This window comes from Vanellus vanellus (genome assembly GCF_965231255.1).
Source record: "Vanellus vanellus genome assembly, chromosome: 14".
Classification (NCBI taxonomy): domain Eukaryota; kingdom Metazoa; phylum Chordata; class Aves; order Charadriiformes; family Charadriidae; genus Vanellus; species Vanellus vanellus.
The window spans coordinates 16,526,241-16,644,278 of NC_138919.1; the positions used below are offsets into that span (position 1 = coordinate 16,526,241).

Here is a 118,038-nt window from a genome sequence, read left to right on the forward strand (position 1 = left end):
CCTCCGTCCCCGCCCACACGCTGTCCCTCCCGGCGCTGCCCGCCCTGCCTTGCCTAGAGCCCTGTCGCCCGCTTACCCCCGCCCCACTTGTCGGCTCCTCCAATCGAAAGAGGGAGGCGTTGATCGACACTCCTGCCGCCCAATGAGGCGCAGCGCTAGCGGGGCGGGAGCGCTGGGCGGGCACCTCCCTCCGCAGGCGGCGGCGCTCCCTGACTGAGGGGGCCGGGGGCTCCGCCGTCCCCTCCGCGCCTCAACGGCACCGTAGGCGGCCGCCGGCTGAACCCGGGCCGAGAGGCTCGGGGGCGTCTTCCCCCCGCCCTCGCGGCGCCCCCCTGGCTGCTCGGAGAGGAGAGGAGCGGAGCGGGACGGCGGTGCCCCCTCCCCGGGCAGGGCCTGCGGGCCGCGCCCCGCCGCCGCTGCCGCTACCCCTCCCCCCGGCCGGCCAGCCTCCCTCCCCGGGCCGCACCCGCCTCCCCTCCCTCCGCAGCGTCGCCCGGCCGAGCCGGGAGAAGGGGAATGGGCGGTCCCGGCCCTTAGCCCCCGGCTGCGGCTGCTGCTCCTCCTCCTCCCGGGTCCCAGCGTCTCGGTGGCCTCCGCCCGATGCTGGCGGAGCTGGCTGGGGTCTCCGCGGCGTTGTGAGCGCTCCCGCCGTCCCGCAGCCGCCATGTCCGGCGTGGTGCGCACCCTGAGCCGCTGCCTGCTGCCGGCCGAGGCCACGGGCCGCGCCGGGGAGCAGCCGCGGCGGGAGGGCAAGGAGCGGAGCCGCGATGCGGAGCGGGAGGCGCGGCGGCGGAGCCGGGAGATCGACGCTATGTTGGCCCGGGAGAGACGGGCCGTGCGCCGCCTGGTCAAGATCCTGCTGCTGGGCGCCGGCGAGAGCGGCAAGTCCACCTTCCTCAAGCAGATGCGGATCATCCACGGCCGCGAGTTCGACCAGAAGGCGCTGCTGGAGTTCCGGGCCACCATCTACGAGAACATCCTCAAGGTGAGGGGCGGGAGGGGGGCCCGGGAGCGGCGGGGGGGGTGGGGTAGGGTGGGGGGCGGTCGGGGTTGGAGGCCGCCGCCGACAACATCCCGTAGTTTTGGGGAGTTTGGGCCGTGCCCAGAATCGCCGTCGGAAAAGGATGAGCGCTCGGCTGGGGCGGCGACGGCGGTTCTCCCCCCCCCCCCCCCTCCGCGGGGCCGCTCCGCCGCAGGTCTCGGATGCGCCGTCTCTTCGGGGAGAGGGGGTTTCCGTGGTGCAGGTGCTTCGGAAGGCGTGAACCTTTGTGCGACCGCCCGGAGGGCTGCGGGAGGCCAGGCTCTGTCCGTCTCCAGCGTTACCCGTCAGAAGGAAGGCCTGGATGAAAAAAAGGCTCAAAGGAAACTTCCCTGCAAAAGGGGATCGGCAAAAGCTTTGTGGAAACGCAGAGGAAAGAGGATATAGGTGTGGCTTGTGCTCTGGAAAAAACATTATGAGAGCATCCTCTAAGGCAGAACTGGATAAACTTCTACACTTGAAGAAATGAGGAGGAATTTCTGCGCCTCTGCTGAGTTCCCCGAGTGTCTGTACCTCGAGATGGGACAAGAAATGGGTCCCCATGTCGACGGTGTGGCTGCAAGCGGTTATTTGGTACATCTTTAGGAGCAGGGCCCTGAGAGCTGAGTAGTGTGGGATGCTAGCAAGCATAGCTCTGAAATGGAAATAACTTTGTTTTGGTACCTTTGCAAAAAAGTTTTTGTTCAACGTGTGTCTAGGCTCTATAGTGCTGGTAGTGTATTTCTCTGTTGACTGGACAATATAAAGGGTACTGATAGACCCTACAGGTAGAGCCTTTGGTCTACAGACAACTAAGGAAAATCAGCTTTGACAAATACTGTTTCTTTATGGGAAACAAGCTTTGATGCCCTTTGCAGGTAGAAATGATTCTATTTCAGAAAAATCCCTGAAGACACATAAGAATCTCACTTAAGAATGTATCTCTCTTCATCCTCATAATCTCTCTCTAAAAGAACTGCTGCTTTCCTGCCTGAGTTTTTCTGTAGGATTATCTCCGTTCTTATGTGGGCATGGATTTTTGAGGCTCTGTGAGACTTCACAGAAAATTAAAGGAAAGGGAATTGTGCAAGTCAAAGATAACAAGAGTTACTCCAAAAAAAATCTGAAAATTCAGAAGTAGAAGCTTAATATGCACTTAAGTGCACACACAATGACTCGTTTTTAAGAATTATGCTATTCCATGAAGGGCTTTTGCTTCTGTTAGTGAACAGGAAAATTGTTGACTAATTTTCTTTTCCTCTTCTTTAGTCCATTTTCAGGAGCGTGTGTGTGTATGGCAGGAGCCTGTTAACTGCAGGAAAGTTGAAGCTCAGAAGCTTTTCTTTCATTGAAGTTATGTAAGCAAAGAGAGTGTTATGAGTTTTTACGTATACACCTAGAAATAAGGACCCTTATTTTAGAGGTCTTAATGCTTATTTTGGTAATGCCAGTAATCTATTTGTTACTGTGCTGATTTAAAGTAGTAGCAGAGGCTTTTAAGGAAGTGATTTGTGAAAACTGAAAAAAATCTGAGATTCCTTCCTCTTTGTCTAGCAATACTAGTTATGCTAAAATATTGTAATGTTTTATATATGCAGAAGGTATAGAGCTTTCAGCAGTAGAATCTAGTGTGCTTTGGAAAGGAAAGTAAGTGTCTCCATCTTGTAGCGGGGGAGGTCAAGTTATGCACTTGAAACACTTGTCTGCTGGATGGCTTTGGGCAAATTTGCAGAACCTGGAGCAGAATCCCAAATCTCAAGGTAGCAGTCAGGTGTTCTGATTTCAAGACCAGTAGTTAACAACACCTGTTGGACTGTTGTCAGCAGAACACCTTTTTAAGCCTCCTAATCATCAAATTAAAACTTGGAAGTATTTTTAAAGTGAGTTAGTACGGTTCAACAGAACACCTTTTTGGCCTTGCAGTTTGTGATTTGGGAGTGTGAAGTTAGGCTACCTTTCTACATACGTGGACAGCATCTGTCAGACTCTTTTCATATTTCTCTGGATGACAGAGCTGGCTCTTGCATATATGAATACAGTTTACTCTTCACCCATAGGTTTTGGGGGATGGCTTGGGAATGGTCACTATGGAAAGAGTATGCAGGAGGAGGGAGAGCAAATGAAGAGAACTAAATGATTTTGCTGGTGGGAAGGAGGTCTGAGACTGGAGTGTGGGGAGAAGGCAGTAGATGTTCTGTTTGCTTTTGCTCATCTGAAAGAAACCTGATAACACCTTGATATTCTGCCATAATCATCAGGAAGACGTCAAATACCAAGACAGAATTACAGTGCTTTCAAAACAGACTGATGTTGTCAGTGCATTTATTTTAGGGTAGTTGTGTAATACTTTCTTGTATTAAAGTGTTCTGTAGAAACCTGTAAAATGTTTCAAGTAAACTTATTTTGCTTCTTTGACAATGTAAATTGTCAAGGGAACCTGATTGTCATTCTTTCTATAAAAAAGTGTTTAGACTACAGGTTCTTTTCACTTTTTTCAGGAAGTTCAGACTAGAGTGGTCATCCATTAAGACTAAGTGGAGCGGAGATCACTATGTATTTAACCTACAAGAAAGGATATAAGATGAATTTTTTATAATACAATACGTGGACAATGTGAAATGAAAATGATCCTCTCGAATAGCATATAAATCTGTTTGACGTCGTGAAGTACAGCTGCAGCAACCTTAGCCCCCTTTTCCACACAGTTCTCAGCATGGTCAAACAATGGTTCCGTTAAGCTTCTACAACACTGAGATCTGAGTTAGAAATGCAGTGCAAATCTCTGGGATTAAATGGTCAATTTTCATTTTCCAACCATGACTAAACTTCTCTCTGAAGGAGGAGGATTACTACTCTCTCAATAGCGCTTGATAATTCCAAAGTGCTTATTGCAGTAGTATTTAGGCGGTCTGTGCAGCTTACAGAGAATGAACTGATTCAGAGAACAGAACCTGAAACGTCTTTGAAAATAACGGTGCTAAGTATGAATTGATGTTAGTGTCAGCTTCCGCTTTATTTTGAGTTTTCAGCTTCTTGCTTTTCTGATATCTTCTTAATGCTGAGTTCTTTCCTTACCCTGTTCTGTTTCTCATCCCCCACTTCGGGAAACCCTAGTTACAAACAAAATGCTGAAACGAAATAAATCTATGATACAGAATTTACTTTTCCATTTAGTACGGGTGATGGTTCAGGGCCTTGCTAGCTTTTTCTGGCATTTGTGGGACGGTCTTCAAATACATTAGTTTTGCTTTGGTTTAAGGTAAATAGTCATCGGTTAACTAGGGTTTTGCTTGTTAATCGAGGCTAAGTTTCAAAGTAACTTTTTGGAACTTTTTGATGACTGAAGTGAAAAGCAGTAGTGTTAATGTTCTGGTCTGAGTACACAGGCTTCATGACTTCAGCACACCCACCTGGAAAAGGAAAGTGGACAGGACAGGGCTAGCTCCTGCAGCATGACTTTTAAGGCGACGTTTGGATATATGGAGGAACTTGGAAAACTTTTGTGTACCTGAAGTTTCAAATCTAAGAAATGGCTGGTGGTGTTACATGAATGTTTTGATGCCTTCCAATTGTAGCTGAAGGATACCTTCCAAAACAGATGGGTTGGCCTTGCTACTCTACTTGATTCCTTTGATAACATAAGAGCCATGATTCATTAACCGTTCCTTGTCTAAATGTTTTGGGTTTTTTTTTGTTGTTGTTTCAAGTATGAAAATATGCTGCTTGGAAAAAAAAAAAATTAGCTCCATAGGAAAATAAAGTAATCTACAAGCACCAGAGCGGGACTCGCACCAGCTTGTTTGGGAGATTTCAATCAGAAGAGAGAAAAATATTTAGCTTTTAAAAGCCTGAAGTGTAATCTGTTGAGTTTTTTGGTAATGTTAGTTTCCATTTTGGAAGTGTGAAGACCAGCTCAAAGATTTATACATCCATGAGTGTTTTCTTGTTGTCTGTGGCCTCAATTGTGGTGATTGACAAAGCCATTGAAAAGCCTGGAATTATGAAGGAAGGGAAGCAATGTGTAACTTCATTTGTGGGCTCTGAGTAGGGGAGGGGGAAAACAACCAAAGATTTTGAACATGAAAATTCCCTAAGGATAAGTCTTTGGGACTTTTGAGTGCAGTTGCAATACATGTGGGCATACCCGAGAGCATTTCTCCTCAATGGCTTGAATATGAGTGACAGTGAAGTGGGCAAAATGAAATGGACTTCAGCACAGGCTACTGAAGAACAACTTTGGACTTCTGCAACCAATACTAAGCCCGGAGTGCTGCCACTTTGTTGTTGCGGGAGCGCTGTATACCTTGACTGGGCTGATGTTGTGTTTAGGGTCTCTCACTAGAAAGCAGTTGTGCTTTGCCTCATTGAAAAACAAAACGAGAACACTTGCTTGCAACTTGCGGCTTTCAGTCAGGTACAGGTATAAACTCTGGGAAATAGGAAAAGAATATTCCTCAGTTTGGTTGGGAGCTACACTTTAGGTGACCAAATTACCTAGTCGTTTATTACACAAACATATTTCTTCTAATATGCTACAAATGCAGGGGGAATACAGCTTTCCATTATGTCAACTGTTGACTTGACTCCATGTTTCCTTGGGTTTACGTGCAAATGAATTCGGTAACTTGTTAGGAGGTGATGATTGTGACACACAATCTGTTACTTCAGAGTTGGGATCTAGCTGTACTTGAGTGGTTTGTCGTGGGACAGTGTCAATCTCATTCCTGCTGGCACAGCCTCTTTTGAACGGAATGACAAGGAGAATACTCTGTAGGAACTGTGGCTAATTAGGAACTTTTCTGTTACGTTTAATACACAGGTGCTAAAGTTCTGTGATAGAACTAGTATTTGAATCTGATTATCTTTGCTTTGTGCTTTTACTGTTTAGTGGTTATTTTAATATGAAAACTAATATTCACAAAATTATGTAGAAAAGAAAAAAAAAAAAAAACAAAAAAAACAAACAAAAAACAACATTGAGTCTTGTTGGTCTTCCTGTTTCAGATTCATTTAATCAATAAAACTCTTACCAGCTTCCAGTTGATGTATTTTCTGTCTTAAATATAAATTTCATCAACTCTGGTGGTCTCTCTGCATGTGCAGTGTCTCGTGGTTGGGTGAGGAGAGAGCAATCTGTCGTCATCATGGTGGATAGCGCAAGACAAGTAATGGTCAATAGTAAGTGATAAATATTCGTTGTTGTTCCAAAATACAGCTCTCAATGCTCTTGTGATGTAGTCATTAGTATTGCAGAACATGAGTTAGTCCCTGGAGACTGTAGACACATACTTTGATGTTTTCCAGACAAAAGTTTAGTCACTTGAGTGACCAAATTTGGGAGCTTACATTATATTCTATTGGTCGAGTGTACATATAATTTTATAATTAACTTGGAAACAGCATTGGCAAAGATATTAGCAAACTGTGCTACTAACAGTGTTTACAAGAAGACTTTGGAGCAAAGGCAAGCTAGTACACATTGTTTGAAAAAAGTGAGTTCAATACAAATTACGACAAGAGAAAAAGCTAGAAAGAATCAGAAGCTGTAGAGTTCCCCAATTAGTTTCCTTCATTGCATGGGTGGTGTTTTCCCTCGTGGGGGTGAGGAACTGGCCTTGTCCTGGTGTTGGAGACCCTTTCCTTCTGTCGGCGCACATCTGTTGGGTACTGTGGCAGTGTATTTGAGGGCAGCATGACAGGTTTTTGCCAAACCTGATGGGTATACTCTTGTAACTGCAGATGCTACTTCCGCTCCAATGAAAGCACAAACTCATTATGAACCAGATATTAGTGTGATGGTCTCAGGAAAAGGAGAAACATGTTAATGTAATTTTGAAAGCATTAACTCATTTTTAAGGTCCTGAACCAGTTGCCACCTCTGAGGCTGTCATCTCTCTACTTTGTGCCTAGTTGCAAGTAAAGTTTGCAGTGAGTATTTTTCTTCTGCATTTTGCTGGATTCAGTCAAAGACAAGGACTCTTTTCAGAGTTTCCAGACAAGCAGACATCACTGCTGCTCCCAATTCAGAGATTCAGTGGCTAATCCAAATGTTTCTTAATGTTTGTGTTCTTGTGGACTAAGTAAATGACACTTCCCCTTTGTTCCCATTTTTTATTTGTATATTTGGCTGGAAGGTAGGTCATCTTTACTGTTTACCTTCCTCTCACCTGGGTGGCACTGGAATATGTGAATGGTGAAAATACGTGCATAGCTGTTGAGCCTTTTTGTTGCCTAACTGGGCTAACTGGTGCTCCTCCCACCCCTGCCCTTGTGTCTGTCTCGCCTTACATCAAACTAATAAAGGCAGTGGAAACCACTTTTTGTATAAAATGACTGTGGTTTTGGTGGTGTTTGCTCACTGGATTGGCTCGTGGGCTCAGGCGAGTGACAAATCTATCGGGCAGGAGAGGGTGGAACTGCACTCCAAGGGAAGATGCCCCCTTTGGTGGAACCTGGTGGTTAGACTGGCTGCTCTGTAATAGCAAACCTTACCCTTAGTGATACTGGGTTCTTGGCTGCTGCTTGGCTATAGCAGTCCAAGGACATAGATCAAATAAAACCACCATTAATGCTTTTACGATAGCGTGCTGTAAAAATCCGATTGTCTTGCTATTACTTTGTTAGTAGTAGATCACCTTCTTCCCAGTGTTCCAGATGGCAATTTAAAAACAGCGCACACTACTATATTTGCAAACTCTGACAGCTTTATTTTTACAAATTGTATTCAAAACTGTCTTTTTTAGAAGGCTAAGAGATGTTTTCTAAAAATACACGTAGGTTACATTTTATCATCTTTCTTTACTTGCCAGTAAGTGTTGCTGCTGAAAGGTCCAGTCCCATCTAAGGCTGTGTGATTCAGCTTTCTCGGTCTTGTATTGGCACCAGCGATCATAGAGCTGTTTCAGTTTTTTGGTACAGTTAAACTTGCCAGTCCAGCTGGACCTGTGTTCATGTAGCTGCATCGCTTTGTGCTGTTCCAGTGGCATAAAGGGTGTATCAGAAATATCTTGCCGGGGTGGGAGCACTCCTTTTGGCATTAGCTCAGATTTATATTGGTCTCTGTGAATTGTGATCCCCAGACTTTGCCAGTTCCTTGTCAACAACAATGAGGAAAAACGCACAGTAGGAAACACATTTGAATCTCCCTGTTGCCTGCAATGTTTGTGTTGGTTTACAGCCGTAGAAGACAGTATTGCCTATTGGCTGTCACTTGGAGTCCCCTGATCAAGTCTTCAGTGGTGATCAGCACTCACAACAATTTCAGTAAGTGATATAGGTACTGGATATCTAGGGCTTTGGTATGAGGTTGAGCAATTTATTAATAGTAAAAGCTTAAAAAGTAGTTGCTGCAGTATTTCATGTGTAACAGTGACTCTGTTGTCTGTGTTCTCATACCCGGTAGCAGTTCCTTAAAATTATTTTGAGAAAATGCACTGTAGGAGACTTTTCAATTTGTATACAAACTCTAAGTAGCTTTGCAAGTTCTCTCTAGACACTTCACTAGAATAATCAAATCTTTTGATCACTTGACTGTTGGTTTACGCATGGAAGAATCTGCCCTTGCTTATGAGCAAGTGCCCCCCAACCCTATTATTTCCATTGTGTGTTTGGTGCTTAACTGTGGTGTGTTCTCTCAGCTTATGAGTCGGTTTTAGGGTAATGAATCCTTCAAATACTGGAGTATGTGAATAATTTAAAATGGGAATGGTGTATTATATGTAGTAGAGTAACTACTGATGTAAGATGTTCTTAAGTCAAGCTGCTCCTCAAATACTGCAACACCTCTTTTCATGTATTGGCAAGCTTCACTGGCTTCAAATGGCATTGGCTGGTGATAACCTTTCTAGTAATTCCCACAAAATCATTTAAGTAATTATTACTTAAAAATGCAAGACAACCTGGATATTTTTCAAAGCTAGAGCGCTTTCAAAAGTAAAGGAGGCAAAATATATTTGAGCCAGTCCTAGTAACGAGCATTTGTGCAAATGCTCATAAAACCTTCATCCTGCTGCTGAGTAGCAAACATTCTACTTAGTGCTGAACAGCTGTGCTCTGTCAGGCCCAGGGTCGAGCGCTTTGTCTCCGACATGAAAAAAAAAAACCAACCAGAAACGGGTACAAGAACAAGGCAACGGCATACTTTGGGACACTCTTCCAGTTGTTGGCAGCCTTTCGTTTCGGAAACTTCTTGAACCAGGAGTTGCATCTGGAATGTAGTCAAATAGTCCTTTTTGGACCTTTCTTCCATCGATTTGTCTCGATTGCTTTTTGAGTCCATTTATACTTTGGGCCAACATCCTATGTCAATGAGTTTCTCTCATGGGGTGGGGGGGTGTGTGTATAGGAAAAACCCTTCTTTTAGTTCAACCTTCTGTTTGATAACTGTTGCTGTGCCACTCGTGTAGCAAAGGGCGGGGAAATAACAGTCTTTTTCTACTCCCCTTCTCCAAGTGGTTTGTAATTTCTGTGAATTTTTGATAAACCATGCCTTAGTTATCTTTTTTTCTAATCTGTGGATTTCTAGATCTCTTTAGTGTTTTCTTCTGTGTAAGATACAATACTTTGTGAGTTAGATCACGTCACACTCTTGTTACACCTTTTCTGGTTCTACCCTATCTCCATTCACATTTTGTGTGTGCCAGGGATTTATATAGTGGCTTGAGTATGTTAAAATTATTAGGAAAGGAATGGAACAGAGAAACTCCTGTTTTTCCTCCCTAACTGGTGCTTCCAGTATGCCTCTGTTTTGCCATTTTCTAATGTCTGACACTATCCTTATGTGTGAATTTTCATTCTTTCCTGTGCTTATCCTGGGTCCTACTTTGATTGCAGCACAAAAGCTTTAGATCAGAAGTTTTTTCATATCAAAAGCTGTTGCCATTTTTTTTCCGTATTCCAAATTTGAAGACAGAATGGTAATTGACAGTATTCAATCTTGTGAATGAGTGAGTTGACATTTTCTATAGTAGTAGAAAATCAGAAAAACTGTCATAGCAGTGGTGGTGAAGGTTTACTGTGAACTGAGCACTGCAATGCGAATAGCCTGGTCTTACCTGCCTCGTTAGAGCTCGGGAGGGAGTGTTGTACATGGAATAAGACTTGTATAGTGGGGTGTTTTTCTTATTTATGTCAATGGTGCCTGACTCCAAATTCAGTTTTGATAAATATACTTCATTATTAAATATATTAAACTATTCTGTTCATTCTGTAATAAATGGCAATTCTAGGAATTTTAATTAAATTTAATCTTCTAGATGAAAACTTTACCTCTGGGCATCAACAGTAGGTATAAACTTTTAAGCAGTTTTAGCTACAGATAAAAGTGACTCTCTGGCTATCGCCCATGGTGGTCTTTTTGGAGGAAAGAGGTATGGAAAATGTTTTGAATATGTTTCCAGAAAGAAGAAACCTTTCTTATGGAACTTGTACTGCAGACTAGTGGGGCAAGGATTATCAAATGCTCATTTTGGCTGCAAAAAATAGCATTACCAGTAACTCTGAAATGTGAGAATAGCAATACATGGGATCTAAATTTGGCAATTTCTCTGTTTCTCCTCATCTTTCTGACATCTGCTTGTAGCATTTATAGAACTGTGTTGCGGAGATGGAGAAATGTTAAGTTTAGATTCACTTTACTGGGGATCTTGCTGAGTCACAAATACTTTTAGCTGCTAAGAGTTGGGGGGGAGAAACGTTGGCTATTTGGCTCGTTAAGTAAAGCTTTTACTCCTGATGCATTTTAGGTGTATGTCTCAAAGCTGATGTGTTCCACAAATTCTGCTTTTGAGAGGTGCTGTTCCTGTGGATATGCGTAGGACAGCATTCCTACTAACCCATTTCCTTTGATGTTCTTCATTCGGTGTTTAAAATTGACCTTCTGTGTGTCTCTGTATTTCTATCTGCCAGTGCTGATGTCTCTACACCTGAATCTGCCGCTTTGTCCCGTATGAGGCTCTATATGTGGTTTGGTAGTAACCAGTTCTCTCTCTCTCACAGTCAGAGGAAGGTGCTGACGCTACACACTCCCCGTGGGCACTTATGGGACTTAATGCATAGGGTCTGTGAGGTCTGAGTTTGGTGCCCTCTCTTGCCCCAGGGAGGTTCAGACCTGCCTTTCCAAGGAGCAGCAGCCAGCAGATAAGTGGCTATTCTGGGACTGGGGCAGTCTCTGTGCCCTTGATTGGCACTCTGTTCTGCGGTTTTCTCCAAACAAATGATGAAACTTTGCTTAACAACGGTCTCTCGAGATCCCCCGTGTCTCCAGTGGGAGCAGGAGAAGGCAGAGCGACAGTGCGGGGAAATGCCCCGAGACTGAGGTCCCGGTGCCGCTTTATCCCAACAGGAATTGTGTGATCTTCCCGTCTTTCCTTTGAGAGAGGCTGTGAAGGGACTGCGGCAGCTGTGAGATGGGTAAGGGTTAAATCAGTCCGCCAGCTGTAAGATAGAAAAGCCGGAGCTGAGCTGAGCGCTGGGGGAGATGGTTGCGGAGAGCTGGAGCCGAAGCAGGTGAAAGGTCAGAGCTGGCGTGTGTGGGCCGGGAGCTCCGCAGGATGGAGATGGCCACGACACAGAGCGGGGATTAACTGTTTCTCTTCGTAAACACTCCTCGCTCAACAGAAACAAACCTGGCATTAAATACCTAGATATAATAGCGGTGTCCCACCAGTCTCGGTTACCGCTGTGCTTTGGAAAAAATTAATCCTGAATTTCTCAACTGTGGGCAGGGGGAGCCGACGCTGACTTTGAATCGCGGCCGGGATGATGTTCCGTGCGAGCGATGGGTTTGCAAGGGTGTAAGGGCGTGAGGCGTAGCGCAGGCATCTGCGATTCAGAGAGAGAACCTTCTAAGTGGTGGGTGTTTTGTTTTCCCTCGTGCTTACGTTTGTTAACACCGTTCAAATAAAGCAGATCTAAAGGCTTCTGTCAATAAAGGGATAAACTCTGTAACTAGGAATGAGAGTTGGCTTTTGGTCTGTATGACACTTACTACATAGTTATGTCTGGAATTTAAAGCAGCAGTTTATAAATACATTCAATTTTAGTCTTTTCATGGTATTGTGGGGATATATTCTCTACTTTATAAAAGGAAAGTAACAATCACTGGAGAATAATAAATATTTACATTTTGGGGAAACTGCACTTCAGGAACACTGTTGCATAGTGACAACTGTGATGCTTCGCTTTGAGGTCCTATTCTGTGACACTCATACGAAGTTGCTTCTCACTTCCCTCTTCAATCTTAATTTCCATTGGGAAAGTTACTGTTCTTGTTGTGTGGTGCTGGTGAAGGACTGGAGAGGTGAAAGGTTCAAGTGTTAAGAAAACATATGTGCAGTCTCGATAGCTTTAAAGTATGCCAGAAAAACCCAGTACAATAACGTGGAGGTTCATGTGAATAGCTGTGGAATTAGAACTTCAATTTTGTTTTTTCACTTATTTATTGTCATGAACTGTAAACCCAGAAGATCAACACAATGAGAAAAGTAGTTTAATGTAACCCATGGATTTTACTTGTGAATTAGATGGCACTTGAGATGTTAAGCCACCATTAACAGATCTATCTGTGATTAAAATGGTGCTTCCTACTGAGAAATAACTGTTGGCCATCTGAAGCTATTTAGTATAGCTGCGGTTCGACTCAAGACTGAAAGTTTTGAAATTATTTAACCTTGTGTGTTTGGCTTGTTGCCATGAATATGAAATTATGTTTCCGTAAAAACTGAAAAATGTGAAATTAAGCAGTCTCAGTAATCCTGAGTTAAATTTAAGAACTAGATTTGCCTCCAGGTTTTTATTCCGGAATTGGAGTGCCCACACTTACCTGTCATGTCTCCTTAGCGAATGTGTGGCAAATTCAAAAAGTGAGCTGATGCTGATGGAAAACTGCACCCGCTGTATTGAGCCTTGTAGCTTGAAATGAATGTGATGTCTTCGGTCCTCTTGCCAATGGGCTTTTCTGTTGGAGGTAACCTTTTGGATGTAAGTGTCTTAACGGAAGATGCTCATTTACAGCAAGTTTTCAAGGAGTCTGTAAAGTTGGATAGCTGTATTGTGTAGCAGCCAAGTAGATCGTGCCAAAATCATACTATACAGCAACAAGCTTTTTGGATCTTGCTAGTTTGGTATTGCTATCTTTTTACCTAAGTGTTTAGCTAGTTGGTGGATGCATACAGCACTGGAAGTTACTAAGTTTCCTCAATTTTTGATGCTCAATATACTTTGCTTCACCAGAACATACACTGTGTTTGTTCAACAATAATGCTCTTCTGATCTCTTAATGCTTGAGAAAGCTAGTATATCCTTTTTGGTATCTAAAACCCAAATGCAAAGAAAAAGGTGGAAGAATACGGTTTCAGGCATGGTGTTACTTTTAAAACTACAGCTATGAGGATAATACATACGTTCCCATATTATTTTCTTATGCATTTGATGTTTACTTTTATTATCTGTTGGCCGTATTGCTTGTTGCAACTAGCTGTTGCTGCTAGTATTTTTATTTTTTTTTTGCAGCTGGAGAAATATATTTGGGCTAAGTTGCTTACACGAGCAAGCTCTTTCTGTCTTATTTCTATTGGAGATGTTGCAATAAACGATGTTGATGATTCTCTCCTGAGTTCAGTCTCACCAGAATAGTGTCAAAAAAAAAAAAAAGTCTTCAAGTACCTCCAAATCCTGATTCCTTTACACTTTAATCTTTTTATCACTGACTTTCTTATCTGAATCGTTCTTTAGGGCTGCAGGGTTCTGGTTGATGCACGGGACAAACTGGGGATCCCTTGGCAGTACACGGAGAATGAGAAGCATGGAATGTTTTTGATGGCTTTTGAAAACAAAGCTGGAATGCCCATAGAGCCTGCCACCTTCCAGCTGTACGTACCTGCGCTGGGCGCGCTGTGGAGGGATTCCGGCATCAAGGAAGCCTTCAGCCGTCGGAGCGAGTATCAGCTGGTGAGTACATCCATCTGCATGGGGGGAGGAGAAAAGTTCCCTGCTGTATAAATATCTCTTCAGTTGAAAGATTGCTTGCTACGTGTGAGATTTAGCCACTACATGAGCCATTTGTAGTAATGCTGTAAATCTGAGCTCTTCAGCAGCAGAAACAAGTGGTAATTGGAGCCAAACTTGAAAAACTACATGGCAGTAAGAGGGAGTGGAAAAGTGCACATGACTGGATAAACTGGAAGAGCAAGAGGAACCAAAAAAGGCAGGAATTGGCTGAACTAAAAATATTTTAGCAGCTCAGTAGGTCTGTTCATAGTAGGTCACTGATGAAGGCACACTTAATTTGTAACTTTCCAGTCCTGCCAGCTTGCACTATATTGATACTGGCAAACTATTCCTGCATGCAGATCTTTTGAAGTGAATGCAACACCCATTCCGGCTGCTGCTATTTGACTGTTTCTTTTCATCCTGGCGTCTGCAAGGGAAACTTGGATAAGCAACTGAAAGATGACAGTGAGCTTAAAAATGTGCTATCTTCCTTGCTTTCTTGTTATAAGGTTTTCATGCTATTGTGCCGAAATAGCTGCACTTCTGGTATGGAGTATGTTTCTGACAGCTGTTCATAATCCACTACTTTTATTTCCTGTGTACAAGACAGATACTTTTTTTCCTCTCTCTGTTCAGTGAAACAAGGTACTGATCCATGCAGCCTAGTACCGCGGTTGCTAGTTCTTGGAATATGATATGGGGTGATATCCTAATTCTTCTAATAAATTTATCTTTATGGTTTTAACATATTAATTATGCTTTAATCTGCAAGTAAAATTCTGTTTTGGGTGTTCTGTCCCTAAACTTCATTCAGCTTTTCTTAAAAAAAAAAAAAAAAAAGGGGGGGGGGAGGAGCGCAGGCAGTTAAAGGTGAAGTTCTTCATGCCTGAATATATTATCAAAGTTTAACTAGAGGTCTTAAGTAGAGGTTAGAAACATGGCTTTGTATAGTCTCCCTTAGACTCTGACAAAGGAACAGCGAAAACCAGAGAAATTCGGCAGTGAAATTCTTGTAGTTTGTTTCCTCATGCTGCTCCTCTGCGCGGGTTCTTGAGTGTCTAATACTGTAATTAAACTAATGTTGCAGCCCTTAGGTGCTCATCTGTCTCTGCTAGTAAGATGCCTATTTGAGTCTTGTTGCATCTTTGAAATCTGTCTCTGAAGTATCTTGAGACTGGTAAATGGCTAAAGAGTAAATAAAATGACTAGGTAGAATTGCCTCGGGATGATTGTATAAACCTCACTTCCTTAGGCTAAAAACGTAATGATTTCCATGTTGCAGTGTTGGGGATGGGGGGAGGATGTGCAGGGGGGAGAGGCGCTGGATTAGTTGATGCATAATTCCTGGTGTCTGCAGACAGACTAAGACTCAGCTGTTCTAAGCACTGTTCAAACATGGAATAAAACGATGGTTCATGCCATAGGGAACTTGAATTTAACATGAGACAACTACTAAGAGAATCCAGTATAATAAGCAATAATTGCATCGGCAGCCTGTTAAGAATTTTTTTTTTTTTTTCTGGGAAATGCTATGATCAAGCATGGGGTTTGCTTTTAAGGGGAAATTCGGACTGGGATCATGTGGGAGGTTCATTCCTGTACTGGTTAGCAATAAAATCGCATCAAACAGGGGAAAAAAGAAGTCCGGTTTGTTGAATAAATAGCATTCCGAGACTAGTAGGCCTACCTCTGCATTCTCTGGCTTTGAGGATTAAACAGGAAATACCAAAAAATAAAAAAGCCCCACAAAAGCCAAGCATACAGGCATGCAAGTGATCAGTTAATATGCTGTCATCTTCGACATCATGCTATAGTTCTACCGTGCGTCTTTTTGTATGGCGTTCATATAACCTGTTTAATCCTACTGGGGCAACTGAAACCGCTGGAGGCACCAGACGGGATAACTTGTCAGTAGTGCAACAATACGGTGTACTGCAGAAATACTGCGTAACTCAGCCCTGCTGCGGGCATCTGTGGCACTAAGAACTTGAATGTCGTGGCTGCTATTATTTTACTGTGCATGCTGCATCACCAGGAGTTTATAAAGTACCTCAGTCGTAAATAAAAAGCACTTACTGCAGAAGAGTTTTTAAAATGTGATAGATTGTTCGCAAGGATACCAGTGCTACTTTTGAATTGGTTGCTAAACAAATTAAGACCTTAGTAACTTGAACAAATTTCTATGCCTCGCTTCTAGGTGCAGCAGAAGTCTGATTCCTCGAGTACATGGGGATTAGCAGCAGTAAAATTTCTTAAAAATAAATAAATTAAAAACTGCATAACTTTTTAAAGAAAGCAGGTGGTTTAAGGAGATGCCTTATTTATACTTGCATATGATGTTTATAAACCCATACCTTCATTTAGTTTAAACCCTTGCTGGATATAGACTCATGTAAATAAATAGAAGCCAGATATAGTGCACTCTGAGAAAATAAATCTTTTCTGAACTGCTTTTAACTAAGGCTAAAGAAAACCTCTGCATCAGCACTCCCTTTCTTATTTAGTATAAGCGGGGTATTAAATGGAATATACTTGGTTAGAACTGAATTTATTGTCTTCGTAATAGTTTCAAAATCGTGACAAAAATTTTGAAGCTTTACATTACTGTGATTTTTGTGAATGTTTCTGGACAGTGCTTGAAATAATGACCTTGCTCAGCACTTGCATTTTCTTCACCCTGGTTTTACAGTGAATTGAACATCAGCTCTTTTTTATTATTATTGTTACTATTCTGGCTTTGAAGCCATAGGATTATATTGGTCTCCTTTTGAACTCTCTATTTTTAAACAAAGTCACACAACTTCCTGGAGAAATATAAAGAGTACAAACGTTGGTTGGTTAACTAGAGCTGAAAGTTGCGGCTTACAGGTGTCTTCCTATGGGCTGTAATGCTGCGCTTCATGACTGACTCAGCAGTAGCAAACATGTTGAAAGAAAATGGCTCTGACCATAACCTCATACAGCGTGAAAGCTGCTTCTCTGGGACCACAGAAGCTGCCTCTGGGCATTTGAGTGTTTTCTGCTTCACATTCAGTGCCTAGAAGTGCTGGCTGGAAATCCCTGTCTGGGTCTTTGAGCCTTTCAGAAGTGAGTGGGTGGATTCTACAATAGCAGGGTGCTTTTTTGCTTTTTTCTTTTTTTTTTTTTTTTTTTTCCTTCACCGTCTTTCTTAAAGCAGACTAACCAATTTCGCTTTCTTTTCACAAACATCAGCCTCTCTCTCTTCCCCCACCCCAGCCTGTCCCCACCGACCCAAGTCCCTCTGTTCCTTGTATGCAAGCCAAGTAGTTTGGGGACAAAAGCTCCATTGTATGTTTGGTTACATTGTCACGTCTCTGTCCTCGTTTTTTAACTACTAGAATAGGAATTCCTTTGTAATCAGTATGTGATTCTTCTCTCTTCTCCCTTGCCCTCATTATCCTACCCCGTTTTCTGTCTGTATGTTGGAAAGGAATACATTTATCATGTGTCTCAATGTCTTGTAGCATTTGTTCTTTTGAGGTTGCCCGTGATAGTTTGGGCAACTGGGTGTTAATTCTTCATTGCCGGCAGGTGGAGACAAATTCTATTTTGAATGGCTTCCTCAGAGAAGAAACCTTGGGATTTCAGTTATAATTTAGCCGAAAGGGTGGAAGCTTCTTCAGATTGAGCCTAATAACAAATATTTGGGCATACTTGGGAGTTCAAGTGTGTGTATAGTAATCTGCAAGCTTTTTTGCACCCATAAATGAGGTTTCCTTTTATGTCAGAAATCATAGAGATTAAGGCCAGCATAGGAATTGCTTTGGTCAGGTGGTTTTTGTTTTGTTGGTTTGGTTTTTGGTTTTTTTTTTCTTCCTCCCAGGGTTGCTAGTGGGAGAATGTGAGAAGCCGTTCACTTTTGTTTTAACGTGTCCAGAACAAACATAACATCTGAAGGGAGCTACTTTTTTATTTTTTTTTTTTTAATTCTTGCAGCTTGGCCTGCTTCATGTCATTGTGGGTAAAGATGGGACAAATGGGGCTTGTCAGGCAAGAAAATTAAAAATTATACTTTTGTCATGGTCAGAATGATATATATTGTGTGCTAGCACTGTTACAGGGCTGAAGCTAACAATGAGCAGATCCGCAAAGGCCATCATCTGGCTTCATCAATTCTTAAAGCAAAATTGACATTGTTTTATCAGATTGTTGGGTTTTGTTTTTTTTTAAACATGCATACTGTTTTGGTTTTGGGCTTTTTTTTTTAATCTCTATCCTAACTGCTCTTAGTGAAAGCAGTATCTTTATTTGAATGATTCTTACTGCCTCCCTTCAAAATACCAAGTCTTTCTAGCCTGTAACTATCTATTTCAAGAGCTCCTGAACTTCTCCTGTGGTATGAATCATATCCTCATCTCTTCAGGGCTGACAGGGCTATTTACTCGGAACTCCACAGCCTATTTCCAGTAAAAGCATCTGTGCTGATTTACTCACATGCAGCCAGTCTAGCTTCTGACTCGGGTTTACAGATAGCCGCCCTTCATACAGAAGAGCGTGGCCATCCGAGGAGGCTGCAAAAAGCGTCTGTTTTAATGCAGTTATTCTTAATATACAGAATATATTAATAATCCAACACTAAAGTATCAATTTATATTTAATTATTATTGATGTATTATTGTTATTGGTGCTCACTGCACTGTTGAAAGAATTTCTAATGTTTTATAGTTTATTTAAAAAAAAAAAGAAATAAAAATGTCAGCATTAATGGGAAGTAGTGGTTCCTGAGAGGGAAGTAAGGGGCCTGCAAATACAGACAAAAACTTACTACTGTGTCCATAGCTATTTTTAGATCTCTGCACAGGGAATTGTATGGAACACTTCCAGTAATACTTCAAGTACTAAGAGCCTCTGAAGCCTTGGATGTGGGAAGACTCTGGAAAATGTTTTAAAGGCTGTTTCTTTTATATCGATTCACCATTCTCTGGGTGTTTTGAGGTGTGGGGCTTTGGGGGGGTATTTGTAATAGGACACGAGTCATTCTCCTATAAATTAACTATTTTTTTCCTCTAAAGCACAACACTTTAAATAAATCAAAGTGGTTAAATTACGCCTGCCGGAACAGACAGTGCGCTGGAAATGACGCATCGTGAACAGCCCGCTCCTTGCCTTGGCATAGCTCTGTTGCTCCGTTCTCCTCACGCGAGGAGCTGAGGGCTTCAAAGGCTCGTAGGCAGCCAGCTGTGTGCTTTGGGCAACATGGAGGCGAGGCACTGGTCATTCCCACTAATTCTTGAAGCAGAGTGGACGAACGGTTGCTTAAATGGTTTTATTTTGGTACAGAAATACTAGGTATGGCAGTAATGTAAGATGATCAGGAGTTAGGCCGTGTACCAGCTGCTGTGGCATATGGAGGTTATGTGGCAGCATTTGCCTGCCTGCGTAAGCCAAGCGAATCGAGAGGGGCAGCAAAGCAGAGTACGGACTTGACACGAGGAGTAAGTGACTCGTGAAGCGGCATGTTAAAGGAAATCTACAGGAGTGGGCTCTGGTTTGTCAGAATTCTTCTGTGTGCTTCAATAGAGATTTTGTAAGGATTCAAGTAAAAAGTTTCAAACTGATCATTTGCCCTTAAGATGCAAGGGCGGAGTAGAGTAGCCCTAAAAGCGTGTTTCTAAGCATTTTACTCTTTCATCGTATACACCATAGCACTGAAATGCAGCAGTCCTTGTGTCTGGTATCAACATAATGCGCTTCCTCTTGAGGAAATACCAAGCATCAAATCAACTCCAGCTTATACAATTGGCCATAACACAAAAATGAGCCCTTCTTTTTGCAGACTACTGTTTGAATATGAGCTTACACAAGAGGCTATGAATGTTGCTTGTTCTGTAAGGATGACTTTTTCTTTTTAAGGAGCTGTGAAACTCCCTTATTTCATCAGTGAAATCCATTGGGGCTTGGCCAATGCTGGTGAGATGTACGGAGGAAATAGCCACACTGTTCGAAGTGCCAGCGTGGGACATCTTGTTGCCATTGAATGCACGTAATTGGGACTAGGTGGCAACTCTTTGCCAAATTACTTTTGAGCTTTTCTTGGGTATTTCTAGTTTGCGGAACTGCTGTGAAACTAGATTATTGCTGGGGAAGTTGCGTGGATTATTTTCTTTCCTAGCTCTGGATGGGGCGTACCACTCTGACCCAGAAAATTTTTTTAAAAACAATGGATTAACAATAGTGCTACAAACCAGAAACTCATGTTTGCTGTTGCTGAGCCTTGGTATTTTGTAATTACACAGTGTTAATGCTGAAAGTAAAGTACATCTGTATCTAACAATATTACATGAAAATTTTTTTTTTAAAAAGCTAATTGTGAAGCGGTAGATGATAAATAGGCCTGTTTGAATTTAGCTATTACACTTAAGGAATGATGATGCTATATAAACTAAGCCTTCCCTTAAATTTGCCACTTGTTTGTTGTTGTAAAAATAACGGTGATAGTCTATTATAATCTGATTTTGTGGTAGAATTCTGAAACAGTGGCTTAATCTGATATAAGATGTCATATTAACTTAAAAGATTGTTAACTTGCAGACTTTATCTGTGGAGCTTGAATAATAATCTGCTCTGGACTCATAGAGCAGGGTGAGTTACGGAGATGTTTTTCTTCGGTTAAATATCTAAGTAGTGCTTTATGCCAGTGTTGTGGCAATCGAGTGCCAGATGTCCAGATTTAAATTCTTAGGTCTAGTCCTGTCCTCTGATCCCAAGACCTCAAAAGTTGATGGTCAAGTTATGGAGTTTGACTCATCGTTGTACAGCAAAAGAAGTTTAATTGCTTGTTTAAGTGTAATACTGCAAAGCATTGTGGCTGGTGTGTATTAGGAAGGATTAACAGTTGGAGTCCCTGGCTTCTAATCCTGTCTCTAAGACCAAATAGGAAAAAATTTTTCGCATCAAAGTCTCAAGAAAGAACTCTGAAACAAAAATGGCATTTTGTTAAAGGAGGTGAGAGTTATAGTTTGGGTTTTATTAAAAATTGAGAGGTAACATAAAGCAAAACGCAGCTGGAAACCTTTGCACAAAATTCTGTGGATATTGGCTAATGCTATATGGTTTGTCAGTTTGCATCTACAGAAGTTAAATGCTCAGTCTCCTATTATATGTGCAGTATTCTAAAAATAGATGCTTAAATGAGATATGTTAATGGGCCTGCTGCTGCCAGAAGAGCTCCTTGAGCAGCGTGGTATTTGGCTGTACCAGCACTAGTGTGTCTTGACAGTCGCTGAGATTCGCATTCAGGACTCAGCTGGAGCAGGAGGCAGAGCTGAGGGTACCTTCACAACACGGTGTCTGTCACCTACACCAAGGGATGCTTCACGGGATAATCTCAGTTTTGCTTCAAGTGCCACTGAGCAAGAGATGAGAAGAACTTGCATTTAAAGTAGTCTGGATTCAAAACCGTTTAGAGAATCAAAGGTCGTAAGTCATTCTACACTGCAAATCGTTCTGAATTCCAGCAAAATCCACTTGTGCGCTATCTTTTCTCAGGAAGAGAAGCCATTCTCTCAGGCAGAACCATCCACAGAAAGCTGTGTGATGGGTGAAATGGTTATTAGCTGTTCTTAAATACTTTCTGCTATTGGAGAGAAATAACGAGAACCAGATTGGACCTTTTCAAAACAGGGCAAATGGGAAAGTGCTAGGGAATAGCAATCTGTTACAGTACCTACCTGAAGTCTCAACCAAGGATTAAAGCCCTCTGTACTAAATGCTCTGTGGAAAAATAAAAGGATTCCTGCCATGAATTGCTCCTGGCTTTAGATTATGACAAAATGGAACAGCTGTATGAAATGTAGCCTGCATGGAATTGGGAGGATAAGTTGGAAAGTAACAAGCAGGTCATACATAATAAATAAATGGATAACAAGAAATTGATATGCCAACCATATGGGAACCGAGACGGTTGCTGAATAGAAAGAGCTGTGCCACTGACTGTTCTAGTACTCTGTAGAGTGAATTCCTGGCACTCTACAATTTTTCCTTTTTTTTTTTTTTTTTTAATTTAAAGATCAAAAACTTAAGTCAAAATCACCTCTATAGTCTGTAAGACGTACAGTGCATTAATGCACTTCATTAATGCCCAGCTGTCTATGGATACCAAAAGGCTGAAATTCAGACTTTGTGTGGTCCTACTTTTTAACTTTTAGGTTCTTGGAGGTAGATTAAAAAGCCTTGTATTTTTATGGTGCTGTGTAAGGCTGCCTGAAAGGAGTTTTTGCTTTTGGCCCTTGGATGCCAATAAATCTTGACTGTATTTTTGGTGTGGTTAAGGTGAATGAGAGAAACAACTTCATAGATACAGCTCCCGTGTTGAAAATTCATTACGTGAATTTGCATCTTGCCTAATGATTGCCATTCTTCTGGTTAAAAGATTTATTTTTACTTTTGTATTTTATTGAGAACAAACTTCTTTGTCTTTATCTCTTAGTGCTTGAGCCCATTAGGGAACTGTCTGGGTGTCCCAAAAGATTTACAGAATAAACACTGTACTCATCCTTGCCTCTCTCTATATGAGTGTGGTAGCAGTTATGATTTGATGTCTTACCTTCAGCAATAGCACTGAAACGCAAAATCTAATGTTCTTAGACCGGAAAAAGTCCTTTTGGCTCCCAACTCTTGAGAATAAATGCCACCCTGCTTCTGGAAAGAAGCTTTAATTTTATTATCCATAAAATAATTAGAAAAAATACTCAGTATGTCTGTCTTTGCAGAATTGTTGTTCTAAGCCCTAATTAGTGCTACTCTAAATCTTGCAGGACTGTATTGAATATAAGGATTTGTTCAGAGCAAGTACAGCTGTAATTAATCTTTGCATTCCCATCAAGAAATGCTGGCACATGCTGTGAGAAACAAGGAAGGAAACTTTCAGTTCAGGCTGTCTGAGCCAGTACCCAACTGCAGCTAAAAACCACTGGAGTAATCTCTTTATCCCTTTCTAGTGTGCAGGAAAGTTCTGGGCAGAGGCAAATCTAACCCAGTCAGCAGCCTTTAGCTTTTGATTATGCTGTTTAATTTTCGTGTTCAGAAAGTTTCTGATGGATCTCAATAATTCAAGAGACTTCAAAATTAGCAACTGGTGTCTCAGTAGAGATTCCCAGTAATGAGAATGCGTTCCAGAAATCTGAGGAAGTTAAGTACATTTAAACGTGCCCTCTTTGTATGACTAAGGCAGTCTAGTAAACGGTTCCTGCTGCAATTTGGTGGAAGCAGGAGAGAGCTCATATGTTAAGTAATGAGCATATGCAGAGGTTAAAACAGTGGTAGCATAGGAGGACAGCTTTTGTTCTAGTTGCAACAAAGTATTGGCATTATGCAGACACATTTATGTTAATATTTATCTGTTTACACTGAAGTCTAAAAAGAATCCAAGAATATTGTTTCTAGTGGAAGGGCTCCACTTCTCAGAATGGTTTCAACCCTTCAGTCTCAAAGATACAGCTGAAATGGACACTGTTATATATGTGTTCCCATGATACGTATTTTCAAAATTTTTGATGTGTTAAAGCTACGTGTGCTACTTGAAGATCCAGCAAGGACTGGCTTAGCTGCGTAAAAGAAAATAGAGGGCTCCTGCAACTTGCTGTGTGCTGTATCAGCAGTTTTCTGACCCTGTGTCTGGGTTTAGGAAATTAGGTGGGGGAAAAAAAAAAGGGGGTGGGGTGGGGACACTGCAAAAGAAGGGGTGACTGGTTTTGTTCTGCCTGTGTCCCTGAGGTGGCCCACTCTGTGCTCGGAAGAGCGGTGCTGACGATGCACTTCACAAACTTCCAATTTTACAAGTCAGCCTTTTGCACCTCATTTGTATGTTCCCTGTAGTAATTCAGCTTTTTCCTATTGGTACTGGACCTTGTCCTCTCCACCTAGAACTGGAACAGCGAGCAAGGGCAAGTTCGGCATCTTTCAAAATTCTCTAAAATGTTCCCTTGAGGAAAAACAGTAAGAGGTTAAAGCTTGGATTTTTCAAAGAGGCCACTGAATTTAATAGGATAATGGGAATGAATGCTTCAAGCTTTCCTGAATATCCTAGTTCATAGTAAGCTATGTAGGATCAAGAACAAGCAACGAGCACAGATGAACAAATAAGCAAAATGTTAAAAACTAGGCTTGTTTTTATGAGGAAGTCTTACTGGCATATTTTCTGGATTTTTATACTTAATGGATGTTTGAAGTTGTTCTTAACTTGTCGCACTGACAGTGAATTATGTTTAATGAGCCTGTGTTCTTTAAAGGACAGGACCTGGCGGAAAGCTGTAAAGGAGAATGCAGGTAGGATAGTTAGGTAGCGATAACTTGCTCAGTTGGCTATATTGTGTTCTTGTTCGCTATTCAAATCGGGATCCTTTTGCAATGACCTCTTAGAAAGGTTGTAATTTTCTCTAACTGGCTTTTCTTCTGTTATCTTTCCCTGCTCCTGCTGTCTCCCTAACAAGCCTGCTCTGCCTTAAAATGTGAAGTGTTTTACTCAACGTGTCGTGCAAGGATAGAGCTTGACTTGGGTTGTAGTTCTGTGATAGTGTAATCACGGTAAGCAGTAGGAAACGGTGGTTTAGGGAGTTCTGATTTGCACTGTACTCTTGCTTATGTTGGCACAACTGTTTTTTGGAAGCTCTGCTGTAAATTCGGAAGCTCCTCTGAGGCAGAGTGCAACCCTACGACTGCCTCAGCGCAGCCGAGGTGGTGACGTGCTGTGGCGTTGGTGAAGGAACAAGCGGCTGGCATCGCAGGTGACCACAAGTCACCTTCATCTGGTGCTTGCCAAGGAGTGATGGCAGTGTCTTTATTTCACTGATCCTTCATCCAGGCAATGGTTCCTTTCCTCCATAAATCTATCTTGATGCTAAAATAAGATGCCTGTACCTCGAGGATAATGTTTAGTTGTGTTCCAAGTTATTGGAGCATCTGAAGTGTTTGCATACTGTTCAAAGTCAAGGCTCAGTTTCACAGGTACTGAGCGTAGAGGATGTGGTGAGCGGAGCGAGGGAAGAAACACAGTATTTGACTTCTGGCTTTTGAGTTCACGTGAGATGATAGCTGTGCGATACTGGAGGTTTTCATTCACAGATGATTCAAGGATGCACCTGAACATGATGCTGTTCCAGAAAAATCTCTCGAGGCTCCATACTGCCGCGAACTGACCAGCTGATAATTGAACAGCAACAGAAGGAGCAGAGCTGTTAAGTTGTCTTCTCCAAGGAGAAGAGTAAGGTTAGCTCAATACTTTGCTGCTTTTTCTGAACCTGCGCTAGCTGGGGAGGCTTCCTGTTACGCAGGCAGAAGGCAGCACGGTCTCTACCTTCTCATTAGTTTGCAGCTATACTTAAAGCGGATCTGTAGAGTAAACCTGTTTCGCTGTTTTATTGATTTAGTATTTGGGGGAGGGGAGGGAAACTTCTTGGAAACATCACGCAAGATTTTCTGTTTGAGAAAGTGGAAAACACGTTGCTCTGAGAAGTAATTTATTGACACCTTTCAAATGTCTCCTCTGTATACAAGGCAGATTCCTGCAGTTCAGACTGTGGCAGACTTGTGCTTCACTTGGCTTTACTCCTGAACAAACTGTTGGTGTTTGTCCTTAGAAGGTCCGCTCCCCACCCCCAAAGCCTCTTAATTTGACTTGCTTTCCTTGATATTCACTTAAACTACTATTTTTTTCAGTTTCAGATTTTACTGAGTTTTCCAAAGTAGAATTATTGGTGGAACTCTTTCCCATTTAATTCCGTCTCTGAATTCTGCGTATTTAAGAGTCTGATCAGACTGAAACGAGATACATCAGAGTACAGTACTGAGTCGGTAATGATGTGAGATGTGGGCAGGAGGCAGAAGAGCCTCCTACTATATCCTCTTTTTCTGTCTTCTTTCTCCTGGTCCAGCACATCATTGCAGGTTGCAAGGAGTTCGGATGGCTGTCCACACGGCTGGGCTGTTTCCCCCTCTGCAGTTCAGGAGGATGTGACTGAGGCTTTAATTAGGATTATTTATTTTTTTGGGGGGGGGCTAGTCTGCTCAACAGCTTGTAGAAGTTTGTTAAGCCCACTTCAGTTTCCACTGTAATTTGATTAATTTACATGTGTAGATGAGGCCTTAAGGGTGGAAGCTAAGTCACTTATTTCAAATCACTTATTTCGTCTTTAGATTTGGTTTCAAATGTTTATAGTGCTTAATTTGTACAAAGCAGATGTATGTGAGGGTGAATAAAAATAAAATTTTCCATTTGATACGGGACTTCGACATTACTTGTGGGGTTTTTTCCTCCATAGTAAGTCATTTCTAATAAGCCTGATCTTCAAGATAGTAGCTTTGTAGTGATTGAGGACTGTGTCAAAGCACTTGGCCGCAGATGCACATGAAAATAGGATGGCGTTGCACAATAGTACAGCTGTTGTTCGTGCAGTTACCAGACCCCTCTCACCTTTTGAGTTGTTACTAAGGGATGTTTCATCCTTTAGTGAATCAGTACCTGAACAGCTTTCATTTTCAGCTCAGGTAAATCTGTTCCAATTTTGGTTTCATAAGTGAAAGCAATGATGCGAGTTGCGTGCTAGGATGGATTGAAGTGAAAAATGCAGGAAAAGCAATGCAGAATGTTTTGAAAGCGAACAAATTCTGAAATGAAATAAAAAGTTTAGGTTACTTGAAATCTGTGTATTTAAGTATCAATAGTGCTAAGGTTTAAGTGCAAATTTGGAAGAACTTCCCCTTCTCATGCCAAAACAATCTGGGGATTGAATATTTGGAATAATTGATCATGTTGTGACTGGATGTGACAAAAAGTGTTTTGAGATAATGACTATAAACTAGATCACAGAGAAAATTACTTGATTGTGAATGGAAACTGAAGTTTATTTCAGATCACCAAAGGTTGTCTGAGGTTCAGTGTCACTTACCTGCTGGACTCGACGTGCGCTGTTGTCACTGACAGCGGAGCAGGAGAGATGAGGTTACAGGGAGGGCAGTCGCTTCTTGGGTGAAACCCTCTCTCGTGGACCCTCAATACAGCTGTGAACTAATGAAATAAATGTTTTTGGCGTATGACGTGAGGCAACTTGATCACTAGTGATCTAGGGGATTTACAGGTGCATGTGAAGGTCAGACTTTGTGGAAGGCAATACCAGTCTTGGTGTAAGTGGGTGAACATGAGATGTTGAGTAGCTTCTCAGTGCTGGGAGCAAGCTGGTATATGTGCTGGAATTCCACCGGTTTGAGCAGTCACCAGGAAAGCGAGCATAGAACAGCTGACGGAAACGGTACGCTTCATAGTTCAAAGGTGGTCAGTCTCTTAGAATTAACAAATACCAAGCTATTATTGAAAACGGAGAAGTTGGTTTTGTTTCTAGGGCAAATGATTTTTTGGAAAATCGGACACAAATTTCCCCCAGACTTGCGAGCCTTGTGTTCTCTGTAGCTGAGTTTGCTGAGTGCTGAGGAAATGGGCACGGTGAAAAACTTCAGAGTAACGTAAGCAAGGTAGAATATTTTTTTTTCCTGCAGTCTACTACCTACACACTTGGTTTTATAGGAATCAAATTTAAATAGCACACCTGAGTGCAACTAAAAATTGACTTGAATTTTACCTTAGTCCGATTTCCACCTAAAACCTAACTTTCAGATACCGAGCAGCTTTCTGAATCTTGCAAGACCATCATTTTAGTCTAAATCACATCTAAAAACGCCCTGGTTGTATACATACAGACAAAATGAGAAAATCTTTTTTTAAATTTTGAAATACATGTGAGGGATAAATGACTCTTTCCAATCCTTATAGTCACCTTTTAACAACAGGCATAGCCAAATTGCAGTAAAACATGTCTGAGCTGACGTTTCCACAGAAAGCGGAGCATTAGGGCACTCTGCAACAAATGCTTTGGTTTAGAAGCGGAGTAGGAAGCATCGTTCTGCAAGATACTCAAGGTTATGCCTGTTGTAAATGCATTGGAGTCGCTAAGCTTTCCAGCTGGCCACCTGCCATGGAAAAGTCCAAGCTCAACATTCTCTCATGCCTGGTGTTCGCTGTTTTTTCAGCCCACGAGATCTAAGATATTTCTTTCCCATCCCTTGATCTGATAAGGTTTGAAAGGGAAACTCACTGGTAAACTTGTGATTTAGTCTTGATCAGATAGTCAGCACTGCTGACTAGATTAATTCATAAGGTAATATTTTTTTTTTTTTTGTCTATGTCTATTCTAGTTCTGCAGCTGCCTTCCGTAAACAAAGCAAGTTTCAGGTTTGCGTGCTGAGCTGCTGAAAACAAAGCGTGGGACTAAGGTCCCATAATAATGTGATTGTGCATCATTCCTGATGATTTGTAAAAACATCCAGTGTCTTCTAAATACTGATGTGTTAGTTGGAAGTGCCCGTTTCTGCACGGCAGCTGCCCGCTGAGAATAAATGGGATAATTTGCTAGTGATTGGCCAGGGTCTTGGATCCATCCTTCCATTTACAGCTCGGGACTTTCTTTCAACTGTGGCAAAATGCTGCATTCAGTTGCCTTTTCTTCTGTGTTTTAGCCGACTGTGCTTGGAATGAGAAGTTGAGCTGGCGTGCGTTAGTTCAACTTCACGGAGAACCTCCGGTGTTTGAGATTAAAGGGTTCTGGCAGCAATTTTAAACAATGCGTTCGCTTAGGCAGTTGGCAGGGAAACAGGAAGGAATCCTTTCATGGGATGCTTATGACTAGGTCTGTCGTCCGCTCGTGCCAGGATGAGTGTGTGAGCTGGGCACACTGCTGATGTTGGATACAGTAATCAGACTTTTTTTTGTTGTTTAAACATAACCGTGATTCTTCCACGTGCATCGAGTGTATATCCTTTTGCATCTACTCCTTGAATCTTGCTACCTGGTAGTCAGCAAAGGCTGGGAGTTGCTAAAGCGCTGTAGCTAATGTGCAAGTCTATCTGGTTAAGGATTTTTCTAGAATTTAAAAAAAAAAAAAAAAAAAAAGGCGAAATTTAACCCTTCTGGGCATCTTTGTTTTGTTTGTGACCACTACTGTTTCCTCTGCTGTTGGCATCTGCTTTTCTTCCAGTCGTTGCAAATCTGTGAAACAGGAATAGCGCTGAGACAGTAAGTAGGAGTAAAATCAAAACTAGAGGGATTTTTGTTCATGTTTCTTGAAGCTTATAGTGTAGGATGAGCCTGCCTTCGTCTATTAAAAGAAAATTCCTTTCCTTCTTGAGGCACTGTTGCTAGTCTGCATATTTGAGACAAATGGACCTAATTGTTAACATAGTATCAAGAGTAATTTCTCATCTACATCCTGTTGATGTAGAAACACCTAGGATTTCGGGGAAAAAATGTAACTTTTCTTTTCCTTGCAGCGCTTTCAGAAAGAATCGCTGTATGTAATTGCTGGGAAAAGCTAAGACGTGTAGGAGTTGCCCTTCACCACAAAAACTGTCTTAACAGGAGCAGAGTTCTGTAGCTGAAAGGCTAAAATTTCACTCAGTCACAGGGATCTACAGTTCTTATCACTGATGCGGGAGCTCAGATAAGCCTAGACTTTGGGGGAAAATTAAATGTATATTTATTGCCTTGGTTTTTTATCCATGTGCTGTAAAGCATACAGTTTGGCCAGTGTGTCACATAGGATGAGTTTATAGAAAGCCACCCTGACTTGGACAAACAGGTTTTTGCTTTGCCTGAGCTAAGAAATAATGAATTTTTAAAATATTTTCAAACTTTAACATCTGATACCTATGCAGTATGACTAAGCAGTAGAAAGAAGAGGTAGTTTTTTAGAAGCAGCTTGGAACCAAACGGTGCTTTTTTGTAGCCGGTATGTGTGTAGGGTACAGATAGCAGCGACTTGGATAAGCACTGGAGTGGCTGGATGGGAGCCAGTAGCTCAGTCTCCTGTTAAGGAGGAAGTTAAATAACATTAGAGAGATTTGATAGTTAGAATTCTGTATGGCTTAAATAAGGAGAAGTGGTTAGTCTCTGCCTTGGAACGGGTGATTGAATGAAAAATTAATGTTTGCCTTGTGTCAATAAATTTCGCTGCCCAGACAGGATGTAGTATATCGGCAGAACAGAATTACCCTGTAGAATGGGCATCAGCATTTCAGGGCAATTTAGGTTACTTCAGCATCCTTCTGAGTGAATTCTTAACAAGCACAGACTTGCTTATCTCCTTGGAAAATAATACTTAATTCATCAGCTGTCACAGAGAAGAGAACACGCTTTTGGCTGGAATAAATCCATGCCCTGTTGCCAGTGAGGCTGAATAGAAGTGCAGATTTAGAAGTAATTTGTTGGAAGAGCCTGCAGGTTTGGGGAGAGGGACTGTTTGTTTACAGTTGCCTCTCATAAGAGTTTTAACCCTGGGTTTTTGGGGTTTGTAAAGGACTACTATTTCCCTTGGACAAAAACAAGGTGCAGAAATGGGAGCTGTGTCCCTGTGCTCTCTTCCAAAGGATGCGTGGATCATGGTGGCAGGACGTTAACCTGCTCGTTGTGTCCAATAGATCTCGCCAAGAAAAGTATTCCCTGTGTCTCTCTTTGCTGGTAAGGTTTTGGGTTCTAATCTCAGTACCCAAAAACGTGGCTGACCTACCATGGCCTCCAGCATTTTCAGATGCTAGTCTCCTGGTTGTTTTGTCCTACTTCTGTGCTCGTAACCTTGCTCTTCCCTTGGGCCTCTGCTTTGGATATCTTGTTTCTATAAAACATTTTGGTAACTGTCAAACCTCTTACAATCAACAGGTGATCGACATCCCAGGAAACGCAGGGAAAAATGAGGTCTTGGTATTTGTCTGAAAAACAGAGATTCCACTTTCAAGTTAGCGTTGACAGTTAGGGCGGTCATTGCGTTCTGGCAGCCCTGATGGAATAGTTCCTTACATAAAGGCCAACTTTGGATGAAATTATGTCAGTGCTTTAAGTCCATCCCATTCATATGTCTGAGATCTCAGAGGTTAAAGGCTGGGAGACTCCCAAACTTCTTTTTGGGGTCACCTGGATTTCCTCTGTATTTCTCAGCGCTGCTGCTGAATGATTTACAACTCCTGAAGGGAAGGTGGGATACAAACACCGCTGTTCTTTTATTCGGATCACGCTGTTGCTTTCCCCTAGCAGATTCAGCTGCAGTTTGTGGTGGTTTCTTACAGTATCCATTTTTCCCTGTGTTTTGCTGTATTTGTGGGAATCTTGTTAGATCTGTATTACATGCTTCCTTGAAGTATAACGTTTCCTTCCTGTGTGGTTTAATTCATCATCTGAAACAAGCCAAGACTGACAGGTCTACCTTAAATTGTGCACTCTAAATTTAGCAGCTAGAGACAGAATGATCAGGAAGGGCTAAATTAATACTATGGCAAAAAGGCCTTGGGACAAGGAAAGGAAAAAAGCCAATTTGGAACAGAGGATCCCCTTTCAAGTCTTTTAGTTCAGAGGAGAATTTGGAGGAACTGCTTTTCAGAAGTTTAAAATGGGCCTGTATTTTAGGGAACTGGACAATAGAATGTGTCACTGTCATTTATGATCTGACCAACTGTCGCTTTGAATAACTGGCTGAGGGTTAAAGTGATAAGTTGATAAATTCTGGCCTGGCAGAACATTTCTTGTTACTCAGTTTCCATGGGGGTGTTAAAGCCATCTACATACGATCTGTTGTGCATTTATTTTCATGAAACGAATACTGCTTGGGAACTCTGCCCAAGTGTGTTCTGCTTGCGTTTCGCAACGAGGCTGTCGGTGGCAAAGGAAGTGGTGCCAGATTAGTTATAATATTTCTGTGGGGAGATTTCTTATGTGCTATGAACCTAGCCTGGAGGGGCAGAGGTGTTACATTCAATTAGTTATCTTCCTGCAGATATTTGGAGCTAATGTTAAGATGACGTTCATATAGTACAAGATATATAGAATGAAAACTTCTTAATTTTGTGGGTTTTGCCCCTTGAGAATGATGGGATCAAAATAATCTGGCATATAAAAGAAGCGCTTTAGAGCACTATTTCGGGAAGCAAGAGTATATGTTTACATTTCACCTTTCCTCCCTTTCTCTTCCACCAGTCAGTTTTTAAGCAAGTTGCACTGTTTTCTCTGGCTTTGCCAAACTTCATACTGCAGATAGGGCAGTTTAAAAAAAAAAAATAATAATAATTTAAAAAAAAAAATAATCCAATAGCAATGCTGCATTGTGGAACTTGTGGGCTCATTTTAGGCCTTCTGTTTGTGTTTCTTGATTCCCCAAGTTCCCAGATGTGCAGTGACTCATCCTGCTGAACAATGGGAACAGCATCTCTTATTCCTTCACTTGGTCCCAGTTGGCAAAACTGTTACTCAGAGGATATGTATTGCAGAGGGAGAAGAGATTAGCAGCGAGAGAATGAATCATCCAAGCATTTGTGGTAACTCCTGTGTGGTGAGCAAGAAGTTAAGGAAGACTAATGGCCTATACTATGCTCTGGTGTACTAAAAAGGAGTTTATGAATTTTACGTAATTCAGATCTCAGGGGTCACTCTTCCCCCAATCCCCCCTGTCCCAGCAAACACTTCCATGGATGGAAGGCAGCATTTCGACAACTTGATTTATTATCAAGGAGGATGAAAAGGAAAAAAAAAAAGCTTGCTGGTTTGTATCAGCAACAAAATAGATGATGGTCATCTCAGGCTTTGTTGATAGAACTTTCAAATGGGAAATATACTAACAGACTATTAAAAATAAAGAGTGTCAGTACAGACATGCTTCACTGACATACTTGGCTGTGACTGTGGCAGAATGGTGCTTTGTATCGAAGTACTGTGCTGGTTGAAATGAAATAACGTCTTTCAGATTTTAAGAATATAATTTATGCATATTGTTAGAATATTTTTTAAAAGGAAATATGTCCTAACAGGGAAATACAAGAAGATTTGAGTCTCTTTAAATCTGAAAAGACAGAAGCTCAACAATCTTCTCTGAATGTAGTTGATCTGAGGAAGTTTCTTGAGCTGCCACAGTTTTTCTTGACACACCAGCCTGTTGACACATCTGACCTGGACCTTTTGGTTTGTTTTTTTTTTAAGTGAACACACCATGATGTGATTATCTTTAGGTATTTAAATATAGTATAAATAACTTTGGCTTTCTATTTTTCTGCTTGCAAGCACAGTTCAAAATAATTGCCATGTTGAAAAAAATTACTTTTTTTTTTTTTTTCACTAGAACCACTAAAATAGTGCGATTGAAGTCGTCAATCTGTGTAAAGATATTCCTAGTATCTGCTGAATCAATTGCAAATATTTGCTGCCACTTCTATAGGAAGTCATGCTAGTGAACCAGAAATAAGTGGCTAAGAGAGCATTTGAAGTGGTAAGCCAGCTTTTGAATGTAGTTGAACAGCTAGATGACTTTGGAGAAACACTAAGAATTTGCCCTGAAAAAGCAAACCCAGCTTGTTTATGGTCAGTGTCTTCAAGAGAAGAAAACAGTTCAACATGAGAGGGGTGGCTGATACTTTTTTTTTTTTCTTTATTTTGATAATTTGCCTTGAATGGAAAACCTACCTTGATCAACAATTCAAACTCTTTGTATGTATTTTTATATACATACATATATATACACACACACGTATGTTTGTATGTGTGTATAATTCCCAAAGCATGAGATAGCTTTGCATAAATAATAATTTATCCATGGAATTGAAAATTGCATTCAAGGTCAGCTTCCTATAAAGCTAAATAAACTTAACTTCTAGATCTAATTAGTATTGCTATCTGTTTTCCCTGGATGACAAGGAAAAAATTAAAAGCTAAATGCATTTTCAGTTAATACAATTGTTCTGATTAAAAAATACTAATACAAAACAGTGCTAACACCTGGAGTTTCCATCTTTTCCCCATTTAAATACATTACAAGCTATTCATCAAGTCGGTTGGTTGCCTGCTCGCTGAACTGAAACACCCCACGTGCTTCCCGGAAGCCAGACTTTCCCGGGACTCAGGCTAAGATGCCGGGCAGGGTCTTTGGGGCAGGAACTTGAACCCACACTTCTTCCATAGGACTTAACACAGGACTTAAGCGTGGAATCATCTTTAAAGTACAGGGGTTTGAGCATTTTGGTTTTGGGTTTTTTGTGGGGTATGTTGGGTTTGGGTTGTTTTTTTTCCCCTCCCTTCAGGTTTGTGTGCTTTCATGTTTTGAGCTCTTCTTAACTTCAGACCCCCTGGAGCTTGAGGGATTTGTTGTTTTGACTGGAAGCAGCTATTTTGACTTAAGTACTGGATGTCTTTGAATTCTGTGCTCGAAGGGCATATTCAGACATCTTCAGATCTGTCAGACCATGCATATGGTGTTCACACCTGTTCCAGCGACCTGACTTGGCTACCCAGCTATCCAAGTGTTTTGCAATTACTGCTTAAAATTTCCCAGAATGAATTATTTGGCTTAATTGCAATGTTATGAAGAGCTGTATAAGAAACTAGAGAAGCCTAGCTTCCTTAAGTCACTGCAGAAATGAACATTTATTTTTTTTTCACTAATCAGATTGGTTTTTTACCTTCTTATAAATGTGCAAAACGTTAAACTGATTGATGCGTGGGGCAGGAAAGAGGGGAGGCAGAAGCTGTAAATCAGGTAAACTTGCTTGTGTGTCCCAGCGGTTTATATGCATACAGCTGTTTCCTGCTCTCGGCGTGGGAGGGTGTATGGACGAGGCAAGGACTCTTAAAAGCAACTGGGTAGAAAAATAGGAGCAAATGGTGTCGGAGACGGCCTGTTTGCAGTCTTGTTGCACATCTAAAGGCATTGTGCAGGACAAAGCACAATGGATAGAGAAGGGTTGGGTTTTTTTGTAGCTTCGGTGACCTTTTCTTTTTGGGTTCTACCATCTCCTAAATATGACTAATGCTGTACAGGAAGACCTTTTCTCTTATTCATGCGGTCTGTAATATCTCTTCTGATACAACAGAGTGCCAAAAAATACAGGAAATTACTTTCACCTTATGAAAATTCATGATTGTAAGGAAGCTCTTGGAGCAATTGTTCTTTGGAAACATCCTCCCCTCCCCCCCCCCCAAAAAGCTCTTTTTTTTTTTTTTTTTTTTTCTGCTAGTGATCCACTGTAAACCTTTTGTGGTCCACGGTAGTTTTGTGCAAATATGTGTTCTCTCTTCTTTATGAAAAGACACCTTTTTGTCTGTGGCTTATGCTGAAAGATGTACTTGTACAATGCACTGAATCCTCTGATCTCCAGTCTGATTCCTCCAAATGAACTGTTGTGTTGGTATTGTTTTACAGTTGTACTGGAGGGGAATAATTCTGTTCTGCCATCTCAAGCCTATGATATGGAGGAGAGTGTATAGTTTCAGAACTTATATTGCTGTTGGAATCTGTGATGATACTTTGAGAATGTTCTCATTCTGAATTACTGACTTGGTGAGGGCATCTGCTGTTAGTTTGGTCATTACTGACACAGCCTTGATCTGTGATATATGTAATGTGTTTTGCTGCCTAAAATTATTAAAAGGCAGCAGGATTTTCCATTTTATCCTTCTTATGACGTAGCTACAACTGCAAGACACGTGTTCTGAACAATGAAGAATGCTTTCCTACTGAACGGATCATGTTCATCTGAAGAAATGAAAGGGAAGTGGGCTTCTGCCAAAGATTGTTTCCCTCAAGAAGTGAAGTCTGTATTTATATGGAAGCAATTTTATTACTTCTAAAAAATGTGTGAAGGGCTGCTTGTATCTACTAATGTGAAGTGGCATTTGATTTGTGTGATACACAGATGAGGTTTGTTTTTTTTTTTAAAAAAAAATACCCTCCACAAAAAACCCAAACACACACACACCAACCCTCTCCCCCAAAAAACCTCTTGCGCATTTTCCCAAAAGAATAAATTTTCTTTGTAAACATTGACTATATTCTTCTCAATATAACTGCTAAAAGATTTTGTAAGAGATCAGCAAATCCATTATTAAAACTCTCAAGCCTAAAAGGGAAACTATCTGTAGAAGAGAAAGTCCTTCAGAATGTTCCTTTGTTGTTTGGAGTAATTTTTGAGAAACGAGTCTAGTTTGTTATCACCAATTATAGGTGACTTGAATCTTTCACTTTTCTAAAGATCTGCCAACCAGTCTGGGATATGTTTTTGTTCACTGTTAAGAATTTTAAATAAAATCCATTGGTTTCCAATAAATGTATTTCATTTTTACTCCCACCCAGTGTCAATTAACATACAGGGGGGGAATTGTCATACGGGGGGAGGGGAGGGAGGGAAACTAATTCTTTAAGCTGAAGGACTGACTTTATTAACACTTCCTTTTCATCGTAAAGATTTACTGGATAGATTTGAGCATTTATTTAGGTTTTTATTCAAGTTTGATTTTTCTAGAACTAATGGTTAGAGAATTGCTTTTAGAAGAAACACTACCTTACCTACGCATCAGTGCCACTTCGTTATCAGCAGTTTATGTGAATTAAGCTACATAGTGCTTCTGTTGTTCCAGCTCCTTAAGCATATCAGGATGTTGCCCAAGCTTCCACGTGTGATACTGCTATATTAGACCTCGGTGCGTGCTGGAAAGTGAAAACACGTAGTTGACTTTGCGTTCCTAGCAACAACCTTAGTTCCCATCTCTTTGCTTTTCCACAGGGTGAATCAGTGAAATATTTCCTGGATAATCTGGATCGGATCGGTCAGCTGGTAAGACATACCTTCTCTTTCTGAACCAAAATTGCTCAAAGAAATAACGGAAGCCTGGGTGTGCTATGATTAATGCTTTTTGGGTTGCTTTTACTTGTTTTTAATAATAGTGCATTGAATAACTGCAAAGTTCTTTACTCTGGAAATGGTAAGCTCCAACCTTACGAAGCTGAAGCTTAGTGATTGCTTAATCTTTTTTGACAGACAACAAATATTGTTTATGGAAGTTGTATTTATGCATGTATTTTCTTTTATCAGTTCTTCTATGCAGTCTCTGGATGTCACTCACTTTTTGTGGTGATCTGATGGCTCGTGCTACTTAAGGCAGCAGAATGAAACCCTAACAAAAAAAGTACTTGTAGAATCCAAAATCAGTAATGAAAACATCTCTCAGGAGACTTGGAGGAGGAATAAGGGAAATGATTTTCCTAAACAGTAACAGTGATAAGCTTCTGAAGAACAGATCTCTCTACAGTGGTGGGCTGGGCCACAGCCTGCAGTGGAACACGTTGCTGTACTTGCTGGTCACAGACTGTGAACCTGAAAGAAGTATTTCCACTAAAGCTTGCAAGATGTCCTTTGTAAGAGTAATGAACTGTGAAAAACTAGATTAAAAAAAAATAAATCCTTGCAGTGATGACTTGGTGATCTGCTTTACTGAGCACTACCTAAAAGGCAGTAACACTGGGGCTCAGAATTTCATAATGATAAAATAGACTTCAGCCTGAAAATGAGAGGCTTTAATGATAAAAATGTGAACGAGTACATTAGTCCTACTTTTTTATTCTCATGTGTCACTGGATCTTCTGTAGCTGTTTACCAATGTATTGAGATAAATGGTCAACAGTCCATTATTTTAAAGTTGAGTATTCTTCACTTGATAATTAAAAAAACATGGCTCTTGTTGATTTTTTCCCATCACTTCAATATTCTGACATTAGCCAGCATTTTTGAAGGACACTTTTTGACGCTTTTCTCCTTTCTTTTACAGAATTATTTCCCCAGCAAGCAAGATATTTTGCTGGCTAGAAAAGCCACCAAGGGGATAGTAGAGCATGATTTCATCATTAAAAAAATACCTTTCAAGATGGTGGATGTAGGTGGACAGAGATCTCAGCGTCAAAAGTGGTTCCAGTGCTTTGATGGAATAACTTCAATTTTGTTTATGGTCTCCTCCAGTGAATACGATCAGGTTCTCATGGAAGACAGGCGCACAAATAGACTTGTGGAGTCCATGAATATCTTTGAGACAATAGTCAATAACAAGCTTTTCTTTAACGTTTCTATTATCCTATTCCTCAACAAGATGGATCTTCTTGTAGAGAAGGTAAAGACTGTCAGCATTAAGAAATATTTCTCGGACTTCAAAGGCGACCCTCACAGGCTAGAAGATGTTCAACGTTATCTGGTGCAGTGCTTTGACAGAAAGAGGAGAAACCGTAGTAAGCCACTCTTCCATCACTTCACCACTGCCATAGACACTGAAAACATCCGCTTTGTGTTTCATGCCGTGAAGGACACGATCCTTCAAGAGAATCTGAAGGATATTATGTTGCAGTGAAGGAGAGCAGCCCGTGTTCTGTTAAAATCTGCTGGAGGGTTAGATCAAAGTTTTTATCCTTTCTTTATGGCCCTTGCATGTGGTGTAGGACCCATGCTAATTACTTGGCTCAGGAATGCTGTAAACTAGCCAGTCCAAACAGAGGAGCTATAGGCCGAAGGAGTCAAATGTTGATGTTAGCTACTGAATCACTTGGACTAGAAACACTACTGAAACATGGCCGTTGTAGGTTCCGTACCTAGTTTGGAATGCTGAATAACACAATCACCTTCTGCCTTCTTAGAAAAAAGAAATCTCTGACAAAACCGTGTATGGAAGACACATTGTTTTAAATGAATATGCTCGTTTTTCAAAGACACTAGTCATACAAACTGCCTTTTTTGTAGTTTGGAGGTGCTGAATCGATCAAACTAATCTAAACGTAATGAGTTTGGCAGCTGTATTAGAGAATGTTATTGGAAGTTCTGTTCTTAACCCTTAGGAACATAACCAGATCTTGTGTGCATGTTCAGCTTTGCCAAGGGTCTGGAATCCACTTATCGAGGTGGATGCACAGGTCTCGTCTGAAGGTTGTTCATGAGTCTTTTGAGGCAAAAGTCTAAAACTGTATAAGGAAACCCATGTTGGAGTAAATTGGGTGGGAAGTTAAGGCTTCGCTGATAAGGAGAAGGGTTTATTTTGCACTAGATGTGAAGGGTATTACATCGTGGGGAAAAACTATTTCCTTGGTGAAGCAGCCTGTGCTGGAGCACCTGACCATGTATCCGCATGGCGGGTGTTCAAGTGAGATGTACTTCGTGGAAATCCAGCACTGTTCTCACACCCACAGTTGGCAATTTTTGTGAATGTTCAGTATCTCGCATGACAGGGCTTTATCTATCTATACTCAAAAGTTTGAAAGCTGATTAAACTCTTAAGCAAAGGTTTTGGTAGTGCAGCAGCTGCTTGATTAGTTCCCAACAGCTGACCTTAGAGGAAGACTGAGCACCCTAGAGATCCCAGTTTTACAGCTGCACTGATGTTTTTAGACAGCAAGACCTTGCTGTAAAATTAGCCTTTAATCTGTGTCTTAATGGGCTCTTTAGCCTATAGTAATGCACATGTAATTCTGAGTACAGTCAAGTTTGGAGTTGCCCATTTGGGGCAGTGGTTTGTGTGTAAAATTGCAAGAGGCTATGAATTATGAATAGTGTTGATGTGAACTGTTAATTTCCTAGCTCTCAGTCTGTGTAACGAACTGTCAGGTGCCTTTTTTTGTGTACAGACATATCGGATCTTTTCTACTACAGTGGGGTACGTGGACAAACTGAAGATCTGCCTTTTACATCAACGTTGTAGTGCTAGCCTTTAGGTAATTTTCCAACATAGTTTACTGTGCAATTTTTGTCATAGTTTTTATCCAAGAATAAAACCTGAAGGGCTGTTTGTACCCGTAAAAAGTCAGCAGATTCCCTGGAGTTCTTATCCCCTTTGAGCCTGTAATGGCATGTCAAAACAAGCAACGTTTTACTTCAGCTGGTAATCCCATGGGAAATGTGGTCAAAAAAGTCCTGTTCCGTTGTCCTTTCATGTTAATTTGGATAAAATCTGGAATCTTTCTTCACCTCTGAAGCTTGCAGATGTTCGTATCAGTATTTTTGTGTAGTTTTCTAAGGTAGCAGTTTTCTGGCTTTCTTTGTGCAGCCTTTGGAAGGGAAAAGATGCAGCTATTTCAGCGCTATGTAACGCTCACGGTATTGAGGTAAGAGTTAACTGAAGGGTTGCAGATGGGAAAATCTAACTTAAAATTGAGCAAACTTAAACAGGAATTAGCTTCCTTGTAACAAGTCTTATCTTTGCCAGGACCAACTCTGTCTTTTAAATATTTATTCATTTTTATCCTCGAAGGGGGAAAAATGTTATGTGACTATAATATTCAGATGGGGGGGGGAACTCTTAATATTATTACGTCTGAAAAGGTAAATGTTTCAACACAGAGTGATGCAAACAAGTTTAATCATACAAGGTTCGTTTCTCAAAGCTAGCCCGTTTGTTTGGCCGAAGACTACGACTTTTTTCAAAGCTTTCAGATATTCTTGGAGTTCTTGGTCGTGGTTTCCACTTCGCACAAGACACTGGGAAAGAGGAGGCAGTTGTGGGCTGACCTGACTTCTAGGTTGACTTGACATTATTTCCTAGTTTGCTGTGAGCTTTATTCTCTCACTACGTTTTCTAGATGGGTTAATATTATGCTTGTTTTCTCAAATGAGTTAAACATTCCCTTTCAACTGTATTTTTTTTTCTCAAGAATTACCTCGGTTTTATGTCTGAATCTACTGTAGTTTTACCTGGGAGGCATAGCATGGAATTTCCTGTTCTGTTTCTCTTTTCGTGCCCATCCATGGTTTTGTATCCTTAGTCGCCTTATGGATTTAAAACTCTGAACAGAGGTAGTAATGCAACATATATTTTAAGTAACTTAATCTGCACATGGAAAAGAAACAGCATGAGATATCTCATACTGAGCTCTCAAGCTTGCTAGTAACTTTTTTGTACAATATGGCAGTTTTGCACACTAAAGCAGAGTTTTAGGGAAGCAGTTTGATCACCTCAGGCCCATTACTGCCTTTCCCCTTTTCTGTTGATAAAATGGGCCTAAGCGTGATGCTGTAGGCTGCAGATGAGAATCAGTAGTTTGGCTCTGTGTTCTGTTGAACTTAGATAGTGGTGGTTCACACCAGGAACCCAAAAGCAGGAAACTCTTCTTGCAAAAATCAAGCGCTCCTCAAGTTTGCAAAGGATCTGGCCTATGAGGGGAAAAAGACTTTTTTTTTTTTTTTTTTTTTTTTTTAAGTGGCAGGTATATTTCTTTCTCTGCAAAATACACTCCACATCTTGCCACAACTGAGGTTTGGGTTTGGCTTTGAGGTTTGTAGGTTGTAGTATAATAAAACCAGAAAATCACGTTATGGTAAATCAGTTAATTGCTAGAGGAGGACTGAGGTATCTCAGGTTGTACAAACATCTCGGGACAGGCCTGGTCGGTTGCTTAGCCCTTTCACAAGAAACAAATAAAAAACTTTAAGTGACATCCTGGAGAACTTTGCAGGTAAACACAGCTGGAGAGAACATCTTTTTTTTTTTTGCTAACTTTATAGGCTTATTGTTCATTTGGCTAGTCAGGAAATGGGTCACAGGCAGGATGATAATCAGAAGGAGACCTTGAACAACTACTTTTTTTTTATTAAAAATAAAAGCAGCCGTTTGCTGTCCCTCCTCTGACACCCGCAGGTCAGTGACCAGTGACGGGGTGTTGCAGATGGGATGTCTCTCACAAGGACAAAGAGAGGAAGTGCTTGCAGGAGAGACTTATGTAATCTTGCAGTTTAAGTAGAAAAACTAACTAAATGGGAGTCATTTATCAAACACTACTTCGTATTTGTTGTCCTCCAAACAGGCTTTAAGCTAATAGAGTGTGTCAGTCAGTGCCGTTCCTTCAGATTGCAGTGCTGTCATTCTCTGAACGCTTCTTGAGTAGTATTATGAGGTGACATGGTGAATTCTAATTAAAAGGGAAGAATAGTTTTCTGTAAGTGACATATTTAATAGGCAGTTGTCACTTTGAAGCAATTAAATAGTTCTTAATGTTAAACATGAATTAATATTGATTATGGAATGGAAATTACTGGCTACTCAACTTCCCACTTCAACTCAAAGATGCTTCCAGTTTGATACAAAGGATTGATCTTACTTCAATATGAGAACATAGATTATTTGACTTATTAGCTGGATAATATAGTCAGGTTTTTAAAACACTGCTGTGCAAAACCTAGAACTAGGCACGTTACCAGCATGAAGCAGCTCCTGAAGATGACGGTCTGCGGGCCTTCTGAGCCGGCTAAAGCCTGAACCTCAGCCAAGCAGGCAGAGTGGAGAACTAACGGCAAAAACACTGTAGTGAAATGGAGTAGGAAGAGCTCACCTGTATGTGGCACTGCAGACAAAAATGTAAATCCACTAGGATAGCTACAGTAGGTTTTGGTATGAAAAACAGTGCATTTGAGGAGTGTGTCCCATCCTGTCCATGTGTTGTGTCCCCATCCCTGCGTCCCCATCACCCCCCCGGGTATCCAGCAGTCCTGGTTACTGTAATCTGCAAAGAATTGTACCATTAAAGGAATTAAAAAAAATAGACATGGAACCGCTGAAGAAACTTAGCAGGTTTCTTTAGTGACAGACAATTACCTTCCACAGAATATCATTTTAGAAAACAAGCCCTTTGCTGCCTTTAGCTGTGGGTATGAACTTTGTGTTTTGGAGTCTTTTCTATGTATGTACCTCTCTAGTTCTCCTGGAAAAAAAAAAAAAAAATAAACAAACATTCTGCTGCACGGAACTACAGGATTTCTGTAAAAGGCCCCTCTGATTTTCAGGTAGTGAGTTTTGACAGCTGACTTAATTTGATGACACAAACAAAGCTTTCTGGAGTATTTGTCGGGTTGGTAGACAATTTGATGCATACCAGCTTGAGGCACGAACACGGTATGCAGTAACACCTGCATGCAGGGCAGCTTGTCGCGTAAGCCAAACACTGACCTCTCATCATGACGACTGTATTGATTCCTGTAAGTTTAGCAGTAGCCTCTTTTCTATATCATTTTTCTAGTATAAAATCACACGGTGTAGTCAGGGGGTTTAATATAGCACTGCCAACTCTTTACCTCAGTATGCTCTTTATTAATGCCGTAACAGAGGAGGTGGTGGGTGTAGGGTGTTTCAGTAGCAACATCAAACAGCTGCGCCTACTTTTGTAAATGGGTTTTTAACAGATTTCTAGGGAGCATCCGTTATGGGTCAGGAAGACTGGCATGGTCTGGGCCAGATTTGGGCTGAGTTAGTATTGACTCCACGCGCTTCTAGCCGCGGGCTGTCTAGCCTAGCGAGGAAGTAATTGGCAAGACAATACAAGACCTAGTGCTTTTTAATATTACCTGTTTTGTAATTAGCTGGGGTGATCTCTGCTTTGTGCTGTGAAGTGGGCACTTCTTTGTTTTAACACTAATCTCTTTTACATAGATGGAAATGAGTAAAGCCAGGATATTTGGAGCTGACACTGCTGCTCTGCTGACCAGGTGACGCTCTGTCTTTGCTCATCTTGGTGGTTGGACGGTTTAGCTTGATTCTTAACGTTTTTATCTTTCTAATGGCATTTGGAAAGCGGTGTTGAAGTTTGTCTATGTGTCGATATGCTTGTTTTCTTATTGGGTGGGGAGTATGGAGGTACTCGATTGTCAGTGCTAGTGATTCTGTGCCTGGCTGTGTCACAACCTAGCTCTTGGCGGACATCCGAAGGTCATATCTTCTGTCCGATGTGAAAATATTCGCAGTCAGAGAGGGGGAAAAAAAGAGCAGCACTGACTTCCAAGGTGGGCATTCTGGTAAAAAAGCCAAAGTATGTTGGAAGGGAGCGAGAGAGGGGAGCTATTTTCTAAACAGATCCCAAAAGCTGATGGTGCTTGAAGACTAGCTGTATTGAAGGTAAATGCCATCTGCATTGACCCCAAAAGCTTTGAGTGACTCCAGAGGGCTTTTGGCTGTGAATTAGCAGCAGCGGGCTGGCAAGCGGCTGTAGCTGCACACCCTTCCACGGTAAATCTCTCTTCCTCTGTTCGTAACTGAGCGCTAAAACTCAATTGCTACTAAAACGCGGTATGCAGATCTCTGGCCAGACGGTGCATCTTACTCCTTTCTAACAGCTACTTACACTTTCTTCAAGATATCAGAGCATGGGAAGTGTTTCGGGGGAAGGGCTAGGTGAGAAACTGTTTCCGTTATTTGAATAAAACCTGTAACTGGTGGAGAGCAAAATTTTTGGATGAGTAGGACCCGAGAAAGAGCATCTTATGAGGGAAATAACAGATTTCTTTGAGTAGTGCTGCTTCTCTGCTAGTCCTTCCCGTCAGTCTCGTGCTGAGCTCGTGTGCAGGTGGTTGGGCGCAAAAGCTGAGAGAAGACAGCAGGGAGAAGGGGGATGTGGAAGAGAAATGATCTTTTGGTAGTTCACAAGACTTGGAAAGCGTGCTTGGTGGGCTGAAGTTTGAAAACGTGTTCAAACTCCCATTCGCATTGAAGCCGTTAACTGCCTTTAGGATAATGAGCGGTTTTCCAGTGAACGGGTTTCGTTAACTGGAATGCGTAATGAGCTTGAACCGATGATACCTGTCAAACAGTATTTCTGGAGACTCCACTTAACAAAATGGCTAGTATTTATTGCTCTTGTGATGAGTTGTCTTGTTTATGGAATCAGTATGTATGAAAGCAAACTGACAAAACACAAAGTTATCTTGTTGACACAATCATGTAGCTAGGAAGCCAATTAATGTTATCTTTTATTCTGCAATTTACTTGCTCTCTGGTGCCTATGCATTGTAACACACATACTATGCAATATCATTCTTTTTTTAAACCAGTTCACTGCATTGGGCAAGAAAGGCCTGAGTTTAGCCTTAATTTTCTAACAATTCACAGGAAAGTACTTTAAAAACAGTGACGAACTAAAAGAAGGTGAAAAATGCATAAAGTAAAAGCACAGTTCCAGACTGCTCACATAAGTGTCTTTCTAGCACCAAAACAGCATCCACGATAGAAGCAGCTACTTGCTGTAATAGTTTCAATTTATGAAAACTGTGTACTAGATACAATTATATTGTGATGTGTAAAAAGTGTATTTTATAGCTTTGGTGACTTAGTTTACTGTTTTGTATATATGAATTTTATAAATCTATTAAAACTTGACTTGTTATACTGTTCTTTGTGGGTTTTATCTTTCAACATAGTCTAGAGTGACATTTTTTGCTTTATTCAAAATTTTCTGCAAGAGAACCGCTTCTTGAATACGTTACAGCGTGAACTGCATGAAACTCCAGCTGTCATGCAATAAAATCTTGGTCTGTAATCTTTACGCATCTCTCAACTCTCCAGTTCTGGTCTGAATCATTCTTCCTGAGCATGCCCAGGAGTTGAGGGCTGGTGAAACATTAACCTGCATAAAACTTCCAACTCATTCGCCTGTGGCATTTCAGTTGCGGGGTTAGACATTGGAACTGATGGGAGGTGAAAGGGGAGACACAGCTAGAGTTTGTGCTTATGTTTTTTAAGCAGGAGAAGGTAATTAAGCCTGTTAGAGGTTCCGCCTCCACTGTGTAGCATCTGATAATAGCTATAAAATTGCAGAATTGCTGAGGTTGGACGGGACCTTTAAGATCATCAAGTCCAACCATTACCCTACCCTGACAAAACCACTTCTAAACCATGTCCCCAAGTACCACGTCTATCCTTTTTCTAAACACCTCCAGGGATGGCAAATCCACCCCATCCCTGGGCAGCCTCTTCCAATGTTGATAACCCTTTCAGTGAAAAAAATTTTTCCTAATATGCAATCTAAACCTCCCCTGGTGTAACTTGAACCCGTTTACTCTCGTCCTATCACTTGTCACCAGGGAGAAGAGGTCAGCCCCCACCTCTCTACGCCCTCCTTTCAGGTAGTTGTATAGGAACTATACTGCTTCTTTTCCAGCGGCAGTCCCCTCTGTGGCACTCACTCGTGTGCCGTGGTATCGTCTACGGCAGTGCAGTCATTGCTTTTTGGAGAGTCGTTGGTACCCCCATCTGGCAGCACTGCCGTCCTGGCACCAACTCCTTCTGCCAGAACTTGAGCTCCAGTCTGTAGGAATGTCGTTAACCTTTCCTCGCTTGTACTTCGAAAGGTCGTGTCTGGCAGATTTTTGTGGCAAGCCTTAATCGTTTCTTGTGTGAACTGTTAATGCGTAATCGATTACACTGGCAGGTACACAGTTTGAGACGCTTCATGGACATTGTTTGTCCTTTTTACTAATCATTGGAAATGTTGGGTCCTCAGCTATGTCAAGCTTTTGGGAATGGCTGATTTTTCCCGTGGGGGTGCTGAGCACTTTCAGGTAACAATGTGTATTGTCGGTGTTGAGCATCTCTGAAAATGAGGACAGATGAATTGCAAATTCAGTACGCGCTAACAGGTGTGATCATGTACCTTCTGATCTGGAAAGCTCTCAGACCCGCAGCAGCTCCAAGTGAGCTCTTTGGTCAGCTCTGTGAAAGCAAATTAGCCCTTTTCTCAGCCAAAATATTCCTGTGAATTCCAGCCCTACAAGACAGCATATAGAACAAGTTTAACTGGTTTCTCACTGGAGCAAGAGATGCTCTTTCTGGCGGTATCTGCGGGAAGACGTGGGCGTTGCAGCGGGGCCGTGCCGGGCTGTTGAGACGCTTGACCAGCAGACAAGGAGGGGGGTTGGTTTAAATTGTCACATTTGGCTGCTCCAAAGCTGGTGGGGGTTTGGTTGGTTTGTTTTGCTGGAGTTTCTCTGATGCCTGAATTGCTGAATCCCCAAAGCTGTAATCAAAACAAGCGCGTTGTCACTGGAGCGCCTCCCCGAGCTCGGTCCTTCCCTCGGCAGCAGGCGTGAGCAGGTCCTTAAGCCGCACCGATTTCAGTGGCGTTTAAACTTTTTGTTTGGAAGGCAGTGGGAGGATTGAATCAGGGTGTCTTAGTGACACTAAGTCTGCATTTCAATCCATCCCACTTCGTACAGCGAATGTCCCCTTTGTAATTCAGCTGCACAGGTGTTGCCCCATGAGAACAGGGGCTGAAGCGGTCGGTTCTGCGGGTAAGTTTGTCTCTTCGGTGCCGATAAGTGCTGGGGAGAGCCTAAACTCAATGCGTAAACTTTGAATTCTCTTTCCCCAGCTCAGCATGGCAACCTGTTACTAGAGCATCGCTTCTGCAGTTTCAATAATCCAGTGCTCTGAAGATAAAAGGGAAAATATGGCTATTTCCCCAGGGAGCAGCTTCTCTGAAGTGCAAAGCAGGCAGAGCTGTGTGGCTTTGTGCTTCTGCTGAAGTGTACAAGGCATCAGGTTTGGGGTGGGTATAGTAATATTTAAGTATTCATTACAGCTCTTTGAGAAGAGAAACCAAATCCCTGTGGTTTCCAGCCCCAATCTGGTATCTCGTTGTCCTGTACAGACCTGGGAGGAAGTTTATTCAGTTACTAACAGAAATTATCCTATCTCTGGCCCCTCTCCCCGAGACTGACCAGCACCTTGGGAAGCTGCATGGTGTTAAGGGAAGAAGAGTTATTAGGAAGAGCGTTCAGGAATTTTAACAAAAAGTAGCTTTCCTTTAAAGCCTCAATTTTGCACAGCAGAAACTGACTTTAAAGTCCCGTTTTTAGGGGAGGGAGGTGGTCATGTCCACTGTTACGTCAGACAGTGCTGGATGCTGCTAATGAAATGTCTATGGAGATGTTTGTTTCTCCTCTCCCACCGCTACAAGCTGTTGTAGGCAATTTCACCCCTAACTAGCAAAGAATCTGGGGGGACTTTTCTTGGGTTTGGATTTTTAAAATGTTATTTTCCTTGGACAGTTGCATTGTACCCCCACTCCCTTCAATTACAGCAGCTTCTTGTTTTAAGAGTAGGAGTGGAATGTTCTGCCTGTTTATTCTTGGGAGAAGATGTTTGTCTTTATGAGCTCGTAAAGCTATTAAAAGACTCTGTTTTCTGCTCTGTTCAGGATTATAGACTTTAGAAGTTGCTTCAAAACCAGTATCCTTGAGCTTAGGGCAGAAAGGGTATGGCTGGAGTTACTTTGTGATTGTGGAGGATGCTCTAGGTAGCCACAAGATGGTGTGGTTTGGGGGGTGTTCTGAGCCAGATGAGTCTAATGTGAATCTGTGTTGTACCATTGCCTTGGGGGTCGGTATGTGAGAGATTCGGGAAGGAGCTACCCGGTTCTGCTGGGGCATCTCCTGAAGGCAACAGCCAGGTCACATGCAGAGCTCATTTCTAGATCATCTACCATCATCTAGGTCATCAACACGGCACCCGCAGGTGACGAGGCAGAGAAAGGGCAGCACTGCCTTCCTGGAGCTGGGGGGGGGCGGCTGCCGGCCGGAGCCCCCTGCCGTGCCCAGGGCAGCTCAGTGGCAGGCTGGGGCTGGGACGCGGCGCCTTTCCCATCTGGGTGACCCGCTCCTTTCCCTGCCCGCCTTCCTGCAGAAGGCTCTCCAAGCTGCCTCTGCAGCGCTGCACAGCGAATACCCGGGTTCTCCTGCCCACTGCTACACGGTGAAACTCTGTTCCTCAACCATCTGTAACCAACTCTCTGATCTCGGCTGCTGAGTTGCAAGTAACTTCTGGGTGTGCAATTTATACAGAGAGTACCCTGCGGTGTCTTGCTGATGGCTGGTCCGTGGCTTGACCTTCTAAAATGACTCTGAAGTCTCGCCTGTATTTCTGTTCCACAGTTTACTGGGCAGGTTACTCGCTGCAAGTTACGCTGCTGTTCCCACACCCTTCCAAGTATCTCCCCAGAAACCTGCTTTGACAGCATGGCTGCTGCTTAAAATGCAGGAAATCTTATTTAGGGGCTTACCTTCAATTTGTTTTGCTTCTAATTCCTCTCTCAGCTGGTTTCTGCCCCTCTACAACTCTGGTACGTGCAGAGAAGAACGGGAATTACACCTTTGTGCTTTAGTCTTGATTATAACCTTGATTTTCTGCATAACCTTGGCCGGTCGTTTTATTCCTCTCTGACCCAGGCTGCCTCCTACACCGCTGTAGTGTAAGTGCAAAGCACTTACAGACCCTGCGAACGAAATGTTGTGCGGTGCTGTTACGTAGAGCAGCAGCACTGGAAACCTTTGCTGATGCGGAGAGTAGCCACCTCTGCGGGAACGTCTTTGCGTGAGCAAAAACCTGTGGCGTCATAGTGCATGGACCTTCTCCCCTCCAGCTGCGTAAGGGCTTAAAAGTGTATTCGGCCACTTTCTGCCTTTCCCTGCGAAGTTGCACGCTGCCTGTGGGCCCTGCGGAGCTGCCCACGCAGGTAGGTGAAGCTCCGAGTTGCCGTGCTCATTTACTGCCTACCTGGAGCACCTCTGGACAAGCTGAGTGGTGGTTCTGTCAGTGACAGTGGCAAAAACATCTGTTATTGGTAAGCAAGAGCTCTTCAGCAGAAACTCGGGCTTTCACAGCAGAAACTCGGGCTTTCACAGCGGAGCCAATGTGAGTCTCTAAGCCAAGGAGGGAGTTTCCCATCTGCGGCTTCTGCCAGCAGTCCAAATTGTTTCTGTGCCACCCCTTTTCTCGGTTGTCTTTGGACTTTGTTGCGATAAAAAGCTGCCTCTTTCCCTTAGGCAATATTGTCGCCCCAAGTTTATGACGTCTCTCTGGAAAGTTTCTGAAGTTCAGCCTAATGATTCAGTACAGACTGGAGTAAGAGCAAACGAGGCTGAACAAAAAGTAATCTCTTACTTAAAATAGTAAATCTGAGCAAGTATGGGGTCAGTACATGGATTTGTAATTCAAGCAGGATTTGTTTGGAAAATTTCTGCTGCTGGGAAGAATGTTTTGGATGAGAACCCCATCGCCTTTGAGGCTGCCAGGAGAGGGCGGCAGCAGCGGCTCCACCGCACTGCGCCTGCGCCCGGTCCAGGCGCCCAGCCTGGAAAAAACGCTTCCAGGAATTGCCGTCATCGGTGCCGAAGCCAGAACTCCCTTTTTCGCCCTGTTATCAATCATGCGGATGTGAAGTCGCTTGTGTTTCTGGAATCCGGTTGAATTTATTATGAGATCATCTCTTCTGCTCACCTGCACGAGTAAATCTCAAGCTTTTTCCTGAATGTCTTCCACGGATCATCTCCCTTCCCGCTCCAAAAAATGCATTGCAGGGTTACCGCATGGTTTGAGGCCCTCAAAGCGCGCAGGACAAGCGCTCAGAAAAGCCAAAGCTGTCGGCTCCTCCTGGGGAAACATCCTCTCGCTCCTCCCGGCTGAACTGGGCCTGGTCCTACCTGCCGGTGGTGTTAGACGGGAGAAATCCGGAGCGTGGCCACGCGGCTGTGAGCTGCAGCGTGCGCTGTCAGTGCCGAGGGCTGCGTGAGCTGGGGGTGGAGAGGGTCAGCCTTCCCCCGGCGTGCTGCCGTTGCAGAGCTCGAAAACCCCTCATCCCCTTGAGCTCCATCTATAAATAGCGGGAGGAGAAGGGCATGCCCCGGCGCGGGGCGGGCAGGCTCCGCAGCGCCGGTGCCGGCACAGCACCCGCTCCTGCTCAGTGGGTGACTTAGGGAGCGGAGAGGAGGGGAAGGGCCAGGCTGTGCACTTCTCAAGGCAGCAGGAGAGGAATGCTCGTGTAGTTCCCCCTTTAAGTTAATAATCGGTGAGCGCGTGAATGTTTTCAAAGGATTTCTCTCCTGTGCCAGTCTGCAGAGGATGTGAGCGGTTAGAGCTCGCGGCTCCAAGCCTGGCTTGCTTTGAACCGAAGCAGCTCTGGAGATCCCCTTGAGTGTCCGCCAAAAGACAGTCGTCCCACTGTTCTTTATGGCAGATGAGCGGCCAGGGATCTTTCTGCTCTACTCACTCACTCTGGGCCCGTCCTCCTCCATCTCTTCCCCACCACCACCCCTACCCACAGCATGAGTCTGTCAGTCTCTGGTGGGCTCCTGTGCTCAGCACAACCTCCAGCTGATGGGGCAGCGACCAGAATAGAGATGGACATTTGGTATGGGGTGGGGGGGAGGAGAGGGAGAAATATAATCTGTGCTTCAGACCGAAACGCGAAGCAGAGGAGAGCTCTGTGTACGGGAGAGCTGCCCTGGTTTAATTTGCATCTGGTCGTTCCGGTGGCCCGAGCTTCTGCGTGAGCGTGTGTAGTGTTTAGTATGGACCTCTTCCTGGCAGACTTCAGACCAAATGAAATATGGCAAGAAAATCCAAGTGCCTATGTAGGACTTGAGTGTGGGTTTGGAGTCGTGCCGTTGCTTAGACCGGCACGGGAAAAACCCTTAGAGAAGAACTGATCACATCAGAAACATGTTAGCAATCTCAGAAAAAAAGAAACACCTTTTATTCCCGTGGGGAGTTGCTGTTTCTCTCTGACAGCAACAACTTGTGGTGGGAAAGGTCAGAAGCAGGGCAGTGACGTCACCAAAGCTGTGGGAGCGAAGCTGGCCCGACCCAAGGCAGACCCAGTTTAATTTTCCTCCCACCGCCAACGATGAGGGGACGATTCCCCTTTGGACAGTTTTCTGGAACTCAGTTTCCTCCGCAAGGAAGAAAATTTGTCTCCGAGAACTTTCCGTAGCCCGGTGTTGTCCCTCACAAAGGGTAGGTCCTTCTTCATAGCAGGCAGTTGTCCTGTAAACATTTCCCACTTAGCCAGGGCATCCACCGCCTTGTCCACTTGAGCCAGTTCCTCCTCGGAGACGTTCCTCTCCAGGGCAGCAATGCACGTCTCCAGCCACAGTTCGTAATCTTTAATGACGTCTGTGGACTTGGTGGGCCCGGCGAGCTGGGGCTGGCTCTGCGCCTCCACCAGCGAACACAAACGCTCGTCCTGTTCCAGCTCCTGGCCGATGGAGAGGGCCTGGCTGCAGGTGTCTGGGGTCAGCGGCTCGGACAAGGAGGTCACCGCCTCGGAGTCGTTCTCGCAGCACATCCCAGAGTCCGAGCTGAATGGAAGGATGTCCTCCGAGGCGGACAGGTCTGCTGACTCTTGCCTTGGCCACGTGGACAACACGGTCTGTGTCCAAGCGTAGAGTTTCTGTGGTGAGAGGAGAAAAGGTTTCACGTTAGAGAACAGGAGAAAACAGGTACACTTTTCCCAGCGTTTGTCAGGTAAACCTGTCCATCTTGGGTGGCTCAGCTCCAGAAGCTGTGGTCCTCTCTGCCAGAAGGTGGGTTCAGACCGCTGGCGGATACCTTACAGGGCAGGGGCTTTCTCTTGCCTCGTTTGCTTGGAGTCGGCATCTGTGGCAGCTCTGCCCCCAGTCAGATGTGGACTGTGTCTGTCTTAGTATTGAAAGATGGTAGGAGAAAAACGGCACAAATTCACTCCTCCCTGTGTGGATATGGTCCCTGTGAGAGCCAGACTGGTGCCTCTCTAGAGAAAGCTGTGTCATTATAAAAGCTCCTGAGATAGCGGGGAAGAATCTCGTTTCATTGTGGTGTTAACTCCCGTGGTAACGTGCATTTTATTCCTAAGAATAGCTCTTCCCCTCTTGAGCTGAAATGCACAAGTGGGAAGGCCGGGCTCCAGGAAAGAATTAATGAAAGGAAAATGTCTGAGACAATTTCCTTTTTAAATATTAAATGCTACAACGGGGCATATAAGGGGCTGCTTCTGGCACATTTATTCCTTATGCTTTGGGGAATGAATCACAGCACTCCAGTCGTCACTGGGTAAAAGGTGATCTCCTCGGTTAACAGGTGATCTCCTTGTCTGCCGTGTTGGCACGTGTGGGGGGGTTTGTGTGTTTTTCAGCTTTTTCACAGCTTTGTGACCTCTGCCCTCATCTTTACTTTCCGCAGCTCCCAGCCGATACCTTAGCGAAGCCCTGCGGTTGCTTTGGGAATCGCCAGGTGGGCATCCGTCTGAGACGCGGGTCGCTGCGCGGGGTCCGTGCGTGCCCAGCGCAGGGTGAGCCGTGGTGTTTGAGCAGGGCAGGGGGCTTCCAGCCCTGCGCAGCCCCCCGCTCCCTCCCCTGCCCTCCGCTACTGCTCTCTCTCCAGGCGAGCGACAGAAAGGATACAGAGCTTGAATTGAGCGGGTGGGAGAAAGCGGCCCCGTTTCTCGTTTCAGTCTGTGCATGAAGCCTCGGGGAAGAACTTCATACAAGAATAAAAGGGAGTCTTTCAGCGAAGTTAGCCCACCCTGCCCCCTCCCGCTGGGGGAAGGGGCAACTTCTCTCCTGCCTCATCCCACCTCCAATAGCCCTTCCCTCCCTCCGGGTTGAAAAAACAAAGAAGGCGCCAGAAGCTGCAATAGGAGCCGGAGCAGGGAAGGGGACAGCAAAGCTACCAGCCCATGATTTCATAATGTCTCTTAACATTCTCGAGAGTAGTGAATCTGGGAAGGAATCACAACTGCTACTTAGCCCGATTCCCAAGAAGAGAAAAAGCTGCGGAGATGAGGATGGTCAAAGAGTATTTCTGGATTATTTAAGGCAAAAGGAGGGGGTGATTGACTCACGATCGCTACCAAAACCCAAAAATCTTTCCTGCCTCACGCCCTCTGGGTGGTTTATTGATTCAAATTTGGGAAAGGTTTGTGGGGCTGCAGCCTCTTTTTATGTTCTCATATGTAACGAGAAGGGGATAACCTCTTTGGGGTTTTAGCTTACCTGCAGGCGGGAGCATTTGAAGTGGGTGCCCTCCCCAGGTAAGTCACTAAGAATGAAACCTGTTGTCTGACACCTCAAGGGGCTCCAGGTTTGGGGCTGGAAGTTCTTCAAACCCCTCCACCACAGCAGTGTCCACACTGTGCCCGAGAGCAGACGCTGCCGTTACCATCGCGGCGAGGACGGAGCTGACCCAACCCCTCAGAGCAGCTCGAGCTCTGGTTTCTCCTGCAGCGTGGCCACCGCAACCGAACCCAGGCGCTCGGCGCAGAACAGCCTGGGATGCCGCGGGAGCAGCAGGTGGAACACTGGTTGTGGTGGGGAAACGCCACAAGAAGGGATGTGCTTTCGGTCTCCGAGGTGACTCAGGCTGGAATAAGCAGCTGTGGTGTTACTGAGTGCGACTCGGATAAATAAAACGAGGGGCTCTTCCTCCTGCGGAAGGACTGGCTTCCTGCCCCACGTGCTCTTCTGCCCGTAGCCTTGTCTCAGCCACCCACTTCGGCGGCATTACCCGCTCCTGGCGAGGAACAGCCTTGTGTCCGGTGTTCCCTGTGTTTATTGGGGGTGTCTGGGGCTGTTATGGGGGGGGGGGGGGTGGGGGGGGTGGTGCTAGCTGTCCAAGGGGAAATGTGGCTTCAGACTTGCACTTTGGCCAACGGCCACCTCTCAAAACATGCTTAGCAAGTAACTTTGCTGTCTGATAGCGCCCCAAACGCTTTGTGCTCTCTTCTGTCAGGTCCCTTAATGATTTAATTCATCTCTGGCATTTATGTTTCCTCCCACTGCTCTAGCAAAGCCTCTTACAGAGATTATCGCGACTGTCTTATACCAGCTCGTACTGCATCTAGCTGAGCTTTTCCCTGTCAAGGAAGCAGATGCGACGTTTGGCAAGTGTCTCCTCTCTTCAGGCTTGTGTTCGTTGTCGCCAGGGGATGCTGAGCCAATTACAGCATTTACTGCAGGTGTAAAGGCAAAAAATGTTTCTAGAAAAGCCTCGTGTAGGTGGCGGTTCTCTTGGAGAAAGCAATAGCTGGACGCCGACAGGGCGGGTGTTTGAATAAACCAGAGTTTGTCCCTCCGGTGCTCTGTCTGGGCAATTTAGGCACCTCTCAGACAGCAGCAGGGACCGCAGAGCCGCGGAGTCCGGGACGGGTCTGACACCACCGCGGACACGCAGACCAGCGGCGGAACCACACAAGCGCGTTTCCCCCCAAAGTGCTTTGCCGTGCGTCTGATTCCAAGCTGGACGGAACTGCAGGCGTCCCCCTTCTCATTCTGCACACATCTTGTTACAAATATAACCCACAGGCTTTAAACTAGGCAGCCGCGGAAAATCCTGCCCCTCAATACGACGTGTGTCAGACAGGAATTGTAATCAGGGAGAAGACAGGGTACTGAGTGAGAATGTGGCGTTATTTACATTCCACCAGCCTTCCAGCTACTGAATCCTGCTTTTTAGGCTACAGAGGTGGAAAACTCTGTCTAGAGCTACGGCTGTCTTAGCACTGTTCCTGATGCTGTCTAAATGTGGTGTTAGCAGTTCTGTGGGAGGGAGAGAAGAGGCAAGAGACGGGTCTGGGATCTCCACTTAAAAGGGAGTAATCATTTGGGATCCTCTCTCATATCTTTAAACAGAGGAACTACAACAAAGTACCTGCCTAGTATTTTCTCCCTGTTACCAGCAGAAAACCACGGTGGCCCGTAGGAAAGGACATGGATGTGGAAACTGCTCTGCTCTCACTGCCCCTCTGCCTTGGAATCTGCCTGCCCTCCCTGCCTCGTTTTTGGGAGTATCCCAAAAATGTAGTAGTTGTGAACAGCCCAAAGCTCTAGAGCTTGTGTCAAGTGCTCTGTCAGTCACAGCCCACGCGTACAACACCCTCCCCAATTTAGGTGTAAGATTATTAGGTGCATTATACCAAGAGCAGCGCCTGTGTTTAACACGCCGCTACAGCGCACTTAGTGCTGTGGTTTGGGGTGAGCCCGTCTGCTCCCGGCCCTGTCCCCTTGCTCCGGGAAGGGCTGGTGGGTCTGTCTCTCACCCGGTAGCGCTCCACGAGTTTGAAGCCCACGACGTGCTGCAGCTTCCGAAGGCAGATGGGACACGGCTCCAGGGGCCGCAGCAGGGCCTCGTCCAGGCTCAGGGCGCCCTGCATGATGCACTGCAGCCAGCGGCAGGTCCCCAGCCCCATCAGGTGGCAGATCTCATGACAGGTCACCTTTTGGGAAAGCAAACATCGCGGGAGCAACATGGTCACTCCCGCTTCCGCTGCCCCCTCCTCCTCTGCTCTTCCACTTTCCCCACTCCCCCACAGTGCAACCAGTGCCCCGCTCAGCCCTGGCAGTGCCCCGGCACGGGCTCTTCCCAGGTGAAAGGGGAATGTGGCTCCTTCCTTCCCCAGGTACCCCACCATCCAACCATCCACATTGGGATGGCTATGAAGATGATGAGGGGACTGGAGCATCTTTCTTACGAGGAAAGGCTGAGGGACGTGGGGCTTTTCAGTCTGGAGAAGAGAAGACTGAGGGGGGATCGTATCAACGCTTATCAGTCCGTCAAGGGCGGGTGCCGGGGGATGGAACAGTCTTTGTTCAGCTGTGCCCAGTGACGGGACAAGAGGGAACGGGCACAAATGTAACCATAGGAAGTTCCATCTCAACCTGAGGAGGGACTTCTCTCCTGTGTGGGCGGCAGAGCACTGGCACAGCTGCCCAGAGAGGGGGGGAGTCTCCCCCTCCGGAGCCATTCCAAACCCGCCTGGACGTGTCCTGTGCCACTGCTGGAGGTGCCCCTGCTCTGGCGGGGGGTGGCACTGGGGGAGCTCCAGAGGGCCCTTCCAGCCCCGACCATTGTGTGTATGGTGGAGGAGGAGGGGTGGGTGTGTTTTTTAGAAGCGGATGGGGGAAGACCCTGTGGATAGCGTGGTCAGAGCTCTGGGGCGGTGCTGCTGTCACTCTCTTCCTTAAGGACAGTGTAGTGTTGTGGGTTTTTTTAAGGAGGAAAATCAGCCCCACTGGGGTCTGAAAAGAGCAGCCCAGTCCATGAGAGAAATCTGTAAGAAGCTACTGGCAATAACAGATCTGGTCTTTCCAAAGCAGACGTTCTTAACGTTTGTGCCAAAGCAAAAACTAAGCTGGGGTCAGCTGGCCAAGCGGGGAAAGGCTGAGGCTGGAGGAGTCCTCTCCTCCTCCCGTTGCCACCTAACATCGTTTGAAATTACTACAGGAAGAGACCTCAGACTAGAAAATCCTGAGCAAATACCAGGGGAGGCAGAGGGAAATGGCATCGAAGGTGTTGGTGCGGCTGCTCTGTGTCAGCCAGCTTTGGAGAAACGCGAGAAGCAGAGCTGGCAGGAGGGCACGGGGGAGACGCTGGGATGAGGGAGGACAGCACTGGTGAAGAGGATGTGTTGGAGATGAATGGGGTTTAAGGGCATCTGCATATAAATACACATGCAAACTTGTCTTTGGTGTTTTTCTCACCCGTGCGTGTAAGCAGGTCTGGCACACCGTCCTCTCTCCTTATGGACACCAGTGTCTGAGGAAGACACAGTCCACCCCTCCCACCCATCCGTTAGTTAACACACAACTCCACTAGATATTCTGATTAACTTCCGAATACTGTGTCAGCTAACAGGTCCTACCGCACGAGCATCGCCTGACAAGGAAACGCTCAGATTACCCAAGCGCGAGGCCGGGAGCGGGGCAGGGGGTTGTCTCAGTGCTGCTCCACGCCGTAAGGCAAGTCCTGTTGTCCCCCTGTACAGCTGATGCTGTAGTTTGCTCGAGGGGCAAGGGGAGTGAGAGTTGTCGATGCGGTGCACTAAAATACAAGCTCTTTAGGACCGCGTTAAGTGTGTGGGCTTAGCTGTGACTGCCTGCATCTTCTGGGAGCAGAGTCTCATGCCTTCCTCACTGGGCTGAGACACGGATTATGCCCAGGCTTGGAATATTTAAACCTACGTGGCAAGAAATATGGGAGATTGCCGGTCCTACCTTACAGCACTGGACCATCTCTTGGGCACTGAAGGGCAACGGCCGGTCTCTGCTTTCCTTGCTGACTTCGCATAACCGTTCCTTCTGCATGAGTGGATTCAAGCTGCTACAACCTGCCTGGGGGAAATCCCCAGAAAATCTGGCAAAGCTGCAGACTCCCACTTCTGTAAAGAGAGGCACGTACAAGTTAGGCAGCAGCTCTTTTACGGCTGTCTCTCATTAGGCATCATGAAAAGAAAGCTGTTGTAGCAGGGTCCAGCTGAGCACACAGGGTGTGATGAGACACAATTCCCAAAAGGTTTGTAGGACCTCAGTTACCTTTGTCTGGACCAGGAGCCCTGACTCCCTTTATTTTAAATTGGGAAAAAACTAGTTCCTCTTATCAGGGAGCGAATAAAATGTTAAGGATAAGATTTGGCTATTCCAGTCTCCCAGGGAAGGCTTTCGGTACACTGCTGCCTTATTCACACGCTTTTCTGGGAGATCATGGAACACCCATCCCACCTTGTCCTGGCAGGAATTTGCTGAACGTGAAGCTCCAGGTCTCACATGGGTAAAGGTCCAGCAGAGTGAGTCCAAGGACACACAGGGCATCCATGGGCTTGTTGTTCTTCAGGAAATTCAGGATCCCATCTGGGTAAATACATGAGAGAAGTTCATTGAAATAAAGCATCCCTAGAAGGCATGCAAGAGCCAGAATTTCTTCTGTTAGCGGGAAGGAGGATGCAATCCAAGCCACAGACAGGCAGAGCTGCTGGGTTCAGCATCTCGGATGGAGAACCGCGGCGGTGTGGCACATCCCTTCAAATGGAAGGATGAGAGGACCTGACTTCTGAAGTGGTCCCGCGCACAGAGTTAAAACAAAGCAGAGCTAAGGGCGGAGATGTAGGGGAATTCGGTACTAACCCACGGAAATCAGCCCCTGGAAGCAGAAGAATTTCCCTACGGGCATTTCAGACCTGAGCTGGAGCAGCCGCATCACTGCAGCGCCGGGGCTGTGCCGAGCACATGCTGCCGGCGGTACTGCAAACCGCCCGTTCCACGAGGGTGTTTGTGCAGGGCCGGTCTGGCAGCTGGCAAACCCGTCTCCCTGGGGAGCCGTGTGACACTTGACCCCCAATTTCCTACCATGAAAGGCCAGCGGGTTCCCCACACCTGCACCACCCAGGCCACGAATTTACTTTGGCTCTGGGCAAGAGGTGGGAGAGCTCAGACTACACCAAATCAACAGTGCCTTCCCGCGGAGCCGACCCCATCGCTTTGCAGAGCTGGACCTAAACATAATGGCACTGAAAAATACCAACAGCAGAGGAAAATATGATGAAAGTCACTTTGTTTTTTATTCCTGTTTCCAGCCTCAAAGTTCTGGGTTTTCCACGGGAACAGGATTTCTCCCTTTTCACTCCCTTCCTCATCCCCTCCCTGCTCAGGCAATGAAGGGCTATTTCAGGCATTTCCTAAGGGAGGGCTCGTGCCCGCGTGCCAAGCCGATGTCCGTACGGGCTCCCCGCTCCCAGGTCCTTACCTGCGTGAAGCTGCACCCTGTCCGTGTCCCGGCTGTGGCGGTAGCAGCAGTGGATGGAAGAGATGGGGATGGAGGGAAGGCACTTCACGCGGAGACCCAGGAAGAAAGACTCGACACAGCTCTGGAGGGAATCCAGCAGCGAGAGCCCGGCAGGCCCTTCGATCAAGTCTGAGAAGAGAAGCTCTATTATCAGTTCCTTAAAGCCAGGGTGAACCGTACGCTCCGAAGGGGTTCTGTGGGGCTGGCCACGGCTACTGGGAAGAGGAAGACTGGTTCATTCTGGAGTTAATTGCTTACTCAGGAAGGTGGCGAACAGCTCTAGATGGTTATACAGATATGGAGGAGAAGAGGGGGCTCTTCCTGAGAGGTGGCTCGAGGCATTAGTGCGCTCTCTCATTAGCAGAGCAGATGTGCTAGGAAGGTTGTCTCTTATTTAAGAAGCCGTGCGGAAAGATTAACGTGGGAACGAGTGGCTGTTTTTAATGAACCGTCAGGGATGGAGCTCCAGAAATGCCGGTTTATTCAGCATAGTTTTACATGTAGATAAATATGTATGTGTGTATGCATACATGTATTCAAAGCAAGTCTCACCCAGGGGCACAAATGCCATTTACAGGGTAGGTCTACTGATGGTTGTCACTACGGCTTGTGACTCTGGACTGGGGGCACGTCAGAGCCTTTGGTATCACAGACTTATCTTTGCTATGGCAACTGCATTTTGCAGGTGAGTCCTTAGAAAAGGATGTTAGTAGTGTTCAGGACCACCCACCTCCCTCCCATATCTTTCCAGGTGGCTCGGTGAAGATGCCCGCGTTACCTATAGGTTGCAGGTAAATGTGCTTTCGATAGAAGTTCTGCTTCCTCCTCAGCATGGCATGATAGAACGTCTCAAAGTCCTCGGGCGCATCAGGATGGCTGAGGAGCCAGTCGAAAGCCGTCCGGATGAGCAATGTGCAGAAGAGTGTTCTCTGCGGGTTGTAGGCTTCGGAGAGGAACAGCTTCTCCGCCCTGGAGAAAGCTTTGGCGTAGAGCTCCTGCAGGGCTGGGTTGGTGGAGATCAGCGCGTCCTTCAGAGCCCGGGGCCCGAAGCTGAATTCCTGAGCGTGTTTGCACTGCAGCATCGCGGAGAGACCCACCGGCCGTGGCACTGCCTGCAGGAGGGGACACAGCCATCAGCACGTGGCCTCGTGAGGGACCCGGAAACCTTCTCACGCTTTGCTCTCAAAGCAGTTTGCCCCAAGATCCCAGCTGTGAGGTTTCATTGGGAGCTTATAAATGCTGTACATAGTGCTGGCCAGGAGCCGTAGGCATCTACCTGAGCGTTGCTGTTATAGCGTGCTCCGCATCTGCGTATACGCCACCGGTTTATGGACAATGTACCAGTAGATGGTGCTCAAGAATGCATAGCCCCATTATTGCTACCGGATGTCTGGATTAAATCAGATAGTTTGATTATATTTTTTTTTTTTTTGGTGTTCCATCCCAAAGTCCCACTAACACGGGAAATACCTCTGTGTGATGTGCAACTGGCTGCACCCATACGATGTCGAAAGGTGGAGCTCCTTTTTGCTTGAGCTAAAACACACTCCTTGGAGGTCTCCAAGGCAAAAGGTCCATGGCAGGAAAGAAGAGGTAGATCTTGGTCTTTTTTTATCTATCAGAAGCCTAAACTTCTGACTTGGCTGAAAGCAACGAAAGCAGCTGTTCACTGTTGACAATTTCCTTTAACAGCTTTAAATCCTTCCTCGTAGGTATGGACCCGGGGCACCTGCCGCCTCACAGTGCCGTTGTCAGGCTGCAAGATGTGGGAAGGTTTGCCCAGCCTGACCCACAGGTGGGACACGCTGTGCGAGACTTGTGTTTGGTGGTGCTGCCTCTCTAGCAAGACACGTACGGGCCCGTCACCATCGTGTCACCTCATGAATAACTTCATGTCACACCACCTTATCATCAAGAATACTGGTGATGATGTAAAGTGGTAAATAAAGAGCAAACGAAAGCCTGCAGCAGAAAGAAATTAATTCAGAGCGTCCAGAAATATCCTCTTCGGGGTTTTTTCTAAGGTCAGCGTGTTCAAAGCTGCAGAAGTCGAGAACCTATTTCCATTTGCAGTTTATGCACTTATGGATATTCCAGTAGATGTCGTGGAGAAAGGGAAGAAAAAGAGGAAACAAAGCACAACCCCTACGGCTAACCTACGTCTGGATTTCTCCAAAGACGGTCATTTTTTTTTATAAGGAGATCCTGCCAAGTAGAACTAGAGTATTTTGGAGAAGTACCTAGGGCAAAGCTGCCCACCACAGGTAAGTGCTCCACCTGTACACAGCAGAATAAAAATACACAGGTATATACACACAAAAGCACGGGGTTTCTAGGAAGTATTATCTTCTATTAGCCAAGCTAATGCTAACCTAAAAGAACCCAGAAAGCTTTCTGCGTGGATAAACAAATGTATCGGCTGCTGACCATCACCATTATAACAGCATCATTATTTTTATTTATTTTAGGTGGAACTGGTTAAGTCTATAATTTAAGTGGGTCTGCAGCCTAGCTCTGTCGAGGAAACGATATTCAGCGGCCCTTGAGGACAGCAATATAGCAAGAAAATTCAATATTTAAAAACTAGGACCCACATGAGCCAAAGTCTTTCCTCAGTAATACGGAGAAGAAGAAATATGGTAGTTTGTGCCGTAAGAGAAAGGCAGCAGCCCATTAAAATTAACATTGAATTTCTTTACATCTAACCCTTGGGAAGATGTGTGTATACATAAGCCCTCCTTACAAAGGACTCGTTTTGTATGATCTTTTTTGGCGCTAAGGGTGTCTAGCCTAGGAGAGGGAGCGGGTAAGCAGTTTTCTTTTACATTTGCAAGCGTTGTGTTTGGCTAGCGTTAAAGGCTGACAGCAGACGGCACGGTGGGATCTGAAATGGTAAAAGGGCCCTCACCCAATGAAAGTTAGGAAATAAAATCTGCCATGTTTTCTCAGCCACCTCTTCTTATTGCCCCCCAAAATGTCCAAATTACCTCTGCTGCTTTGGTTTTTTTTACAGATAGCAACAAGAGTTCGTGTGAGGTTGTTCTGCTCTTTGTCATCCAGATCTCTGCGCTTCTGACTTGCTTGCAGATTTGGGAGGACAAAGTGAGAGTCGGACCCCACCAGGTCGTCAGGAGTCTTGCCCTTGCCTAGGGCCAAACTTTCACTTGTTCTGCACAAACTTTGAATACAAGCATCATTTTTCTGGTCATATGCAGAACGCACTTACTCTCGGAAACTATTAAGGACATTAAAATGATGGAGGATGTGATGCTGTGAGCTGCCGACTGCCTACTGCTCCCAGGGAAATCAAGGAGAGGCTTTGCACTTGGTCCAGGTAGAGCGCGATCTCGTCAAAGAAGGTTTCTGAGAAGCACAAACCACTTCCATCGGCGCTTCCTGGCAATGAACGGAGTGTGGGTCTGGGGGAGGAGGAGCTGGTTAGAAAATGAATGGATTTTTCTTTCCAGATGGGAAGTAGCAAAGAGTGGATGTATGCAACAGCAGATACAATGAGCGCACAGTCTTCCAGCGTGTGTTCCCCGGGGCTCTCTCATGGAATATAGCGTGCACCCAAAGCTATGGCATATACATTGTTTCCCAAGGCTTCCTAAAAGGGGACATTCACCCGGCTCCAGGCGTTCCCAGCTATGAGCATGGCTGTTTTGTGAATGTCCACCATGCCCAAGGATGGCCGTGATTACGCTTTAGTGGTTTGCAGGCTCAAGCACAGGAATCCACACGCAGCGCAGAGCCTGGAGCCACGCGTGCCTCCTTCTCCTGGAGGCTCTGGGTGTGCTTCCGACCGAATAGCGGCGACCCGTTACACTCTCCAAATCCACCACAATTTCTTCTCTTTAACGAGCTTTTCCACAATACTTCACTGGAGAAAACTAACGCTTCAGAAAATTTTTATGGACAACTTTAGCAGTTTAAAAAAAGAGGCCGTTTTACAACATTAACTACAGTAGACGTTATTTGTGCTTGATCTAATATATGAATACAGCGTTTCATTAACTGAAGTAGTGCAAAAGGGCTTTGTAATTTTTAGCTCTTGTGTCGAGGGTGCTTTGTATAACTGCCTGACGCAGTGCTTCAGGAGGGATTGGCACTTTAACTTGGATATTTTTTTTTTTCTCCTCAGTTTTCAAGATGCCGAGGTGGTGGTGAAGAAGTGGAAGCGCTGATGCATCCTAATGCCCTTCAGGTATATAGGAAGGAGACATCATGTCTTTAAAGTAAAAGGCAGCTAATTTGGCCCCTTGTTTAATGACAAGGCCTGGGACTTGACTGGTGAGTCCTGAGGAGGAAAAGTAACTCCCTTTATCTAAAAGGCCAGTAACTTGCAGTTGCACTTGCGGAAATGCTTTAAGCAAAATAACAATGTAAAGATCTGCTGCAAGTGGAGGCGCCACATCCACTCGTACGCCATTCTCTGCTTTTACCATTAGAAAAAAAGCAGCCTATTCCCAATCTGCATTTTGTCATTCCACCTTGCAGCCGTTTGCCAACGTTGTAACTTTTCCAAAACACAGAGCTCCCGTATCGGGTCGTACGAAGGAGTGATGCCCCTCACGCCTGCGCCCTCCCGGCACCCGCAGGGAAGGAGCCAGCCCGTGCCGGGAATCCTAACCCAGCTCATGGAGACCTCCCTCTCTGTTCTGTTGCTCCCGTCTTTCAGATTGTTCATCAGCCCGACCGGGCAGTGCACCGGGGACGCACACGACCCACAGGTTTTGGCGCTGGGCTCCTTGCCGGCTGTTGGGGACAGCCTTTCCCGGCGGTTGTGTTGTAGGAACCGAGTTGTGGCCTTTCTGCTTGCGGTGTGTGCCGCAAGGCGGGAGCTCCAAGGACAACACGGGCCCTACGTCTGGCTTTTGGGACCATACAGAGGTTTCAGAACAGACTGGGCATATTACACAAATCTTTTTACTATGGAATCTGATGGGTTTTTTTTTCACGGTGGTTGTTTTCACAAGAAACGCCCCCAAAATCCAGTCTCAGCACATGACAGCGGAGCAGTCGGTATACTCCCTTTCTTACAGTAACCTGTAATGTGCTCTATGCGCAATTCAGGTTACTTATAAATTATTCTCTTTCCAAATCAGGCACCTATAAATTATTCTCTGTAATTGAAGATTACCTATGAATTATTCTTTTTGTAATTCACAGATATGTCATTTATTCTCTATTATATTGACATTGCTTTCTTGGAGAGATATGCCCGGGGCTGACAGTAACAGTGTAATTCCCCAAAGCCACGGCAACATCATACAGTGCGAGTTCATTCAGGATATTCTGACAAGACAGAAATGGTCTTGTGTGCAGAAAACCTCTGTTGTACGGGTCCAGAGAAGGGCACTCGGTACATAATGGATTTATTTGGCTTTTTTCGATGGAATTTGGCCTTAACATTGTACAGATTGTCAGTTCTAACTCCGACTCTCTTATATACACCGCAGCCTGCAGATGCACAGAAGGAGATTCATTCTGTTTCCTTCCCCTCTCAGCTCTTGTGAAGTTTTTAGAGACAGACTCACTTAACTGGGCCCTTCGGGTGTCAAGAGGGACATTAGCAGAGTCTCTTAGAGCTGATTAATTGCTTTAGTTAGGTGCTGTACTGTAAACAAGCAGGGATAGTGCAGAAAATTCATAGCCGGTCAACAGAAATGAAAAGCCCAGAGCAAACATAACGAGCATTACCTAATTATCAACACATGCCCTAGTTACTTAATAGCTCTTTTCCTGAGATTTGCAGTTGGTGTCTGCTACTGCTGCTCGAGGATCCGTCTCCTTCCCAGTACCACCCAGATGACAGCCTGAAAGCAATTTTCTCAATTTATTTGTTGACATGTATAGAAAGAGATTTTTCTTGACTGAGAAGCTGAACTCTCAAGGGGTGAGAAAGTCCAGCTTGATGGGACAGAGAGAGGACACCGGCATCTAACCCCAGACCAAATAAAATTGTCACAAGTCCAGCTCCTTCCCGGAGAACCCAAACGCAGCCCCTTGCCCAGAGCCGGGCTTTGCCTGCTGAATAAGCTGAGCTGCTGGGGTCAGTCCAAGTCTGCTCGGCCAGGTTCGGACCTGGAATGGGGCAACTCCGGGGGGCTGCGGGGGAATTTCAAGATGCTCAGCGCTTCTCAGAATCGATCTCTGCTCAGGGATAAAATACGCTCTGGACCCGATCATCCCCATACACGTACCCACAAGGAACTGCAGCATCTTCTGTTCATTTTGCGCTAAATGGCCAGAAAACACTGGTCAGATCGGTATGTGTTCCAGACCATAAAGTTAGATAAAACCTTCTGGCCTCACGTACTGCCAGGTCCCAACAATATTTACATGTAACATCTCTAGAATGTGTTTGTGACTCGCAAACAGATGCTTTGTGTGGTCTCTCTCAAAATGAGTCATTCCTGGAGCTGTGGAAACCTTCAGGGATTCACACATGCATGTACTGGGAGGAGAATCTACTTGTCGTATTGTAACTGTGATTGATATGTTACTGCAGCAAGGCTCAGTCCTGGAAGTTTGTCCTCACATGAATCTTTCTCAGTAATTTACTTGGACTGTTGGATAAGTCAGATGGACAACTCACATACAGAAATGTTTGCAGGACTGAAGATTAGATTTGTAAAGGTCATTAAATACCTAAGATGGAGATAGATGCTTGCATCTGTCTGTATTTAAGTGTTCTTAAGTATTTAAGAACACCTACACAACCACTTTCCCCTTGATTTTGTTTTACGTTAGAGCCTGCCCTCTTCAATACACTTTTCTTCATGTGAATATGTATTAAGGACATACATTATCCCTAGTTTCAGTCTTCTGTCCTAAGGATTGTATTTATTCTATGCTCATACATAGCGCTACTTTTTTTTAGTGCCTTCTATCTGAGGCTCTCTAAGTGTCATACAAACATTCACAAACTTCTCCGTGTTACCTTCCAGAGCACAAGCCGACAGTATATGCCTTTCCCCCTGCTCTCCCTCATCACCCATTTATTCATCATTTTCAGTGCTTCCTCTGTTCATTTTAGTCTGGTTAAACTCTCAGTGATGCTTCTCCCATGCACATGTGTGATGAAGGGCTGGCTGCATTCTTCTTCCCTTGCTCTTACGTGAAGCAAAGCTCTACAGTCTACCGGCCGGTTCCTGTGCATTTGCTAACCGAAGACCCAAAAGCACCCAAAAGCAGAGCAACACCTATCAGCGCTGTACAACACACCTAACGCTGCAGAGATACCCGAGCTCTGATCACTCACAGCTCCAGGCACTTTGCTCTTCATCATACTTGTCTAGACAGACTAAATGGTTTCTGCAAGAGAACCCCAGTGTTAGCCAGGAAAGAGGCTGCATTTTCCATACAGATGAATGCCCAAACAGGTATGGCTCTGGTTAAATATTCCCTCGAGCACAGGCATCATAAAAGTGGCTCATCATGCCGTATAAATGCACTGTAATGCTGTGCCTCCTCCCAAGAAATCAAGTGCTTTTTAAGTGGTGCCACCAGGTAGGGGATGTTTACATGCATTTTACAGCCAAGGAGAAGGAGTGGGCTCCAAGGTAGTACCGCGGCCGAGGAGCTGCAAAGCCAGCACGGCTTGGGGTGGGGGCAACTGATGACAGACCCCAAACCCGAGATTCCTCAGTGGCCAGCTGTACGCCAACAGTCAGACAGCTCTGCCAGCCCGGAGGTTTGCTGGGTAAGAGACACGTTCTGGAAACGCTGCAGAAGCGGGTCCTGCTCCTGGGACACCTGAGCCCCCGGCCCTGCTGATTTGGAAAAGGGGCAGTTGATGCTGATCCCTGGGGATGGGGATCGCACGGGTGGGTTTGTAGGGAAGGACCAAGTCCCCGAGCACACTGGGACCACGCACCGAGCTCAGCCCCGCCGGCACCCCAAGACCCCGGGAAGATGCACCAAGGACAGCCCCCGCACTCCAGTAGAGTGTGCCGGGCAGGACCCCCAGCTCCCCGGCGGGGGATGGCCCGAGCAGGACCCCCAGCACCCCGCCGTGGGGTGGGGGGATGCCCCAAGCGCGGTGCCCCGCACCCCGGCGGAGGGGATGCCCAAAGCAGCATCCTCCATCACCGGGGGAGGATGCCCCGGGCACGGCCACCAGCACCCGGGGAGCGATGCCCACCACCCGGGGAGCCGTACCCATCACACGGGGAACGGTACCCACCACCCGGGGAGATGCCCCGAGCCTGCGCTCCCCCTCCGGGGGGGCTCCCACCGCCCCCCGAGGCCGTCCGCCCCCCCCCTTCCCGCCGCGCCGGGCTGTGCCCCACCACCACCACCCTCCCGATGGGGGGGACGCGCGCCCCCCCTGTGGCCCCCTCCCCCCGAGCTGCCCGCGGAGGGGGAACAGGACTCACCGGGGCTGCGGAGGCCGGGGAGGTGCGGCAGAGCCGGGGCACCCGCCTGGCGAGGCGGAGCGGAGCCCGGCAGCGGCGGCGGCAGGAGCAGGAGGAGGAGGAGGAGGAGGAGGAGGAGGAGGAGGAAGAAAAAGGGGGAGCAAAGGAGGGGCGCGGGGGGGGGGGGGCTCGGCCCCTCCGCCGGGAACCCGCGGGATTCGCCGAGCCGCCGCCGAGAGCCGCCTCCCGCCGGTGCGCGGGGCAACCGCCGGGGGGCGCCCTCGGGGCGGGGCTGCCCCTGGGGGGGGGGTCTCCGGGATGGGAGGGGGGAACAGGTTTGCAGCAGAGGGGCTGGGGGGGCAGCGGCACCCCGCTTGGCCGGAGACCCCCTGCAAAGGGGGGGGTGGGGCAGGGAGAAGCCCCGGTGGGGCTCAGGGGGTATCCACGGGTGGTCGCAGGTTGGTGGCAGCGGCAGGTCTGTGTGTCCCCCCCCCATAACCCGGCTGGCTGGAGCCTGGGAGAGAGGAGCGAGAGCAAAGTCAACCCACATTTTGGGAAGCGCGTTCCCGAAAGAGCCCGGGGCTGAGCAACACGACGGCGCTGTGGGGACCGACAGCCCTTTAATCTCTGCTCTTAATAAGAAATGAATGAAGGAGTGGGTGTCTGGAGAGCAGAGCACTAGTTATGTGGTTATGGCGGCGACTGATGCCGTCTCCTCTGCGGGAGCCGTGTTTGCATTTGCCTTGATGCTTCGCTCGGTACATCTCTCCCACATGACCTGGATGCATTTGTGTCCCACGATGCCCTTTAATTTGGGAATATTATCTGTTGTTGGAAAGGTTAATTATGTTAGGGGAGTGGATCTCCATTCCCATTTCTTCATGGCTTCATTTATTCTGGCTTTCATGTTTTGATCCCGTCAGTGCTTTGATCCCTCATTTCTGCCATCCCTAGATGGAAGGAATAAGGAACACCCCGGCTGGGACTCAAGCATGTTCCTAAGTGACATAAGCTGAAATTAGGAAAAAAATACCTATTTTACAACCTTGGGAGCTCTAGTGGTCCTGGCAGCCCAAATGCTTCCCGCACACCCAGAACAGCCGAGGGTCTGCAAGGGCCAGCAGAAATGCCCCACCGGAGCCGAGGTGGCCATAGAAGTGGACGAATGACTATGTGCTGTGCTCTGGGGTTGGCAAGCACCAGAATGAGCCCACCACCGTGTGCTGCAGCCTGCCGTCCCCGGGACCTGCACCGCTCCTAAGGCACCGACAGCATCACTGCTGAAAAATTGCCCTAATTTGCTGCTATCACAATCAGGCCGAGAGGCGAAGCAGCAGCTTCTCCTGGCAGCGGCGGCTGCTCGCGAAGCCTCTGTGGGAAACCTTCCTGAGATTCAGCGTGCGGGGAGGGCGGGAGGGAGTCCTGAGGCCTTGCAATAGCGTCAGCTTCCACTTCAGCTGCTGCCCCAAGCACAGGAGATGCCCTCTGCACTGTTTTAATTGGTGGCTGCTAGTAATTAGAGTTTATTTGTATTAATTAGCTGAAATTACCTATTTGCAAGTTGCTCGTAGTACACCATCAACATGTTCAGGACAATACAAGCCTCAAAGAGTCGGCTCCTGCTCCAAGGAAGCCATGAACTAAACCAGACAAAAATACTGTCGCGATACAACGTGCTCCAAAAAATGCTTTTTTTTTTTTTTTTGCTAAGAAACCTATTGCATTTAAACATAATAATTAACGCTTGGCTTAGCTGCCAGACCGCTGACTGATCAGCACAGGTAAATAGGACTGGTGGTGTTATTGAATGTTCATAATGATGCATTTACCCCGAGCAGACACGGACAGTCTGTGCCTCAGAGAGCTTCCACTGAGGGAAACAGAGCAGGAACGGAGCGAGCGATGGGGAAACAGCCACACATTCACTCTCTGGCTTTTTAGGAGGCGAGAGGTTTTATTAAGAGAAGATCAGTACAACGGGACGGGGAAAAGGGAGGAGGAGGTGGTAAAAAATTGGATGAGAAGACAGCCCGGAGTTACGGAGGGCAGATGTGCGGTGAATCGGAGGGACGGAGACGTGCGGCCGGGGAGGGAGCGGAAGAGCGCTGGGCCGGTTGTGCTCAGCGTTAGCTCAGCTGTAATTAAAGCTGGTCGCAGCAGAGACGTGATGCTCACCACAAGTGGCCTTTATCTGCAGCAATCATTATTCTGCTTCTAAACTCAATTGTTTATGCCGAGTTGCGTTGCCGAGAGAGGCCACGATCTGTTGCCTCTGCGCAGAAGGATGTAAAATAGAGAGGCGCGTGCCTTGGGTAGGTGAGTGTGGGAAACATCACGGAGCAGCACGTCCTCAGGGGGAAGTGGAACTAAAAAATGCCCAAACTGATGCCTAGGACTGGAACTTAAGCCACTGTAGCTGTTCAGCTGAAGAAAATTATCTAGCGACACGTAAACAGCTCCACAAGGAGAAAAGGCAGGTACCCGGGAGCTGTTTAAGCCAGAGAGAAGAGACACGGCCCAAACCCACAGCTGCAAGCTGAAGCCAGACAAATTGAAACGAGAAAATAGGCGTTAATTTCTTAAGAATGAAGTTGATTAGCTGCTGGAAAAAAACACTGGGGAAAGTGAAATTCTTTCCATCTGGTAGTGTTTTCCAATCAAGATAAGATGCCTTTCTGCAAGATGGGCTTCAGCCAAGCACGTGTTCCTGGGTTCAGCAGAGCAAGGATGGGGTGAAATGCAGTGGTGTCTGCTCTCAGAAGGTGAAGAGGTGACCTCGCGGTCCCACCTGGACTTTAGGAAATGAATTGAAGACTGTGCTCTTGGTATGCGTTTCTAAATCCCTCCTGGATAGCTGTGGTGGTGCTGCGCGGGGTTGTCCCTTTTGGAAGAGCAGCTGGGCAAGGGCAGCCAGAGGCTCGCTCAGGCCCAGCCTGTCCGGTGGGGGGTTGTGCCCTGTCCCCCCAGCCGAGCTGGGGTGCTGGTGTGCACCAGACTGGTGGCACAGACCTGTGTTGGGTGTCTCGGTGTTCATCGCCTCAGGTTGACAGGAGGCTGCTGGACACCCACCTGGAGGTAGGTGACCCCCAGGCAGCATCGACCGCTTGCCCCGAGCTGACGAAGAGCGAGCTCCGTGCTGGCTGTTGGAGCCTCTGCGGTTCTGCCGCTGGCCTGCAGCGTGATGGGGGCACATCATTGCCCTCCCGACTCCCAGTTTCTCTTCCAGCCTTGCTCGCCCTGCCAGTTTGACCCGGGGCTTCTGCAGGGGCTCTCTCCTGGTGGGACTACACTCTGAACATCCGTGCGGTTATTTTTCAGAGAGCAAATGGCTCGCTGCAGGTGTGAAATATCCTCCTGTTATTGGAGTTCTGGCTATTCAAAAGTCATAGTGTTATTTCTTGTAATCTTGAGGCAGTTTCGAAGGGGCCAGGGTGCCTCTTAATTTCGGTTTGTGCTGCCATCGCAAAGCATAAGTGCACATGAGCTAACTTTTTTTTTTTTTTTTTTAAGTTTGGATATCGGTAGCAGTCTAGAGAAAGCTTTGTGGGTTCAGCTCTTGTTCTTTCTCTCTGCTGGTCAACCACAAAGCACTGACCTACATCTGGGCAGTGCTGCAGCATTACCAGCAGCCACTTTCCTGTTGGTCCGAATGCAATTGCAGCCGCAGCCGGGCAAGGACCTGTCTCGGCTTTGCACTGCGCTGTGCACACGGAGGACAATTAGGGAATGCACACAAAAAAAAATAAGAATATAGGCTCATGTTGCTGCTTCTATGAAAATGGGGCGGCTGCAAAATTTGCTAGCAGGGACAGGCACAAAAGCCAAAGGGTGAGATCTGTGCCATATTAATGGTGATGGAAAGGAGCAGGAGAAACAGGATGGGCTGGTTTGTGGTGGAGATGGAGTTACCGTCCTGGGAGTTACTGGGAGGAGGTAGCATGGACCGCCCTTACAGGGACAGGTTCGCTTCCTCTGCAGGCTGGAGGTCTGGTGGTGTGTTTCTGGCAGACAGAGGGCCTGAAGCAGGAGACGAGGAATCATAAAAATAGGTGTTCACCTTGAACGGGAGACTCTGAGGGACCACGTCCAACAAGACTACAGGAGCTTTGTGCTTCCTCACTGGAATCGGTTGGTTTGGCTCCGTGTGTACATCGGAGGGCGTGAAAGGGAGACGAAATATTCCTCGTCTCTTCCATTCACTCATGATACCCTTAAAAATGCAGCGTATTGTGCTGGTGCTGTAGAAAGGCTCCTCCTTTGCCCAGCTGCTGCCCTGGGCGCTACCCAAGCTGTCCCCGTTCGAGTGCCAGGCCGTGCCCCAGGATGCTGCCTCGTGCCCTCCCCGTCACCTTTCCCTAAAGAGCCCTACGATGAACCTCCTGGGGGTCTGGGTGAACAGCGATGTGAGCGTGGTACTCAGGTTTGCCTCTGATTCTCTCGAGAGATCCAAGTGAAGCAGCTTGGATCGGCGGCAGTGAAGGACGGCTTCCTTCCCTCGGCAGGAGGTGGTGGAAGAGAAGAAGAGAGCAGCAGGCACCTTCTGGTAGGTGATGGAGTGGAGGCATTAGCGTCCCTAAGGCAATGCTCACGCTCCATCTGGAAAACACACCAGACCAGCGGAATTGTCCCTCTCTGCTCTGTCCTGGCAGGGCCCGGGCTCTGGTTGCAGGCTTGGGGAGGAACACTAACGAAAACAAGTGTTTGGCTGCTGTTACACAGACTTTAAGAAACAAACAACAAGAGCCCAGCCCTTCTTCGATTAGTGAGCGCGATCTGCTGCCGCGAGCTGATGCTGGAGGAAAAGGGAACAGCTACGGAGTGAGGAGGAAAACACTGGGCAGAAGATCTGCGGGGGAATGAAGGGGAACCATTTATTTACTTGCAAATAAGTTGCTAGATCATGCTTCCATGTGCACCCTGGGCAGCTTCTAGTACTATAGGTTTAGTCAGATTTAAGACTTTTTATTGGTATTGGAGACCCTTGAGAAGGGGCTGTCGACCCACAGGTCTAGGCGATAGCTGGGTCTAACCTGTCTTTGTGCCAATCTAAAGAAAACATATTTTATCCCAAGCTGTGCCCATATGCAGGGTGTTCTTCTCCTTTTACTACTGATCTCGTGTTTGAAGTCTCTCTGTGGGAAGTCAGTGTGGATGCTCCATGATTCATTCCCATGAGGAAGCGTGATTTCAGGTCCCCATATGGTCGCAGAGGCAGAGGAGGGGGCAGAGATATATTTTTGCAGCAAGAAGAATGCAACTTCAGCGTCCAAATTTGGCCTGGCATAAAAGATCTGGGGATTGTACAGAGTGCTTCTCTGTTTGTTTGTTTTTTAAGTTTTCATGTTTGCTTCCTCTTGGCTTCTGATTAGGATTTAGGAAGGAGGCTGCTGTCTGAGCAATCCAGCCCAGGCTTTAAACCCAGCCCGGTACCTGGTCTGCGTGTTCCCCGGGGTTCAGCAGAGTCCACTTATTGAGGCCAGCAGAAATAGCATCTCGCTTCCCAGTTTCAGAGGAGGTGTTAAGTAGGACATAGTTAAATTTGGGATTATTAGTAAGAGAAGAAGGGTAGCTATTTCTTTGCTTTGATAATAGATCTTTGGACAGAGACGCACACGGAGCCGCCCTCCGTAGATGGCTAGAGGATGGATGCAATAAATTATTGGGCAGAAGTGGATGTTTGGGAGTGTTTCAAATTTCTATACGTGCAGCCCTGACTGGTACCCAGTCCTGCAGCGTTTCAGCCCAAGGAGTATCTCGCTGATGTCAGCACCTGGTAAAGGGCCGGGGCACGTCCTTCGTCTAGAGGAATTTGGGGGTCACTGTGTGATAGTGTGGGTGAGGGGTTCTTCTTGATGGCACCTCTGTTTTAAGGTTTATCAGAGCTTTCCCTAAGCCAAGGACATATAGACATCAAGTTTCAGGTGAGCAATAACCTAACCGGAGGCAGTACCCCCTATAGAAACAGGTACTCCATACAGAAGAATGGAAGTCTGTGAATGAGAGACGAAGCCCCGCAATGAGCTGCCAGCGTAATTAAAAAGCTGCAGTGAGATGAAATATGAGATGGCGAGGAGAGATAGTTGGAGGTGCCGAGAAACAGAAGCGATTTCAAGTCTTTTGCTGCAGAGATGATTGGAGAATTTGCCGGGGGCCTGGTTTTCTCCTTGCGCTGTCCTTGGCCGGGTGACTCGCGCTGTGCAGCCTGGTGGACACCATCGCTGACCCAGAAACCTCCAAATGCCGACGCAGGTGTCAGCGCTAAACCGAGCTGAGGCACAAGGCGGCGGAGCGTCTGTCCCAGGGCCGCAGAGCCGTGAGCCAGAGCTAATGGCTGTGTCTCGTTGGGCTGATGCGTGGCTGTGATATTTTTGCTCACGGGCAGGATACAGCCCGCTCTGCTGTGGGCTAGGTGATGATCCGCTCGTGCCCAGTGATGCCACGAAGGTGGCTGAAGGCCAAGTGCTGTCGCTGGAAACCAGCTGCGAATTAATACACGGTGTGTGATTAATGTGCTTTTTAAATGCATTCATGTCCTGTCGCCCTGGCTGCGGCTCTTGTGTCACATTCTGTATTCTCAGAACATTTATTAGCCTTACAGATCCCTTGATTATTGCTTTCTGTCTTATAATTAAGCCATGAAACTCAGCATGGTGCAGCTTATGCGGTATTAATTCATGCCCGGCGTATTCTGCCTGTGCCCTAGGATAAGGCTAAATGCTGGCAGCTGGATTGCTCTCTGCACAGTTGCTATTATGAATTTGTTTAATATGATTATAAAAATCACATTCTGTGTGCATATGGGCAACTCGGGGCTCGCCACTGCCGCAAGCAGTAGCGAGATGCGGTCTGACTTCCTCGGGAGCGGGATCTGCCCGCGGCAGTGCTGCGAGATGGGGCGTCCTCCCACCCCAGGCGCTGGCTGATGCTCTCCAGGTGGGTGCCATTAGCTCTGCTTCGGTGCTAACGCAGCCCCGCGTGCCCTCCGCTCCCTGCTCGCCCTTCTCGGGACGTGCCTGTGGAAATGGGAGTCTCGCAAGTGAATTCTGTTCCACTCCTTTTTGTCCTGGCTTTTACTTCGCATGAGGTTTAAGCTGCATCCAGGATCTCCTGCGAGGCTGCAGCTCCGACGGGTGTTTGAGTAGTTTTCCTCCCGGCTGGTCGCTCCTGCCTCCAGTACGGCACTTTGACAGTTTGTGTGCCCATGTGGTGAGTTGAACGGGGAACAAAAACATCAGAAACCATGTCTGGTTTACATTTTATTGTTTTATTTTCCCTTTCCTGGGAGTTAGTTGTAGGAGGCACTGTTCTGAAGGAATTGGAACTCGGCGCAACTGGAAAGGAATGACCCAGCACCAGTGCCTCAACAGCTCTGCCCACGTGGCTCTGGTCTCTACATCTGCTCAAAGTCCTACCAAACTTCAGACGTGGTGACAAAGTGTTGGGGTGCCAGCTATCAAAGAGCACAGGTATCAGTGTCCCTCACCTACTCTGGACGTGAAGGAAACAGCCTGGGAGCCGTAGGAGCCAGGACATGGGATGCCACCATGTACAGCTCAATGGCTGCGCTCTTCATGGACCGCAGATGCCGTAATGCAACGGTTCAGCTCCACAGTGTGCATGCGAGTTACACATACGTGTGCCGCTCGGGTTATCGATTATTACTGATCAAACCATTTCTGTAGAGACCTGAATGCTGATCATCTCGAAGCTTCTGTTTCAAGCAACAGTGCCAAAACCTCGGTGCAGGATGTAAAGCTGTAGTGCACAAACTCTTTGAGCTCAGACGTTTCCATGGAGATGGATCTTTGATCTCGTTGTAATAAATAAAGGGCGGAGAAGATGCTCCCAAACTAAGGAGGAAGGCAAGGCTGATCCCTATGGGGCAGAAGTTCTCAACGGGAATTAGGGAGGCAGGAGGTCTCCCTCCTTTTTTTTCTTTTTTTTTTTTTTTTTTTTTTTCCTCCCCCCTCCATGATGCCATGTCTGTAGTTGTGGCAAGGCTGAGCCGTCTGCCCGCCAGCGCTGCGGCGTACGCGGAGGACGTGCCTTTCACCCAGCCAGCCAGACAGCGTGCTACACCTCCCAGCTGCCTAATTTAATGCTGCTGAAAAGTCAGACCTTTGCCTGCACAGCAATATTCACCCTGTGCCGTGGGATATAGAGAGCAGCGACACGGGGTTTTAATAGCGGTATGAGACACGCTCGTTCTCTTGACTGTGATGAAGCAACCTGAGGAATAAGAACAGCTAGGAAAAGTGCTGTGTTTATGGATAAAATATAGGGGGGGAGGCGGGAATCACGGAATTTTCAGAGTTGGAAGGGACCTCTAGAGATCATCTAGTCCAACTCCCCTGCCAAAGCAGGATTGCCCAGAGCACATCACATTTGATTCTGGCACAACGTGCAACATAGAGCTCTTTAATATGCTGACACGGAGATAGTGACCAAAGGCAATGGTCAAGTTGGCTTTATCCACGTGGATGAGCTTTGGCTGCACAGGCGACTCGTGTGTTGTTAGAGCTGTCGGCAGGATCAGGGCTGTGACTCCTGGCACTGGCAGTCAGGGCTTCTGCGGGTGGAGCCGAAAGAGAATTCATTAGGAAAGGGCACAATTAGCTTCGGTAGTCACCGGGAACCGCTGCTTGGGGTAAATGCGGTCGCACGTGCTCCGGTAGGATGTTTCACGCCAAGATGCGCTGCACGGGCAGCTGAAGATGCTCCCTCCTGTTTGGGTGCCCGGCTATGCCCGTGCAGATCGTGCGTCCCCGTTGCGGCCGGCGTGTGAGTGCGTGCCGAGCTCCGCACGCCGGTTTGTGCATTTCTCGCTCCGTTTGGCAGCCGGGTGGTGGCTTTTCCTGGTCACTTCTGATCTGTTCATGGGACGTTGACAGATCTGTCTCTTTGTCTCTGCTACCAGTGCAGCCTCAAACAGGTTTTCTGCAGTGTGTAAGAGTCCGTAGGGTGAGTGAGCTATTGCATACAGCCTGATAAAATACTTTTTTTTTTTCCTTTTTTAATTTATCTTCCTGGGATGCATCAAGCTGCCAGTTGTGCTAATTAGGCTCTCTCTACTTTAGGGGCTTGCAATACTTCACCCAAAGCAAAACGGTGCTTAAGTACCTACTACGGCTTCCTCCCGCCACTGCTTTTACTGGAGCAAGTGACCCCTTTGTGCCTTGCTGGATCCTAGACTCCTTAACAACTCAACCACCACTTTATGTAATTTTTAAGTTCCAGCTTAAATACTTTATTTACAGGGATATATGTTGTTTGCAGCTCTGAAAAAGTTGTAATCTTTTCCAAATATTGCAGAAACCTTCAGTGTTGAACATAGCCCACAGGTTCACTTTAGAAGCTGACAGATGGCAGGGGTGGTTGACTTTTTAAAATTTTTAAAAATTTTTTTTTTGGTGGTTGTTTTTTCAAATGACCCTCACTGAAAATACTGTCACGTTACTCCCTGTTTTTCAGAAATGGACCGGTTAGCCAAGAAAGCCGTGTTGTTGTCTCATGCACCAGTTCACTGGGAAGAAAATCTGTTGAAAGAGCATGCAATACTAAAGATATTTTGAATCAAACTCACTTCTGCTGGTTTCAGTGGGGGCTTTAGCCTTGTTTTCACGGGGGGGGGGTCTTTGTCAGAACCTAAAGCATAAAATATTCTGACAGGTCAAAGTTAAGGTTACTAGACAGTAATGAAAACAGCATTTTTATCCTCAATTATATGGACAAGAAGGGATTGCTGTGCAGCCACAGCTGTTTGTCTCACGGCTGTGACAAGCCCGTATGGATGCTGTCACTTAGCAACCATTGCCATTTGTGTTTTAACTGCAGCTTTTTTTGTTGTTGGCACATAATGACAGTTGTAATCACAAGATCAATCCCATCAAGGGTGTTTGGTTTTGAGAGCGATGGGCTCCAGGGCTCCCCTGTGCCCCTGCCCAGCTTATATAAGGGCTGAAATCGGAATTATTTCATGCGCGATGGCTAACATAGCTTGATGAGGGTTTATTTTGGAGCTGGTTTGGCTGGGCCAAGTCGCGCTTTAAGGTGTACAGCCTGGACTCACCATCTGCCAGACCTGGCAGCTCTGCAGCTCCTTCATGCTGGTCACAGCCCAGCCCAGAAGCTGGTTTGAGGCCAAAGCTCTGAGCGTGGTGGTGGTGGGGCTGAGGGACCAGCCAAGGCAAGCCTTGATGTCCCTGTGCGCAGCAGCACCAGCTCCCTGCTCCCTTCTACTGACACAGCCTGAAAGCTCAGGGAATATGGGGTCAATGGAGACCGCAAATACGAGGACCAAGAGCTAATGGAATGAGAGAACTGAAGATCTGAAAGTGTATCTGTCTCTTAAGGGTAATTCTCACCTACCTTGCACTGGAAAGGGGCAGTTCAAGCCTGAACGCTCTACAGGAGCTGTTGAAGGTTGTGGTTTTACTTTACACCCCATCCGGTCTAATCGGGCAAAGTCCCTCAAAGGAGTGGGTGCTGTCTGGGACAGAGGGTGCACGTTCCTGCCCTTGCACAGAGCTTAACAGCTGAGCAACTGCAGAACCAGCCAGGGAGTAACCTGGTTTGGATGGGTTTGTTTGGGAGGCAGCCTTGTGAAAGGCATCTTCCCAGCCCAGTTCTATGTTTACAGTAAATAAACACATTAAGCTCCTGTGCTCTAAGCTTGGTATTGATATTACAGCTAGAAATACTGTTTTCTTTAGTTTCATTTTGCTTTAACTCAAGCAGTTGTGTAGTCCAACCCATAATATTGCAGGGACTCTTGGTGTGGGCTGCTCACTTTCCCTTCCACCCAGGGATGAGGTGTAAGTGTACCCATGACGTGTGTTTGCGGGGCACCGGATGCTTTCGTTACAGCTGTACATCACCAGCTTTGTTTCACCTGGTTCAGACAGACACACAGCTGCTTTGAAAGAAGGTCCTTCCATTTCTCTGTGTGCTGGCTTGCAAGGCTGTAGGCAAGATCTGCGCTGTCTGTGGAGGAGCGCGTCTGACGCTGGCTGAGGTCTGGCCGTGTTAAGTGATACCTTATTTGCCAGCAGAGGACAAAACCCGCTGCTCAAAAGGGAAATGACACAGACTACAGGGGTGCCGCTACTGATGTATTTTTCCATTGTAAATTGCTGAGAACTTCTGCAGTGAAGTTGGTTGATGAGTTTCCTCTCTAACCCACGGTGGTTTTTAGAAGCCTTAATGAATATGTAGTGAAAGGTAGAGCAAGCTTTATTAGAGACGGACAAAAGAAATTGCGAAGATACGCACGAGTTGATCTGTAATCACAGATCCCATATATCTGAGCTAAAGCAAAAGCCTTAGACATTTATGGCCCACTTTTGACTAAGTTCTGCAATTAGTATAATTAGGCAAAGAATATTCCTTGGATTTTAAATGTCCAGTGTATTAAAAGGGAAAATTAACAGCCGTTCTTTTGGCAGATTTATAAAGCAGTTGCTAGTGTAGAGCTGAGCCAAAGATGCTTATTCTCTCCTCTGTCTGTTTGAGCCTGAGCAGTTAAAGGATAAATCATTGCTTCAGAGCTTTGTTGAAATGTGTTGAAAGCAACTCTAGGCATTCCGTACCTGCGTACAGATCAGGCAACAGAACTTACATTGGCCCTGTGCAGATAAAGAGACAAAATGAGCTTTGTCATCTTCTTCTTTCACAGTACCGGCCATCGGAGGCGTGCATTTTTCTAATCTGTGATGTTCTGCGTTGATACCGTTTGCATCGCTACTGCCTGCGATCCACAGACCACATTAAAGCATTGACAGTCCTGAGCCCCAGTGCTTCTGCATTCAAGGAGGCCCATGTCTGGCCACAGCCTTTGCCAAAATCAGCTGTAGTGTGCATGTGCCTCAGAAAAACTCTCTCGGTGGTGCCTGCCTCCTGCAGGAACCGTACACAGCTACAGCACTGATGGTGTGAAAGCGGCAGTTTCCACAGCAATCTATCCCAAAAAAGCAGTGTAGAGTTTATGGCGTGACCACTGGTGCCACGTTGTGAAGTGGTAAGTAGCAATAGCACTTGAAGTGAATGCTCAGTGTGCACGTGGGGGTCACCAGCCCGCTGCTTAGCACTGTCTGCTTGGGAGTGAAACCGTCCCCCTAGGTGCACCACAACCACAGCTCCTCAGCTGGGCATACCACATGGTGTAAAGTCTTAACCCAGCAGACAGCTGTGTGACCGGGATAAGGATCTTGCGGAGGTACAAAAAAAGCTTTGGTAGGTAAGAAGAGGGTTGAAAATGAGTTAGCAGTGTAAGTGGGGTAGGGCTTGCGCGTGGGTTCTTGACAGCGTGCAAAGATGGGCATCCTATAGAAGGTATGGCTTCCCACCATGATGGATGATTCACATTAGTAGTTGTCAGTGTGTTTATAATTCAGTAGTTAAATTTTCATCTCACAAGACCCACTACCATCGTTTTCTACAGAAAGAAACATGAGATTTTGCTTTTGCTTTCATCTCCATAATCTCTCTACTCCCCGGCACTTGGTCCTCACTCTGCTCAGATGTTCATGACTCCTCATGTTTCTCCCAATTATCAGGTGCAGGATGTCAGTCCAAGAAGCTCAGTGTTAATAAGACTCTCTACTGTAACTAGAGCGGCAGAGAAAACAAAGGCAATGTAGTGAGTTCAGAAGAGAGAGAAGTACAAAATCAGCACTGAGTCACCTAATTGCTGGAGGTGAAGACCTGTTTTTAATGAAAGATGAAAGGAGTCCTTAATTCCCCTCCTAAAGACAAGGAGCCCTTCCAGCTTGTTATACATTAGGTTTTTAGTGTACAAGCATCCTGTGTATAAACAAGCCTTTGGACTGCAATTAGGCAAACGATATAAATGTAACTGTCACCATCACCCCAGCCGATAGAAAAAGAAAAAAAAGTCCCATTAAAAATTAATAGGTCTGGGAGTCAAGAGACCTCCGTAATAAGCAGTGAAGTTTTCCTTCTGTACCAAGTCCCTTTTTCAATTTGCTGATATTTGAATAATTCCTTGGAGTCTCTTAAACTGCACCACCCCGAGATCACAAGAATTCTAGTGCTGAACGGGAGGAAGATGTTTATCCAGCAACCTGCTGTCTCCTTTCCTGGAGCATGTCTGACCTACTGCCAACATGTAATGCTAGTTTTGGAACTATAATCCCTTCACCAGACAGGATTGCTAAAACTCCACAAACAATCTGCATTTCTTTGAAAGCAAATCCCCTCTCTCTTGCTAACCCTTTCCATTTCTGAGGAAAAACACAGTGGCAGGAAAAGGCCTGATTTTTAATATCTTCTGTCTTTTTCCAGGTGTAGACCCTGCTTGGGTAGAATTGTGCATCAGAAGCAGAGCTACCTTCTCCTAATAACAGCTGCTGTACAACACCCAAGGGCTCTGTCGTACTTAAAGCTGTGCACAGAGCAAGAGGCAAGTGTGCTGACTTCATTAAAAAGGATAAAGTAAATCTTCAACCTCAGCAGCAAGAAATTCAAACTACATCTCGCCCCATTGCACTGCTGCAGGGACAATATTGGAGGAGGAGATTGCAGAATTTCTTCCACTGCATTAGATGCCATAGCCTAAAACGAGTATTTTGTTCCTGCCTCTACATAGGCTGCAGGAGGATCAAGGATGCTAAGTAACACCTCAGTGCTGCAAAGGAATACAGCCTTGTTTGACCTACTGGTAAAGGTACTGTTTTTTTTATTCCCCTCCCCCGCCCCTGATTTCAGAAAGCTTCTTAGCACATGGCAAGACCTTGGAGCAAGTTGCAAACTACAGTCTTCCCTGAGTTTTTAAGAAACTGGTACTGTTCTCCCAGAAAACAGCATTGCCACTCCCACTACAGCTACTGTTTTCTAATTGTTTACCAAAGCTAATAGTAGATCTTTTATCATGAAAAAGCTGCAGGTGTCAATTTCTCTTACGAGTCAGAAGCCACCCTAATTCTTTAGGAATGGAGAATAGGAGCACTTGAAAAATTCAGCAAAATGGACTTGCTTCTGGCTTCAGTTAAAAACAAAGTCAGTTTTTTAGTGACTGCTGAGCTCAAACAAGTATGTTATCTATAGAAGAAAGTTTGTAACGTTAAGGATGATCAGCTTTTGACTCCTTTTGACTTGACCTTCTGCTCAAGACCTCAAAATGCAACAGGGAACTCAAGAACTCTGTTTTTAGAATGGAGATATGGACAAGGTCATAACAAGTGTCCCTTAAAACCAGTCTTCATCAGTTTTAGAGACTCTGGCTCTAAAAGGAGTATGCAACAACTTTTTTTGCAGTCGCCGTTTTGTTTTTTAAAGATGTTTCCTCATGTAGTTGTGGTCTGGTGCTTTCTTAAATGACATAGGACTTAAAAATCACACAACTGCATTTCTTAATGTGTTTACTTTGAAAACCAAATCACAGTTTATTGGAGTCTATACTTCTTAACAAAAAAAAATCACCAGTATTAAAGCAAATATTTTTTTTTTTTAACAGCTAACAAAAACATCCTTTTCTCTGTTCAGCATAACGCTTTCTTGAGAGAGGATAAAAAGACAACTTCATGACTGGTAGCAAAAAATTCTCCTCCAGAAGAAAACTGTTTAAGCACTGCTGCCTCAGAGCAAAAGACGTCTTCAGTAACAGTCAGCTTCATTCTCCTCTATGGTCCCCACAGTAGCAAGGATGTCCTGTAAGAGGGACTGAGGGCTTTTCTCCACATGGTCACTACTTTTATTTAGCTCATCATGTAGCTCTTCTAAGTCTATTGTACCCAAAGCTAGCATCATGCTCTCTGGATCTTCAAAATCCACCCCATTACCACCATCTGTGAGGAAGTTCTGGGCCAGAGAACCCTGCCTTAGTGTCCTTTGTAACCAGGCAATGCTGTGTCCTGCGGGTGACTCTTCAGTCCCTTGTGAATCCTTCAGTGTACTAATTGGATAGAAACTACCTCTCAAGCCAAGCAATATATCACAGGCTCTCTGACCTACTGGTTTGTCACAGTCACACAAAGACTGAAACAAAAAGCTGAACAGTTTTGCTCGGCAAAATATCTGCAGCGACTCATTCTGATGAATGGAACTAGTGACTGCAGATGAGACAGGAGCATAGGAGCATTTAGGAAGGCCAAGTTGGCAAATTGTCTGACTACAGAAAACTTCAACCAGTTCCAAACCACCAAGTCTGACTTCCCAGTCTAAGTCATGCTCCACAGTTTGGATCACTCTAGAGACAAACTGCTCTGTATCTTCCAGCTGACCTGTGCAGCCTTGTCTCAGCCACTTGGTGAAGATGCTGATCACAGCCCTCCTAGGAAAGCCCTCTGGGTCCGTTGACAGGATTTCTTGAAGCTTTGCTACAGTGTTCTAAATGTAGAAAGATAAAGAGAAAGCACAATGAGGGGAGGAACACGCAAAGAAACAAGAACAGTGGAAGTAAAAAAATCTAGTCTCTTCATTACTGGCTGTGAAAGCTGCCTGCATGAGGCTACAGACAACTTGTGAAGAAAGTTATAAGCAGAACAGCAGTAAACTGATGTGTAGTTCTGCTTGATTTTGCAGTGGGCTACATAAAGTCATCATACCTCTTTATTATACTGGTTCCCTACGACAGGCGCCTCTGGAGCAAAGTAAGTAATGAAGGCCAAGTGTCCTACAGCAGTCACGGCACTCGCTCGCACGTAGCTTTCTGGATCCTCAAGAAGATTTTCTGTAAGCCTCGGCACCTCTGAAGACAGGAGAGACTGCCTGAACTCATCCTGGTCTGTAAACAAGACAGCAATTCAAAGAAGTGAGGCTTTATTCTCTTGGAGCATGAAGCTGTTTCCAATGCAAACAGTTCTTTGCGTCATACAAGGATGCCCACTGACTGCAGGGACAGCTGCCAGTGAGCTGAGCCACTGCAGAGACCAGGCAGCTGCTCACAAGAGCACAGATGCTCTGTGTCAGGCTCCCCATTTTCCAGCACCTTGGTGACTTTCAGTCAAGCCCTGCTAGACACTGGAACTTGGAAAAATCCATTTACAGATTTTCTAGTGGCAAGAAAAACTTTCTCCAGGCAAGCGGGGACATGGTTTCAGCCTCATCAGACTTATGCCTTTGCTTAAAAGAGGAAAAAAATAGTATTTCTTTCTTGTTGTGAAGGCATATGTCAAAGAAAAACAATGCAACTGCAGCACTGTGAGTGGGGCTGCAGGGTAAACTGCTAATGCAGCTGAGTGTGCTTGATACTTCTTTTGTGACCTGAGGACAATGGTAGTCAACAACATCGCCCTCTCTTCCAACCTCGCAGAGCTACTGTAGGAGAATTAACATTGCCTTAGCGCTACCTGCTGCAAAGCCTGAGCTACCAGTAAAGTGGAAAATCAGTAATTAATCCAAAGCATGCAAAGCAGATCTAGGCTTTTAGCCTCCTAAATCCCAGCCCCCAGCCTGCTGAGTGAAACCAGACATACTCCACTGCAGAGCAAACTGAAAAAAGGGAAAGTATTATCTGCCATTAAAGCATTGTCACCTGCCTTCACATCTATGTCTCAACATAAACTGAGGTATGTTGAGACAGTCATAACTCACAAAAACTGCCATTAAGGAGTTCAACAGAAAAATAGGAGAAACTTATTAATCTTTTTGTCAGATTTTGATCATGATCTAAGAGTAAAAACACTTCTTTCTTCTTACCCCTCCAGTTATAGGTCAGAGGATGCTTCAGAAGCCTGACTGACTTTCATAACATTAAAAGAAATACTCCTCCAATCTGAACTGTTAAATCTCTGCACCTACCTCTCAAGCATTTAATCAAGACAGTTAAGAACTCCAGAGAAGAATCTCTTACTTCCCAGCAAGGACTGCACAAATGCTTCTGTAGCACCAGAAACACATCTGTAAAAGTAAAGTAACAAGCCTGAATGGACATGAAAGGAAACAAGCCTTACTGAAGCAATCGCTGCATAACCTCTGTATCACTTTATCTGATGCAATCCCTTTCACTGCTGCTGTATGCTTCTCCCAGAGTTTTTCAAAGCACTGTTTGGGCAGCTAAACCCAAATTCAACATAATTGCGAACAAATGAATCCCAAGTGCTTTGTGCAGGAAAGGTAGGCAAGAGCAGATTTCATATATGCCACTAGCTGGTGTTTGTCCCAACTTGAATAGCTTCGTTACCTTCCAAAATCTTCTCAGTTTGTTGCCACTGACTGTTGGAGCAGGACAGTTCATGCAAGCGCACCAACCACTTGGACGTAGCCTGGAATGTTTTCTTTAGAACCTAAAGCAATATAAAGCAGATTTACTTTACTACAGGAGGAGGCATTGTTGCCTTTACGCTAGGCACAATTTGTCTTAGCCTCAAAGTTACAGAGAAATTCTCAGAGTAAACAAGTACACGTGCTCCCTTACTAAGAGGTAAGCCACAAATAAATGGTTCTAAGAAACACCTAGAAAATGCCTGTTCTCGGCTTAGTATTATAAAGTTCTGGTACCTCTAGCTTTTGATTTGCAGTTATCAGAGTTGCTCAAAAAAAAAAAAATTAAGCAAGAAAACAAAAACCCTTAATGCAAAGAATTCAATACTTAACGGCCATGTCAAGTAGAGTATGTTGGCGCTACGCTTAGACATGATGGCTCCCGTCTTTTCAAGAAGACTCAATGTGGTCAGTTACTCACTCATTAGAATTTTAGCTACTTCCTGCATGCCACCCAGAACCGATCCTACATATTCTAATACAAACTGTTCTAAGAAACAATTATTGTCAGACAATTTCTCAGAACTACATCCCACTGGGGCAAGGTAATAGACTTGGATCTCTCCTTAGTTCTATACTCACAGTAGGGCCAGTGTTTGGACTCTCCAGGTATGCCAGAAGGACATCAAACAGACTTTCTATGAGCGTGTCACAGCCTGAAACACAGAAAAGAAAACTGAAGGACCAATAATGAGAGAAGGAGCAGCTGAATCACAATTCAACTGCTGAAATACAGAAAGGTTGTAAAACTGTTTTGGAGAAGAAAGCAAGCACAGTCCCCAGAGTAAAGGAAAAACATCCAGTTTCTCACAACCACTAAAAGCTTTTTAATTACAGATTACCTGCTTTAGCTCATCAACAGAATATAAGATTAGTCAAGACAGTAGGAAGAATGGGAAAAAATGAACACGTTTCAGAAATGGAAGTGCTAGTCTTAATTCAGAAAGATCAGCACAGGGGATTCTGCAACTACAGAATAGTCAAGTATTTTCAAAACTAAAAAAAAAAAAAATGAAAGTGCAAAGATTAACTCACCTTTTCGCTCTGAGAGTGCTGCTAGGACATCAAGAGCTGACCTCTGTACTCTGAAGCAATTGATCAATATTCGGCTTATCACGCTTCCCAGGGGAGAAGCTGGTCTCAAGAAGCCATTACAGAATTGTAATATTGTCATGAGAGAGTGTAGCAAAGATGTATAGGGTAAATCCACCGGCAAATAAACCTAATGGTAGGGGAGAAAAAAAGTTTCAGTTGTTAGAAGAGGCCCAGCTAAGAAGCGAAGTTACTGAACAAAATTGGTTCTGTTTCACTTCAAACCAGGACATTAGCAAAAGTCTCCAACTTGCGTACAGAGGAGGAGTTTTTGGTCAGGAGGCAGCAAAAATTGCAATTTTTAATATGTTGTTAAAGTATCACAACACTAATAACTACAAACATCTTCCTCTCTCCCAAGAACTACTGCACAGATGGAAGGAGATTCTTCTCACTGCTTGGGAAAGCAGTTCAATTTATGTTTTTTCACTAATTGCAGTAGAAGTAAGGGATGGTAACAAAGCTTCACAAAGTGAAGATGGATTTAAAACTAAGTGCAGTCCCTCTTTACAGCTAGATCTCTTTAACGTATGGTAGTCCTCACTGTCAACTCCTCTCCACTTTCTGTTAAGCTCTACTGCAAAAGTTTGCAACCAATGTTAATGCTGTCTTTCAAGGACCAATTTGATCCCCAGGGTTCTTTCTTCTCTGAACATTACCAGAGACAGCAGCTCCTCCAGATGAGCGAGGGTCTGACACAGGAGACTCGCACAAGATGTCTTGGAGGACAGAAGACTTTCAACAGTGGTGGGATCACAAACAGACTCATCCAGCAAACCTAGAGGATCAAAGGAGGGAAGAGCTCAGGTTATTAATGAATACAAAAGTCTGTGATTTTTAAAGTTAATCAAGATATGCAGGTGATGTAGTATGAATATCCCTTCAAATGCAACTGTCAGTAGGATGCTGCACTTCACCACAAACACTGCTACTGTCCTCGACTTCTTCTAATCTTCCTCCTCCGGTTTTGTCTGCACCAGACACTTAAAACACTGGCAAGCAGACTAGCCTCTAACTTTTCTATCACAACTGTACCTGCGTATTCCAGAGGCTGGGAGGCTGCTCTCAAAATACAGTCCATTGGCTGAAGTAGAACAGTCAGTGCCTGAATCCTCACATCTTGTGGGCTTCAAGGAGGAAACAGCAGTTACCAAAACAAGAACACTCCAATTCCTTCCCAAACATCTGCCCCTAAATGCTGAGCAGAATAATGCTTTTCTCACAGGCTTTTAAACAAGCCAGCAATGACAAAGCAATGAAAGTATCACAATTTGAGCCTTCCAAGCTTCCTTGTCTAATTGAAAGCAGAGGAGAAATGGCTCTGGAATTTCTAAGCAGCCTTATGAAGCTACACAGAGTGGGATTCTGTGTAAGAAGGGGATTTAGAGAGAGGCATTTCTTATTAACAAAACAGTGTCCTTATATCTTAAGACAGAGGTGTTACTTAGCCTGTAAATCAGTATCCATACATGCTGTATTCATTTAGCATCTGATGATTTCTTGATGCTTTTTCACTACCTAAGGGGGAATTACAGAGAAGACGCAGGCAGCAGACTTCTCAATGGTGCACAACAAGAGAAGAATCTTAAATTGCAACAGGGTAGATTCCAACTGAATATACAGAAAATACTCTTCATAGTGAAATGAAAGTGGTTCAGCACTGGAACAATTTTCCCAGAGAACCTGCGGAATACACATCCTTGGGGATATTTGAAACTTGAATGGCGAAGGCCCTGAGCAACTTGATCTATCTTTGAAGTTAGCCCTGTACTGTGCATGAAGTTGAATTAGATCACTTCTACAGGTTCCTTCTAATGCAAGTTGTTCTACAACTGCCAACAGTCTCCAGATGCACACTTCTGCTGGACAGCAGTGAAAGCTCTCATGCTAGTCACTGTTTTTGTGAAAGAGAAAAGAACGGAGACTACTCGATTTGACAGGCAGTCAAATTGTGTCCACCTTAATCAACCTTGGCAGTATAAAGTTAAAGGAGTTTGCTTCATGAAATTGGCTGGCTGCAGGTAAGATGCAAGTGTATACACATAAACATGACACTTGCTCCTTCCATTTCTCTCTCTTTGAAACTCTATTATTCTTACTATCAGCGTCTCAAGTTTGTTAGCTACTTGCACAGTTCTTGCCAACCAGTCTTACATATTAAGGAATGTAGTGGAAAATACAGTGAGGAAAAACATAGTTCTTGGAAAAACACCAGAGATATTACTACAGAAACATTTGCAGAATGCAAAGTTTTCATTGCAGTAAGTCCTACCATTTGTAGAGCCTTAGAATTCCCACTGCCAGAGGACCTGCTTGTACTGGGGTTAAGTGTTCCAGAGCAGAAGTCACTAATGCCCAAAAACTGCCTTCCATGTCACAAAACACAGGGGACCTAAGAAGAAAGAAGTGTAAGTAATATGCCCTATTAGATGGGCATATCATCACTGGATCCAAGATCCCAGAAGATCTTTACCATGCCATGTTAAGCAAAAGATTCGCCAGCATGTGCTGTGCTTGAACAGTCTCTTCCGTCAAAAAGGATTCTATTTGCTTTGCTACTCCTAACCAAAGTACTTCAGTCCACGTAGAACGACAACTGCCAAACAAACTAGTTAACAGTTTTAATGACTGCTCGACGTGAGAGGCAGAGCTGGACTGAAGGGAATCTTCTATATGCTTTATAATCATTTGGGCACACGCTGGCCAGTCACAGTCCTTTGTACTGAGAGGTTTGGTCGTTTCAGACTCTACAGAGAGAACAAGCATGTGCACCAGAAGCCGACTGGCAGCTGAAGCCACAAACAGGCTGGGATCCCCTTGCAGAGCGAAGATCACATCTATGCCTCCTGTGTGAAAACAAAACAAGTCACTGGAGGAAAAAAACAACAGCCTTCCTATTGTGAGGTGGAGCCTTGTTGCACTCCAGCCATATATTATTCTAATTCAAGTACCACACAGCTTTAAATGGTGGCGTTTGGGTTTTTTTACTTTATTTTGTTGTCTCTATTGCATTTCAAAGTCAGCCCCTCCGTACATGATATCCAAAGTTGGTGTTAACAGCAGAATTTACATACCTGTGTAACAACAATGGGACTGCAAATGTGTGCAAATATTAAGAGAAAAATGAGCCCCTAGTTAGTTTTTCCTGCACTAAAATCATACTGAAATGTACCTTTTACTAAGAGTTACAAATAAGAACACAGAAGGCTTTTAATAAGCTATTTTTATCATGTGTTTCATAAAATGTGCCTCTTTCCCTCTAAAAAGGCACCCATCTTCAGGATTTGGGAAAAATAATGAAAAAAAAATAAAGGCATAACTAATTTAACAAAAAACCCACCATCTTTCAACAACTTCAGTGTTTTTGACAAATGGCTTATTTTTACCTTAAATAAATGAAAACTCCTGTCGCATTTGACATCTGAGCAACAGACCGGAATGGAAGAGACACAGAAAATTTGGGAATTTCCCAGTCCTAGAAATACTCACCACCATTGCAGAGGAAGTGGAGGGCAGGCTGGTGATGCATCATGCTGTGCACACCCTCCACCCAGCCACTTCGCACAGATGCATCTTCCCACACTGCGCTGCTCAGAGGCCCATCCCTGCCAAAGAGCCTGACCAACAGCTTCTCCTGCTGAGGCCAGAGGAGAAGACACAGAGTAAACAGTAAGCAAAGGGGCTTGAGGGGAGTGGAAAGGTTGCTCTGTCATCCAGGTCAAGATTATCAATAGTGTAGTGAAGCCTCCTCTTCCTAGAAGTATCACTAAAACAGAAAATTTTCACAATCCCACGCTTAACCTCAACCTGTCTCTTTCATGGACTAAGCAAGAGATGCGTTCAAAACCAAAATTACTTGGTTTTAAGATCCTAAGGACAACTTATGTATCTATCAGTTCCATTAGACTGCTTTATGCAGTTGCACACATCTCTTCCCTCAAGCCCTTGTGGGTTTTCAGTTTTGTATTATAAATGTATTCTATTGTAGAAAGCAAGGCTTTAAAAAGCTCCCTCATTTTTGAAGGGAATCTGAGATTTCCTGTCAACCCACTATGGAAAGAAAACTACATCTCTTAGCGCAGTTTAAATCTACAGGATCTGTCCAGGGATACAATATTTTGCAATGACTGCTTTGAGATACTGTTATCCCATATACTGTTGTGAAAAGAAAATGAAAAGCATTGCATATTAGCATTCGTAGTACTACTGTGGCAAGACAAAAGAAGACAGCACCTTTATGTGAGAACTGGAAAGAAATGGTATGATTGTAGGTCTTGATTATCATATCACTGTTTGCTGAATTGTCTAACGTATGCCAGAAATTTTATAAACAAAATACATACATTTTCAGGTGTCCTCCACATAGAAGGAGGAAACAGACACGTGGCAGCAGGTACCTGGGTGTCGGACTCACCTGCAAGTGTTGGAAGCAGGTTTCGGAAGCGGCAAGTATCCCAGCTAATTGCAGAGTAAAGGAGAGGATTCTCGGACTGGGCTCTGGCAGTGCCAGCACGGAGGCGATAAGCTCTGTCAGACAGGGGTTATCCTGCACCAGCTTCACGGTAGGATCTAGTGACCCGGTGTTGCCCGAGGAGAGGCCAGAAAACAGAAGGTCACTGCCAGGACTCAGAGAGCATCTGTCATTCATTCAGTGGCAAGTCCAGCCCAAACCACGACACTCCCTCATAACTCTAAGGCTCTTTCCCGAGCTGAGTGTAACCCCTCACAACTGCTAGGGACGAATTTGGGTTCCCCTGAAGCGCAGGTACAGGCCTCAAGTACTACTCAGCGTGTTCAGGTGTCACCCAAAGAACAGCACCTCTGCGGGGGGATTCCCCCAGCGCCCCGGCCCGCAGGCCTCCCTTCCCCCTCGGACAAGCCCCTGCCGGTCACCGGGGCTGGGGGAGCGGGGGGTTGCGACGGGCACTCACCGAACTCCGTCAGGCTCCGGAACCAGTCGAGCAGCTTCTCCAGGCAGGTGTCGTCGGATCCGGGCTGCCGCGGGTCGGCCAGGGCGGCGCAGACACGGGGCAGCAGGAGGGAGCACTCGCGGGTCATGACGAAACGGCGACGGGCCCGGGCGATGCACCACGACTCCTGCACGGACATGGCCCGAGGGGGGGGGAGACAGCCACAGAACCGGGAGAGACCCGCCTTACCGGCCGCGGCCGCAAAGCGAGTGTCGCAAAAGTGGGGGCGTGGCCCTGGCGCGCTCGGAGGCCGGCGGGGTGGCCAAGAGGAGCCGGCCCTATCCTCCGCAGTCCGCCGGGGTTTCCTGCCCCTAGGGGCCGCTTGGCGGCACTCGCGCTCCGCAGCAAGGCGAAGGCCAAGGCCCGCCTGCCTGGGCCCGCAGGCGGCAGCGAAATTGCTCCCGCTGCGGCGCCTCCCCGACTCGGCCACTCTGCGCAGGCGCCGCGGCGCGGTTGGTTGCCATGGTTACCACAACCCGGAAGTGCTGGGGGGGGCGGGGAGGCCGGCGCTCAGCCTGGGCCGCCGCGGCCGCTCCCTGCCCCGAGCCGGGCACCATGGCCCGACGCGGCCCCCGCCGCCCCGCCACCCCCTAAGGCCTCCCTGCCACCCTCTCGTCATGGCCCGGGGGGCTGGCGAGGCGGCCGCGGACGGGGAGCTGGTAAGGAGCGGGCGGCGCGAAGGAGAAAGAAGAAGGAGGAGAAGGAGCCGGCGGCCCAGGCCCCGGCCCGGGCCCAGGACCCGGCCCCGGCTCCAGGCGCGGCCCGGGAAACGGCCCCACCTGCCCGTGAAGCTGGGGCAAAGCCTTGAGCCCCCTCAGGCTCGCTGGGCGGGTGAGGCGGTGGCTAGGAGGGGGAGGAGGATGTCTTCGTCCGTTTCCAGCCCGCAGGGTTGTGGGTTCTGCCTGTATCTCCTTGGCTGACCGGTATCACGATGGAGGGGGGCTTACCAGCCATGTGGAGGTTTTGAGGCCCTTTGCTGGGAGCCACCATCTTCTCTGTTGTCTGTCATAGGTGGCTCTTGTTGGGCCTGTTTTGCAAGAGCAAAGGGACCGTAAAGGTTTCCAAGGGACTCCAGTGGTTTTGTTATTGCACGTTTATATCCTGGTGAATGTTTTGTTGTTTACCTTCCATGTTCTCTGATTCCTATTGTGATAGCTGCAGTTAGGTAGAGAGATCTCCGAGAATGATAAAAAGGCCTTAAAATAACAAAAATAATCAGTGTGCTGCAAGGAACATTGCCTCAGGAAATTAAAAACTGTACAGTATGGTGTATGAGTGTATAACTGCTTGCTCTCAGCCAGCACAAAGAGCTGTTTTACCTACTCTGTTGTTGTCGATCCCAGCTCCTGTTCTGTCAGCCGAAGTTCTCAAAAATGCTTCACCCCACCCTGCCTCTTACAGAGGTAGATCCACATCTGCCTAAAGAACCATGCTGCAGCTGTGAGTGCCATGGAGTCAACAGCAAGGGAAAATGTGCTTTCGGCAAGGGCAGCATACATTCAGATAATTTGAAAGCAAAGTGGACGTTTTCCTCTGCTGTGGATATGCTTACACTTGAGAAGTAGTGAAACTTGGGAACTCAAATGGAGGAAAAATTAACCACCTTTGATTCCTTGAGCTGGGTTTTTTTTCCTCAGTCTGATCACTTCTCCAGTCAAGTTTACTGAACGTTCCCATAGCATAGCAAGGATAGGAACAAGTAAGTGAGGAAGGGGACAGATGGATAAGTTGCTGCTTAACTCTTACGGGTGGAGAAATTCATGCAGAACCAGCACCATGGAAGATGGGGTACCTGAGGGTTCAGCTGTTGTAATGCTGTGCACTGAAGTGCATAAGCCTCTGTGGCTTGAGTCTGAAGTGACTTGCACTCTATCACACAGAATGTTTGTGTTAGAGCAAATGGTTCTATTTCTTGCAACAGTGGTGACACATTTACCATTTTAATTTATTGCACTCAAACTTTGTTGTGATAGTAACAGGATATAGTTTTCTGGAAGTGTATTATAACCAATTACTTAGTATCAAATGTCACAGTTAATGTCTCTATTTCCTAGGGAGATGACAGCATGTCTGTGATAACCTGTGAATCAGATACAGAAATGGTGAGTTTTATTAATGGCGCACTGCCTCCTGGTCGATAAGATGCCCTTGAGAGAAGAGAGCTAACAATGTTACTGCAGTGTAGTTTGATTCAAAAACCTCCTCTAATTCCAGATGGCTTCTAAATTCTCAATACTGGGGGCTGCAAATGATGTTTGGCTTCATTTTGCTGTTCTGTCAAGTTACAGACCTAAGTAATCCTTTTATAGAGTGTTGATGGAATTGAATAAGTCTTTCCCTTACCTAAATGGTTCTACAGATCAGGCTCTACTCTGTGATCGTCTTGAATTTGTTGCTACTTGTATTTAATACTGATGGGGAAGGTCTTAGTGTTCTGAGCATGAATAGACTATTTATCTGTAGCATAAAACTTCAGTAGGCACCACCCTAGTTCTGGTGACCATTGCTGTGGCCAAATCTGCATATACTTAATGCTACTATTTTTCTTTTCTACACAGAAGATTGTGTTCTTAGAGCAAGTGCTCTTCATACAAAACGGAGATTGAAGCCAATTTTGAGATTATATGCTGAAATCTTGGAAGAGTACAATATTTTAAATACATAAAAAATTCTTTTTCTCTTGCAGAAGTTAAAGAAAAAAATTTTTCACAAGCCTCCAAAGTCACCAAGTAAGTGTTCCAAATTTTTTTCTTCTGCTTCCGTTATTGCAGAACAAGGTAGACTTGTGGGACACAGGAACTGGAAGATTTACTTGAAACAACATCTTATTATTCTCTTTAGAATTACTCTCTGGTGTGTGCGGAACACACCTATCTGAGATTTGTTCTGCAACTTGTGAAGTTGGACTTTTATAGGCTAAATACTGAACTTTATGGGCTAGTTGTAATTTTTGATTCTCCAGCATAAACTACTTTCTTCTCCTGTTATCCCTTCTAATGACAAGCATTCTGAATTTCTTTTTGTCTCTGTCTTTTTGGAGAAATGCTGATACTTGCTATGTAGAAAGCATTTAGAATTACTGGAGCTACCTATCATCCAGTAGATACCTATGTTTGTAGACTAAGCAGTTTTCTGTTTCATTTGTTGGAGGTTTTTTTCACATGACCTTAGAAGTACAATGTTGTTATTAGATCGGCAGATTTAATGTGAGAGTTTGTCCATTTTTCTGGGTTTTATGTACTTTTCCATTTACCTTCTTTTTTATACTTCCATGGTGAATGTTTCAAAGACAACTTTACCTTGAAGTGTTGCTGATTATGTGGGGGTTTTTTTCTAATAAATTAAATAATATTGCACTTTTAAATTTTGCTTTAGGTATGTTCTTCTGGTAGATGTACATCTATCTTCTTTCTTTTCCTGAAATTCCTTTGCTTGCCTAAATGATGGAATTTAAAATAGCTGTTTAATTTCAACTACAATGTTTGTGACAGGGCTTTTTACTGTACTTCTGTTGGTAATTTGAAGACTAACTAGTTAGCCCATATAGTGTACTTCTATGCTAATAATTTTAACAGGAATTAGTGTCAGTATTTGAACCTGACCACCATACCTGAAGTAGTAATGTGAGAGGCTCCACAGCGGTTGCATCGGACCAATTCTGTTCTTTGATTACTGCAAGAAAATTGCTAGTGGATTACTAGCTATAGAGTTATTTATCTGTTCAGCTATACGTATTTTTCTCATAATAGGACATTTGTGTATACATTCATTGAAAGGTCAGTTTAATGTGTGAATTCAGACATGCAGGTATCTTAAGGATGCCTATCCAAACTGTACATGTAAATAGTTCTATATGCATTGAGTTGTATTACTGTCACTATGCCTCTTTCTAAGCCTCTTCATTTTTTGGAATTGGATTTTTTCTTTATTGTGATTTTTTTTTTTTTTTTTTTTAAGTGAATGTCCCATTGCTCTGCATAAGCCAGTCTGTAGTATGCTGTTAAATTCTATTTTTATAAGCAATAGAACTGTGTCTGGGAACCTTGAAGCACAAGACAGATTTTTCGTGACCTTGAGCTTTTTAAGGGAATGCTGAGACGTTTTCTTTTGGTTTAGAGTCTCCATACAGCTCTAGCACACAACTGTATCCTAAAAAAGCTGCAGTTTGGCGATCTCTGCAGAGAACAGGCAGTGCACGTCTCGAGAGTGCAGCTGTAAAAAACCCAAGGCAGATGTGGCTGGGATCACTGAAACAAGGTATTAGTACAGAAGCTTTATCTGCATATGTGGGTAAAATTCAGTGTTGTGGACAGCTTAACATATAAACTCTTAAAAAATAGATTTGTATTTGATTATAGGCTACATAGAAAGTAATTTCAGTATTATTTATTTGGGTGGTTGGAATTATCTGATCTTGAGCATTGGAATTTATAGAGGGAATAATTAGCAGCATCTGGACCTTTCTGTGTTGCACTTGCTCAGAATAAATCCACAAATTTATTTCACAATTATCCCTGATTTTTGCATTTTTGTTCCGTTTTTATTGGCAGGAATGAGCCATCCTCTGAAACCAGATGTTGACATGGGGCATATGCGAACTAACATTTCTAGTAGCACTCCGGAATATTTGAAGGAAGCTCTAGGAATGAAGAAGCCAAAACATTCTCGTTCTTCTAGTAATGGTAAACTATGTAATGGTGTGGTAGATAAAAATTAATGATCTTTTTTCTATGTAAAAACACACATTGCTTAAGATCTTAGCTTTAGTAAAGCAAGAGCCATTTCAGTTTAGCCTGTGTTAAAATGTGTGTGTCAAAATATGATCCGTGAGATACTTTTTGAGATTTTTAAATTGGATAAGACAGGGGTTTCCAAATTTTTTGAGCAATGAGTCACTATTAGCTTTCAGAACTTTTTGCAAATTGCCATGCATTTGCAGCTGAAAACGTTGCAAATATAATATGGTTCAATGGGACAGCTGTAGACAATTTATTGTGACTTTGCAAAACATAGTTTAGGAAGCATTGATAGAAACCATCTGCTTGCTGAAATTCTATGTAATTGACTCCTTTTACTTCTTCTCTAGAAAGTGTTTTATCATGTGGTTGTGATATTAAAATCAATTGAGTTTTATGAGAAGGGCAAAATTTAAAACTTTCACCCTGCTTTTCTTAAAGCAGAACTGTAAAATTAAAAATCCTACTTCCATTTAAAATAACACCTATACTGTTACTGGTAATACACAGACAGTTTCTGGCAACTTTAAAAGATGATAGACATTTATGTGTTAGGCATAAATAGAAAAATATATTCTGGACATCTTTTAGAAACCTTTTGTAACCAATTGATTTGTTGAGATGAGAAGACTGCAGTGTGAAGTGTGTATCTTTCTTGAGATGGATATTTTAATCTAGCAGCAGAGAGAAGTAATTAGGAGAAATTTTCTGTAAAACCTGGCAGAAGCTTCATACAGTAACATCTCCATTTCACCTCCATTTCTAAAACTAATTTTCTTGCTCATTTTTCTTCTTAAAAAGAAAAAAAGGAAGTTCTAGTTTCTAACTTGGTGCTATTCTAGGTATGTTCCTTTAACTGTAAGTTTTCTGGTTAGTTAAATATACCTCTTTCAGATCTGCGTTTTTTGTGTACCTTTTTCTGTAGGCTACATTCCTGGAACTCCTGACTACAAAGAAAAAGAAGATATGTATGATGAAATTATAGAACTGAAAAAGGTACAGTCTCTCTGATACTTACATTGAAAGTCATAGGGACACTCCGTCCACCTGTAGATGTCCAGGCCTTGTTGGTTCAGAATACTTTGGTTTCTACAACTGGGACATCCACCAAATTTTTTTGCATTTGTAATGTAAGGCTAAACTAAACTTGTGTCTGTTTAAGGCAATTTCATTGTTCTTATGGTGTGATAGATACTTCTGAGTATTGGATGTGGAAGCCTTGAAGTATACCCAGTCCTGAACCCCAGCCATGGCCCTAGCTGGACGCTGAAAAGGTTCATTGCATTTGGTTTCTTTGTCCCTCCACAGCTTCCCCCCCCCCACCCCAGCTGTCACCCATCACATTTTAACAATTTCTCAGTTGAGTTTAGTGCAGTGGATGAAAGATGAGGACTGGGCATGTTGAACACTAGGGATACCTATAGACAAATATCTTGGGTGTTGCAGATTGGTGTTGCAGATCATTTGTGTAAGGTTGCCTTTCTGTCAAACCTTTTCCTTTTATCTTTGCCCTGTCACCTCCCTTACCTGTCAGCCCTGATCCAGTGTGATGGTCTCTTTTTTTCTTTCACGTCATTCTCACCATTTTAATTGGATTGTTATTTACATCAAAATGTGTTTCCATATGAAACACAGTGTTTTTCTATTTCTGAAATGTGCTTAAAATTTTTCTCCCCTCTTTTAGACAATACAAGCTCAGAAGAATGAGGGAGACCGAATGAAAACTAAGCTCCGTCGACTAGAAGAAGAGAATAACAGAAAGGATAAACAAATTGAACAACTGTTGGATCCTTCCAGGGTGACTATTTTTGGGGGGAATAAAAGTGGGGAAAAAGAGTGCTGAGCAGTGTGATCTGCTTCTTCTTGTCTCTAGATTTCAGGAGTCTGTAGTGTGTTGGCTCCTAGGAATGATGAGCCTCCATATGAGAGCTGGTTGATTGGTGTGAAGGGATTTCTGTTTTGTGTATCTCAGCTTACGAGTCCAGCCTCAGCTCAAAGGAAGATCATGCCATGCTGTGCGGATAAGTTTATTTAGCAAAGGTACTTTTAATTTCTGAAGGTAAAATTAAAATGCTGTCTCTTTACAGGTCCGCTTTTTGAATATTTTGTCTGAGAGTAGAAGGAAGTTAACCTCTTGCATGGTCACTGGTGCATGTGGTCCTGAGACCTGAATGGGAAAGCAAAAAATGAGCTTTATTGCCAGACCCATGAGGCTGAGAATCACTTCGGGTCATAGTTAGAAGACCTGAATTTCACTGAATTCCTTGTGACTGTCATTTTCTGTGTGCAGATCTACATCTTGTGAGAAGTGTGAGAAGCTAGTACAAAACAATGAGTATAGGGACTTAAGCTGTTGGACTGTGAAATGACTGTGGAGATGAGTAGGTTAGAAAATTCTGTGGAAAGAGCTGGCAGTAGAATAAAGCAGCAAGGTTGGTCACTTGCTTTATCTGTCTTCTCTTTCAGGGCTCTGAGTTGGCACGAGCTTTGTCAGAAAAGAAGACTGATAACGGATGGGTAATAATTTCTTCATTACCTTTTGCTTTCATTTTCCCTTCTTTCCCCTCGCCAAGCTGAAACACTACTGAATAAAAAAATAAAATGAAGTAAGAAAGAATAAGCGATTAGGGAATTATGTAACATTTCTATAGTCAGATAAGAAAACAGTAACAAAGATCTGAAATTAACATTATTTTAGGGACCCTTCTTTGTCATTGTCTTGAATCTGTTGAGGGAGAGTTCTCCCTATTATTTACTGCTTTGAATTTAGCAGGGTTGTGGGCAGAGTTGTTTTTATTTAATGATTGTGTATAAATATTATTAAGCTGGTTATGTTACCACAAATACAAGTTAGGGATCTGATTCCATTAGTGTTCTCTTTGCCACAGGGTAGCAGACGTGTATGATTTACTAAGTACTGAGGTATGTATGAATAAGTATATCTGGTTAAGTACACTTTATAAAGACAGGGCAAGATTATGGAGAAATGGAACTTTGTGAAGAGATGGATTATTCTAGGACTTATGAGGTCTCTGTTCTTTCTGTAGGTGGTTAGTGGATTAAAGCAGAAGATTCTCAAGCTAGAACAACAGTGCAAGGAGAAAGACAACACTATTAAGTATGACTTTGGCGGGGTGGAGGCTTGTATTTGATGAGATAATAAAGGCAATTTGAAATCCGTATTATTTTTCATCTGTATTTTTCTGTTCCTTACGATGTTTAAGTGAACTTCTAGAACATACTAGCAATTATAAACCACCCACTCAGAAACAGTAAACCAACAGGTATTGCAGCGCTTTGCTGCTCTGACTGAATTATTTTTTTTTTTTATTATTCTATTTTCAGTAAGTTCCAGGCAGACATGAAGACCACTAATTTGGAAGAAATGAGGATAGCTATGGAAACCTATTATGACGAGGTATGTCTGACAGGTCCTTCAACGTTCATACAGGAGAGGAGGTTGTTCAGTTGTTGAGTCGAAGTATGAATAGAATGTTTTAGATAGGTTTCTTACAGCTTAGCTGCACCTGTCATTGGAATCAGATTTTCATAGATATTCTCATAGCTCCAAATATATGTACTGAAAAACCTTTTTTCTTCAGTAAGTTGAGTGTGTTAACCAAAAAGCGGAAATAAAGAAACTAATGTACATCCATAAGTGTCTAGATGAAAACCAACATAACAGTACCCTGATTTTCAGTGATGGCATCATTGCCTCTGCTGCTACCTAAAGAGTCTTGTTGTGATTTTCATCTAATGGACAAACGTGTTGCATTAGCAATGTCAGCTTCCACAGGCAGCTCCTTAATGCAATCTATGTTTCATATTTCACAGGTTCATCGTCTCCAACTCCTCCTGGCAAAATCTGAGACTATGAGGAAAAAGTATGTTTAATTCTTTTGAGGCAAATGTTGGCGTGTATGTGTTTGATATATCGCTCATATACTACTTTAACTGGTGGAAAACAACTGCATGGGAACAGTTTATTTTGTCATTTAGATTGCTGGATTTGCTTTTTGGTACTACTTTGGTTAGCTTCACAGCCTTGGCATATGTCTTAGTCATGAGGTTTTCTTCTTGTAGACAGATCATTTTGTGGATGTGGAAAAATACTAAAGCTATTTAAAAAGTACATGAAAGCTCTGAAAATTAATCTCTGTTAAATAAAATTCATCTTCCCCCATAATCACACCTGTTCTGATGTCACTGGTGTTTGAAACAAACTCACTAGAATTCTGGCATTTTATTCTTGAGTCAGTTCTGCATCTTGCTGCGAAGAAGGTGTTTTAGAGTAAACGTTTTCCTGTGGTAGAGAGAGATCGATCTGCAGGTCGAGGTAGCTTTTGTGAGATACCTGTGAGTGGCACTAGTAAGACACTGTCAGAGAATCTTGTACTAGTGCTTGTCACTAGTGTGCAGGTGTATATGTGGCGGTGAGGGTAAACAGTCTATACAGGAAAGAAAAAGCAAAGCACAATGGGAAAAGACAAAGCTCCAGTAAGAGAGCAAATTAAAAGCATCTATGCAATAGTCTTGTGGGATAGGAAAATTTGTTACCACACCACTTCAAAATATGTTTGTCCTCCTAGCCTTAAGTACAGGCAACTATCTTAATTTTGGGTGTAATTATGTAGATTGATAGAAACATATGACAACTCTTTATGGCTCATTATGTATACTACTTGCGTTTCCCTAATTCACTCTCTCTTGTGGATTGAAAACTGCAATTTATTCTGTCACTGTTTTAAAACAATTGTCTCTTTTGGCTCAGGCATGCAGTGACTAGCCTCTTGAGGCTGTCAGCCATCACACCTAATTTATTTACAGGTGAAAATGAGTCATGAGGTCTCTTCCTTGTCCTCATGTATTCATAGCTTCAAAAAGCAGTGGTCAGGGCAGTCTCTCTCCATTACGTGACTGTCAGTCTCTACTTGAGAGGCTGAGCACTGAAATAATAAATGATGTTGAAGGTCAGGACTCTGATACATAGAGTTGTAGGAGAGTGTTTTTTTTTTCATGGTGCTTGTCTACGTTATTTCTGGCTGAAGTGAATGGCATTTAGCTCCTCTTTTTCAGTGTTAACGCTGAAATATGATTATTTATATGTGAAGCTGTAGTATCCAATTGTAGCTAGAAACTAGGCAACATTTCAAGTCCTCAAAATGGTCTGCAATTCTATTCTTTCATTTAGGTTTTGATGAGCCTAAAATAATGGCACTCAGTAATACAATTATGATTTCTATCATTTCTGTCACTTCACGGTTTTGGTGGTGTATTGTGTTTTTATTTTTACTTTTTTTTTTTTTTTTTACCCTCCTGCTTGGGACAGCTGTATGAATAGTCAGTCATCCATGACATCATTATTTGTTTGTTTTTATGGCTTCATTTCCTTTTAATTTCCAAAAGGTAGATTACATTCAGCTTTTCACTGATATGCTAATTGTAGACTATCTCCCCCTTTACCTTGTAATTATTCCAGTGGATGGGATGTAAGATTCCTTCACAAACTGTTCTGTGATTATCATTAGCAGCGGCATTTGCCCAAAAGTAGGTCCATCAGTTACTTCAGACTTTTGTTTCCAAAAGTAAGGTTTTAAGAATTTTCTCATAACAATAATGAGCAAGTATTTTTTCTCACTAGAAATGTTTTGTGAACAAACTTTATAACTTTGTGCATCTAGAAGCTGAGATTTCTTCCCCCTTTTTATTAGAAAAATTAAAATGGAAAAACCACTGCAATATATCTAAAACAGTTTTAACACATAGCAGGCTTTCTCTTTTCTGATGCCTTTTATTACCATCACATTGATGTTAGCTGTATTCTTCAAATCTGTTTCAAATCCCTCATTGATTGAAATGTATCTTAAATGAAGAAATTTCTCTGGGGTTTACTTTGACAGATATGTTTTTTTTTTACATTAGAGCAGCACTTAAGTTATCTGAAAATACTCTTGTATATTGGATTTATTTGAGAGTTATTCCGTATATGTATAGCGCTCTCTGTGTTCCAATCTCAATCTGTTCGTTAAGTGAAAGAAAGCAATTCAGAGCACGCAGGTTAGCTTTCCGTGCTGAACAATTTTTTGAACAGTCTCCCAATTGGCTGAAGATAAGTGTTTTTAAATCAGTGGTCCATAGAGCACTGGTAAAGCACTATAAGCACTTGGTTAACAAAACAAATAGAAAATCAAGTAAGTAAAACTCATACAAGCAGTCTTGTTTATGCGTTAATGCAACAGAGTGGGGGAGGAAGTAAAAGTAATAAATCAACTTTGAAAGTTTCAAAGTATCTCTTTCATGCAAATTAAAACAATTGTGAAAGTGTTGAGCAAGGTGGTCTTTGCATGTTTTTTCCTAAAAGAATAGGTATTTCCTCAAGTGAAAAATGTTGAGAAATGCTACTGGGGGGAGCTGAGATAGTTAACTTAGTGAGCTGACTTGAATAGTGAGGCTGTTCCACTCTTTTCAATGCTGCTGCTTTGTTCTCTGCTTTTAAGTTAATTTTCTGGTTTTGACCCTGTTTCCAAGTACAGAGGGCAGAGATACTCATAAACGACTAAAGGCACTGAATGCTGCTGTGCTGAGATTATCTAGGAACATCAAGGAATTGCAGAATGAGAATCGGAGGCTGAAAGAAAATCTAGATCATGTACTGAGCAGTTCTCCTTCCAATACAACAAAAAGTACGTGCTGAAAAGTTGGTGAACGTGGGGCAAGGGATTTAGGTACATTTGAAACGTGTTGGAGAGCAGGACCATACAATGGTACAAATAAAGGAGTTATTACAGAGGTGAAGATGCAGGGGGGGTGAAAGTTGGAATGAGAAGTTTCTTATGGGAATCTCTCTCTGACTTGTGGATATGCTGCTCCAGTCAGACCTGAGTTTCCTTTATTATTATCCCTGAGAATTCTGGACTGGAATCACTTAAAGATTTAATGTTTCACTGGAAAACTGTTTTTTAGTTGTTGAAACCAATGAATATGAGTGGTTTATATTGATTTCTGAGCTAATTGGCGTAGAAGTCAGATATTTGAAGCCTATTCTTATTTTTTCTTTGCTGCATATTTAAAGGTGGGGTTCAGAGGTCTTAAGATGGTCTTTCTATATGGACAGAAGTCTCAAAAAGCAAGAACAATGTTGACCTCACTGATAGAGTGTTTACAGCTTTGTTATTGTGTTTAGATTATAGTGAATGGAGCAGGCAGAGGCTGGTGAGGCGGATTTCGGAACTAGAAAAAGTAAGTGATCGTAATCATGTGGCCATCTTACCTGTCTTTAGGCAGAAAACGCAGAACCACTGGCTTATGCTCCTGTCCTGTAGTCTTTCAATGTATCGGCTTTGTGCATTCTGTTTTATGCATGTAAACTGATGTCTGTACTGTGTGCCCTTCCTCCCTTTTTTGTTTTCTCATACTTGTTACATATAAATGCATATTTTAGAATTAATTTCCATTTCATCTTTTCTCATGGCCTAAATAAAATCATTTTATGCTAAATTTAATTTTCTTCTTTTTTTCTTTCGTATTTTTTGTGTAAATTTATTCTGCTTAGAAGTTATGTGCCATGGAGAACATCAGGGTGTCATCAGCAGATAGTGAGTCATCACAGTTACTTGCTGTGTCATCTTCACCTTCGGTAGACCTGGATCACCCAGCCTCTCAACAGGTAGACCATGTTGAGGAATGTCGTCGCCTCCAAGGGCTAGTGAAGAAACTGAAGAGTGATAGGAAGGCACTTCAGAATCTTGTACTCCATAAAGAGTAAGTGCAACTCTTGTCTGAGAGGTTGTTCTTTTGTAGATGTGAATTATTTAATTATTTCCTATCATGTTATGAAACGATGTAATAAGTCCTTCACATTTTCAACAAGAAGACAAATTTTGAGAGTCCCTTCAGCTTTTATTTCAAAAGCTTCTTCTAGTCCTACTAGCATTGTAAAATTATGTTGCAGGAAAAAGAACTCAGTGAGAGAATGGAAAATGAGAATTTCTGCTTATTTCTGACACATTTTTCAAGGTGTATCTTTTTGCCAACCACGCTGAAAAGCCTTTGAAGGGTTATGTGTCGCTTTATGCAGCACTTCTTGGAAGCATTTTGCTGTAAAAATATGTTTTGTTTTTTCAACATGTTTTGTCCTGGTCTACCACTTTCTCCATTTAAGCCTGCCTCCTGCCATATGATGCACTGTGACTTCTTTTCTCCCCAGTAAGCAATTGATTTGCAATTTGTATTGCTTGAACTCGTTTGGTGTGTCGGTGCATAAGGGCAGGCAGGTTAACCTGATCATCAGCAGACATATGCACACAACTATGTGGTGTTGATAAGACACTGCCTCCTGTGTCAACGCGCCTCTGAACAAAAAGGCACAGTGAGAGCATGCGAAGAGGCCTTTTGCTTCTGAACTATGTATGCTTGCATTTTGTTCTGTTTAAAAGAAAAAACTAAACATTTAATTACTTTACAAATTTGAGAAAACCTGTTTTAGGTAGAACTTTAAACAAAAAATAACTGCTTTTTTGAAGTATGAATGTTTTAAGTATTGCTTAATTTCTTTATACCTGTGTAGATTAGATATCAAGCAGTTACTGCAGGCTAAGGCTGAATTGGAGCTGGAGCTGCAGAAGTGGCAGAATAAAAAGGAAGAAAAGAGTACAGAAGAGCAAACTTTAAGGTATCATACTTTGTATTAGTAGATCCTTTCAGAACCAAAACCAAAATCTGTTGAAGTGTAATTGTGTTTTGAAATGAATCAAAATCCATAGGAGTTCATCTGAACTGCAGGAAGCCGGCAATTCATTTAAGCAGAACTGTTTTGGAGGGACGGAGCAAGTTACTAGGAGAAGAATTCTATAGAGTTGTTTTAGAGGAAGTGGAAGACTAAGAAGTATAGATTACAATAAAAATTAGTAAGATAAATAGAAAAAGCTGCCATGTTGGGCTCAGAAACCTTTTTTTTCTCTTTATAAGGAAAAACTGTAGTATCTTTACCTTACTTTAGCCTATGCTTCTAGACCCCTGTCAATACGTCATTCCATTTACTTCATGTATTTTGTGTGACTGTTGACAATAATCCTGTGCAAAGGTGGCAAAAAAAAAAGTGATTTAGTGATGTCATTATTGCTTTGTAAGAAAGGACTTTGCTACCATTTCATATATGTCAGTCATCAGATCTAGATGCATTATTAGTAGTACCAAGGGTACCATTGTAACCTTGGGCTTTTTTTTTTTTTTCCTTTCTCCAAATGTTAACATGAAGCTGTGCTATCACAACTTAAGAATCGATGTTCTGTCTGTTACTATGAGAATATGTATCATGTTATCCTGAGCAGTTTCCCACTTTGGCCTTTGAAAAACCCAAAGCAACCAAATATTACAAAGTAGGTTCAGTATATTCAAAGCAGGAACAACAGAAAACTTCTAGCTATAAATATCTTTGCTTTTCCAACCACAGTGAGGAAATCCAGAACCTGACGCAGAAAGTAGGGAAGCTGGAGTCAAAATTGGAGGAAGAGAAGAGACAAAGGGCAGAAGATACAATGCAAAAGCTTAATGAGGTACAGACACAGGTTTTGCTTGTTTGTTTTGGGTTTTTTTCCCTGTTGCATCTAAATAATATATTGCAAATTGAACTGATAGTCTGAATAGCTGCTAGTTATGTTTTCTCAGAGGGTCATTAAATAGAGAATCTGAATGATAGCTAATTCCCAACATTTGTTGATAGGTTGTTTTAATAATTACCACTGCAACTTGGGGGTGTTTTGGAGCTGTTCTTAGTGATTATCTGCCACACCATCACTTTTTTTCTTATTCAGTGGAATGTTGCAAAAAGCTCACACTTCTAAGTGTTTGGGGGGGTTTGCCATACTTTCTAAGAAAAAAAAAAAAAAGACATTTGTGGTTTTGCTTATATCTTCTTATAATATCTGAACCCATTAGCTGATTTCAGTCCAATTTTGTAGAGGAAGGGAGGTCTTGTAGGAGATGACAGATAAAAGATAGAGGCACAAGTAAGTGTGCTTACTGACAGACTGGCAAAAGACAAAGAATGCTTTTCAATGATTTTTATGCTGGTCAAGCGATCAGTTAGAGCACATGTGCTGTCCAGTCAGAAAATATTCATTAGCCTTTTTGTTTGGATAGGAAGCTGGGTACTTTTTTATGGGAAGGCTTACAGGATGTAGAGCAGTAATCATCATTAAAATGGACGGGTTTTTAATTCCACTGCAGATGGGACACCATCTTTGAGTAAAAAATTAGGGAAGATGTCAATGCAATGAAATAAACCCTTATCTCCTTTAAATTGAAGTTTTTGTAGAGTTGAGGTATTCATAAGCTCTTCTGGATTTTCCAGTATCTAATAAATATAATTGTGCATCTATTAACCCTGGACATTCTTAAATGGGGCTTTGTAATTGCTTGGAGTTTTTTGTGAAATATGACTGAACTTGATAGCTTTGCAATCTTCCATCACTCTGCCAAACATTGTTGTAACTGGCCAGTAGAGATGAATGGGCACTGACAGACATGCTTTCTGATGCAGTATGGTCGTGTTAATCTCATTTCACTAAAAGCTAGTTGAAAATTATTACTGAGGATTTTGATCGTTGGTACTTAAAAATAAATAGACCCTAAAATACAGGTAGTAAAAAATATGAATAGAAATGTCCACTAGCTTAAGAGGGTGCAGGTTTTTGATATACTGTGCAGGTTTTTAGATTCTTTTTTGTTTGTTATAGGCTGATGGATGCTAGATGATGTTTTGAATACCAAATAACTCGAGTCTTTAAAAACAGCCAACAAATAGCTTCTTTTTTCCTCTGCAGACTATATATATTCTTGGCCAGTAACCATCCATTTATTGAAATGTTCCCATTATTTGTAATTATCACTAAGTTCCTACCAATTTTTCATTTTAATAGTAGGTTGTCATTTTTAATATAACATGATCCATTTGCTAAACTTAAGCCTGTAACTCAGTGTTTTTAGGTTATAAATAAATCCTTTTCACAGAATCAAGAGGTTTTTTTCAGAGTCTATAAAATCTCCTGTTCCTCTACTTAAAATTTTATACCAACAAATTAAATTAGTCTCTTAAAATTGCAGTTAACTTTTGTCTGGCAAGCGAGGTATGACAATTAGTATGGGATAATTAGGGATCAAAAGGATCAGATGGTGAGAAGTGGAATATGCAACCACACCTCACACAAAATAACTGGAATAAAATCTTGTTTTGTTCTTGGTTTCTTTTTTTTTCCTTTAATTAATTTCTTCAAGATTGAAGAGTAGAGTTATGCCAATTTACGCGAGCTCTGCATCTTGTTGGTCATATGATGGCCAACTCATCAGTAAGCTTAAACAGATGATTATGGGGCCACAGTTGCCAGGATGGGACATGAGAGAGCCCCCCAGTTAATTAATACTGGTCTTACCAAATTTTGCAATTCTTTTTCAGGTGTCCTGACATGTCTTCTCTGTCTGTTGATAACATATAAACATTTTCTGATCAACAAAGCAGCGGCTACCACTGTTGGAGCTTTAGCAATGCATAGAAAAATGGGAGTCTGTGTAAATGAAAACGTTTCCATTCCCATGCTCTGCTAACAGCTCAAACAGGAACAAGAATGTGTTTCACTGTAACAGTCATCTAGATGATGAGTTTGAACATGAGCAGTATACAGAACTAAGAGTTTCCTTTTTAACTTCCTTCCACCCTGCAGGCAGGATGAGCATTTAACAGCTCTGGTGCTGATTTTTCTCAGTCATATGTAACCTGTTTGCCTCATAGAATTCCAACTTGTCTCTTTAAGGTACTAAGTTAAAGATTCTCCTTTGTAGTCTTCACCAGTCTGCACGGTTAAAGGCAAAGAAGATCACAGGAAGGAACAAGCAGCTAAAATCATCCAGAGACAGTGGAAGACGTACCGAAACAAGGTGAGATTCTCCTATCAGGGAACAGCGAGGACATCCCTCTCAATCTTACTCTTGTTTTAGCATCTACAGTAACCTGCTGCCAGGTTCCAGGAACTGCAGCAGTGCTTCCCAATACAATTCCTTACACCGTCTTCTCTTCCAGTGCTTTATTCAAGTCCTCCCTGCTGCTGCTTTTGCCTTTGCTGCCTAGAACCCTGTTGTTTCTGCTATGAGATAGTTTCTGAATGGGGAAGTCCAGGTGAGCAGAGAACCAAGGAAGCTTAGCAGTGTCTGAAGCAGCGCTGCGGCTGTTGCTTCCTTGGAGTATGACTGAGGAGCTAAATTTCCCTTGCAGAGATCCTCCAAACAATGCAGCAAGCTTTGTGTAGTGGGTTACACTCAACTAGGACAAAATGATCTAGGAAAAAAAAGCATTAACCTTAAGTTTTGTTCTGTGGCCAACAACGTGATGCTGCTTTTTCCACATATAGGAGATGTGGTGTGAAGCAGGTCTTCTAAATGCTTCTTAGGAAACTAAAGACAAAAGAACTATCCACACAGCTGTCAAAGATGAAAAGCTTTGTTTTTTTCCTTAAGTTTGTTGTTTGAGTTTTCAGGAAGGGGTGGGACAGGTTTTTCTGTGTATTTTAATTGTTGGGAAAAATTTGGAAAAATCTTTATTAGATAAAAGTTGTGTATAATTGTGGCATTAACTTAAGACATTTCTCATTTCAGAAAGAAGAAATTGCTCTGGATGAGGTAAGTGTTTTTATGACACCCAACAAAACAGTAAAACAGTTTTAATTTGTATCAAAGCACAAAAATATCAAACAAAACAAAATCCTGGTTTTGTTTGATATATCTTGTCAAAGTGTTCCCCTTTTGGTCTCAAATGTTCTATACTTGGTACCTTCTACAAGACGAATGCTTCTGAAAATTTTGAGCTAAATTTGGTACAAACAAACAGGAAAGTTTTCCTCTTTACGTAATTCTAATAATGTGTTCATTTTCACTATGATGAGTCTTCAGAAAGAAGTAAGAATTTGAAGCCTTTGCTAAGAAGAAATGTCTCTGAGTATTATGAAGAAAGTGACTTTGAAAAATTGTCGCTTTTTGCTAAATGTTTTGCTTAAAGTGTTGTTTTCAAATAGCACAACGTAGCATCTTACATTTGTTTCTTCCAGAACATTAAAAATCCTGCTTTCAGAAACTAGAAGAAATTCTATGTGATGCAAACATACATCTTGATGCTTTTTATTGATTAGAATCCAGAAAAATCTGAGTAGAGAGGAAAGACTTATGTTCAGTGTAATCGCCACAATGGTATGCCAAACTTGGCTTGATTTCTAATTGTAGCAGAGCATCACAGAGCCTGCTCGGTAGCCAAAATCTAATATGGGAATGGGAGCATGTTGCTTTATTTGTGAAATATAGGCTAGTGTTGGCAGCTAGAACTTAACTGCATTTGATAGGATCAGTCATGAACACCTCCCAGATTGAATTCAAACCATGGAGGTGTATATCAATGGGTTGTCACAGGCTGGGGATTCTCAGGATTGCAGCAGAGTACTTGTGAAGTAATGGAGATATATGTGTATCCCTTAAACATATGAAAATATCTAGACATCAAAGAGGTTCCATTGCACAAGGAAAAGTTATTTCCCCCATGTGCCTCTTCTGTCTGGACTCTTGTTTTATTTTATAGATGCCATCTTTTGAAGGAGCTAACATCTACTTATTTCTTTCCATGCTAGGCAGTTGTCATGCTTCAGGCAGCTTTCAGAGGACATTTAACTCGACAAAAACTGTTACTGAATAACAGGATGCATGGTGCAAAATGTCACAACAAGGTAATTATTGGGGCAAATGGGTATACAGGCATCCCATTATGTTTAGTTTACTGTGTAAAGTACTGTACTTCCAGAATTAATTCTCTGAATCATCTGGTGATGTTGTTTTAATGCACTGGTTGGCAGCACCACTGTAATTCCTGAAAGATATCGAGCTCATTCCCTAGCCTTCCTTTTCATCTTCTTTAGTTCACAGTTTTTCTTAGAAACAGAGCTATAACTTCTCTGCATTATGGACTGTAACTATGTCTCCTCTATTTTTTCTGGTTTTCCCATCAGCTAATAACATACTCTTCAAGTTTTTATTTCAGAGTGCTGTTGAAAACTACTTGCTCTCAAGTGTTCATTACTGAATCATTGTAGTAATAGACACACCTTTGTCACTGAAGTTCAGAAATAAAAATTTGGAAAGCATCTTTGATTGGATTGAAAATTAAAGGAGTCATGTGTGTGGCATGCTCAACCAAACACTTGTAGTGTCCTCTGTCACATCAAACTTGCTCTAGATTGCTCAGTTCTGAATATGAAAAAAATGCCTTACCAATTAAACATTTAATTTCTGTAAATCATTTGCCAACTTCTATGAACATTCTTTGGACTTTTAGCAGGCTAAAGTTAATTTGTAATTCTCCATTCTGGTTGCACTTTACATGCACTTTTATTTCAGTCAATTGGCCCAATGTAGTAGGACTGAATGCTTTTGCTTGATACAAGATATATTCATCATGAAGGTTGCCTAACCTCCTTCGACTTCGAAAGGTTTCCTTCTTGAAAAATAAATGAACTTTCCTAGCAGGTGTCTGCTCTTTCATTAATTGAATACAGATGTTTCAAAGCTTGTATGATGATCAGATTTGCATTTCCTGCTGATTTAGTCTTATAGAACCTTAAAGACTGCAGACTAAAAGATGGGAATATTTGCTCTCCTACCAATTTCACATTCAGGATTAAGATTGTGAAAGGTTCTGTCAAGCCTCTGTGTGATCTGTAAAAGGTCAGTTTTCTTTAATCTGATTGGTTTGCAGAACTGCTGCCGGTCTTCCATGTCAAACTCCTTGAGCTCGTCTTCTGATTGCAAGGAGAAAGATGAGATTGTGACATTCATCCAGTCCATTTTCAGGGCTCACTTAGCACGTACAGTACTGCTTGAGGAGAAGTAAGTGTGGAACAGATATTTATGCAATGTGCTATAGCAAAATTGGGTTTATTACTGGAAAGGGGTTTTTTGTTTGTGTGGTTTTGGTTTTGGTTTTTTTTTTTTAATAGCATTTTAGTGTGAGTTCCTTGGAGAACCTTGGAGAAGGAGAACAGGGCCATTGTTCCAACAAAGATAAGGAAGAGCTTGCTCATGAGAAAATTCAAAGGGTGTGCAAATAAAAGAGTTTCTTGTTGCAGCAGTAGTCTTCCCATATCCTGTTGCATGCTTTCTTCCGTAGCAATGAGGAAAAGTAAAGTAAAATAATTACTCTTTGGAAAAAAAAAAATACAGGTGCTATCAAACTGATTGCTAGTACACTTGCTTAATGTAAGTGAAGCTGAAGCCCTGAGCCCTGACATGTACAAGTTAAGGGTTATGTGGAGGAAGAACAGTGAAGACCTAGAATACAACCTTGCACACAGTCTAGTGATTTAACTCAGGAAGAACGCAGTGATTTGCTTACTGCTTAGGTTTATGGTGACTCTGTCTTGAAAAATACTTCCTTTCTTTTTCTTATGGTTTACTGCTCCGTAAGTTTTTAATTTTGGCTGCCATGGTTACAAAGAGAGCTACATAGCTGTCACCTCACTTTAGTGTCTGAGCTCGCTTCTGCAGGTGATAAGCTTTTGTCTCTTGGAGGTTAGCAACACAAGAAACTCTTCAGCATACCCTCTGAAGACAGACTGCAGTTCTTGTTCTGTGCCTCACGCTATGCAGTATGTCTTTTTGCAGGCCCGCTGTGTCCAGTGCACCAAGTGAGAAAGCAGATTCTGCAGTTTACATTATGGAGAAGAAACCGATCTCAGCAGCACTCCAGAGACCTCCTTCAATCTTCATGTCATCTGTTCCTGGTAATCTCTTTTCCCTCTGTGTTCAAAACTATGTGTGTTTTGAGTGGGTGCGCACACAATTTTATAGAGAACATCTGCACATGCACGAATGTGTGCAAATGCGTACTTGTACTCTGTGTGTGTGTCGTCTTTTAATTTGGTGACGTGTTGCTTATACTGCCAAGTGCAGTCCTTTATATAAAAAAATAAAAGCTTTGACAGTATCAATACCAGCTTCCTCACAGTGCTTTGCCTTTTTGTCACAACTGTGGTTTGGAAGGTCTCTCTCTGGTGTGAGTGGTAATTATTCAAGGAACATGGTGTTCCCCTGTATTGCCTCTCTACTTTTCAATCCTCCCCCAGCCCTGCAGCTGTAGTATGGTACTTTCCACTATGTTTTGGGCCTGAAGCCACTGACAAGCTGAGAACGTTTTCACTATCCTGACTTAGTTTCTGAAGGGGACAGACATCTGGTAAAAAGAACCATCCTAGTCAGCAATGTGTACTTAGTCACGATTTTTTCAGCAGTCTTCAGTTGCTACAGTAAGGGGGAAAATGAAATCTGGATAACCTTGCCAACTAGTACTACTGCAATACAAACTGGGAAAATGTCTGTCTTTTTTATGGCTCTTATGCCATTTGGTTTCCTTCTTGAATTCTTCATTGCTGTTTGTGAGAAGATGGAGTTAAAGCCAAAGAGGCTTTTAAGAGGATGTTTAGAAGTACTGAGTAGGAAAGGCAAAATAGTGATGCAGTTAGGACAGTCTTATACATGCAGCTTCAAAGGAGTTAAAAACAAATTGATAGAGGTTAGTTCTATGCAGAGTGGGATATTTTAGGCTTTTATGGACAAGTTGGAGAAAAAAGAGCAACTTCGAGAGTGACCTGAGAAACATTGACTTGGTTTTTTGTCAATGAAAAGCTGACAGTCCCTGCAGACTTGAACAGAAACAGAGCATTCTGTAAGCAGCTGAGGCTGTTTCTCTAAGATATGAGGTGCAGAATAAGCCAGATTTGAAGGGATTGTGAATACAGAGGTTACCCTTCAGTGAAGGAAAATGTGTTTAAGAAACTTTACTGCATTCTATATTCAGGAGCGTATTCCAGTTTGTGAAGGAGTAGGTAGTATGTGCTTCTGAAGATGTTAGAGCTTTGAGTGATTGTAGTTATGTCTAGTGACAGTATCCAGAAAAAAAAAATGCTGCCGCATCCTGTTTTGCCAGGGCTTTACTGCAGTAGCCTTTATTGGTATGTTCAGTCTAAACCCAGAGTAAACCAGTTGTGAAATTCTACCAGAAGAGAAAGAATCACTTATGAAAAAAAAAAAAATGCTTTGTGCTTCTGAAGAAGTGCTTCTAAGACCCAAAGAAGGGTGTAAGATGAAGCTAGTTTGGTAAATGCAGTAGTATGAATACTAATAGTCACTGTCTAGCTATGAAGTCTCCAAAGCTAACTGTTATTGCAGATTATGATGACAAAGTAATGAGTGAAGAAGTTCTGGAAGAATTTGTACCGGAAGGGATAGAGAGAAGACCATAAACATTCAAACTTTCTTCCTTGCAGTCCTTTTCTGGTGAATATCAGGCAAAGGTGGTTATATTTGCTGCTGATCTTAAGAATATGGGAGACGTTTTCAAAATCTGGGATGAGAATAGAATGTACCTAGGTAGGTTATGAAGAGGCTTACTGGATATGTGCTTCTGGAACTGCGCAACTGCCCAAAAAACTGTCTGCACTAAGGAACTCTGTGAAGTATTAGCTCTTGGTGCATTGGAGGATTTAACCAAACTCTCCCAAAAAACAAATTGGGGGAAAAATTAATACAGGAAGGAGACCATCCTCTATGAAGAAATGTGACCCCTCAGCAATCTGTTTGGTTATAGCAGGTTTTTTGCCCTTTGAATTCATGTAGCTTAAACAGGTTAAAGTTAACTAGAAGTCCAACATCTGTCATTCCTAGCTCATGACTGATGTAAAAATCCACTAGCAAAATTGGTTTTTGCTGTAATGTATTTCACTGGTTATCCTGCAGCTTGGAACATACATGAGACTAGGAGCTTGTTTAACAGCTGAGTGATTTAAAGCAATCAAATTCCTTTAGCTTTAAATCATGCAGCTGTTGAACAAGCTCTTGCTTCATTTGTTCCAAGTCCAAACTTGCATTTTGTGACCTCTAGATCTTGCAATGATCTTAAACTTTCAGTGAAAGTCTTTATTGCAGTAAGTCGTTTAATTTCACTAGCCTCTCGGCATTATTTTGAGAGGGATGGGAAAGATGAAAATGTGTTTTAAAGAGCCTTATGTATCTGCTAGAATAAATTTATATAATCCTGGTCTAGCATTGCAGACTTTTCATTCATTGTTTGTATCAGGTTAGATGTCTGTTTTCAAAAAAAAAAAAAAAAAAAAAAAAAAACCACAACAAAGAAGCAAAAGTCATGTAGTATTCAACACTGCTTTGCTCGTCTTCAGAATGTGGACAGTACTTGTAGATTTGTAAAGCCATTTCTGCTGCTCGCCATGAAATGGAACACATAATAACAATTGAGTATGTGAATCTTAGCATTTTGTTTCTTTCTGTCAGGGGAGTGGCAGGAAGGAAGAATATATTTTGTAAATGCACAGCAATTTTGAATAAGGGCAGCATTTCTCTCTGTGCATCACTAGACGCTCTAGATACAACTGTTAACCTAATTTAAGGCTCTTTTAAAATCATAATGAATTTACATACAACCCTTAATCTAATCAGTGCTTACCCCTTCACAAGCACAAAGATAAAGTTGTCACTCTGAAGTATATTAAACTGAAGTCTGAGATTTTCTTGTCCTCTTCATCAAGAGCAGGATATAATCAAGAGTGATTTTGGCAATATTAAGCTATTTCATATATAATATCTGTTTATTGTTGGAGTTGCATCTTCTAGTTATCATGCCTGCTTCTGGAATTTCTCTTTGCTTATCCTTATCACCAGTACTGCTGGCTCATAAATCTTCCTGAAAAACTCTTACGTTATTTGTTGACTGATGCAGGGAAGGATTTCACTTAACTAGAAAGTCATGTTTCTTTGCTTCTGTAGGTTGAGTTCAATGTAATGGCCTCCCTGCATTCCTCCTCTCCATTCACAGGCTCTCTGTCTGTCACTTTCTTTCTATTTCTGGCCTGGTTGCGGTCCCCTTTCTTTATTCCACATTCCAGTTGCTGTGTATGCCTCCTCTTCCATACCAGGAGGGTTTTTTTCTGTGTCAGGAACCTCTTTTTTCACTATGAGATCCATGGCATGTCTGCTGTTCTCCCCAAGTAATCTCTGTGTGCCCTCCGTTTTTCCCTTCCATTTCAGTATCAAAATCTCAGTGTATGGTTTCTTACTTGTCTCTTTCCTTTTTCTACCACAGGTTGTCTTGATTTGTTTTCTTCTCTGGGAGGCAGTGGTTTCAGAGAATGTATATTTTAAACTGAAAAATATGTGGAGCTGAGGGGAGAATATTGTGCTAGAAGGTATTAATAGCTGGGGGGAGGATATTGTGCTAGAAAGTATTAATAGATGTCATCATTTAGTTCCTAGATCTCTTGCAGAGGAGATACAAGCTGCTGGTTCTCCTCATCAGATGTTAGAGGCCTTGTATGTATCCATTTGATCCCTCTGATTTTCCAGTATTTACTGGAATGATTATGGTTCTCTCTGTTTGTGTCCTGAACATTTGTTCAGATGTTGGAATCAATGAGATGCATAGAACCATGCACCCAGAAAAATAGCAAAGAAGTAATGGGGGGGGGGGGGGGGGGGGGGAACATGGTGTGGTCACCATTTTTATTGTCATTAAGTAAGGTAGTACAGCATGTGAATAATATTTTTTGTATTTTACAAATACAAGGATGGGTTGAAGGAGGATGGAGCCAGGCTTTTTTCAATGGTTCCAAGTGACAGGACGAGGGGCAATGGGCACAAGTTAGAACACAGGAAGTTCCGTTCAAATACACGGAAACACTTCTTTACGGTGAGGGTGACAGAGCACCAGCACAGGCTGCCCAGGGAGGGGGGGAGTCCCCTTCTCTGGAGGTTTTCAAGACCCACCTGGATGCAGTCTTGAGCGATGTGCTCCAGGCAATCCTGCTTTAGCAGGGGAGTTGGACTAGATGATATCTAGAGGTCCCTTCCAACTCTGAAAATTCTGTGATTCTGTGATGAAAGAGTCACTGGGATCTTCCATTCTCTATCTATATCTGACTGAAGTTCTCATTATGACCCTTCTGCTTAGCTTAAGCTTGCTTGGGTCAAATCTTCCTTTTCTGGCCATCTAATAAATATTTATTTTCATGACCTGAAATGGCTTCAGTATCAAATTGCTGTACTTTGTGGTGTGTAACCACTTGCAAAGATTTAAAGACAATAAGACAAATCATGTGTGGTCAGTACCTCAATGCTTGCCATGCATGCTCTTTCATTAAAGAGGAACAGGAATGTTATACGCAGGAAAAGATAGATCAGAGTTATTCATAACTGTAGGTAATTCTGGAAACTTAATGGCTCAGAGAATATTACACTTCCCACAAGGGCTTGTTTTTGTCAATGTTGTTTATTGATGACTTTGTTTCCTTTGTAATTATTTCAGCCGGGTCCTCTGAGAAGCAATCGCAGCCTACTCCCTCGCTGTCTGTGGATGAAGCTTACTCAGACGATTCAGATGATATCGTCATTGTCTCTCCATTGTTGCAGACAAAAAAGAACACCACCCACTTTTAAGTTTTGGTAACAGACTCTGGTGATCATGAATTATTTGATTCACAAACAAAACTATTTCTACCAAGATAAAGCATATCAAAGATGAATAAGGGGGAATATCAGCCCCTTTTTAATGACAGTTGTCATTATTTTAGCGATAAAGGAGTAATTGTTTGATATGTCATCTCTGCGGACTTTATGGCTAAAAGCCACTGACTGTTAACCTTATCCTCCTGGTACGCAGAGAGAGTTTGGATTTAAAAACTAACACTTTAATGTTTTGTCTCACGATGAGGATTATAAATTAAATTGCCAAATTTAAATGAAAGCAATAAAGCCTTAAGCTATTTCATGTCAAAGTTTTGTTCCAGGTCGACTAAAACACTTCGATTAATCAGAACTTGATTAATGACATGGCTCCAATTTTCAGCCTGTGTATGTGAAGGGGAACAGCTTGTATTTGTTACCAGGTCCTCTCTATTTAAAAATTTTACTGTGTCACATTTTAATATTTTTTGTTTATTTTTATACCGAAGATCTACAGTCTGTGCAGACCTTGTAAAGGCTTTTAGAAAGCCATTTCTTTGTCATAGGGCTATTCTAAGCCTACTGTATTAGCAGGGTTTTCTTATTTATTGCTTTTTCCAAGTGTGCTTGCTATGATATGTATAGTACCATTTTGTATTTGAAATGTCCAATCGCATAATCAATTTTTTGTATTTGTCAGAGAAAGTGCGTAATAGCAGGAGTGTTCTGTGAAGGATGCCCTTGTGACTGCTTTTTCTGCTCATGTATCACAAATATGAGTGGATTATGCAGGGTCATCTCTAATACATGGAAACGTTTGGCATAGGAGATACGTTGCTTTATGTCCCATTTTAGCTTATGTCACTTGACTGTCTGAAACTTTCACCTAACTAGATTGCTCGTACATTGACCGCTAATAAGGGGTTTTAAGTCTAATGTTGCTTTGCTGTTGTTGATCTCTCTTCTCAGAACTACTTTGCATGTGCACACATTAGAGATATATACATACACATGTATATACATACATATAAATGTATAGATATACTGTGAGTGCATGGTAAATCCAGTCAGAAGCCGGGAGAGGGATCAGAATATACAGCCACCTTCTGTCATGAGGTACAGCTACGCGGCTGACTGCCGGAAAGCGTGGCCCTCCCAGCTCTGGTCTGAGGGATATGGGTTGGGATGAGCATAATATTCAAAACCTAACCCATGCAGTCTGGTTTAGGAAATGAAGTGGTAGGTTGGATTACAATAGAAGTTAAGACTACATGATGAAATAACGCTATCTGACAATATTGTTGTCCGTGGAAGGACCAAAGACACAATGGGCCGTGTAGAATATGGCAGAGGGGTCTTCCCACATCTTTTACGCAGACTGTACCCCTTCTTGACTGGAAGGAGGACCTTACAGTTCCTACTGTCATGCTAACATCCTTCATAGGCATTACTGTCTGGGTTTTTTTTTTTTTTAAAGTGAACTAGATAAATTATATGATATTTACTGGAAAGAAAATTTAATTTTACAAACACAGTGAAGTTTTTGTGGAGACCGTAATGGTTTCTTTGTCATCAAGGAGTAATAAAGACTCCTGTAAACAGAAAGCAGACTTTTAAATATAAGATTTTTATCACCTTTTCCCTCTTCTTTTTTAAATTAAAAATCAGTCACCGCTGTTTCACGGAATACTAATAAGTCAGAGCTGTCTCGGTTCTTTGATTTCAATGAAGCGCTATCTGAAGCTTATCATAGTGCATGCCAGTACTTGCAGCCAAAGAGGAAACTGGATGGCTGCAGCACAATGCAGCTGATTTCATTTAATCCCATCAGTGGAAATGCTGCCTGTGCTATTTCCAAAGGCAGTTTTGGGAGCTCTTCATACCCAAAGCAGTCTGAAAAATGTCATATACACTCCCGTTGGGTAAATTTTTCCTGCTGGTACTTTGGTCACATGACAGTCATCTGCAGAAAGGATAAAACAATATATAAAATAAAAGACTTAAAAAGGGATAGAATCCTCCTGGCAAAAGCTGAGACCTGTTTCCCTCTTTTTCTGGAAGTCATGTTATGAAAAAGAGTCATTTTGCTAAATAGAAGCAGAGCTATACTGAGTTGCTTACGTATAATATTTCAGGTCTGTAACTGTGA

General features: G+C 43.8%; 4 protein-coding genes across 4 annotated transcripts; 2 read left to right on the forward strand and 2 right to left on the reverse strand.

The window, feature by feature from the left end:
• The first annotated feature begins 584 nt into the window (after nt 1-584).
• GNA12 (G protein subunit alpha 12) lies at nt 585-38,516 on the forward strand. The gene is made up of 4 exons (XM_082490691.1): nt 585-985; nt 13,751-13,966; nt 36,605-36,655; nt 37,647-38,516. Exons 1-4 carry the CDS (start codon nt 665-667, stop codon nt 38,214-38,216), a joined length of 1,158 nt encoding a protein of 385 aa, XP_082346817.1. The 5' UTR covers nt 585-664; the 3' UTR covers nt 38,217-38,516.
• Nucleotides 38,517-51,267: 12,751 nt separating this feature from the next.
• On the reverse strand, nt 51,268-60,058 carry AMZ1 (archaelysin family metallopeptidase 1; the record flags this gene model as incomplete). The annotated part of the gene is made up of 6 exons (XM_082490559.1): nt 51,268-51,837; nt 55,459-55,635; nt 57,413-57,576; nt 57,917-58,045; nt 58,938-59,105; nt 59,755-60,058. The coding sequence occupies 6 exons, from the start codon at nt 60,056-60,058 to the stop codon at nt 51,268-51,270; spliced, it is 1,512 nt and encodes a 503-aa protein (XP_082346685.1).
• A 21,653-nt stretch (nt 60,059-81,711) lies between these two features.
• BRAT1 (BRCA1 associated ATM activator 1) lies at nt 81,712-90,811 on the reverse strand. Its single transcript, XM_082490323.1, has 13 exons — nt 90,580-90,811; nt 90,063-90,217; nt 89,138-89,285; nt 88,122-88,494; nt 87,921-88,040; nt 86,684-86,775; nt 86,308-86,426; nt 85,592-85,778; nt 85,139-85,212; nt 84,477-84,579; nt 84,095-84,193; nt 82,900-83,078; nt 81,712-82,681 (listed from the first exon to the last, which is right to left on the reverse strand). Exons 1-13 carry the CDS (start codon nt 90,755-90,757, stop codon nt 81,950-81,952), a joined length of 2,559 nt encoding a protein of 852 aa, XP_082346449.1. The 5' UTR covers nt 90,758-90,811; the 3' UTR covers nt 81,712-81,949.
• Nucleotides 90,812-91,164: 353 nt separating this feature from the next.
• IQCE (IQ motif containing E) lies at nt 91,165-116,422 on the forward strand. The gene is made up of 22 exons (XM_082490278.1): nt 91,165-91,277; nt 92,673-92,720; nt 93,305-93,347; nt 94,735-94,875; nt 95,169-95,300; nt 96,280-96,350; nt 97,039-97,152; nt 97,821-97,871; nt 98,402-98,472; nt 98,700-98,772; nt 99,189-99,238; nt 101,883-102,037; nt 102,538-102,593; nt 102,907-103,115; nt 103,921-104,025; nt 104,806-104,908; nt 107,190-107,285; nt 108,000-108,023; nt 109,019-109,114; nt 110,140-110,270; nt 111,045-111,163; nt 115,753-116,422. The coding sequence occupies exons 1-22, from the start codon at nt 91,236-91,238 to the stop codon at nt 115,881-115,883; spliced, it is 2,061 nt and encodes a 686-aa protein (XP_082346404.1). The 5' UTR covers nt 91,165-91,235; the 3' UTR covers nt 115,884-116,422.
• Nucleotides 116,423-118,038: the final 1,616 nt, after the last annotated feature.

Excerpts from the sequence above, each read along its gene's own strand:
- GNA12 (XM_082490691.1), top strand. The coding sequence starts at position 665 with ATGTCCGGCGTGGTGCGCACCCTGAGCCGCTGCCTGCTGCCGGCCGAG. Across the intron at positions 986-13,750 it reads TCTACGAGAACATCCTCAAG|GGCTGCAGGGTTCTGGTTGA; the intron begins GTGAGGGGCGGG and ends ATCGTTCTTTAG. Across the intron at positions 36,656-37,646 it reads TGGATCGGATCGGTCAGCTG|AATTATTTCCCCAGCAAGCA; the intron begins GTAAGACATACC and ends TTTCTTTTACAG.
- BRAT1 (XM_082490323.1), bottom strand. The coding sequence starts at position 90,757 with ATGTCCGTGCAGGAGTCGTGGTGCATCGCCCGGGCCCGTCGCCGTTTC. Across the intron at positions 86,427-86,683 it reads CCAGCCTCTGGAATACGCAG|GTTTGCTGGATGAGTCTGTT; the intron begins GTACAGTTGTGA and ends TTGATCCTCTAG. Across the intron at positions 83,079-84,094 it reads CTTGATTAAATGCTTGAGAG|ACCAGGATGAGTTCAGGCAG; the intron begins GTAGGTGCAGAG and ends TCTTGTTTACAG.
- IQCE (XM_082490278.1), top strand. The coding sequence starts at position 91,236 with ATGGCCCGGGGGGCTGGCGAGGCGGCCGCGGACGGGGAGCTG. Across the intron at positions 107,286-107,999 it reads GGAAGACGTACCGAAACAAG|AAAGAAGAAATTGCTCTGGA; the intron begins GTGAGATTCTCC and ends TTCTCATTTCAG. Across the intron at positions 111,164-115,752 it reads CTTCATGTCATCTGTTCCTG|CCGGGTCCTCTGAGAAGCAA; the intron begins GTAATCTCTTTT and ends TAATTATTTCAG.